General features: G+C 38.4%; 3 protein-coding genes across 5 annotated transcripts; all 3 read left to right on the top strand.

The window, feature by feature from the left end:
• Window positions 1-1,771: 1,771 nt before the first annotated feature.
• ccdc50 (coiled-coil domain containing 50) lies at window positions 1,772-31,873 on the top strand. Of its 3 annotated transcripts, none has more exons than XM_036586096.1 (12): window positions 1,772-2,000; window positions 12,161-12,223; window positions 19,057-19,186; window positions 21,264-21,354; window positions 21,605-21,707; window positions 24,737-25,642; window positions 27,107-27,231; window positions 27,329-27,373; window positions 27,689-27,805; window positions 28,566-28,648; window positions 28,726-28,832; window positions 28,911-31,873. In XM_036586096.1, the coding sequence occupies exons 1-12, from the start codon at window positions 1,952-1,954 to the stop codon at window positions 28,928-28,930; spliced, it is 1,839 nt and encodes a 612-aa protein (XP_036441989.1). In that variant the 5' UTR covers window positions 1,772-1,951; the 3' UTR covers window positions 28,931-31,873. The 3 variants fall into 3 exon arrangements, with proteins under 3 accessions (XP_036441989.1, XP_036441988.1, XP_036441990.1); XM_036586095.1 differs by having other exon boundaries at window positions 24,719-25,642; XM_036586097.1 differs by lacking the exon at window positions 24,737-25,642.
• A 16,994-nt stretch (window positions 31,874-48,867) lies between these two features.
• LOC118818739 (claudin-1) lies at window positions 48,868-52,814 on the top strand. The gene is made up of 4 exons (XM_036586105.1): window positions 48,868-49,217; window positions 50,928-51,092; window positions 52,103-52,178; window positions 52,291-52,814. Exons 1-4 carry the CDS (start codon window positions 48,998-49,000, stop codon window positions 52,448-52,450), a joined length of 621 nt encoding a protein of 206 aa, XP_036441998.1. The 5' UTR covers window positions 48,868-48,997; the 3' UTR covers window positions 52,451-52,814.
• Window positions 52,815-54,619: 1,805 nt separating this feature from the next.
• p3h2 (prolyl 3-hydroxylase 2) lies at window positions 54,620-127,345 on the top strand. The gene is made up of 15 exons (XM_036586092.1): window positions 54,620-55,329; window positions 106,726-106,878; window positions 110,686-110,875; window positions 114,108-114,239; window positions 117,556-117,683; window positions 120,075-120,164; window positions 120,765-120,805; window positions 121,744-121,835; window positions 122,083-122,210; window positions 123,971-124,066; window positions 124,184-124,334; window positions 124,955-125,072; window positions 125,621-125,696; window positions 125,788-125,928; window positions 126,372-127,345. Exons 1-15 carry the CDS (start codon window positions 54,922-54,924, stop codon window positions 126,453-126,455), a joined length of 2,028 nt encoding a protein of 675 aa, XP_036441985.1. The 5' UTR covers window positions 54,620-54,921; the 3' UTR covers window positions 126,456-127,345.
• The last annotated feature ends 679 nt before the right edge of the window (window positions 127,346-128,024 follow it).

Here is a 128,024-nt window from a genome sequence, read left to right as displayed (position 1 = left end):
CATTAAGTGGATTCTTTTTGACATGCCATTTTACAAATTATGTTGTTCATAATACTCATAGGCATAAAAAACAAAATACATTCAGTTCCATACAGTCTAAATCCAGTCATTCTTTTCTCTTCTCCCTTTATTAGGTACGTCTTCCTTGTATCCACAATCATTGTCGACTTTATCAGGTGCACTTACCATAGAGGTGCACTAGTTAGTTCTACTATTGTAGATTGTAGCCCATCTGTTTCTCTGCTCTGTTCTGATTGGCTGCCCTAATTCAAAAAGCACCAAAACACACCTCAGAACTTCAGCGGAGCTAAACTGCTGTAGGCTGAATAAGTGGATAGTTGGTCCTCAAGACTTAACAGAAACAATGAATTCAAAACAGGCTGTTTTTGCAATATAGCTTCCATTTATTGACTGTATAGACTGGCTAGAGAGTGGTACATTTTGAAAATTTGACAGTGTTTACATCCAACTTCAGACTCTTTAATTCCCAAAAAAAAACCAAAAAAAACCAATATATGGGCCTTTTAAACAGCCCAGCGTCACTGCTGGACTGAGAAAAGTCCACCAACCAAAAATAAACAGCCAACAGCGTCCTGTTGTCAGAAGCTGGGTCTAGAGGATAACTAGCACAAACTGTGCAGCAACAGATAAGCCATCATTTCTAACTGACATCTACAAATTGGTTTAAAAAGGTATTTATGTCTAATAGAGTGGACAGTACGTGGACACAGTGTTTAAAAACCCCAGCAGCACTGCTGTGTCTGATCCACTCTTACCAGCGCAACAGTCTCCAACAAAGCATATTGTGTGAGTATCAGTGCAATGCTGAGAATGATCCACCACCCAAATAATACCTGCTCTGGGGTGGTCCTGTAGGTATCATGACCATTGGTAAGAGAAACAGATGGACTGTAGATCCAAGTGCACCTATATGGTATGTAGACCTGATAAAATGGGCGATGAGTGTAGAAAGTCGAGTACACCAAGGACTTCCATACATTAAAATGCTAGCGGTGAAACTCAAGTAATTCTCTATAGCTGTACAGTACACATATAGATGATATACAGAGAACTGTATACATTATGACCAAAAGGACAGGTGTGGACACCTGACCATCACACCTATATGAGCTTGTTGGCCATGTGCTTGATTGAATACGTTAGCAATGTGTGTGTCTGAAACACTTGAACTTGAATGCAACTAAATATGCAGAAATATGCATGCACAGGTGCATTGACAGTGTGTTGAACGCATCTACAGCAATGTCTATAAAGTGGCAAATGAAAAACGAAAGATGTTCATGAATTCGCAAGTGATAAATCGTCCAAAAAGTGAAAAGAATAGCAGTAACAATAGCAACGACAGTAATGTATGAAAGGGTGTACAATGCAGGTGTACGTATAATAAAGTGAGTGTACAAGGAGGTGAGTTTTGACTATTTATAGTGTTCTTTCTGGCACCCGTTCCATTAAAGCACATTTTCTGTTTCCTACACAACACTAATCTGATTGCATGCAAAACATAACAGGGCCATATTTATCATACACATCTCTGTCTGAGCACATACAGCGCATAATTAACATTGCGAAGCGACTCTCAGAACATTCGATCTGCATATAATTTACACGCAGGAGTTTGTGCTGCTGTTCGTTTGGAGATCCGCGAATTGGCGTTAAATGCGCGTTACGTCAGCGAACGGTGCGTCACGCTCAACGCAGCGCGACGTAAAATGGCGCTGAACGTGCCCGTGTTGTGACAGAGGGAGGGGTGAGAGGGAGAGAGGGAAAAAAAAAAAGAAAAGGCTTTCTGGCAGCGTTCGTTGGCTCCAGAAACCAATCAAGGGGATACTACACTCGAGACATCAATTGAACGTCTGACAAAAAAAGCAGTCAATCTATCACCGGCGACCTTCGGAGAATCATTGGATTTGACAACAAATGTTTTGACAACATGGAAGATTTCAGTATCGATCAGAAAAAACTGCCTGGCGTCAAACAGGGTGAGTTTGGGAGTGCGGAGGTGGTACGTGCGCGTGTGTGTGATGGGTTTGCCTTCCCAGTTTTTATGACGTGTTGTAAAGGCTCAGTCAGAAATGTCTGTGAAGGTTTTCAGTCAGAATTAGGCGGTCGGGACTGAGACTCGCTCACTGTCGGCTGTCCGAAGCAGGCTAAACGGGGTGAACGTAGCGCTGTCTCAGTAGCGTTGCCGCCGCTGCGGCTGGTGTTTGAATAGTGAGAAGCTTCCTCCGTTGCGGCACCAGAAAGGAGCCAAACAGCTGCAGTCATTCCTTTTCTGGGGCTTTGAGCAAGTCTTTAACGGCAGTTATCTAGTTTAAATAGCTTATCTAATTGTTGGTTAGTCAGCCTAAGCTTTAGTTTTTAAGTTCCGCAGTAGCGTTGCTTTTTGCGCTGCACTGGTTTGTTGGTTAGCAAAGGTGGCTAACGTTAACTGCCCTCCATCGTAGATATGGTCAGGCAGGTGTGTCGCATTGTCTCCGGTACAAAGCTGCCTGTTCCATAACACAGTATCTGGGTTTGGTGTCCACCTTCAATACAGGGTAATCTTACAGTCTTAGCCCAAATTTTGGACATAAGGTAGCTAGTAGTGCTTCACGCCCAGCTCTAGCTAATGTCTAATGCAGGCAACACTGCCTCATCTGCGCTTTGCGCTTTGTCCTCACAGCTGTGTCACGTTAAAAGGGGAATTCCACCAGTCTTTCAAAATTTCTGCATAATTAAACGGTTAAAACGTAAACAAAGTCATTGAGAGTGGTTTGGTGTAAAATGCTCCGTTCTAGGGTAATCCTACAGAGTCAGAATTTTTGACAGTGGTGGTAATGGGAACCAGACGTCCACCTCTAAAAGCTCCCTCACAGAAAGTTAACTACTAGCTGCATGAAATTACCCTACCTAATGCCTGAAACACTGTTTTACTATAGTTTTGTGATTCACGTTTTGGCCCAAACATCTTGTTAATCCATTTATTTTAATCCATTCATGGTGGAGCGATACATGTAGGGCGTTGTAAGGCAAAGTAGCCCCCACAGAAAACGCACTTTTTCAGATTTTCCACTAATTTACCTTTAACATTACATGAAAAACCGAGAAGATGGCTGTATTTCTGTTGTGGACATTGTGACCCCTGGTTCCTATCACCACCAATGTAAAGAAATCTGTGCCTGTAACCTTCTCTACAATGAGACATTTTACATCAAACCACTCCGAATTACTTTGTCTCCATCCCAGCAACTGAATTATGCAAAATTTGTGAAAAACTGGTGAAATTCTCCTTTATGTCTGAACAAAATCTTAAGTGCAATAGATATCGGCCTGAGTTAGTAGAGTTAGTAGTTTAATCAGGGCAAAAGACGGAGTGCTAGTAAGTAGTACTGGGCAATATATCGCATCGATATACCGATATTGGTGTCATTGAACAACATAGATTTTCAGCGGTACTGATAGATAACGAGCTTTAAGTTTAATGACACCATTATATTCTGTTAAATACTGTTTGCCATAATGGGTGAAATATGGTTGAATTTGCTGTTTGGTGCAGAACAGTCTATGTCAAGTTTTTAAGATATTATTTTAGTATAGAGTACCATTACTCAAGACACATGGGTGCGTTAGCTTTATTAGTGTTAACCAAAATATCATCTGATGCCATGATAACACGATTTACTTGGAAAATACTGTGATTTTAAAGTTTGTTAGTACCAACCAGCACCAGTATTAAGGTTGACTTCCATGCTGATTCCCATCCAGTAAGTTACTGCATAAAGAAACTGTAAGGACGCGTGTTGTAGTAGCTATGGCATGAGAAAAATCTGATAGAAAGTTGGATTTTGGTATCAAAAGGTCACTTTTGGGCAGTGAAAATGTTCACAAGAAGGTTCTTCTAACTACTTAATTTCTTTTTTAAAAATGTATTTTTCACGAAACTTTGGCCAAGAAAAAAAATACCTTGATGTTATCGCCCCCTTTCCTTTTCATGAGCTTCATCGGAGTAAATACTTGTTTCATTCAGGAATCAAGGGCTAAAAGTATGAGAGATTTTGTAACTAACCACTGTGGAGTCGTTTTTTGTATGCTGTAAGCTTTGTTCACTGTTGAAAGTCACTTATATACTGTACTGTGTCTTTGTTAAGAACACAGATATTAGGCCTCAGTGTTGTGAAAAGAACGAAGGACAAATTGCTGTGTGATGACGATAGAGCCTATCAGTGGAACAACATTACACTCTTATCACTGACTCTTATCGTTTGTGGTTGGTGCAGGATTCAGAAAGATCAGTAAGAACACCAACATGATGCTTTTATGGATATAAGAGAATATAATTTTAGCATTTTTGCTTACCCTGAATAATTTCGTCTAAAACCTATAACATTCTCGCATTTAGGCTGACAAGTCCATGATTTTTGTAACGTTCCCTTTTTTCTGCTCAGTTAATATTAACAGTTTGACAAAAGCCAAAACACTTTACTTGTTTAGTCAGTGCTTTTCCCACTTGTCGTTATTCTACCTTAGATTGTGTGCCATTAAAATCTTGACCAACAGGTTCAGTATTCTGCTGTTTTTTTTTTGTTAGCTTTCTTTGTACCATGAGTGAATATGATGTCCAGGTAGTGAATAGGCTTTCGACTGATGTGCACTATATTCACTAAACCACAGGAGAACACCTAAACGTATAAGAGAACGGTGCAGTCCATAAGGGATCCAGCGTGCTGGAGCACTGAGCCAAAACAACAAAACTGCCACTGTGTTTACTTATAGATTGGAGACTGGAGACCAAGGCTTTCAGCTGCTTGACATATTCCTGAATCAGTGAGCGTGACATAAAGGGTGTCAGAACTGCTGTTTTGATGATTTGTAGATCTATGAAGTCGTTGTAAGTTGTGAATTTGTAATATGGTCATTTTAACGTGTGTTAAGGAGATAATTAAGGTTAAAGGTTCCAGGTGGCAGTATTTGAATACTGAAATCACTGTTTGGAGGTTTATTATGCTGCGTCACGGAAGGTCAGTGAGAAAATATACAGGGCAAAATCATGTAAAATGTGCTACATTTAAGAGGAAGTAAGTATTTTTGCTATGAGAACAGAACCTTGTATCTTCCTCTTTTTTTCTTTTTTGGGAAAAAAAACAAAATATGAAAACATCATCTGCCCTTTAGACTGTGTCCAATTTTCCTGACTAACAGAATAACTGTAGAAATAGCTATAGAAACTTTTTTTTATTCTACTGTAAAGTTACCTTTTTGGGGACACAATGTTTTGTTGTGATGGCGATGATGTCAGAACATAACGCAAAATGCTATAGTGTTGTGATGTGGGCTCGTGGCCAAAGGATGTATTTTTAAGGCTGTTGCTCACCGAACTGGAGGCAAATAAATGACACGAAAATATGAAATATTTTGATGCAATTTTTTCACATCAAAACTATACACACCAGACGTGATGCAGGTGCCATGTTTAAAAATGAAGCAGTCAGGATGTCTCCAAGTGACAGAGGTATCCCTTGCTTCTCAAAAAACAGGCAAGCAATGACATTGGGCCTCATACATCAATATCTTCTTGAGAAAGGTCCTAAGAAAAGGTCTATGTCAGATTAATGACATGTTCTTAAACTGCAGAACTGTTCACACCTTTGTGCACCGGAGCGTATGTAGATTCTGTTCTCACCTAAGAACAGATCCCAACTAAGAAAACACTGGTAAATGTCAGAAGCTTCATAACAACAACTTAAGTAGGTTTGAAGAAGAAATTTCTTAAGAATGGCTGGTGAATGATGACATTGTGTAGGCTGATATCTGTTTAGGAAACCACCTCCTTTAGCCGCTAGAACATTATGAGAGCTTTCGCATACAGCTCGGATCTCTGTAACTCAGTTTGAGCTGCTTTTGGAGATGCTAACCACATCTGTGGTGAAGTAGAGGGCAAATAAATCCTTCTGATATTTGTGAAAAAAGTTCTAGTTGCTGGGACAAAGCGGAACTGTCAGACTAGACTACACTAGATAGCTAGGCTGATAGACAGTTAAAATAGGTTTCTTTGGCAAACCATGTTGGCACATTGTCCACTGAAAATGAAAAAGCCCTGTAGAAGTCTCCATCATTATAGCTGTAGTTTTAGCTCATAAGATCATCTTAGACTGTCTTTATGTTACTCATCCAACAAAAAACCTACTAATTTCTCTATTATTTCTGAATAATAAACAATTTTTGAAAAGTATTACTCTGCGTGATGCTAAACTGCTAAACGCTACATTAATTTTAGCCAAGATCCTTCCCCCAACCTTCCTACCCCAGTCAAGATGTCCATTCGTGAGCAGATGTTTAAATATCAAAATTAGTTTCAAATGCACATCCCTGTTTGTGACTATACCGAGAAATCTTATATTTATTTCTGCAGTGGTGGTCTAAGTAGATGTAGTCCCAGCTTCTTAATTTTATAAATGTTTATGCTTCAGTGTCATCATTGGCATTAGCAGATATTAACATGAAAAAATCGGATATCGGCCCGGCGTTCCTTAATCGGTACGTCCTTAATAAATATGAATTTGTTAATGCTGCTCACTCCTCTGTTTGAAATCGTGTATTGAGACAAAACAGTTTAAGGTTTTGACTCTGTGTAGGAAGGAAACAGCTGGCCTCAGTCCTTGGAATGTTGTTGATGCTAGTATAAAAAGCAGAAGGCTGTGAGAGTGTTGACTTAGCGTAGCTCAGGCCTTCAGGGATGCGTTCAGTGTGGGTTAGTGTTTCATGTGTGCATGGCTTCAATGTTTTCTTTGTTCTGCTTAGGTTCCTGAAGTGTTTCTGTTGATTCGTTTAACATTGCGTGTCATTGATGCAGACTGATAAGTGGCTATAAGCCTGTATTTGTCCGTGGTGGTTGTTTTTAAAATGGAAGTTGTGGATCTTTTTCCAAATGTAGGACACAGTCCAAAGTCCTTTTAGTGTACCTGCTGAAATCCAAGATAGCGGGTTGCATGTTAAATATCTTAACGTCTAATGTGTACAGGCCTGCTTTTGCCAGATTACACTTGCCATGCAGACATGTTCAACTTCACTTGGCCGTAGTCCTTCACAGACCTGTGGTGTTCTGCTGTTAAGGAGCTTAAGCATATGGGTCTTGCTGGTGTACCCTGGCTGACACGGAACCCAGGTTGTCTTACATCTGTTCAAACTCCTCCCAGACATCAACCCACATATCAAACGTTCGCTATGCTGGAGGTTTTGTCGTCTTTATTCAGACGACTTATTTCCTTCCCCTTCAGGTCACTACATCTAACATCTAAAGAGTAGTCATGAACAAGCGCCTGACGAGTCAAGCTTATATATTGTCATTGTGAGAACCTGTTATCTATGTTTTTGTCTATTTTTAGAAATTATTTGAAAATGCCAGCTGCCTGGTGGGTTATTGTCAATAAAATAAACTAAAATGAAAGTAACCTTTTTAAACTAGTTGCATTTGATTTGAACAGTTTTTTCAGTTAACGGTTAATCAGTTAATTGCTTATAGCTGTTTACTACTTGTTTGTTAATTGTTCTTGCAACAACATCTTTAACAGTACTGGTTTTGTTCTGCAGTTAACAAATTAGGCCTGGGCGTTATCTATAAACAGTCAGCACGATATTTTCTTGTTTAAAATCACGGTTATCGATTATATCACTCTCGAATTCAGATGCAGAAGTATTATATTTTCATAATTTTTATAACAGAACTCATCTAAATCATTTGGACACTTTTTGGAACATTGTGTAAATCCTCCTCAGGTTACTAGTAAATCATCGATGATGTCCGATTTCATCACCAAGCCCCAGTGCAAATGAACCTCTCACCAGTAATTTAATGCTTTATTGTGTGCTGTGAGAATCCTGACTGATCACAGATGTTTTCGGAGTGTTTACATGTCAGCATGTTATTTGTGGTAGAATCTTTCGTGCTGTCCTGCTGCCATCGTGATGCACGTTTGCGTGGACTGCAGCCATGACAGCTGAGCTCTGATTGGTCAGCTAAGTTTTTAATGCATCCACACAATGCAGAAAATCGAGCATTAATATGCTTTGGGTTTTCCTTCTGTAAAAATCGGACTCTGTGTGAGTCAACCTTTGTGTTATCCAGCAAATGTAAATACTGTTTGGAAATATTGCAGAATAATGTTCAACTACATTATACTGAATTCACTATTGTGCTTTTAGAATATTTCAAGATGCATCACAGACACAGTATGTAGCATGTATAGTCACATAATAGTGTTTTGTCCATGTCATGCCACCTTAGTGAAACCTTTAAAGGAGCCATATCCTACATTTCAGTATTTTATTTTTGCCCCTGAGGGACACACACTATTTGTGTGGTAAACTGTTGGCTAAATGGGGGCATTTATATGTAAATGCATTGGCTTTCGTAATCACAAAACCAGTTAATGCAAAATAGGTTATTGGAGCTTGGTTTCCATAAAAAGACTTCTAAAAAGTGTTTTTGTTGACATGAGCTTTCGAATAGTCTCTTACACAGATGAATTATATTGGTGGAATTTTTGAGGATGGGTTGATTTATTTAAACCTTTTTTTCACAGTGATGTAAAAGGTGTAAACGAAGCTTTCTTTTCTCTTTCTGTTTCCAGTTTGCTTTGTTTTCCTTACGTTTTCAGTACAGATCGATTACATGCCACGTTATTTATCTGCAATAACCTAAACATGTGCAGCGTGAGGCCACTTTTCAGTTTCACTTCCTCACTTTGAAGAATCTCCTCTCAGTTCTGAAGTATTAGGTTCTTGGAACATGGGCCACATTTAGTTAAGGTGACCAAGATGTAGTCAGTGTATTTTACTGTTTAGAAAAGACTATAATCAGTGTAAGAACTTGTCTGTGTGTAAAGGCTTTCAAGCTTTAATTGTACATGCTTTATGTGTGTGACGTGGGATAGTTTAAAGGGTAATACCCACCATGTTTATTTTCTGTGCTTTATATCCAAAGCCTTCTTCTACAAGCGTGAAGCATTGTCTTTCTGTGTTGGAAACTGAGGTTCGTTTAGTTACCGGCATTAAAAAGCAGTTTTTATGCCGTATCGCATTAATATTTCAGCAGGCTTCAGACTACTTTATAGTCTAGCACTTTCCGTCAGACTCACTTAGCGCATGTGTTGGACTTCTGTGTGGTTATATGTTATAGATTAAGGGAGCACCATGTGGGAATTGTGCTGACGTCTGATATTTTATGTAGATATCTGCCAGTGCAGAAACATGAACTCTTATATAGGTACTGGGGCTGAATCTACCTGGATTAGCATTACAGTTAAATATAATTTTTATTTGTCAAGCATTGATGCACAATGATATCAGAATCATATCAGTATCAGCAGATATTTACTTCAAATGTAAATTTAATGTATTGATTGCATTTTATTCTTATAACTGCATTTATAACCCTACAGAAATAAATGCTATGTTTCTTTATAATGGTAATTAAGGTGGATCTAGTCCCAATTTGTGCATTTGTGTATCGACATTGGTGAAAAATATCCAGTATCGACATCGGCCCACATTTCCTATATTGGTGTATCACCATTGTGCAGAGTTATGAGCATAGTAAAAGTAATAGAGTAATAGATCTCTCTTCTGCTGTTATTTTTTTTAAAGCAATTGTCTGCCATTACTGATATGATTCTGATATTATCTTGCACTTCTGCTATAGATTGGCTTACATTTCTCCTATAGACTGCTATAGCATTGGCCCACAGATTCTTTTGGTAATCCTGAAATATAATCTAGGCTTTTTTTTTTTTAAACCAGATGATACTGTGAATGAGTAGCACTTCCTGTATTAGACCTGAGCCCTTCATTTTTCAAGTTAATCCTCTGATTACTTCCTTTTTAGCTTAAATCTTCGCCTAATAGCCAAAACTAACGTAAGTGGATGTAGTATTTTAAGGCGAAACTCATGATACGACTGATCTCACAGAGTAGTCAGTGCAATTAAAAAGCTGTATTGGTGTAACAGCCCATATACTGCTTTTGTTAAGCTGCTCTTTTGATGTTGGCAACGAAAGACCAGTTATTGTTTTCAGGCCTGTTTAATTTCCTTTTGAGTGCTTTTGTCTGCTACGTTCAAATAAGGCTTAGTTAACCCAGAGCTCAGCACCAGATGGGGATATGTTTAATCACTGGTCTGTAATCGTGGCTTACTGTTATCCTCCTCTCGTGCCTTAGCGAGTTCCGACACAAGGACGCAGCCAGTTTACCACAAGATCAAATCTGTACTATCAGGAAATGTATAATTGCCTATGTTGCCTAAAGTCACAGTGCAACCAGCAACAAACGCTTGTTTGTCATTTGAAACAGACACTAATGTAAGTTTCAGAACTCTTTTTACAGTATTAGGAAGTCAGATTTTTTTGGGACCTTTATGCTGTTTCCTGTTTAGGCTCAGATAGTTTGCATGTTTAGATAGGGCACACTGAAATGCAGTCAAACCTAGCTGAAGATGATCGGTATTCTATAGTATAAGTACAGTACTGTGTAAACAGAGACCACCCCTTTATTTATTTCATTTCCAATTAAAACAGCCATTAAATACAAGTTATTCATTTTTTTAGAGTCAGGAAAAAAGCAGAAAATGTATATTTAACAGAAAATTACACCCAAGCCTCAACAACTAAATATAATATCTATGTTGTTTAGTGTTTGGTGTGTCAGCCCTTAGCTTTTATTACAGCTAGCATTCGTCTCAGGAGACTTGCTGTCCGTTTGCATGGATATTTTTCCACACCTCCAAAGTTCAGTCTTAGAAGTTGGTTTTCTGCTTTTTACAATCTGAGTAATCTCTAAACTTTAAACTCATAACACCCACAAAACCTTACTCCACAGCTCAGATGCCCAGTTGTAGTGTTCAGGTGTAAAGGTTCAGGTGTGTCCTTTTCTCAGTGAGGCTTCTTGACAGTTGCACATCTTTGCAGACCCATAGCGTTGAGTTGTCTTCTCACAGTGGAAGAATGAACAGAAATCTCCTCAGAAGTATCTGGCCATTTTAGTTGCACGTGAGAGAAAAACAGAGAAAACGCACACATAAGGCAGTTAAAATGTGTTTGAGTACAAAAATACTGATAGGTTTGATGCTATATTTTGTGTTGTTCTGTAGTGTAATTTTCTGTAAAATATTAGTGCCCCCCCCCCAAATGAAAAATGAATAACCTCAAATTAATTAATTAAATAAATAAAGTGGTGGTCTCTCACTTTTTCACAGTACTGTATACATTCTACTGTACATTCAACTGCCATGTGGAATATGCGTGCATATGATGTGCTAATCTGTCTGAATTATAAACATAGCGCCAGCCTACAGTGTATTTATAGCTTGTGTTTAACCACTGTCAGCATTGTTACCCTCCAGTGCATCTGGTCTCTTTTTTCTTTCCTTTTTCGATGCATCAGAGCTTTGATCTAAGCGAACTGAAAGTGAACAAGCTCACCAACTGAGGAAATAAGAAAAGTCTGCTACACAAATGTGTTACAGTGCTCTTTGTGACTTTGTCATGCTTCTTTGAATGTCTTAGGAAATGCTGTCCACCCCACACTTGGAGTCTTTTTTCGGATAGGCCACTTCTATGCTCCACTTCTCACTTTTGCACCGAAAAGAGGGTTTAAATTCAGGCAGGAAACCTGTGCTCTGCAGAATGTATTGAAATGTGTTTGCTTGGTTAAAATGTGGAGCTCCTGCTGCTGAATGTCTCTGCATAAGTAAATCCTGGAAAAGAAAGCATGTCAAATGTGTAATGTGTGTTCTTTTTTTCCCGCTTTTAGGCATTATTGGCAGGAGGTGGACAGCATTAGCCTCCAGTGACATAATTTTACACAGCTGGACGCTGCTTTCCTGACTCTTTCTTAGAAAGGGCTTTGTTGTGGGTAGCAGAATTGTGTTGTAGAACTGTAAACAGTCATTTTCTCCAAATAAATGTGTGGCTATTGCATCACTGACATTTTAAAGCTAGGGTGGAGAGTGAAATGCTGTTGTTATTTTATTCTGTAGTTAATTTGTCCAGAATGTTCTCATAAGACCATAAATAATGTTGTTATACTGATTTCCTAAGAGTAGTTTGAATTCCTAGAGCTGGGGAATGACACTAATAAGATGACTAAGGTGTTGTGTTTCTTTCCACAGTGTGTCGAGACTTTGCTGTGCTAGAGGACCACTGCCTGGCCCACAACCTTCAAGAGCAAGAAAGTAAGTGCACTGGTCAATCTCAGCATATCTGTTAAAGAGAATAAAGAAATTGTGGCACTCAGTTCAGTAAACTGTATCACAATTATTTGAGATGATATTTAAGCGTACTGCATTTGTTTTCCACTGCATTTGTCATTAGACTTCGGTCATGTTATGCCACAACAAGCAAAATGTGAATTGGGGGTGTTGGATTGAGACAAATAAATATAAATAAAAATCAGTAAATGCATTCATTAAGATGCACTATGGGACTCATAAAAAAATAAAGGTCCAATATTTGTTTATTTGCTAGCTGTGTAGCTGATTCTAACGTTTTTAGCATGTGTGCTTGCAGTGAAGTCAAAACATAGCTTTGACTTTACCTGTGATTCTGTGTAACTGTAGACATTTGTTTGATACACAACTAGGAAGCAATATGTCTAAACACCTGATTCAGCCATGCTAGCCTTGTACTTTAATACCTGCATATAGTGAACAAAAAGAAAATCGAATTGTTGATTGCAGTTGTTAATGTGACAGTCATCAACAAAAATTTCATGATTTTGACGGGTCTGCAATGTTTACCACAGCACTGTGGTAGCATGCTAACTGAGGTGGTCACGTCACTGTCACAACAGAGTGATGGAAGGGACGGGTGGTTGTCGTGTTCATAATTTCAAGCATCGTTTTTTTCAAGTCACTCATGTTCCGCTTTATTGCTGTGCTGCATTATTTTTGTATATAAAGCAAGCTTGCGCTAGACTAATTGTGCTGTTGGTTTTATGCATATTATATGCTCTGTATATATAGTATATAGTTTACGCTGTTAATTGTAATATGTATATTATGTCATTCTGTAGTACAGTAAATACATCACCTGATATCAGTTAGCATATCCGTCAAATCTAAACATCTGTCTGTTTTTAATCAACTGTCGATACCAATATGATTCTGAGATCGTTGTGCACCTTTATGCATTTATATATGTTTGTTGTAATGGTTTGTATTTATGTCTGAGCTGCTATTATACAGTCATATGCAAACGTTTAAACACCCCTGGTCAAATTACTTGTTGATTTTCTAAGTGACAGTAAGTTAACATCCTCTACAGGGAACTCACTTAATTGTTGCATTTATTTCTGCCAATTTAAGTGCACAATCTCTTAAAATCTCTCTCTTTTTTTAAATAGGGCATACAATAAAAAATGTGGCATTATTAAATCAACAAAACGTCATTTTACTATAGGCAGCCAAATTTTTTCATACCACTACACGTGGCTTTTTAAGAATTTATTAAATGTGTTCTAAATATACATATTGTTTTAGACAAAATTGAATGACAAAAAAAATTCGATTGCTATTTAATTAAGAATCGTGCAGCCCTGCTATATCCTCACAATTGTTCATGAGGCTGTGATTCTTGATTATTAAACGAACTGTTCAACAAAAAAAATCAACTGAAATCACAATGTTCCTTATATACCAAATGTTGACTGTCCAAGGCATGTTTTGTGCTAGAGCTGTGAGTAATGGAAGCATAGGCCTGTACCCCACCAGTAGCACTGCACAACCTGCATGCCTAAATAATTACACGCTTACATGACACTGTATTGACTCAACACTGTTTAAAACTAATTTATACTAATTAAATGATGTAGGTATGCAGTGCTAGTTGTTCACCATTACTTAGCAACATTAGCCTCGAAGCTCCAGTAGTAAATGAAAAAAGCAAACTTCAGACATTTCAGACTACATTTTGGGGAAGGGGCTGATTTGATACCCCCCCAGCCTTATCTTTAATCTCAGTTAACAGTACTATACGTTCATCCTGCCCACTTTAGAAATGCTTTTTATGCGTCTGGGATTTGTTGGTCAAGCTTTGTTAGAATATTTATGTGAGCAGTGCTGTATAAATAGAAATGCTTAATTGTGATGCATCAAACGTGCTGTTATCCCAGATACATTAACTGCAGCTGTCCTAAATCAAGTACTGTTGTTTGCAAAAGTTTGGGTGCCCCAGTCAAATTACACTGCTACTTGTCGATTTTCTAAGTGAAAATAATAATAATCCTCTGCAGAGAACACACATCTGGACGTTATAATGCAAGTTTACTGTTTATTTACTGAATTTAACACATTGCGCAAAAACATAGAACATAAAATGTGGCCTCTGCAAATGTTATGAGACATTTTATATTTTATGTTTCATTTTCCAAAATGTTAAACTCAGCAAATAAATAGAAATTGTGAACTAAATTTTTTCAGAAAATGTCATTTTTACAGGTTTTCCCTGTAGAGAATGTGTTAACTTATTTTTACTTCAAATCGACAAAATATAATTTGAGCAGGGGTGCCTAAACTTTTGCATCTGACCGTAACCGTTGGCAGTAGAATTGCCATTACGGTTCAGATTTACTGCTCCACCATGCTGCTCCTCTTTTCCCTGAGGAAATCAAGACATACAACCACTGTGTAAGTGGAAAGAACCTCAAACTCGAGCTCCTTCATTATCTGTTCTGCAGGCCGGCGGTGTGGCGGTTTGTGGCCGCAGTAACAGCAGAGCCACCCCTCTGGTGGTGAATCTACACTTTCTCTGCACATCTGCATTATTTTAAATGCAGCCTGCTGCGTCTGCTCTCCCTCACAGCTGAAAATTGGCTGAAAATTTAGCTCGCTGAGCTCTCAGTGTGCGTGCGTGTGGCTGGTTGGCAGAAGCTCAGTCGCACATGGTTTTTATTGCGCTGCAGAGCATGCGCTCCTCGTTATCTCTGAGGTCATGAGGATATACAGAGTAACTTAGACATAACATTGGCCTCTGCTGTGCATAGCACTGTAAAAGGATGGGTGAAAGTTAAAGCCTCTGTCCTGACATCCTTTAACTGGGTCTGATTGATGTCAGCAATGTTATATCCAGACATCCAGAGTTTTGGTGTGCTGATGTTTTAAGTAGCATATATATGATATGAATGATGACATCATGTAAAATTATGTCTTTTTAATTTTTTTTTGGGGGGGGGGATGAGCTGATTTACATGAGAATGTGTAATGCAGCACTATATTGAGGCGAGAGATGACAATATATACGTATAACTGACTCATCAAATCACTGACGCACGACATCACTCTGCTCTCTCGTTCTGGACGAACTTTATGCAAATGTGCTGAGTGGTGACCAATCAGATTGTAGATTTGTGTCTCTGTAACCGATTATGTCACAGCCACAGTCACACAGCAAGATTTGAACCTGAAAGCAACAGGAAATATAATGGTTGATAAAAGCTTTATTATTACATTCTTAACATTCATTATTACTATTAGGCTGATTTGGGGTGCAGACCTGCCTTTTAACTCTACATACACTTGCTTTTCATCCTCAACCTGCTTGTGTTTAGCGACACAGCCCCAGAGCCACCAACAGCTGTTGGCTCACTGTGAAGAAAGTACAGTGTTAACTTAAATATTGCATGACTACTGCTTGTTTTTAAAATGTATAAATAAAGGATATAAATAAGATATAAAACAACACAAACCCCACTCTGAAACAAGCACATATGGGTCTTTACTACACTCAGGACATTATGAAGTTCAGAATGTTTTATTTTTATTTTTAGCAGTTGCAATCCTGAAAACCTGGTGGTGCGCCCTCAGCCCCCCAAATTCCTAGATATCGATATTTCTTACAACTTGTAACAGGTTTGACATGTTACAGCAGCAATAACAAGAAAAGGGATGACAGGAGTGCTAAAATTTGTATCCCCAGATGATTACAGTGTGGCCTGATGTCAAGAACTACAAGCAAAATGTGACAGTAATGCAACATCAGTACATTACAGCAGTGCTGGAAGCCTCAGTCAAGTAAATCACATGATATGTGCATTTTTATTGTGCTTTCTGTTTAGCTGCAGTCCATAAAGCTGTTGCAGCTGTTTTAGCAGTTGCTGATATTAGTGGGAATAAAGGTCAGTGGTTGAAGTGTTGTTCTGCATCAATTTATCTGCACTGAAAAATATCTGATAATCCCTTTAAATAGACTTGACAGCTTTATGCCAGTTTCACAGATCACATGAATTGCTGTGGTTCGGAAAATGGCTCAGACTTAAATTTAGGCAATGTATTTTTGGTTGAAGTTTTGCTTCCTCTGTTTAGTGGCTCTGTGCCTGATCTGGAACTTAAAATATCGAGTTAGGAGTTTTATGAAATGGGTCCCTTTTCTCTTTTTTGCTTCTGTTTTTGCCTTTTTGGTAATACGGTGTTTTAAGGAACCAGTATAAAGAACACATGCTGGTTAATTCACTTTGCATTAGGCTTCATTCATTATGACATTTGACTCCTGCACGTTCTCTGTAGTGTCAGATGACTGCTGCAGTTTACTGCTTTAGAGCAAATAAGAGTTTAAGTCAATAATGCTTTAATATGTTTTAGATATTGTAAAGTATAGTTGTAGTTACAGGCTAAACTGAGCTAAACAAGTTTTAAGTCAATCAGCTCATTTATTTTGCATCACAGATTCTATAGTAAAGATAATTTCAAGGCATGTTTTCTATTATAAAAAAATCATGGGTATTGAATTTGCCATACAGATTGAATTGAAATCTTGTTTAGTGCTTTTAGCCACCAATTAGTGATGAGTAAAACTCTACTTCAGAATATTGCATGCATCTTGAATATTTGGTGGTTTATTAAATTAATTAGTGCTAATGCAGTGAGTCAGCTGACACCAGCTAGAGCCTATTGGAGTAAAATGTTGACACAAATAAGATTTATTCATGATCAGTAATTTGTATAATAAGGCCAAAACAAAATGATTATTATGCATTTTTTTATTATGCAAATTTTTACAAGCAGACCTTTTAACTACATTCTAATAGATATTATTATGAAGAAAGCTCATTGCATACTGAATAAACCATTTAGAAACGTCTGATATGGGTTATACTGAACAAAGAATAACACCCGATATGTGGCCCTTAAAATAAGATGTTACCAAGAGCAAAAACAAGCAAAAATCAGAACAACAGAATTATTTTTACAAAAATTTTAACATATGAGGCCTTAGAGCAAATATACAACCACTAAACAGAGGAAGCACAACTTTTGCCAAAATAAACTGTATGCAACAAAACCTAATAAACTCCCAGTATGTGTTCCTTAAAAAAAAGTTACCTTGCTTTTTTATACTTCCCAAAGAAGCAAAAATGGCCTGAATGTTTTTCTTGAAAATTGTTCAGAATTCAGAAGTCACATATTTGTTAAGTGTATATATACAATACTTTTTGCAAGTAAAATGTCTTAAATATGTCTAATATTTCTTTTGCTGACATTATTTTTAGATGTATTTTACTTAACTGACGATTTTTTTGCTCGTTTTTGAAGCATTATTTCTTTAAGCTGCCAGTGATCTTCAATATTTAATACTTGTAAAATTATGTAAAAATAACATTACATATTCTTTAGATAATTACTTAAAGCAAGTAAAAAGGTCTAAAAATGTCAGATTATTTTAATGTTATTACAAAAATGTAGTAGTGAAATATTAGATATATTGATCAGATTGAAGATGTTTAAAAAAAAAAACATCTTCAATCTAGTCAGTAAGTCTAATATTTCACATTATGACAGTGTGCATACAAAGCAGCTTTGTATGAGCTACTCCCAGTTACTGAAGTGCGCATGTGTCCGACAGCATTCCTGGGGGCCACAGCAATGCAGTGTTCACTGTTCTCCCTGCTTTAACACACCTAAATCAACTCATCATCCAATTTACAAGCCTTTCATGAGTTTCATCAGGTATGTGAGAGCAAAGAAAACAGTCTGCAGTGTTTCTCTGCAGGAATGCAGTTTGACACCACAGCGCTGCTGTCTCAAATAACAGCCTTGGTTATTCTCAGGTGCCTTTGTAGAATCCAGGATGTGTTCAGTATCGATTGAAAACAGATATTAAGACAGAGGATGTGATGTAATTTGCCTTGTTATTTTAGATGCCCTACACTTGTACTTATAGATGTATTTGTCAGGGTTACATTGGATCAATAGTGAACATCCTTGCTGTTAGTCTAGCAACACATTGTGTAGCTCTACAGCATCATCATACACAACTTAACAAGAGGATTGATGTGGTTGCTGATTGTCTAATTTCTGTGCCTTGTTTTATTTTAAAGTGTAAATTTTGCAGTTACTACCTGCTGGAATTCCTGTACTTGTGTACACACACACACACACACACACACACACACACACACACACAGAGAGAACACCTTTATCTAAAGTGTGGTAACATTTTAATCACTGCAGTTTTGCCACACCAGAGCCAGAGTTACAGAATTAAAGTGCAAATAACGAATTACTACAGACCGACAAATACATTAAAGCTAATTGTTTGACTAGGAATGCAGTTGTATGCAAAAGTTTGTGCACCTGTGCCACATTAAATATATATTTGCATAACTTAAAAAAAAAAAAACAAGATCAGTTGTGGTTGGTGCAAAAGTTTGGACAGTCTATGAAGTCAGTACTTGGTAACACCCCTATTGGCATATATCACAGTTTGCAAACATTTTTGTTTGGAACCAACAAGGAGTCTTTGTATTCCTGTTTTGAGAATTTTCACCCACTCTTTTAGTTCTGCGATAATCTTTAGCCGTCTTGTTGCAAAGCATCTTCCCCCAGAATTTCAATTTTTTGAGGTTCAAGTCAGGGGACTGTGAGGGCCGTTCCAAAGTCATTTCTTAAAGTATGGTAGATTTTGATGCTAGACACAATAACATGAAACATTATGATGCACTGTATTTTTACCTCCCTACTCAGTGAGGTGACTGAAGTGTTTCTTTTTTTTGTTCTTTTGTTCACCTGACCAGTTGAGAGCCACCTTGCCTCCAATGTCCACAAGAGCAAGCTGGTGCAGCAGGACCTTCGGGTGGCCAAGCGTCTGCAGGAAGAGGAGGAGCTGCGTGCCAAGGCCCAGAGCCGGAGGCAGCACAAAGACATGTGAGCAGCCCATACATTAAGTGTAACTGCAGAGAACGAACTGCAGCGCTGACTTTAGCTTTACCAGTGCTGCAAAGACATGACACTGCACCATGGAATTGTACTTAATGTGTGCATTTATACAGATTGAGAGTAGGAAAAGGTTCCTGTTTTCCAGAAATGTTTTGTTTGTTTATTTAGAAGCAAAAACAACACAGGCCTGACCACGTTGCTTTTTGTTGGCAGTACACTCTTACAGCACAAAACTGAATCCTTGGTGGTTAGCCAAATGCTATGGGGGCCGGCAGGAGGCTAAACTAAACTTGCCAGACTCCCGCTGACGGAAAAACACAGAACGCACACAACACAACATGCTGATGTAACCCGTAAGGATACAGACAAGCAAGAAAGACATACCTTTTTAACAGCTAACATTTTCTTTCTATAAAACAAAGACACAAAGTAGCTTAACAGCAGGCAGCCACAGGGGCTCACGGGTATGCAAATGAGTGGCCACTACCTTGCATGCCACAACTGCACAACATATACATGGTCATTCTGATAGTTTGCAGTACTAGAGAAGAGCTATCGTTGTAAGCGATATGGCTTTTTTTTATTTTGTTGCACCATCTATTTTCCCCCTAGATTGAACTGCAACAGCAGACTGAGTTAACAAACAGAATAATAGACTATAAATAGTTGTTAGTTGCAGCCCTAGTTGATATGTCCTTTATTTGGGCATCCCTGATCAAATGAAGATGTTTTGTGTCTTTTTTTTTTATTTTTATTTCTTAAGTGAAAATAAGTTAACACATCCTCTGCAGAGAACACGCGTCTGCACATTTACACAATTACTGTTTATTTGCTGAATAACAGAGCACATATCAAGTAGGGCTGCAATGACTATTTCTATAATTGATTAATCTATAGACCATTGGTGCAGCAAAACAATTAAGACCATAAAACCCCCTTAACACATACTGTACTATACTGCAATCTGTCAGAAGACCATGTGTATATAGTGGCGCCTCTGCACCTGCATGGTAGTGAAAAAATAAATGTTATGTACATACGTCAGAATGTAACATATTGCAAAAAAATAACATCAAATGTGCCATAACTTTTGCACAGGTCTTGTATTATGTTTTTTTTTGTAAGTTCGCTGTTGTAAATTTGTTAATTTATTTTCATTTATGGAATCAAAAAAAACATGTAATTTAACCTGGCGTGTCTGAAGTTTTGCATATGACTGTAACTGTACTACTCTGTACAATTCAGCGGATTAGTGAGCAGCAGAGATGTTTATTTTCAGGTCTTATGCAGAACAACCTTCTCTGCAAGACCACATCATACTGACGTCGCAGTTTTTGTTCATCCATCTGTCAGAACAGAACAGCTCAGATTTTAATCAGTCCTGCATTCTGTTGCTGATCGTGTGATACTCTCTGTTCCTTTTACACTTTGTTTACATTGTGTTTAGAAAAACCCATAAACAAGCTTTTTTACACAGTTTAAACCACCACAAACTACAGTTTTGTTTTGGTCCATTTCAGTAGTTCACTGCTGTAATATGTGAATAAAACCCAGCTGTCTGAGGCTTCATTGGTTGCTTCTGATGTTGATGCTTTGAAGCTGTCCCCCTCCCACATCCGGAGCAGAAGAGAGTGGGCCTCATTTGAATCTGGTCCCATATTAATACTTTTTTAAAGCACTATAAATAATCCCTTAGATCATTTTAGAGAAACAGTTGAGGCAAATGTTGACATTTTCAGAAAATAGGCTTGTGCATGCAGTAGGGGAGGCGAATATAAAGTGTCTTCCTAGCTTCAGGATTTGTTTTAAAAATATATTGGAGAAAGTTAAGTTTTAAATTTGTAGAAAGAAGATTTTCTTCTTTATTCACTACAGCATGAGACTTTAAAATTTAACAGATTGTTACAATAACATCTGAGTATTAGGCTTATGACTACAACATAAATAGGACTGTGATTTTAACTGGATATGACTGGAGGAAGGTGAAGTGTTGTGTAATAGCATTGTGAACCATGTTGTCTCTCTGATGTTTGTTTTCAGTTGATTTTCTTCCTTTTATCTTTAGTGAACGCATTGACAGTGAAATCGCTCAAGAGATTCAGGAACAACTGGTCTGGCAGGCTGAGCAGCAGCGGCAGCAGGAGGAGAAGGATGAGGTTAGAGAGCACCAACTCCTTCAGTCTCAGACTGCCCCACATAGTGTCTGTTACCTACAGAAATGTCACTTAGTCCACACCAACTTCATTCTTACAGTGTCACATTTCTGCTACTCTTCCTTTTCTTTTTTGTCGGGGAAAAACTATTGATGTATATGACCAGCAGTATACATGACAAAGACCTGATGTTATGCTCTAAAGTGACTCAGTACATCTCTCTCTCTCTCTTTCTCTATCTCTATGTTATTAGGCCATTGCTCGTAAGATGCAGGAGAGAGAAATGAAGGAGGAGAGGAAGAGGCAGAAGCACCTGGAGGCGAACTTTGAGGAGCAGTACTATGAAGACAGAGGAGGTGTGTAGAGTGCCCTCTAGCTCTGGAGTGAATGAATCCCAGAGAATTAGCAGCCTATGGGGTAAAGCACCAAGCTTGACATCCATGTTTTGGAGAGTGTTGTGTTCATTTATGCAGGTGCTCTCCTACACAGAGCATTGAGGGACTTGATTTCTGAATGCGGCGTTATACAATCTTACCCATACCCCAAATGTAGTCGGTCTGTCAAGACATGCTTGGAATCTGGAGGTTGCTTCCACATCTGTTCGACAGCCAGGGTCTGATCGATATGAAAATTTTGTGGCCGATTCTGATTTTAATGGGCTAATAATGGCGATAGGGGCGGTCTAGTTTTATATTTATAGCATTGATATCAGTCTTATACTCCCAACAGTTTTAGTTAAACAGAGCTTTACTGACTGGAATCATTGCTAGACTTTAACAGTCACACTTCTTAAACTCAAATAGGTAGCAGAAGTTAATATATATTTGGTTTCATAGTTTCATAAATATTGCAGCACTGGGACATGAGCTAGCCCCAATCATTTGTGGTTTTTGTTTTTGTTAGGAATTATTTAGAGTTATTTTTTATTATTTTTCATTAGTTCTCTTTTTTAGTGTTATAGCATGCCATTCTCATGCTAAAGATTAGGTTTGGGTACATTTTGTATGTTTTTTCTGTTTTTTTATTTTAATTAAGATGACTGTTTATGTTCAGATTTACCCATTCAGCCTGTACTGCTGTCATCTATTTAATCATGAAGTGACTCACATTGGGCTCCTGTTTGCACAACCATTTAAAATTCCACCTTATTCTCAGGAACACATCCTACTGATGGTGCGATCAAAAAAAGTCGGTAATTATAGGCACATTATAAAGCTGTGGGTCATCAACGTCAGCCAACAGTTGCAGTCTACTGATATTCAGTTAAGCTCTGTTAGCAAGTCAGCACAAGCATGTGTGTGATGATTTAGGCATGCGGTTTGCTCAGTGTTAAATCGTGGCTATGAGCTTTCATTTCTTGTTTGTTAGATTAGTTTCGTAGCTTTAGTGCAAAACAAAAGAAGCAAGATTCAGACCCCAAACATATCTTGGCTGATTGACTACATTTGAGGGGAAAGCTGTGTATTTAAAGCCTTTGTGTGTTGTACATCACATTACACTACAGCAAACCACACCGCTCTGTTTCTATTAAGAGCCTCAGGCACTGCAGAGAGTGGTGGGTGTTTGTTGTGAAAGTGCTGGGGACGCCTGCCGAGGTGACCACATGTTAGTTTTAAAGTCTGCGTGTTTACCAAACATCTTACAAGGGCTCTCGTGGACTGACCAGCCACTTTAACCACTGCCGCTGATTGAAACGGCTCAACGTCAGTGTAGTGATACGAAACTGGAAAAGCGAGATTGCGTTTCATTATTCCTTTTGACCCCACCCTCTCGTCTAGGCTGCCCTTGTTCGCCTGTGTTTGCTCTTGAATGTTACGCAACAACCGTTTTCTCCCAGGCTAGCCTGTGGATTTGAAACGCTGATTCGCTGAGTGCTGGTATTCCACCCATATGAACCATGAGCCTCGGTACACAAGCACTCCTTTCAGATCTGCCACTTAATCTCTTGTCTGAATGCAGTTTAAAACGTATTTTCTTTGAGGTTTTTCCGTACCTGACTGTATTGTGAACAGATGGAAAGTGCAGGTGCAGCCTAAACGAAGGCTCCTGTTCTTGTTTACCGCACACTCTTCCTTTTTCTCAGTACCCTGTTCTATAAAGAGGCATAGATAAGCACCTGACATACACACACAGCAGGAAACATTCACCGTCTCAGCCTTATTTGGTGGAATATCTTTAGCAGACGAGAGCTGCTTTTCTTTCTTTATGTCTCCCTCCTCTCGATTTTAATGTGAATACCACTACAGCATGGTTAAGCCCCATTTGCACACTGGTGTGCGTGTTTATCTCGCCAGCAGCGTTTCTGCTGTGCTGTGTAGTTCTCCTCCCTGTCTAAGTGAGGAGGGGGATCCAGCATTAAGGTTTAAATACCCAAATTTTAAGCTCTCACAGCTAGAACGGGAAGCGTGGGAGGAGCATCTCGCCTTGCTTTGCTCTGTCTGGGAGGAAGAAGTGACAGATTTAGATAAGTCATGCAGCACTGGTGTTAGAGAGTGCTTTATCAGTTGGTTAGTATTTAGCGTAGCAATACATTATACTAGGCATTTCATATAAACCCCACCCACCAGTAATGTGAATGAACCCTGTACTAGTTCACAACCACTCCAGCATAACACACTTCATTCAGTGCTCATTGATCTCCAAAAGCTGGCCTAAAGTTGCTTCTAATACTGATTAACCCAATAAACGTGCTAACATTGTACATTAACATTTCTTTTTATGTATCTTTAAAGTTTTCTTGCATTCCATCACTTTGGATATGAAATGATGCAGTGATTATTTAGCAGTTCTGTACAAGGTATCCAAGGATACAGGCTTCACATTAGTGTGTTTACGGTCCATTGGATAAAAAAACAGTTCAGTTTCAGTACTGTTTTAATATTATGTGCTAATCTTTTTGTAGTGCAAAACAATGCAATGATATGACTGTGTCCTGCTGAAAAAGGCTTATATAAAAATATATTCAACATTTTGTAAACAATAATGGTGTGTAAAAGTATAAATTATGAGATATGGCTTACTCAGTTGCTGATTAGCCATATTTACTTACCTTAGCAACAGTTGTCCCACTCTTGCCCCAACACTTACCAAGTGAAACAGCTTTTGCGGTGTGAATGCCCATAACGGCTCTCATTATAAACAACCCATTAAACCCTGGTTAAATATTAGAATGTCTCCCTCAGTGCCTGCATATGAACTGTGTATTCAAAGTCATGGAGGTCCTGATAGACCTAGCCATGTTTGACCTTGCACTTTCTGCAGTGTGCATTGAACTAACCTTTTGTCAACTAACGTAGCTCAGTATATCCTTCAAACTTTTTTCCACATTTTACACTACTTGGTTTTCTCTACACCTGCTCCTAACCAGTTTACCGACACTCTCCAGACCCACGCATGCAGCACCCCGGCTCTGATTCGCCAGTGTCCAGCAGGGAAAGGCACCATGATCGAGGTCGGTCACCAGATCACCGGTCTCCAGCACTGGACCAAAAAAGACGACCGGACAGATACGCTGAATATTACCCTGCAGAAACTGGTCGGTCAAGAGCCCCAGAGAATTATAACTCTGAAGGTACCAGAGGTAGACATGATGGAAAGGGCAGACGGCCTGAACACCACACCTCAGAGGGTAGGACTAAGTACCCTGACGAATACTTGTCTGAAAGAAACAGGCACATTGAAGCAGAATATACTGAACATCGAAGAGACAAGAAAAACCAGACCCAGGACCAGTGGGCCGAACCTTGTTATGACCAGGAACCCATGGTGCCCCTGAAAGAGAGACCTTACAGGGATGACCTAGTTGACAGGGACAAGGCCTGGGATAAAGAGAGAGACAAGGCAAGGAGAAGGGACAGAGATCAAGAAAGGGAAAGGGACCGAAGGAGAAATAGGGATAAGGTGCAATATCAAGATAGAGATAGAAGTCAAGACAGGTCCTTGAATCTTGACAATGTTAGAGACCAATATTGGTGCACAGAAATGGAACAGGACATGGACAGAAATGGCTGTAGAGCTAAGAGCAGAGACAGAGAAAGAGACAGACATGGAGCCAAAGAAAGGGACAGGGACAGGGAAAAACATCGGAGTAGAGACAGAAGCAGAGGGCGAGAACTGGATGATGCAAACTTACCTTCAACTAGTAGGGCCTGGTCAGAACAGAGCCTGGAGGATGCGGACTATGGAAGCAGGCAGAGGGTCAGCTCTGGCTCTAATGATGGGTTTGAGGAGCCCAGTTCCAGAGGTCACTCTGGTGAGCCCAGGTCCCCAGGGCATCCCTCCAGGGAGAGAGGTATGGAGAAGGGCCCATGTGTTTGAGTGTGCTTATGCTTTTTTTTCTGCTTGGGTCTTTGGTGTGAAAACTGGTGATGGGTTTGCTGCAAATCCATGTTTCTGGGACTTGTTTCCAAACTGTCCTCCTGTAATCTCCTGTTTTCCTTTTCCACTTGATGGATGGTCCGGTGTATATGGGGATCATGGTTTCTCTTCTTTTGTGAAAATTCAGGGTAAAGCACACATACATTTCTCAAATGGTCTGATTATAATTCTGGTTTGTTTGATGGTGGCCTCATCTTGGCCTCACACATACACAGAACCTCTGATATCTTTAGGTTAAGCTGGCTGCAACTGTCAGGATTTTGCCAGTAGCATTCTGATTGGCTCTCAGTCCGTATGCACCTCCATGCTACAGGTTTTATCAGTCTAATGGGAAAGATAGAACTACCTGCTGCGACTGAGCCTTTCAGAGCAAGAAAAAGGTTTGTGAAAGAAAGTTCACAGCATAACATCCTTAAGTTATTCAGGATATTTCAGGAGTATTTCGTAGCTTTCAAGTGAAAAATCCTGATGTGTTTGCTGACCCATACCAATTTGTTGCCCACTGGTTTGTTTTGGTTCTAACCCTGTTTTTGAAAATCGCCTGATATTCAAGTATCTTTAAAAGTTTTTGGACAGGTTTACAGTCAGCCACATTTAAGGAAACTGAATTAATGTATGTTGGGAGGCTAAAGATGATAGCACAGGTGTTAATCAAAAAATCAGGAGCACAAAAATGTAGCACAAGCAGAGGAAGACATTTGGAAACAAATCGGACCTTTCCTTTCAAAGTAGGTGGTTCCTGGCCACATAAAGCATCAAAGCACACCAGATTGTCAGACGATACGGATAGGTCTTGCTCGTGATAGTACCCTAGCAATAACTGGTGGAGGGACTGCTGCCGAACCATTTTTCCAACCTCTTTTGTTTTCTTTTTCACCCTTAATGGATGATTACTCTGTTCAACATGTACCAGGTATATGGTTTCTCTGTTTTGTGAAAATCCATGAAATTAAATATATACATGCCTAAGCCAGGTTGGTAATTGTGATCATGAGAAGCTATGTGGTCCAGAATCTGTAGGGCTTTCCTTGTTTCTTGAAATCCAAGTCATTGTCAAATCATAAGAGACCCTGGTTTGGATTTGTGATCCTTCAAACCAAATTTACTTCTTGAGGTTTGCACTTCCAGTTCTTGTGTACATGTCGAGCATTACAAAGTGTCTGGGGTGGAGAGCTGTGGTCCTGGAGGGACAGTTTCATACACAGTTTGGTTATTTTCCTGCTCAAGCACACCTAATTCAGCTCGTCACTTATTTACTAGGTGTAGTTGGTGTGCCAGAGCAGGGAAATAACCAAACTCTGGCCCTCAGTTCTCCACCCCTAATCTAAGTGAGCTCTAACAGTTGTTTGTGTACGTTCCTCTCTGATGCCCCCTGTAGGACGAATTGTGCGAGGAGAATATGGCATGAAGGAAGCAACGCAAGGTTTGGCACAGATGGACCTTCGTGAGCAGGAGCTCAAGGACATGGAGGTGGCACGCAGGCTACAAGAAGAGGAACTGAAAGTATGCAGGATAAATCCTGATAAAGGAAAAATGTTTGTGAGGAACAAAAAGAAATACAGTGTCCATTCACTCTCTTATTTATTTGTCTTTTGTGCAGGCAAGTCGGCTTGACAAACGAGCTGCTCAAGTTGCACAAGACGAGGTTGGTGGTGTTCTAACTTTAAGCAAAATAAATTGATGTTTGTTTTCCTTTCCTTTAAAGGGGTGGTTCATTCAGACAGTGCTAATGCAGCTGCATGTGAATAAATGATGGTGTTATTATTAAGGCAATTATTATGATGCTAGGTATTGTCCTTTTATGGTAACTGGTAGAACTGTTTTAGCCATAAAGGTATTGTAGGTGAACTGCCACTTTAAGACTTGCTCTCATAGGTTAACTTGTATTACAGGTTCTTGTGGGACGTTTTTAATGCCATTATTTGTGCAAAAATAAAAAAGAAGCTGTTATCTGTTAAAGGAAATAGCCCGACGGCTGATGGAGGAAGAGAAAAGGGAGTTGAAGAGGTCTAGAGAGAAAGAGAAACAGGCAATGGAGAGACAGCAGAGGGAGAGGCGACCTGAGGGTGACTACAAGGTAATTCACATGACACTGGCTGATGTTTGTGAGCCTGTAGCGATGTCTAACATGATGTTCAAAATGGTAAATGTCAGAGATAGTTATTTATTTAATTTCCAGTCAGAATAAAAATGTGCAAGTCTTGGAAATATTTCTGAGATTAGATATACGAGAATCCACTTGCATAAGGACGGGGGAAGTCAAAGAAATAAGTGAAAAATCAAAACTGTTTCATAAAAGCTATAGGAAAAAATAGACTCTTCACAACCGTGCAAGACCTGGTAGACCACCAAAAATGCCCTCCTCAGGTACACAGCACTTAAAACTTTCATATCTGAGAGAGAGGAGGAAGTCAAGCTCTGCTCTTGCTTTAGATCTGAAAAAAATCCTTCCACTGTGAGAAGACAGCTCAATGCTGTGGGTCTGAAAGGATGTGTAGCTGTGAGGAAGCCTTTACTGAAAAAAGAAAATAGACAAAAAAAGAAAAAAAGAAACTTTGCAAATTAAACAGAGAAGCTGCTGGTCTTCTTTGAACAATGGCCTGACCACAACAGAACCCGGACCTCAGCATCACTGAACATGTCTAGGATTCCTGAAAAAAAATGTTATTGTTGAGGCTTCTGTTTAACTCTCTGTTCAATATATATTTCTGCACTTTTTCTGATGCTGAAAAATAACATCTATTCAATGATCATTTTGACTGGAAATTAAATAAATGAATCTTACTTCTGCACAGAACTGTAGCTGGATGTAAACAGTTGTGTATTGTGTGCTTCAGCCTGTGCAGGAGGACGTAGTGCGTCCACGAACACGAGAAGAGCACGACTACCAAAGAGCTCGGAATAATCCTAAACCAATCAGGTACCAGAAGCGTTCATACGCATTTTTTTAACATGCATCATTTTGCAACCCCACACTTATTATCTGTCTTTCTGCAGACCTCCTCCTCCTCGCATCCATAACTATGAGAATGTGGACAGTAGTTACGCCTATTCAGAGAATTACTCAGCTCGGCCACCTTCCAGACCTGATGCTGCTTACAAAGGTTGGTAAAGCAGCATTGCTGAACTGTTACGTTTTGTGATGAGAATGCATTTTAACACTTGCCGTCTTTGTCCGATAGGTGCCTACTACAGACAGTGACCCAGGCCTCAGTCGCTGTCCTTTAATGGTTTGTGCTGTTTTTCTCTTCACTTTTTGAAGACAGCCGTAACCTTCTGACAAAGGGGTGGGTGACATTCCGATTTAAAGAGAAATCACTTTGTTCTCAAAGACTGACCTCTGATTTTGGCTAGTTACTTATATACTTTCACTTTTTTGTTTTTTTATCTCCCCATGTTTTTTTTATTTGTCTGCGTTTATTTCATGCTTTAAGAAATATTTCCACATGACATTGGGACTTATCACATGACGCGTCTTTTATCATGGACCCAAGATCTATTGTACTGTTGTGAAACAGGACTGTTTCTGTTTACGTATGTGTCTCGTTTTGTTGGGGGCGAATCACTCCTCTCCTTTCTCTGCATTGCTACTAAGAGGGTCATCAGTTTTGTACACTTCCACTGTCCTTTCTCTCACCCACTCACTCTTCTAAAAGAACAAAACTTGGTGACACTTTATTTTGAGTGGTCCTGTTTAGATGAAACAAACACTCAGTGGACTCTCAGTAACATGTCAAAAACATATGAGGGTTAGGGTTAGGTTTTGGGTTGAGGTTAAGGTTAGGATTAGGGCCAGGGTTAGGGTTAAGTTTTAGATAAGGTTGGTAAGGTTAGGTTTTGCGTAATGGGAGTAACATATTAACAACACATCTACTTAATGTAAGTAAAGTATCAACCGAACATCTACAACATATTTACTTCGATGTATTCAGATGCTTTACTACTGCTACTGTTGTTGTGTTACTGATACTCTCTTAAGAGTTTATTAATCATCTACAAAGGACCACTCCAAATAGTGTTATCCAAAACTTCTTCACTTTTTCTCGCTCCCTTTTAAGACCTTGTCCCCTTTTAGTGAAACACATTTCTGTGAAGTTAAGGAGAAAAACATGAATGGGGTCTTTCTGTATGTTTATTGACTTGACCCGAGGTCTCCTTTTTTACTGTTCTCCAATAACCATGAAGTTATCCCACCTTTAAACTAATGGGAAGCCCAGTATATTGTCTTCACTCTGATTAATGAAGGAAGAAAGGACATTTGGGTCACTTTAAGCTCTGTACTTGAGCTCTTGATGCTTAAAATTAGCCATCATTCTACATCAAGCTCAAACTCAGGAGAAATGTTTAGTCACGCTCTCCAATGCACAAGAGTAAAGAACACAAGCCTGAGGTTTGAAAACAACTTTTATTGCAGCAGTGCACTCATAGTTCTGCTTAAGAGTTTGGAATCAGCGTTTTCAGTTATATAATACTAGTTCTTCTACAGATACACTTGTAAAATGATTTTGATGTTGGGAATACTATGCAGTTTTATAGAGTCTGATTCATTTTTAGACCCAGAATGATGAGGACACAGTAAATGGTTCCAAAATGACTGAGAAAGCTGTACAGCATTGTGGAGTGTTATAATACCGTTAAATCCATGATGCCTCTTATTTAAAATTACTATAAAAAGTACACTCTCTCTCTCTCTCTCTCTCTCTCTATATATATATATATATATATATATATATATATACACAGTTGATTCCAAATTTTTGAGCTATAGTATATAATATCTCTTTGAGTGCATGCTGACTGAAGGTAGAGTGCCCAGTGTTAAATTTCATTTTAATTTCTCTGCTTACAGCCAATGATCACACATCACAGCTTTTCTTTATTGTTTTTCTTTATTTATTTTTAATTTATTGTTAGTATAATTGTAATAAAAAAAAAACAAAGAATGAAGTATAAAATCACATATATTCAAGTCGTAATTTATTTTGGGACATTACATTGGTGTGCACAACCCAGTACAAATGAGTCTAATACTGCAAAAAGACAAACAGAACTCATTTTCATGGCCATTAAAATGTCTCTCTGCTTGCTGTTTTGGATGCAAACTTGCCTTGAATTGGGCGCGCTGAATATGCCTGTAAAGACGAATGCAACAAATGGACAGAAAAGGAGCAAATGTTTATCGCTCCTCAAGCGTTTTTTTTTTTCCCAAGGCATCTTCATGATCACATTGCTACATTCCAGAATTGTCTCAGTCATACACGGTTTAAAGGGATTATGCGCCTCTGCATCTATAAATAGGGATCCACCCACACTCTGCATTGGACAAATGGGACATGATTGTGTGGACTATATGTAGCTTCCTGTACTGAAAGACGAGCATCAGTTAACTCTACTTTGGTATCATTAGTGCCTATACTAGACCAATGTTCAATGGCCAGTACTGTATGCCTCCATTATACATTCATACAGAGACAAACACACTCGTCTGTCTTGGTGAACTGACATCTGAATGGCATGATTTTTAAAAAAATAGAGAAGTGGAAGGGAAGTATTGCCAAGTTGCTGTGCTTAATGTTCTTGAGTATTATTCAACAGATTTTTCTCGTTGAACTGTATCGAATCGGCAATTATGTATATTTCAGTGATGATTCTACATATTAAGATGGTCAAGGTGACTAGCTGAGAAGATTCTTGTCTGCTCTTTTCTTTCTCTGTCAGGATGCTGGTGCAGTAATGTATTGCACTCTGGAATTTGATACAGATATGTGTTTAAATTATGAACGTAATTGGCTGTTCGGGCCCTGTGCCAAATGATCTACTTTCAGGGACAAAAGTGTTGCTGTAAAAAAAACTTCCAAGTACTGTCAGCATCTCATATCGTCTGGTTTACAAACACATTTTCTACACGGCTACAACAAAAAGGGCAAATCAGCCCCGTGTGCGTATGTATGCGTGTGTGTGACAGTACAGTTCATGCTCGAAGTGAGGACGTCGCACCCATATTACCCGTTTGTTCTGCAGTCAGCTGCTGTATATGTCTTGTGACCTACCATGAGTGTTTGTATCTTGTACATTCTTTCATAGCTTCCACTGGCCAATTGAGTATCATTTATGTAAATATCAAATAAATAACTTTTAAATAACATCTTTTTCTTTCTTTTATTTCTTACTTTATTTTTTTAGACCTAGGATGTGTGCTTGGGTTTGCAGCAGCCTGTATAAAGCTTGAACGGTTGAAAAAGCCCTCTAGTGGTAAAATTGAGTCTTATGAAAACATATTGTATCAGCAAGGTTTCCTTCTTTAGCACCTACACCGATCAGGCATAACATTATGACCACCTCCTTGTTTCTATGCTTGTCGTCCATTTTATCAGCTCCACTTACTATATAGGAGCACTTTGTAGTTCTACAATTACAGACTGTAGTCCATCTGTTTCTCTGCATACTTTGTTAACCCTCTTTTACCCTGTTCTTCAGTGGTCAGGACTCCCATGGACCCTCACAGAGCAGGTACTATTTGGGTGGTGGATCATTCTCAGCACCGCAGTAACACTGATGTGGTGGTGGTGTTAGTGCGTGTTGTGCTGGTGCGAGTGGATCAGACACAGCAGTGTACAGTGCACATTTATGCTTGGCACCCCAGATGGCTCAATAAAGAAATGCACCACAAGTCTTCAAATTCAAGATTGTAGTTCATGACCTCACTGTAAAAGTTTAGATTTTGGAAAACAATTTCACTATTCTTTTAAAATACCATGAAATACAGTCCTATACATAAGAAGGGCTGTTGCTATCAACTGCTATCAATCCATGTGTGTAAATATTCAGTTTTGCATGTGTACAGTCCTTTAAATCACGTTTGCTTTGATTGTTTACACACAAAAAAATGCAGTTTATGTAATGTAGTTTTATTCAACAATTTAGGTTCTTGAGGACAGTAGGAAGTTATCAAATGATTAAATAATACAGCAAAGGTTTGACCACCCCTGGTCTAAGTGAAAATAATTGAACCCATCCTTCACAGAGAGCAAACTTAAAATGCTCTTTTCTGCAAATGTTGGTGCACAATTTCTGTTTAGTTGCAGAATTTAATAAAAAATAAAAGATATAAAATGTGCCACAACTTTTGAACAGGCAACATTTTACATTCACACCCAGTATATTTGATTCAGCAAATAAACAGTGACTGTGCATTAAAATGTGCAGAACATGTACTAAATTTCACTTACAAAATCAACATAACGTTATTTGAGGTTTGAGCGCCCAAACTTTTGCATACGCCCGAGTATTTACAGTCATCTGCCTTGAAATTTGATCACCAGTTTGGAAACATGAGACATTCTGAATGTTTATTACATTTTCACTTTTCACTTTCAATGCTGATCCACTTTCTCAGCCGTTGAATCTTCAACAGCCCCATTCATGTAAAACATCTATTTAGATTTTTAGCTTCCTAGTTATTTACAATCTGCACAGGACTGGCATATCAATAGTTTTCTACATTTATCTGTAACCAAACATGTTGCATGATTGAAAACATGAACTGAAAACAGTGGGGTGATGTCAGTGAGAGCTGTTGGAGCTTGTCGGAGGCCTCTAACAGAAAGTCATCTTGGGAGAATGGCAGCGTAAGAAATGTGGATGTACTATGAGCCATGTTGTGATGGCTCGGAGCAAAAACAGAACGCCTTAATGAATGAGGAAGTTAGGGAGCGGAGGAGCACCTTGGTCTAAGGCTGGTTCACCTGCATGCCTGAGATATTCATGGCTTCTTGCCTGTGCCAACTCAACTCCTCCTACAGAATAATAGTGTTAAAAGCTGCACAGCTTTAGTGGAGCTTCCTAACTCCAGTCCTGGAGGGTATTTCTAAGGATTTCTGAGTTAGCTGGTTAACTAAAGCCCAAACTCAATAGGGTCCAAAAGAAGAACTAAAGATCATTGCTGTTGGAGAGATCTTACATTTCCAGTTTACTGACCGTTGCTGCGTGATGTAATATGCTCATTTGAAATACAAATGCTTCTTGAGATGAATCGGGTGTGAAAGTTGTGAAACACTAGCTTGAAAAACATGCTTTGCGTTTCGTTCTGCTGCCACCTAGAGACTGTGAGAAGAACACCACAGTAGCTGCCAGATGACTGGCCTACACCTACACATTCCTCCTCTGTCCTGAGGGTGTGATGTCATTCCATGAGAAAGTGGTGGAGCTGATCATCTGCTGCGCCCACTACCAGAAACAATGACTGAAATTCAAGTGTCCATTTCAGCCACGGTTCCCAGCGGAGTGCGTAGCAGCATCTGTGCGTTTTGGGACGGGAACAGAGCTGGTCACACCACCTGAAATCATGAGGGTTATGAGTTGTTTTAGGTTGCATAGGCTTGTATTCAGCATAAGCTTCAAATCTATCTTATTTATCTAAGAAAGTTCTGCAGGGCTATGTCATGGGTCCGATAAAGTTGTAAGGTTGCATTTGGCTAATAACAAGGTAAAACAGAAGAATAGAGGCAATCATCAGCATTCAATAAGGTCACTTAGACTACAGTAGTAATAGCAGTTGGCTATGTCCACGCTTTTGACAGCACATCTTGATTTTGTTGTAATAAGGCCTGTTATTTATTGCGTATTTCTAAACTGCCTGTTCAAAAATGATGATTTCTTGTTCCATGATCCGTCTACACAAGCAATTTTACAACAAAGTCTTATGGTTTCAGGCATTGATGCAGTTTCTAAAAAATAGTGCAATTAAATGGAATTCATTCTGCATGTTATGACAGCACCTACCTAGCCACAGCGCTTACCTGAGCGAAGGGCACGGCGAGCAGTCAGACGTCAAACAAGGTTCAGGCTGAAATCTTCCACACCCATCCTAGTTGCGGGAAAATAACCAAAGCAACCGTCTCCGTGGCCGGTTTGTGTAGTAAAGGTGTACCTTCTCGATCGTCCAGCCCTCAGTTGTCAGAGCTCACCTGTGCCTGCGCAGCACTCTAACCTTCACTTTAATTCAGCCTTCCTTAGCTGCTCCCCCATAAGCCTTGGGCACATCTTCAGGAAAAACCGGTAGAGGTGGTCATGAGGGTGTGTCAGCCAGGCCTTCACTAGACTACAGAAAGGCTGGGAAATACAGAAAATGCCACCTGAGCTGCAGCTAATACTGAAATGGAAAATAAACTGCATGAAAAGTTAAATTATACATGAATTTCAGACTTTCTTAGTATGTAGTAGGCCTGTATGGGCCTTTGTGTATAATGTCACTGTCCGCTTCAGCTGATAAGTTTGTGCAAAAGCCTCTGATGAGCAGTCAAAGCCACCTGAAAGTTGTCTAAACACGAGCTTCAGTAGAAGAGATAAGAATAAAACAAAATCTGACCTTTGTGTTCATGGTCAGTGTCACAAATTTGCTTAAATTTGAATAGTGACCTAGAAATTGTGCGGAATTTTTTCTTAATTTTACAGGTTTAACTTTTCTTTCTTTTAAATTTTTCAAAACTGTGGACTTTTGAACACATATTTATATATTGTCGCTTAAAAAAAAGATAAGAATCTCCAAAATGATTACAGGAGAGAACAAAACTATTTTATACTTTTAATGAAGTGAATGTGAAAGGTTTTATTTCAAGCATTTCTGTTGCTCCATTCATCAGCTGCTGTGGTCAAGTGATGTAGAAAAGCAACAATTCAAAAAATGCAGATACATTTTTTTTTGGACATAGACAGTATATGTATTTATATACATGGTCGTCTGCAAAAAGTTTAGTTTTGTTGATAAATACACATCCTCTACACAGAACACACTTCTGCACAATAACTGTTTATTTGATAACTTTAACATTTTGGAAAAAATGAATAAAAACATAAAATGTGTCCTGCTACAGTTTATATTTCCTGTTTTATTTTTTCTGTTAAACTTGCAGAAAAAAAGCCATGTTTAAGTGTGTTCCCTGAAGAGGATGTGTTGTTTCCAGTATGTATATATATATATATATATATATATATATATATATATATATATATATATATATATATATATATATATGTGTATGTGTGTGTGTGTGTGTGTGTGTGTGTGTGTATATATATATATATATATATATATATATATATATATATATATATATATATATATATATATATATATATATATATATATATATATATATATATATATATATAAATATATATATAAATATATAAAATCGCTGCTGTCAGAAGAAAACCTTGTGTCTTCATTTTTGTTGTTTTTCAGTTTTTGGCATAATTTGAAAATGCCTGTTGTCCTTTACATTGTGTGTAAATTTCATAAAGAATGGACCATAAGAAATTACCTAAAATGACTTTGAAAAAAGTCTGGTTTCATTGACTTACATTAAAAGTAAAGTAGTTTTTTCTTTGTCCTGTAAAGTTATCATTTTGGAGATACAAGGTTTTGTTCCGACAACAGTCATATATATATATATGACTGTTGTCATATGTGTGTGTAACGTAAAGCACTTTAGATTTTTTTATTATTATTTATTTATTTTTTTTACAAAAAAGCAAAACCATTCTGGGCTGTTTTCTTCTGCAGGTTAAAACTGAGGTTTAGTCCAATCAGTGTAATCAGTAAGTAGTTTTGGTAAAATGTAGGTGTGTGTGTGTGTGTGTGTGTGTGTGTGTGTGTGTGTGTGTGTGTGCGTGAGTGTGTGTGTGTAAAAATAGGCTGGCCGTTGTGCCTCAGGCTTTCTTCCCCATGTAGGAATGGCATCAGACAGGTTTGAGATTGGCAGGCCTCAGGCACAGCAGCAGAGAGTGGGAGTATTCAGCCTCAACCCTGTGACATTAACATGCACAGGTGTGTGACATGAGGTGACAGCCTGTGTGCTGACCTACTTGTCAGGTCTGCTCGACCTTTAGAAGTGGCCCCTTTTTCTGAGTCTGAAAGGCAATTTGCTGAAATACAGAAGTTTGAAATGTGTGAATGAAACTGACATGGTGGTCCTGTGCAGCTTCACACGTTTCAGTATTCATACAGAAATAAAGAAGTTAAAAATGAAGATAAAACACTGGGGACTATTATTACAAAGTTTAATATTAAAAAGACATCCTGTAGAATTACTACTGTTTACTGTTTATATTGTGTTTGTCAGTTGAATATCTTATATTCAGTCTTATTCAGAGGAAAGGAAACTGATTTAATCTCTTTTTGGAACAAATCAGGGAACTCGGCTCTATATAATTTCTTCCCATTGTCGCACAATGTTGCCTCAAGGCAACATACGCCAAAAGCATACTTTATTTATTTATTTATTTATTTATTTATTTATTCATTCATTCATTCATTCATTCATTCATTTTTATATTTTTGCATTTAATAATCAGGTCCAAAAAAATAAATCAAGGATAATTTTATGCAAGAAAAGTGGACTGAATATATTTTTCAATTGCTCTCATAATGCGAGGGTTAAGCTGTAGCTTAGTATGTCACATGAAATTATGTATTCATAGATGTCATAAAAATTAACAGTAACATAAAACAATATAACAGTCACAATTTAGTAAGAATAACTATGGAAAACTAACTGAAGATTAAATTTACAGATTACACTCTTCAACTAATTAGCTTGTGGGAATTTTATGAACACAAATGTAGGTCATTTACAATGAAAGTGTTGCATTTATATCCAGTCAATATTTCATCTTAGTTCAAACAGTTTTATAAATTTGAATGGTTGCATTGATTAAATGGATGTTCCATTATTTTCAAGTTGTTTGCATTTTCTGCTTCTTACAGTTAAACTAATCCCAAACACATTCAGTGATGTTGAGGTCTGGACTGTGAGATGGTCAGTCTGTTGTTCTGAGAACACCAGCAGCTTCTTTCCTTTTCTCTGTGAAGGCTTCTAGACGGCTACACACCCACCAGGTCTTATTAGGAGTCACATTTTTCTAAGTCTTCTCAGAAATATCTCTTAAGGAAAATGAATAATTTGTGGTTTGTGGCTGTTTTGACTGAAAATGAAATAAATAAATGGTGGTCTCAGACTTTTTCTATTCTTGCTGAATGAAATACGAGGTGATAAAAACCAAGACCATCAACATGTTTTCTTAATAATAATTAGTTTTTATTAATAATAATTGGCTTTAGATGTAATATTTGTCTTGAGCCTGATACACCCTAGACCAGGGGTCCCAAATCCTGTGACCCCATGCTCTGCACACTCTTGTGTTTTCCCTATTCCACACCTGACCCAGACAACATGGAGCTTGTTCATTATTTCATGAGTTGAATCAGTTGTGTATAGTATGGAGTCACCAGGACTGGAAGAGTCAGTGGCCCAGATTTATTAAACAATTCCAAGTGAGCAGATCTTACAGTCGGGTTTGATCGGTTTATGTAAGTCTGTTCAGTGTTATATAAAACCTGTAAGCTGACCCCAGATCAGCATAAGGGCCATTGAGCGTGTAGTTATATATGATACAGTGTAGAAGCCCTGCAATAGACTGTATCTGACACTAGATGGCAGACATTGATAGAAAAAGGCAGCTTCATCCACATGAAGTTGTTGACAACTTTATAAAACTGAAGTTCCTAAACAGAAGATTAAGCAAGTAGCTGCCTTTTCCTCAAACATCCAGTGTTCACAGTACAAGCTAACACTTGAGGACCCTTTCTCGTCTGATCATCACTACATTTGTGCATTTTGAGAAACCAAAATGGAAACTTTACAGGAGAAACATGTAATTAACTTTTAGTTTAAGTTAATGTTAAGATACTTTATTCCAAGTCAATTTAGAGTATTTCTATTGGGCCATTCGTCAAGAAATTTTACACAGTGCTGAAATGATGTAAAAAAAAAAAGGAGGCTTTTTTTGTAGTAGTGATGATGTTTAAATAAACATTCATATAAAAGTCAAAAATTGACAGTGAAACATGACAATCAATATCTTTAATATGATGTAAAGAAAAATTCCTATTTATTTTTGTTATAAGAGTTTTGTCTTTGAGGGGAACAAAAAAAATGTGGTGCTCTCTGAGTAAAAGTTAGTTTTGATTGAAAGTTTGGGTACCCCTGGTCAAAGTTCATGCTTTGTTGTTTTTCTGAGTGTAAATAATTGAACAACATCTACAGAAAACACACTTCTGCACATCTTAATTACTGTTTATTTGACAACTTTCACATTGATTTTTTTGTATTGAATAAAGAAGCATAAAATGTGTCCTGTACAAATATTATGGCACATTTTTCATATTTTCTTTTTTCCCAGTTTTTTGAATCTCAACAAAGTGTCATTTGACTGTGAGTGTTTACACTTCTGCATATGACTGTAAAATATTGCTTTTCACAATTATTGCTTTTGCTTCTTTATGATTTTTTTGTATTTATCATATTAGCTTAATTTACTTAGTTATACTTTTTCACTTCTAATTTACTTTTTTCATTTTGGATTGATATTTGTTTATTGTATCATATAATCATATTGTCACTGTCCACCAGGTCCTTTTTGGGTTTGCTTTATTTGTGCATGTCCTGTAAAGCTGAAAGTGGTGGCTAATCTTGGAAATTGTCTAGATGCTTATACTGAATACGAGAGCAGTCTCACTTCATGCCCCTCAGATCATCTGTGAATGTCCTGTACCTCTCTGTCCCTCACTGTCACTGGTATCTAGCCTTGACTGGATTTTAAATTGGGGTAAATGTATGGGGGGCATGTATAATTGGTTGGGAAGGAAACATGGCCTGTATGTACTCCTGCTTAAAGCTGGGACAGATGGTTGTCCTGTTAGAGTCTCTGTAAACAATGTCTGTAGTAAACTCAGCCTTCTCCTCAACCATATCAGGCTACTTTATTCAGTAACGTCCAAAGTTGCAGTATATATTTTCATAATTTTTACAATTATTTCACAAAATAAAAAAAATATATTTTTTCACAATTGGCGAATCAGACAGGAGCAGAACATGGGACCCAAAGTCTTCAATCTAAAGAAAAGAAGTCAAACATATGAGCTCCAAGCCAGTATGTTTGTTTATTTATTTATTTACAGAACTTAAAAACACCAACTGTCCTTTAAGCAATGATTTGCTTAATGGACCAAGAGAAATGCTCCAAAATTACTTGTTCCATTAACTTTTATTCAAAGTTAGGAACAGTTCTTTATTCTCATGTACAGTTACCGATTTAGAGGTTTTATTGCGTCAGTGATGTCATGTTGACCGATAATGCTAGATAGAATACCATTGTAGGCTGATAGGTTTCCAAATAAAAATGGTTGTTATGAGAAATGATATTAGAGGGTATTGTCCGTCAGGATGTTTTTTTCATTAGACGAGCTCCTGACCTACAGGAAGAAACCTGGCTTTTGCTAAGCTTAGCGGCAGCTGGGATTGTTTGATTGCCTTTACCAGCAAGGCCTCAATCAAGCTTCCTGCTTTTGTATCATTTCTTCCAGAGAAAGTGCGGCACAGCATGGGTGGATCTTTAGCTCAGGGTGGAAAAGATCATTAAGGGTAAATGACCACAGACATTACGTGTGTACAGTGCACACAGTACTGTACTGTCCTGGTCACGTCTAACATCAGAGCTGAATCTTGTGTATCTTGGCGGGAGGGTTTGGTTGCCACCTGCCTCTATAATAACATATTAGTAAGTAGTGGGTTTAGGGGGGCATGATGATTGGTTGGCTGAAGACCAACCTAGTAGGCTGAAGAACTAAAAGTTTTATTCTGGATTAATAAATAATAATAATAATTAATTAATTAAATAAATAAATAAATGCAGAGTGATTGTGCAGCTGAAGCTTGTTTCTTGGGGGTAGGTAACGTATTTCAAGGCAGTTGCTATGGCATAAGGGGAGGGAACTGAGTGATTGTTAGGGGATTGCTAAGTGGTTGCCAGGTGTTGAGAGAAATGAATGGTCATGTATGGGAGGAACAAGGGATGCAAAAAAAACGACACAGAGGAGTGCGAGTCAGTATGACTGTGTATTAAAGCTTGGGGACCTACTCTAAGTGAGTACATGCAGTTTGATGGCTGCCATGCAAAGGAAATGATAGGGCTTTGTTGGGGGCAAAAATGGATAGGACTCTATGGGAGGAACGAGGGATGAAAAAACAACACATAGAGGAGTGTGGGTCAGTATAGCTGTGGATTAGAGTTTGAGGATCTGCCCTAAGTGAGCACATGCAGTTTGGTTGCTGTCGGGCAAAGAAATAATTGGGCTTGTGTGGGGCAAAAATGAATGAGGGTCTATGGGAGAAACGAGGGATGAGAAAAAATGACAAACAGATGAGTGTGGGTTAGAACAACATCGAAGTCGTGCTCAGGGGCTTGTCCTGAGATAGTATATGCAAAACTGTGTTTTTTGGTTGAGCAGGAGTACAGTAGATGGTCGTGCTGTTTTTACCCCATTCATTGCTAAGGGAAAAAAACGCAATTTAACGAAGATTTTACGAAAAACGTATGCCAGATCAAAAAGCTGTATACAAGCACACCATTCCCGATCAGACTGAATGTTCCAAATGTTGATTAGTGGACACAAATCTGTTAAAAAAATTAAGAAAAAAAGAAGAAGAAGAAAATTTTTCAGAATTTCTCTAATGATTTTTTTTTTCTATTTTAAGGTCTTGCATGTAATATACACACTATAAGGCCCAAATATTTTTGGGACACTGTCACTTTTTAAAAATAAAGATGCTAAATGGAACCAAAAAGGGTTCTTTGAAGCTGTGCTACAGAAGAACCACTTAAATAACATTCACAAATATAGAGAAGCCCTGCGATGGACTGGCAACCTGTCCAGGGTGTGTCCTGCCTTCCGCCCAGTGACAGCTGGGATAGGCTCCAGCACCCCTCCACAAGGGATCGAAGGATAAGCGGTTTAGATGATGGATGGATGGATGGATGAAATATAGAGAAACTTTTCAAATTTGATTTTGCCTCTTCATTCAGTAAAGATTCTAATGGTTCAAGCTAAAGGATTTTCCAGGAACTTCACACCGAAGTCTAGAACCTTTCACGAACCTTTATGTTAAAAGTGAAAACGGAGCAGAGACTGGTTTAGAGAAGCCACTAAGCTCCAACTCTGAATGATCCAAAGGCGTTTATGGTAAATAATACTAACCTCATTTGATTTGATCAGCAGTTCAGAGTACTGGATTGCATGTTATGAGATTATTTATTGAATACACTGATTGATTCCCCGACGTTTCATATTCCTATATCAGATCTTCCCCCAAAACAGACACTCAGTCACAGATCATACATGCTAATTCAGTTCCAGGAAAAACTGGACTATTCAAGTCTTTGCATAACTGAGGGGGAGTCAGTGCTGGGCTGTTATTGTTTTCTTTAGCATATGAAGTTTGTGCATATTGCATAAGTCTAACTTGCACAACTATTTCTCACTTCGTACATGCAAATGTGGACCTGACCATTCAGAATGATCCTGTGGTTGCTGACTGACTGGATTTATGGAAGGTCATGGGGCACGAGATGACCAAAGCCATGATTCACCTTTTCTAGTAACTTTAGATCTTTATTTGGCTTTAGGATGGTCAGCAATTGCACCTTACAAGTAACTGTGGTATTTAGCCTGCTGTGTTATTTTCTGCCCATTTTCTTTCTTCAACCATGCATGACTCATTGTTTTTTATCTATTAGTTTAATAGGCGTTTTATGGCTTATTATTTTTGAAAATAAAAAAAAACACAAAACTAAAACTACAAAATGCAAAAATAAATAAATAAATAAATGTGAATGTTGGGCGGCACGGTGGTGCAGTGGGTAGCGCTGTCACCTCACAGCAAGAACGGCCTGGGTTCGATTCCCGGCTGGGCGACCAGGGTCGTATGGAGTTTGCATGTTCTCCCCGTGTCTGCGTGGGTTTCCTCCGGGTACTCCGGTTTCCTCCCACAGTCCAAAAACATGCAGTCAGGCTGATTGGACATGCTAAAATTGCCCCTAGGTGTGACTGTGTATGTATGTCTGTCTGCCCTGCGATGGACTGGCGACCTGTCCAGGGTGTATCCTGCCTTCTGCCCAATGACAGCTGGGATAGGCTCCAGCACCCCACTGCGACCCAGAAGGATAAGTGGTTTAGATGATGTATGTATGTATGTATGTGAATGGTATTGCCCAAAAGTAAAAAATGTATTAATTAAATTAAAAAAGACAGGATACATTATGTACTAAAACAGAAAATCAATTTTAAAAGGTAATATAATGAAATAATAAAAAATAATGATAGATAGATAGATAGATAGATAGATAGATAAAGTAAAATTCCAGAATAAATAAATACATATGCTACCAATAAAGTACATTTAATAAATAAATAAATAAAGGTAAAAGGTAAAAATGAATTAATTAGATTAAAAAGGAAGGATACAATATGTGCTAAAAAGTAAAATCAATCAATTTAAAAAGGTAATACAATAAAATAATAAAAAATGATAGATAGATAGATATGCTACCAATAAAGTACATTTACAGAATGAATGAATGAATAAATGAATGCAGTCTTTAATCACTGGTGAGAAATTATGATTTGAGTATTACTGGGTAGAAAAGTTGACTTAATGAGTTTTAGTAAGAGCTGCAAAATAAAAACACAGACCGCGACGGTTTTGCCAAATGCTGCCTTTTGGAAAATTACATGTTTTTTTAAGTGGAAGCTTAGGAGCAAAAACAGAACAAATCAGTTCAAAAATCTTTAATATTCTAATAAATTCTGCCTTCAATAAAATCTCTTCTTTGGTAAACACTTCCAAAAAAGCACTTCTTCTCATCTATTTATAACAGTTTATTCATCTTTCCGTTCCGAGTTGAAATGTTGAAATATTCTCGACACTGTGGGAAAATATTTTTTCTGCCCTCAGCAAGATTGTACACTGTTTGTGTAATATGTTGGTGTTAAAAGAAGAAGCCCCACCCACTCTGAGACACTCCTCCCACATCTCAGCATTACAGCAAACAAGTAAGATAACGAAGACTTCCCATAAAATACTACTGTGAGCACTGTGGAAGAATGAATGGTTGAAGCATGTACAGTAAATCCACCACCCATGTTTACACCACACCTCTGTCCACAGCCGTCCACACGTACTGCACACGTACTGCACACGTACTACCATTTAAGGGGCCTGAATGGATGGATCATTTTAGGAAACACTTTAGAGTAGAACATTTACACCTTTACGTGGAGATTCTTTAAAGGTTCTTCACATTTGCACATCACTGCACATGAACTGAAAGGTTCCAGTGGTTCTCCAGTGGCATCACTCCAAAGATTCCTTTATTGTACTGTATTGTACTGTACAAGACAAATTGTGTTAATTGTTTAATTGAGTCAAGTACCACATTTTAGACATCTTTTTTCTTTCTTTTTTTTATTTCAAAGATTTGAAACACCACTACTGAATGTACACTCACTGGCCACTTTATTGGAAACCCTATCCACCTTGCAGGTGTACAGTTAGAGACTAAGCTGGACATTTTGGGTGACAGACCACTCTCAATCCAACAGTGCAACAGCAGATCAGTTGAAACTGAAAAGGATAGGTGGCAAAATAATGACCTTACGAAGTGGCCAAAGAATGGAAATGTAAAGTAGGTGTTTCTAATAAAGTAGCATTTTAAAATGGTTAAAATGCTTTATTAGCAGACCGCCTCTTCAAGCCAGCTGTGTTTCTACTGTGACTTCATATTAAACAATTTACAACAACCTTACTTTTATATAAACACTGGCACCGCCAGTACTCTTAAAAAAGATGGTTCTTCAATGGTTCTTTAGTAAAGACAACGGTTCTATATGGAACCATGAACACTTAAAGAACCAGTTGCATAAGAAAATGATGAAAAGGTTCATTAGATTGATGCAAAATGTGTTTACATGGTTTTATATAGCACCAGACAGGGTTCTGCTATTGATATATCAAGCTTGTTACAATATGAGAACCCTTTTTAATGCTATACATAACTGTTTTTAAAAAAGGTTCTGTATAGAACCGTATACAACACACTCTCCATCAATCTGAAGAATGCTTTCATAATGCAAGGAACCATTTAATAATGCAAATGGTTCTTTGAGGGTTTATGGTTCTGTATACAAGCACTGTCCTTAGTGAAGACTCCTTGAAGAACCATCTTTTTTAAGAGTGAATAATAATAATAATAATAATAATAATAATAATGGGTGCAGATGTAATTTGTATGCATCACAAAAAAAATGGACACCAATGTTACAGGAAGGAGTAATTTCTGCATCAGTAGGCATGTGCAAAAGTTTTGGCAGCCCTGGTCAACTGACTTGTTTTGTCATAATTTATAATAAGTAGATAATTTGTTAAATTCATCAACTACAACTACAGGGAATAACAGTTTTTTTTTCTGGAAATTGTAGTTCAAAGTACCTGTTTATTTTTAATATATTGGAAAAAAAAACCCACAACACAAAACATCTGCACAGGCCACATTTTATGTTTTTTTCCTCAATATGTTTTATTCAGCAAATAAACTGTAATTTTGCATTAAATGTGCAGAGGCGTGCTCTCTGTAGAGGATGTGTAACTTACTTTTTATTTAGAAGATCAACACCTCAACCAGGGGTGTCAAAACTTTCGCACAGATCTGGGTGTTCTCTTGTGGCTCTTGTTGTTTGAACCACTGAACTTTCGGGATGAGAGCAGTGAGCCGAGGTGTGGAAGTGAGCAAGACTGACTTCGTGTTACAGTACAAAAGCACAGTGACGTTACAGCCATGTGCTGATCTGTCACGCACACTCACCCACGAGGTCTGGGTCAGTCAGAGGCCACAGCAGCACCCTGTATTACAAAATCCAGACCACAGTGCCAAGGCCTTTAGATCACAGGGGTGGGTACAGGGGTCTACACCCGCACTTCAGTATGTCCTGTCACCTCAGTTAAATAAAAACTATGCTGCCAAATCAGAGTACAGATCCAAAAGCTCCTCCACCACCAGGTTCCCTGTAGAACCGCAGTGGAACATCTCAGCATATCTAGCATGTATCAGCACAGGAAGTGAAACCTGCAAAAGCTGAACCTGCAGAACAGAATATAAATAACCCCTAGAAAAGGAATCAGGACCCAAATGAAAAGGAACTGATGAAATTCTTTCCTTACAAACTGCTATACTGGGCAGCCTAAAAGTACCATTTGAAGTTCAAATCCATCAGATACATTTAAAATAATAAGGAAAAATGCCACAGAACCTGTTTTGATTGGTCTAATCCAGTGGTCACCGACCCTGCTCCTGGTGATCTCACTTCCTGTGGACGTCAGCTCCAACTCTAACTGCTTCCATGCAGGATGTGGCTCTTTTACTGCCCTATTGTGGCTCCACAGCAGAATTCAATTTTTAGGGAAAATAATCCTACTTTACAGTAAAATAAAGCTCTGCTGATCATTCTAATACAGTTTTAACAATAAATGGTCTTAAACACTGGAGTTAACACACAACTGCTTATTCCCCGACTATTAACCCTGAAGGTTGGCGCGCAGACTGCTGGTCTCTACAGCAACGCAGACAACAATCTTGCCTAGCTAGTAGCTACTGAAAAAGTTAAAAGAGAGATTTAAGATCAACACCGATAATTTAGAGATGAATGGACCTATATGCATTTATAATCACTCCAGCTGGTTTTCTGATACGTTTAATCTGCAACGAGAAACTGTCAAACACTAAAAAGTCGCAAAGCTGGAGTCAGCTTCTCTTTTGTTAGCCTCTCATTCGAATTTTCCCGTTCCACCTTAAATGGTGCAGCAGTTACGTTCGCTATTTAAGGTGGAACGGGAACATTCGAACAAGAAACTGGAGAATGAGAAGCTGACTTCAGCCTTGTAAAAAAATCAAACGTTGAGAGACATTTTACAAGAAACTATTCTATTTTTGAGGAAAAGAAAAGCAGCTATAGCTGAGCTACAGTTGAAAACAGAGCAAAGTATTTTCATTTATATTGTATTTTTAACCTGTACTAGTAAACCAGCAGATACTGAGACATATTTACAACCAAGATGGTCAAACCTTACTTCAATAAAATGGACATAAAATGTGGCTCCCAAGGTGGTTTGATTTTTGTTGAAAGGACAAAATGGCTCATCTTAACATTTGGGTTGCGGACCTCTAGTCTAACTGTTGCCTTTATATGTCTTTAATGGGCTGAATGAGGTGTGGTAGATTTGGGTTGGAGGCCAAGCCTGCAGGAAGGTAGATCTTTAGGAGGAGGGCTGATCTAATGAAGCATTGATTAATCAAACCAGGTGCTGGATGACAACTACAAGGCTCAGTGGGCTTCTTTGAGGAGAGGTTTGGTAATTGACACGCTGACATATATAAAATCACTACTTAGTGTTTTAGTATTATTTGTGTTAATTATTTTTTGTGCAGGTAACTGATTATTGGCCAGTTAAATAAATTCTTCTCAGGTGTGTTTTGCACAGTACTTTGTAATTCATGTTCAAACTTTTATTCGTGTTCAGATTTGGATTTTCTTTTGTTAAAAACAATGAATTTAAAAACACTGAATTTAATGTGATGTGATAAAAAAAAATCTCACTGTTTTCACTTTTTTGGTTCATATGGGCTGATAGATTTGAAACCATTCTACAGATTTGTGCTCAGGCAACGTGAACCAGAGCAGAGTCGCATGCAGAAGTTTATACACCCCTGGTCAAATGACATGCTTTGTTGAGTTTCTAAGTGAAAATAAGTTAACATGTTCTCTACATTGAACAACATAATTAATATTAATATAACATATATAATTGATATAATATTTTCTGCATATTGAAATGCACAAATTCTATTTAAAAAGTGAGACATATAGTATAACATGTGCCATCACTTTTACACCAGCCACATTTTATGTTTTACTTTTTTCTCATAATGTTCAATTCAGCAAATAAACTGTCATTGTGAATTAAATTGTGTTCCCTGTAGAGAATTTCACTTAGAATGATTAGCATTGCCCAAACTTTTGCACGTGACTGTAAAAATTGATATTAAAGGGGAATTCTGCCAACTTTTCAACATTTTTGCATAATTCTGTCATCAGGATGTACAAAGTCATTCAGAGTGGTTTGATGTGAAATCGTTTGTTGTAGAGAAACTTACAGACTCAGATTTCTTTACAGTCGTGGTGATAGGAACCAGGGTTCACCATGAGTACAACACAAATACAGCCATTTTATTTACTATCCAAAAGCACCAGTGGACCTACATGCATCCTAAGTTTCTATATGTAATGTTGATGATGGTAATACAGTGGAAAATCTGAAAAAATACATTTTTGGGTATTTTGCCTCACAATGCCCTACATGTATCCTTCTGCCATGACTGGATTAAAATAAATGGAATAACAAGACATTTTAGGCCAAAACTTTAACACAGAACTATCAAAATATGTTTTCTCTAGGGACTATTTTGTCTTATTACACCCTACATGTACCTCTCCACCTCTTATGCATGAAAGCATATTAACAATATGTTTTGTAGAGAAATTTACCACCTCTGATTTCTTATAATAGTGGTGATAAGTCTAGGGGCTGCGAGGCCTACAATTTTATTTACTATCGAAAATGACCAGTGAACCTACACGTCTTCAAACTGTTCATATGACGTTGGTAATGGTGAATCAGGGAAAAAATGTTAGACCTATATTTGGGTACTAAATTTATAAATATTTAGGCCACAATTTTACTGTAAAACTGTCTCTCAGACATCAGGCTGCGTATTCATAACCACTTTATGTAATACTTTTCTGTGAGGAAGCGTTCAGAGACATTAAACTCTTCAGACGTCTGGTTTCCATCACCAACAATTCTGACTCACTAAGTTTCTCAAAAACGAAGCATTTCACACCAAAACCGCTCTGAATGACTTTATTTACATCTTAACCATTTAATTGTGTAAAAATGTTGAAAACTTGGTGGAGTTCCCCTTTTTAACGGGTTAAGTAAGTGGAAATGAGTAAATGGAACTGGTTACTCCCTCTTCTGAGTACAGTGGACGGGGTACAGTGTTGCTCATGCTCGGCTTCTCGGCAATAAGCTCATCCTCTTGCCTGTCGCGCGCATTGCATAACGCCACCGTGCGCGACCCCGCGAGAGCGCATAAAAAGCGCACGCAGAGCTTCACCGCTCAGTGGTACCGTTAATACTCTGCCAGCTCTACTTCGACCCGAGATCAGAGACTCGATCCAACTTTCCTCACGGAATAAACAGCCGCTGCTCCATCGAGACCACTTTTTCCGCGCTTTTCTCTCAGAGGGGCTTCAAAGATGGCAAACACGGCCGTGCAGCTGCTCGCTTATGTCCTCTGCTATGCTGGACTGTGTGGTCTGATCGCGTCCACCTGCATGACCGAGTGGAAGATCATTGCGCGCGCTAACGGGGACACGGCGCCGCAGGTGGAGCGCGTGGGTTTATGGATGAGATGCAGCACAGGCGCCGGGGCCTCGATCACCTGCACGCCCTTCACCTCCATCCTCCATCAGTCGCGTGAGTCCAGCAACCTGTTACTGACCTACTGTGACCAGGGACCTAACGATACTTTCAGAGTCGATACGATTTTCGGTTCTGATGTCGAGATTCGATTCGATTTTCAATATTGAATGTCTTACAAAACGTTTTGATTCTACACACTTAAAAAAAGATGGTAAAGATGATGTTTCTGCTTAGAACCATGAGTTCTATATAGAACTGGTCCATGCTTAAATGGTTCTTTGCATGGTGAAATGTTCTTCAGATCAATGGAGATGTTGGCATAAATATCTAGAGAAAACAACATTCCTTGGGTTGTGATAATGAAATAACTTGGGATTTTGAGAAAACAAGTGAAAATAACTAGTTTTCACAGAAATTAAAAAAACATGGGAATCAATAGTCCTTTAGGTTTTCCACTCGGAATTAATAAACAGGAATATCTCATTTTTTTAAGTCTGCTTTTGACGTTTGCAGCCACACTGGTCTTAATAGAAACTGTTCATTAAAATAAAATAACATTATAACTATAATAGCTGTAATTCGTCATTTGATATTTAAGTATATATATTAAGTTTATATATACTATACTATATATTCTAGTATACACACACACACACACACACACACACATATATATATATATATATGTATATATATATATATACATTTAAAGTACATACAAAAAGTCTGACACTAAACATTAAAAGTTCCTGTTTCAGTTTTTAAAGGTTTCACTTATAAATTACTGAATTTGTTCATAATTGGCAGCATTTCCACAAAAGATGCCAGATGAGAGACCCTCAGAAGAAACCAAAGAGTGAAACATAAAATGAAAGTGTGCCATAACGTAAAATACATTTTTACATTTTTTGGACAACATTTTTCATGTTTTACTTTTTCCCTATATTTTCAATTCAGCATATAAACAGTAATTGTGCATTCAAAGAAGTGTGTTCTCTGTAGAGGATGTGTTAACTTATATTCAATTAACATGTCATCTGGCCAGGGGCACCCAAACTACATAAGACTACTTAAAAACATGTATTCATATATATTAAATAATCAATATTTTGCCCAAACATCAGTAAAAAAGCATAAAAAATGTAAAGTATATATATTTTTTCCCTGCAAAACAAGATTCTGCACACAACAATAACTTCTCATCAAATTAAAATCATAAGGAAATATTTTCTCTTCTACTTACAAACACAAAAGTGATCAATTAAATGTTTAGAATACAGAATTCCTATTTTTGCATAAGCAATGAGTAGAAACATGCTAAAATATGGTGTGCGTACGGTGCTGTGAGTCACCCTGTAAAGAGGTGTCGTGTCAGAGTTTTTCCAACCACATTATACGTCTTTATATTTTAACATTGCACAACTCAAACAGCATTTATGGTCAGACCTCAAATGCAAAATGAACTTCATCATCATACTGATGAAAATATGATAACAATAGTAGATAATTCACTCACATCCTCGGAAGACACGCCGCTCACCATGTTTTCTTTAAATGCTCTTTCAAATCACTCGCAATCATCAGATTCATCCACTTGAGGAAGGGGTCCTAAGCTCAACTGACATTATAAAATGCAATTACACATTTCCACCAGAGAGGTCTCTAAATCCCCAAAACTTACATAATGTAACTTTAACAGCTGTGTTCTTAAATGCACTCATGCTCTTTTAGTTTGTAATAACGCTTCTCCTTTCTCCATTGCAGGGGAGATCAATGTGAGCAGAGGGCTGATGTTAAGCAGCATCATCTTCTGTGGTCTTGCTTTGCTGTTGACCATTCCTGGGCTCAAATGCACCACGTGTTTAGATGGAAGCGAGCAGATGAAGAGCAAACCGGCCATTGTTGGTGGTGGCTTGTCCATTATTGGTGGTGAGTTGTTATCATTGATGTGCCCTCTCAGCAGAACGAAAAACATTTGGTCATATGGACAGTGTGTTAAGTAATACAGAACATGTCATATGACAAAGCTATTCTTTTATTATATTTTCGGGAACACTTAAACTACATTTTCTCATTGACATTAACATAATTAACCGTAATCATGATCATGGCAGATGTCATATGCTGTCATGACTTACTGGTAATTGTAATAACAGATGTCGTAATGTTTGATGTCACGACAGCTTATGGCACACGTAAATTGTAATCTGTCATGACATCTAACATTATGGCATCTGTCATGACAACGGTAGTAGTAACATGACGCTGCTTATTTTACTGAACAGAATCTCTCGTGAAAAGTCATGACAGCATACGTGACGTGTTTATGGCTTGATTATGTCATGTAAAGGACATTTTTACAGTGTCTCTTTTGCTAATTAGAAAACAGGAATAAACAAGAGTTACCTGATGGCTTGGAATACCTTAAACCGGCTCGGAATACCTTAATCCGTTCTGTTTGAGGGACTTGCATATCATTCCTGTCCAAAAAAAAAAACAAATATCTCCAAAATGGAGCGTTTCTATTGGTCCATTCATTATGAAATTGTCACTCATTGTAAAGGACAGCTGCTGAGCTCAAATGACATGAATGAATCAAATGAATTCATTTTTCTGGCAAACCGGCTTTGATATGAGGGTATCTAGGGGTGGCTGGTACAGTGAAAACATATCATGATTCTTTGAGACATTTTTACGATACATGATACATATCACAATATTTTGACAATGCCCTCACTAGTAGTGCCACATTTGAAAACTGTCATAAAAAACACAATAACACAATAATTTCATTCAATGTTTCACATGCTGTGCTGCACTAATTCCAACAGAAAAATAATTCCAAGCAGGCCTATTTTTGCTGTCTTTGTAATGAACTCTGTAATGAGACTCTGGAATTGTTGGTCTGCCCTAACATGCTCTTGTCGCTGTTCCTCCAGGTCTTTGCGCCTTTGGATTAATCTGTTGGTACGCTTATGAAGTTGCCCAAGAGTTTCAGAGCACCAGTCTGATCAAGTACGTCTTCTGTTTCTGTACTTTTAGGTTCTTATACTGTATTTAAGAGTGGTGGAGATTGTGCACTGTGGGGTTCTACCTGAGGTGTCTAATGTTTTTTGGCTCTCTGTAGGTATGAGTTTGGACAGGCTCTGTTTGTCGGAGGAGCTGCGGCTTTGCTCTCCATCATCGGAGGTGCTCTCCTGTGCGCTAGCAGTAAACCACCGAAGCACCTCAGGTCATATCCAGAGAAGCCATCCGTCTCCCAGACTCAGTCCACAGAGTACGTCTGAAGATATCTGCAGCCGCTGCGTCTGAGATCTACCAGAGATGTGAATATACTCGTCAGTGAGGCCATGAGTTTACTTAGTTTACAATGCTGAAGGTCAGAGTTGTGTTTGTCTTCCTTTTTTTGCTGTTTAAGACTGTACAAGTCACTGATTACAGCCACGAAGTAATGAATGCCTTCTTTATTTAATAAATCCTTACTATATGTGAATCTATATATATATATGTAAATCTATATGTAGAGTTTTATATATAAACAGCTGCAGAAGTAATGAATGACGTTTTTTTTCACTAATTTTATGTATGTGTTTATTATATAAACTGGTCTGTTTCGTAATACTGCTGTTTTTCATATATTTAATGTGAATGTAAAATACACTGATAAACTATTTTCTTAATAACTACACATTAAAGCAATTAAAATATATATTGTCTTGCTTTTTTCAAAATATTTACTTTTCTGTATTTCAAATTCTAGTTACAACTTTCATTGTCCATATAGACACAAACTTTCTGAAAAAGCTGTGAACTTCATTCAACCTTAAAGGCAAATTCCACCCATTTTTCAAAATTTCAGCATAATCATTGAAATGTCATTCAGACCGATTTGGTGTTAAATGGTTCATCATAGAGAAACTTAGTTTCTTTACAGTGGTGGTGATAGGAATCAGGGGTTGTGATGTCTACAACACAAATATAACCATTTTATTTACTATCCAAAACCACCTACTACCTTTTATATGTAATGTCGATAATGGTAAATAGGAGAAAAATGTCTTTTTCATGGACTGTTTTGCTTTATAATGCCCTGTTTGAAGCACTCTTCCATAAAATATATTTAAAAATATGTTCTAGGCCAAAACCTTATTGTGAAACTATTGTAAAAATGCCTATTCATAACCATTTTATGTAAAAACTTTCTGTGGGGTAGCTTTTAGACGCATCGGGCTCTTCAGATGTTTCCACAATATGTAAGATTTCTTGCGAAATGTTTTGATAATGAACCAACAGACAAACAAACAACTTAAATAAATATGAACAAATACGAACTCGTAACTCTGTAATATGACCACACTGGTACATAACCAGTCTGTACAGGTGTTGTGCACTTTGGCTCAAGTCCTACTGTTGCTTCTGAATTCATCCACTAGGGGGAGACAGAATTCCATCAATTAAAGGACAGCAATTCAGCATGCACGGGGTATAACTTTGTCTTGTGCTGGCTATATGGTTAAGTAAATAGAGAAGGAAATTAGAGTCTGTGGGTATGTTAGTATATAAATATGGCATAAATTATAATAAAGACACAAAATCATAAACTGCATGCTTAGGCTACTCAATGTAAACACCCTTACCACACTTAAAGGGGACAGAGTTTTAAAAAATAAAATGCATAAATGCATAAAAATGGTTGAAATGTAAAGTAAGTCATTTAAAGTATGAAACTGTGCACTGTAGAGAAACTTACCCTCTCAGATCTCTTTACAATGGCGGTGATAGGAACCAGTTTTATTTAACATGCAAAATGACTTTGAATGTCTACAAACTTACATGTAACGCTGGTAAAGGTAAATCGGGAAAACGTGTTATATTTGGGTACTAAATGTATAAACATGTAAGCCAAAACGGTACCACAGAACAATGTCACGGCCGTTAGATAGTCACGTAATAGCCTCATCTAATGTGTAATGTAATAACCAAGTGGTGACAGAGGAACCAGGGGTCACCATGTCTACAACACAAATAGGCCTATAGCAATTTTATTTATTATCCAATACCACTGCTGAACCTTCATACGGCTTCTTTGAGGACTATTTTGCCTTACAACGCCCCGCATGTATCCCTCCGCCATAACTGGATTAAAATAAACTGGTTAACAAGATATTTTAGGCCAAAACTTTATCACAAAATTACTGTAAAACAAAGTCTCAGGCAACAGGCATAACCATTTCATAACCATCTTCTGTGAGGGGGGTGTTAGAGGCATTAAACTCTTCAGACGTCTGGTTCCTATGACCACCAGTGTGAACAACAACGATACGGATTCAGTTAAGTGTCTCTAACGGACATTTCACACCAAACCACCCTGATTTCATTGTTTAGAAATTTTGGGAAACGTGTGGAATTCCCCTTTAAACGCGTTGACTGTATGAGTAATAGTGTATATCTGTGTTCTTGGTTAATAAGTATCAGTGTGGAGGACAGAGCAGGTAACAGGGGAGTCGTTCCTCTCCCTGTTAGCTACTTATTTCCTACTTGTGGGAAAGGAGGAGGAGTCCATTTGTAGGAGGAGGAGGGGGGTCACAGAAATGTCCCCGACTAATCACTCCTTCACAATGACTAACACAGACTGTGGAATGGTAGGTTAGCCCGGTCGTGTGAGTCGCTCCCGGCTTCTAACATCACCACACTGGGCGGTGCCGGTCTATCTGACCGAGAGACAGACTCCGAAGAGGCTGAGTTGAGTTTACCGAAGATGGACGTGAACGTTCTTCCTCCGCGCGGCGTGGTCCTGGCCCTCATCCTTCAGATAACGTGGGCGCTCGAGCCGTACGACCTGCTGTACGATAACGGAGTGGAGGCTTTTTCCAGAGGCGACTATGCCGGTGTGGTGCGGTACATGGAGAAAGCGCTGGCGAGTTTCTCCCGAGTTCGTCAGACCAAAATCCGCTGCAGGCTGAAGTGTGAGGACCAGCATCGCATCGACAGCAACATCAACACCGACCTGTTCTTCTTCGACTCGGTCCTCCGGAGAGCCGCCTGTCTGAACGCCTGTATCGAGGGACAAATCGGCACCCAGTCCATGCACACAGTGAGCGAGGATGTTATCCAGGACTTCCACAGAAGAATCCCTTACAACTACCTTCAGCTGGCCTACAGAAAGGTAAAGAGGAGTGAGCTAAAAAAGTATATAAAATTCCCAGGTGGTCACCTGTTTTTTCCCCACGCTGAATGAGAAGGAGTGCTCAAATGATAGGTAATGTTTATGGTGATGCTGAGAACAAGAGCAGGCTTTGATAGAACTTTCTAGAATGTTCTGACAGGTTCTAGAGAGTTCCAAAACTCTGAGGAATTAGTTTTCTCTTATTTCACCTCCTTGTTTCTACACGCACTTTCATCAGCTCCATTTCATATAGTTGCACTTTGTAGTTATACAGTTACAGACTGTAGTCCATCTGTTGCATACTCCATTAGCCCCCCTTCACCCTGTTCTTCAGTGGTCAGCACCCCACACGACCACCACAGAGCAGGTACTATTTGGGTGATCATTCTCTGCACTGCAGTGACACTGACATGGTGTGTTAGTGTGTGTTGTGCTGGTGCGAGTGGATCAGACACAGCGGTGCTGCTGAAGTTTTTAAATGCTGCAGTATCACTGATGGACTGAGAATAGTCCACCAACCAAAATGATCCAGCGTCCTGTGACCACTGATGAAGGACTAGAGGATGACTAATGCAAACAATGCAGCAGCAGATGAGCTATGGTCTCTGACTTTACATCTACAAAGTGGACTGACAACGTAAGAGTGTCTAATAGAGTGGACAGTGAGTGGACACAGTGTTTAAAAACTCCAGCAGCACTGCTGTGTCTGATCAACTCGTACCAGTGCAACGCACCATCACCACATTAGTGTCACTGCAATGCTGAGAATGATCCACTGCCCTTATAATACCTGCTCTGTGGTGGTCAAGTGGGAGTCCTGACTATTGAAGAACAGGGGGCAAACAAAGCCTGCAGACAAAGAGTTGGACTACAGTCTGTAACTGTAACTACAAAGTGCACCTATATGGAAAGTGGAGTGGAGAAAATATACAGTGAGTGTAGAAACAAGGAGGTGGTTTTAATATACTGGTTGATTAGTGGATATACATTGATAAATTTAATAAATTTAATTTAAGCCTCCTGTTCACTTATCAGTCCTCTGAAGTCAAGTGTCATTCCATAGTTGACATTGTGCCCATATTAGGAACTGCATATCTATGCTGATTTTCTCTATGATAAAAAAGAATAGATATGAACAAGAATTGCTGCTCTTGTGTTTTGTGGTTAACTAAAATGCCCCAAAGCCAATATGTTTTGTCTGTGTACATGTTTTCTCCCAGTGTCACCAGATCCTCTGTATTATAAGGTCATTTTGCAGTCAAATTTAAATAATACTTCATGTTCCTGCACACTGAAATGATGCCACATGAAAGTACATCTACTATTAAACTTCAGCACTATTACTACTCAAACTGCAAACTCCCAAAGCCTCTAAGCTGCCACATTTGACAGACTGGTTTGCATGAGATATTTTGGTGAAGTTGCCAACCTTAGGATGTCAGTTCAATGTGCAGCAGTGTTGGCTTTGCATGTAGTATTAGTCACAGTTCAGCTCCTTAATGACCTCATAATTCAGAGGATCCAGTGACATTTGGAGGAAAAATTTCCGCATCAGCTTTGGAACATTTTAGTTCACCACAGGAGGCGACAGTGGCCATTTTCCAAAAACGCCATTTATTTCTGTCACAGAGAAAATCCAGGAGCTCCTAATATGGGCATGACACAAAGAATGACAGCGTGACTTCAGAGGTCAATACACCCTACATCAGTTAAGCCCCACCCACTTTTGTTGAAGTTATAAGGAATGTTTCAGGTCATTTACATAGGTCAGTCTTACAGCCACATTTACAAAAACAGCCTGTTTAAATCTAAGGGATAACAAGAGGATGGAAAGAGGTCATGTAAAGTGTAATACAACTGTTATTGGCGCATAAAAGCATACAAACATCGTAAATGGACTGTAAGGGGAAACAAATAAGACATGTAATTGTAGAAGGACTCTACTCTATTAACCTAAATGGGGCATGGCTCTGTTAAGTAGGCTAATCTCTACTTAAGGCTTTAGTAGTAATGTGTATTAGAAATTGTTCTGTGTGAAATTCAACAAGAAAATGTCAGGTTCAGGTTACTTCAGAGCTGAGTAATCCAAAGTGTCTAATGTGCAAGAAGGCTGTTGGCATATATGGCGATTGTACTCTTAAAGCACATGTGACTATTTCATATTTCGCATTATTAAAAGGAGTCTGTTCAGTTTAATATGTCAGACCAAACAAGCCCTGGTGGTTTGAGGTTTGTTATAATGTACTGTAAAACTTGTGAAACAGTTTAGTTCTCACTTTGCTCACTAATAAGTATAGAGAGTGAAGATACCTTTTCCTGATAAATCGCTGTCTGAGAAGAAGCTGAGTTTATTCCCCTCACTGAATTGGACTAAGGAACTGAAAAATCCTGCCGAGGCCTCCCCTAATGTGTTTTTTGTTACTAAGCCCAGGGGTACACAGCACAGTACAACTGCATGTACACGTAACCAAATAGCTGAAAGGCTACAGAACATTTGGGACTAAAGTTTCTTTTGGCGAGATGTTATGAGATCTAGAGTGGCACTCCAGTCCAGCCATACTGAGTTGACATGTGAAAGGGAAAACCATTAGTATAAATCAGAGATGTCAATTTCAGTCCTGGGGGGGGGGCTGGAGTCCAGCACAGCATGGTGATTTCCCTGCTCTAATGCTTCTACTAAACCTGGTAGCTGAGTCACCAAACAGTTGCCTTCCAAGACCAGAGCTGGACACCTCTGCTATAAATGGGACATTTCATACCGACACCGAGAATAGTTTAGTGATTACAGAGTCATGGCCATACATATATTACAAAAATAAACACAACCACACACGCACAACCCTCAGCTTTTAGCTTTCATAACTGGACTTGATGGCAGTTGATCAAGGCAGCCTAGTTTTTCACTGCCCCTTGTAACGTGGCTGAGATCAGACGCATTCCTGCTTGCGTTCCTAGTCAAAGTTTGTCAGAAAGAGCCACCAGTTATGTATATTTTAGGAGTAATGTTTGTGAGAATAAATAGCACTCCTCACATTCTAACATTCCAGCCCTCATAAGTCCTTCACCCCACCTTGCCTCTGGTATAATGAAGCTTTCTGGCCAGGCTGAAGGTCGCCACAGTCGCCAACTGTTCCTCCTTTAACAAGTTTGTCCAGTTCACTCCGTGTTTATTCAGCCAAATATTTTGTTTTCCCCCCTCGCAGCCTGTTTGCTTTGCTAAGCGGAAAGACGCCTCCTTGTTCTGGCATATGAATGGGTGATATTTATGCCAGGGACTGTTGGGGTTATTGGTTGGTTCCTTTTTGGGTCTGGGTGCCAAGCCGCAGAAGGATCAAAGATCCTTAAAAGCTTCTGTTTTCACCTGCCCTGGGCAATATGCTGGAGTCATGTATCCTCTAGAGGCCTTTTGCAAATCATCTTGTAGAAACTTTGGAAAAAATATTAGCAGTTAGTTTGGGGTTACAAAATAGTGAACATAAACAAGAAATCTTCTCTCATGGCTCCAGAGTAAAGTGAGTAAACCCGCAGTCATGCAACGAGGACTGCACAGTCTATCATTTGTTAATTGGTGTCACAGTGTTGGCCTGTGTGATGCTGATAACCCAGAGAGCTGTAAATCGCAAACAGCTCCCCTCACTAATCATAAAACTGGGACAGATCATAGTCTTGCAAGAACTCTGGGCATGCACATCGTTGTAGGCCTCACAATAACATCCCAGCTATCATTGGGCGGAAGGCAGGATACACCCTGGACGGGCCGCCAGTCCATCGCAGGGCAGACAGACAGACATACACAGTCACACCTAGGGGCAATTTTAGCATGTTTTTTTTTTGGACTGTGGGAGGAAACCGGAGTACCCGGAGAAAACCCACGCAGACACGGGGAGAACAGGCAAACTCCACACAGAAATGACCCTGGCTGCCCCGCCGGGAATCGAACCCAGGCCCTTCTTGCTGTGAGGCGACAGCGCTACCCACTGCGCCACCGTGGGTGAAAGCAAGCTTAAACAATACTTGTCCATACTACTCGTTCTAATGTTCATGTCTGCATTGGACTGTCCTTAGTGTGTGAGCCCCCTCAGGCCTTGTAGTCTGAGGCTCCCTGAAGCCTCCTGTGTCAGAGGCCCCCACACTGACCCCACTAGCCTGGTCAGTAAACCTTCTCTGATGCTCTGAGCATCATAACCAATTACAGATGTTTCTGATAAGTTTCTGTGCACGTTTTCAAGGCACTCACATGATTGCAGCAAAAAAATGCATAAGAATGAATCTAATTCAATCCTGTAACAAATCTGTCCTGAGACAGTACTCACTCACATTGTGTTAGCTTGGTATTTCTTGCTGTGTGATAGAGTTTTAGAGCATGATATCATAAGTGTATCTTACCTTAGGTGAAAAGCATCAATTAAAAGTTTATGTAGTTTTTAAAAAAAGATATATATATATATATATATATATATATATATATATATATATATATATATATATATATATATATATATATATATCAGTATCAACCAATACAGAAGATTTAAGTATCGTAATCTGTATTGGAAAAGGAAAAGTAGTATTGTATCATATGTCACCTTTGTTTTTAAGAATGCGGCAATAGAAAAAGAAAATGTTGTCCATATTGTGTTGCTTTGCATGTCACACCTGGAAATTGAGAAGTCTTTGGGATCAAACTGAAAAACTGTCTATGTATGACCTTTTTAAAAGCACTTCTGAAGAAGAGTCCTAATGTGATTACATTATATGGAAAGGCCTCCTTCAAACTGCCAGAAGGAATCTCAGCAACATCAAAATGTCCACTGTAAATGATCTGATCCGTCCTGTTCAAAAAGCCTTCACCTTATCTCACCTTGATTTCTTTGATGGTGGACAATGACATGTTTATTTTTCAGTCTATAGCACTAATTATAAATAGTGCTTTTTATCATGTACCGCACAACCCTTTGTGTAACCGCTTTACATGAAAAGGTTAACTTAATGTGCTGCCCATTCATAAAATGAGAGCTCTGTTCGAGTGACTTCACTTGAATAGTGAGTTAATGGACTTAGAGGTGCACCTGCACTGCTTGTGGAGAGTGTGTGCGTGTGTGTGTGTGTTCCGAGTTTCCTCAGCAAACGCGTTCCTTGCCATAAAAACGTTCTGCTACACAGCATGGCACTTCCTCTGCAAGCCTCCTTCTGCATGACTGGCACTAAGCGGATAAAGAGTGCAGCAGGAAAGTAGGACCACATATTCATGCACTTCACTTTAAATAGCCTCACCTGGGATTTATGAGAAGAAAACACTACAAAGCTCCACTTACAGGTGGGCTAGTACTTCACAGTAGAGTGCCGTGTGTCTTCCATTGGGTAAATCCACCCCAGAGCACCAGCTTTCTGAAGAAGTTCCCCACTGACCATCTCAGAATTGCTTAATACTTTTAGGAAATAATGTCCCACAAGAATAACTGTGTCCAGTGCAAAAAAAAATGTTGTGTTTTGAGTAGATATAGAAACTTTTAAAAAGTGGTCTAGATTTATTTTTTGCCTTGAAAGGAGAGCTACAGAAAAAGCTGTGTTTACATGTTAGCAGTAGATGATTGATGGCGAACCGGATATTCCATTATTTTCAGTGGAGCCGCGAGTGCAGTTTTGCTAACTTTTGCAGTCGACCACAGCGGTGGAATAAACTGGGTGTAGATGTTTTCTGAAACATGGGCGCCTTTGGTCGTAGTTGAGGCCCAGGCGAACCCGTTCACGTACAACAAAATCCAAGTTCCAACAAAAACATACTATTAGGAACGAAAGCATCTATTCAAAAAACGATTAAACAGGGTACAGGATGGGGATGGTATAATGATAATTATAGTAATAAAAATAACAGTAACACCTTTTCTTCCAATAAATGGGGTGTATCAGGACTATTATTATTATTATTATTATTATTATTACATATAATATATAACATATAACTAGTGCAGTTCAGTAAAAGTTTTGCTTTGAGTATATTATCATCTTTAATTTAGGCACAAAATTGTCATTGATCAAGAAAGAAAGAAAAGAATTGCGAATGTCACACAAACTTTATTGTCCAAAGCTTTTTTGTCTGAGCCTGTTTCACCTGCGCCTGTTTCACCTGAACCTGTTTCACCTGAGCCCATTTTACCTGAATCTGTTTCACCTAAGCCTGTTTCACATAAGCCTGTTTCAGCTTAGCCTGTATTACCTGAACCCATTTCACCTGAGCATGTTTCATCTGAGCCTGTTTCACTTAAGCCTATTTCACCTGAGCCCGTTTTACCTGAGCCTGTTTCACCTGAGCCTGTTTCACCTAAGCGCCTTTCACCTGAGCCTGTTTCATCTGAACCCGTTTCACCTGAGCCTGTTTTACCTAAGCCTGTTTCATCTGAACCCGTTTCACCTGAGCCTGTTTTACCTAAGCCTGTTTCATCTGAACCCGTTTTATCTGAGCCTGTTTCACCTGGGCTTGCTTCATCTGAGCCTGTTTCACCTGAGCTTGCTTCACCTGAGCCCGTTTCACCTAAGCCCGTTTCACCAGAGCCCGTTTCACCTGAGCTTATTTCATTTGAGCCCGTTTCACCTGAGCCTGTTTCACCTGAGCTTGTTTCACCTGAGCTTGTTTCACCTGAGCCTATTTCACCTGATCCTGTTTCACCTGAGCCCGTTGCGCCTGAGCTTGTTTCATCTGAGCCTGTTTCACCTGAGCCTGTTTCACCTGAGCCTGTTTCATCTGAGCCTGTTTTACCTGAGCCTGTTTCATCTGAGCCTGTTTTACCTGAGCCTGTTTCACCTAAGCCCTTTTTACCTAAGCCTGTTTTACCTGAGCCTGTTATACCTGAGCCCCTTTTACCTGAACCCGTTGCACCTAAAATCCAGTGTTTTTCTGAAACATAAACAACTTTTGGCACAGGGTTCAGGCCTACACAATGGTATTATTTCTTGAAAGCATTAAGCAAGTCTGAGATTGACAGTTGGGTGATTTCACATAGATTGTGTTATTGTGCAAAATAAAGGCAAATAAGAAGTAGAGCATCATTCTAATCAAAGATAAGCAGCAACATTTCATTTTAGTAGAAGTAAAAGAGAACTGATGTATGTATTGTTTTCCCAGTAGTCAAGTTTAAAAAAAGTAGAAAGCAGCTTCAGGAAAATGCATTTTCAGTTGTTTTTATAGCCTCTGGGACAGGAATGGCAAACAGTACAATAATCAGGAAGCTGCAGTTTGATAACAGTTCCAGATGACATGATAGATATAAAAGAATTAGTTACCTCTCTGTTTCACAGATGAAGTTTTGGGCCTCATCTAATTGGACAAAAACTAGCATTTCATCGCTTAACCTTTTCATTTTTTTTAAACCACTTGAAAACGCCAGCTGCCCTTTAGGTTGTGTGGAGATTTTGTGTTGAGTGGACCAGCAGAAATGGTCCAGAATAACAGAGGAAAAGCCTAAAACTTTGGAACATTTTCTCCTTTTCTTGTAAAGGAAAGTCCTACCATTTAGGTTTTGTTCCAACAATGATGATATGGATCTTTCATGAAGCCAATCACAATCTTATTAGCAGCTCTTGCAGTGTTACAGAGCAGCTTCACATGCTTGGAGAACTGTGTAACAAAAGTGTTCCGTTTGTCTATGTGACTTAACATAAACTTTCATTTATCTAGCATCTCCAAACCGCCGCTGACATTAAATTTAATTTAATGCTCGACATGATGTGTGTCTGGAAAACCAGCCTTCTGGCATTCTTGCTATATCCTGATTTATGCTTATTCACTAGTAGTTGACAAGTTCTCGTGCCACATTAATGCATGTGAATGGCCTGGAGCCGGTAGATCCCTTGCAAAAGCTCATTAGTTGTATAAATGGTTAAAGAAATACAGAGGAAGAGCTTGGAGCTGGTGTGTGAAGCTCATGAAGGGACCGATTCTTGGGGAATTCTGGCAGGGATTAGGAAGGATCCTGTTTTAGTGGAAAAAGGAGATGCAGCAGCCAGGCAGACATCTGTTTGGGCTGACAAATGGCTGATTGGAGTTTAGTACACTGTTTCTGTATCACTCTTGGCTGGCTCTCCTCTTATTTTGAAGGAGATTGGTTCTTCCTTTCTTTACACAGGCAGTGTCTGAAGAACAGTGTTTTCTTTAGCTGAAGTTCTAATGTATGTAAGGATTATACTTCCCCCTTTTTATCCTGTATCCAGTGTGGCACACTTTCTGCGGCTGCACTACATGGACAAAATGTAGTGTTGTGTGTGATTTTTATTAAATATTGCAGTAGCGATATATTAAAATGCACTGCTGAATCAGTAAGATGACATGAACACAAAGTAGCTTGCATTATTGTAACCAAAATAATGTACTTTTATTGGATTGTACACAGTCATGAAAGTGAAAATAAGTTACCACAGTCTCTACAGGGAACAAACTTGGTGAAATGTGGCATTTTAATGAATTTATCATATTGGGAAAAGAAATACGTATTTATATATCGCTGCTGTCGGAACAAAACCTCGTTTTTGACATAATTTGACAATGCCTGTTGCCCTTTACATTCTGTATACATTTCATGATGAATGGACCAAAAGAAATGGCGTAAAATGGCTTGAAAAAAATTCTGGTTCCATTGACTTACATTAAAAGTAAAGTATGTTTTTTCCTTCTCCTGAAAAGTTATTAATTTGGAGATACAAGATTCTGTTCCAACAACAGCGATAACGTGACATAACTTTTGCTCAAGCAACATTTTTTTTCCGCAGCATTTTAAATTTAGCAAATAAACAGTAATTGTGCATTAAAATGTGAAGAAGTGTGTTGAGGGTAGAGGATGTATTCACTTTTTTTCACTTAGAAAATCAACAAAAGGTGATTTGATCGGGGTGCCTAAACTTTTGCACACGACTGTAAACACCTTCATTCATCAAAACACTCACGGAACAGCTTTTTGCACTGTGATTGGGCAACACAGACACAGCTCACAGGACAACAAAAATTTTGTTTAGTCTGAGGCTTCATTTGGATATTGCATTGAGCAAGCATGCCGGACCTCCGTTGAAAGAGAACACTACATTGAACATAATAATCCCCACTGTGACTAGATGAGATTAGATTGGACTTTCCAATGTAGAAAGCACCTCAGCACTTACGTAATTTCTGGTTTACATCCATTTACTTACTCCCCCCAACCGCTACACTCTTATGATACAAATCAGCAAGCTTGACTTGGATGCTTTCACAATGCATCCTGGAGCTTTTCGTGTGGTCAGGTGAAATCCATGTGTGATAAGTCAGCGAAAACACAAGCTGGTGCAAGATGTAAACAGCCTCATATTGTGCTTTGATTCACATGCGAACGTGTCGGGATGCAGAGTGGTATCAGAATCATGTCGCTGTTGTCGGAAACGAAACCTTGTATCTCCAAAATGGTAACTTTACAGGAGAAGGAAAAAACATACTTCACTTTTAATGTAAGTCAATGGAACCAGACTTTTTTCCAAGTAATTTTGGGCCGATTCTTTTGGTCCATTCATCATGAAATTTAAACACAATGTAAAGGGCAACAGGCATTTTCAAATTATGTCAGAAACTGAAAAACGACAAAAATGGAGATACGAGGTTTTGTTTAAAACAGCAGCGATATTTGCTTTGGTACATAAAAGCTTTTTGTTAAAAATGATTGGCATTGCACAGATGTTTAGATTTGACCAATATTTCAAACCTCGGAATGTTTAGGAATGTCTACTGTGCTAAAATATCTGTATTTTATTTTATTCTGTTTTATAATATTTTATATTTTATTTCATTTTACTGCATTTATAACCTCAGAAATAAATGTCATATTTTTCTGTAATGCTAATTCAGGTAGATCTAGTCCCATGTTTTACATTTTATAAAAGTATCAGCAGATATGTACACAAACATTTACGGCATTTGGCAGACGCTCTTATCCAGAGCGCTTTACAATTTGATCATTTTTACACAGGTAGGCGAAGGTAGTTTTAGGGGTCTTGCCCAAGGACTCTTATTGGTATAGTGTAGGGTGCTTACCCAGGCAGGGATTGAACCCCAGTCTAAAGTGTAGGAGGCAGAGGTGTTACCCACTACACTATACCAACTGAAAAGTATACATCAGGCATTGGGCCACAGTTCTCATATCAGTACAGCCTTAACATCAACACAATTATTGCCAAAAAGCTCAACTTAAAGACAACAACTGTGCTCATGTAATGTACTTTATTCATTTTCAACCAGTGTATACATTTGAACAAATTCAGTCCACCTTTTTAGTAAACAGTGCTTGTTTTGTGTATTTACACAGTCACAATTAAAAGTTTTTGAGCATCTGGCTGAAATGAGAAATGCTGAGCTGGAGAGGGTTTACCGGTGGACAATTTGGGTGCACATTTATCTTCATCATCATGAAACAGTAAGCAGTGTCACCTGTTTTTTCACAGTTGAGTGTGAGTTGTGGAGGTGGGGAGAATCTGGACAGACAAATTGTGAAGTGTCAGAGTTGGATAATGGGTGGGATGTAAGAACTTCAGGTCAGTTTTACTGCCTCAGCTTTAGTTTGGTCCTAGGCTGAAAGCTATTTTCTATAGGAGATTACATTCATTGTGTAATGCATCGATGCTATAATTCTTTTCTTTTTTGGTATCAGTAGAACACTATGAAGTTACGTAGATCGCTGTAATCTCTTCTGAGAAAGTTGATAAAATACCTTTCAAAAGTACTCAGCCTAACCACATTTTTCATGTTAACCTTTAGAAGTTGCAGTTACTGCTGATAATAAAAGTGTGGTGTAATTCACTTTGAATTATTTCTCACTTGTAGCTCATTAAAATATTAAAAAAGAACCAAACAATGCTATAGGAATTGTGGATAAACAGTAGTACAGCTGATATTTTTTGTTTTGAATTTAATGAAAGATTTACTGTCTTGTTTTCCAGAAAGACCTATTTTGTCATTTCTTTACAGCAAAAAGAAAATGGAAGAAATTCAGTAGAGCCGACTCTGACAATTAGTACAAAATGTAAATCAAATACAAGTGTAATTTATTATGTAACTATGTAATTAACTGTGTAATTACACAATTTGAAGTAGAATATCAGAATGATGGTAACAACTCTCAATGTCAAATAAGTTAGAGATGAATTCCACCAATTCTTCAACATTAGTTAAATAATTCAATCATTGAGATGTAAACAAACTCGTTTAGAGTGGTTTGATGTGAAGTGATGTTAATTGTAGAGAAACTTGTTTTTGCCCAAATACTTGAATCTGCACCCAGGGCCGACTCTGGGCTCCTTTGTGGGAGGAGCACATTATTGCTGGTTTGCTTTCACACACAAGAATTCCATCCGAACATCCAAATTTTCCTTGGATACAAACACTAAAGCGGCAAAGAACCGCACTTTTTGTCCACAGCAATCCTTCCTCTGCCATCACCAGTCTGATGAAATGAGTTAAGAACCATGTTTAATACTTCAACATATGTGTTCAGTTGTTGTGCACACCAAGCTGCAGCGGACGCATTTGTAGAGGACTTTATTAGAACCCATTGTGTGCACTGCCTTTTTAATAGGGCAGGGTTTGTATACATATTGCTGCTGATTGGGTAACATGTCTGACACAACCATCAAGAGAGAGAAACGTACCACAAAGGCAGTTGTACACTGGTTTGCGCCGTTGCAATGAAACATGCCATTCAACCCGAAAACCGTGGCAAAACAATGTGCAACGTTTTGAGATTGAACAGCTTTCTCACTTGACCAAACATACCAAACTCGCAGAGCAAGCAGTCCTGGGTCCAGTAAAAAACGCTAGTGTGAAAATGACCTTACAGGCACAGAGTTGTTCACAGTGGTGGTGATAGTAACCAGGGATCACATTGTATACAACACAGATATAGCCATTTTATTTACTATCCAAAACCACCAGTGAACCTACATGTGTTTTCTGAATTTTTTGTGCGATGTGTATACTAGTGAAATAGTGGTAAATCTGAAACAAATAAGATTTGGGGGACTATTTTGCCTTAAAATGGCCTCTTTAGCTCTCCACCATGAATGTTTTAAAAAAAAAAACTTTGTAAGCTCAAAATTATGTCAAGACGCTTGTAAAAGAATGTCTCATGCATTAGAGAGTGTATTCATAACCATTTCAGACAATAACATCTGTGAGGGAGCTTTTAGAGGTATTAAACACTTCACTTCAGGCGTCTGGTTTCTATCACCACTGTGAAGAATTCTGACTCAACAAGTTTTTCTAGAACAGAGAACATCAAACCACTCTGAGTGACTTACACAAATTTACACACACACGCATATACCTATATATACATCTATATATCTATATCTATTTATACACACACACACATATATATATATATATATATATATATATATATATATATATATATATACACACACACACACACACACACACACACATATTGCTGCTGTTTGCATAAAACTTTGTATCTTGGTCTGTTCATCATGTTCAGCGTGAAATGTACACACATTGTAAAGGACAACAGACATTTTCAAAATATGTTGAAAACTGAAAAATGTGTGTGTGTGTGGAGGGCGGAGAGGGTATGTCACAGTTATAGTATTAGTTAGGGATGGGAATCTCTAGGCACCTCACGATTCGATTACAATTCAGAGGGCTGCGATGCGATTATAAAACGATTATCGATGCAGACTGCAGATCACATAGCAACGATGCGTTATTTGCATTTATAAGCAGCGCAGTTGGTTTCTGGTTTCCTGGTACGTTAAATCTGCAGCGACAGATGGTCAAACACTAAAAAGTTGCCAAGATGAAGTCGCTTCTCTTTCGAATTTTCCTGTTCCACCTTAAATGGTGCCGCATTAAATGGTGGTTACATTCGGCGCCTCAGTCAGAATTTAAGGTGGACCGGGAAAATTCGAACAAGAAGCTGGAGGATGAGAAGCGACTTCAGCTTCGTAAAACAGACAACGATGAGAGACATTTTAGAAGAAACTATTGAACTTTTGAGGAAAAGTTTCCTGGCGGAGATGGGAGGAAAGCGTCTGTAGGCGAAGCTTAAAGCAGAGCAAAGTAGTTCTGCACTCTCATTTATATTGTTTAGCCTATACTAGTACATTATCACACACTGAGACATACTGGACATTAAATGTTGTGGCTCCCAAGGTGGTTTGATTTTTGTTGAAAGGACAAAATGGCTCTTCTTATCATTTGGGTTGTGACTCCTGACCTAACCTGGCTTTTAATGCAGAGGGAGCCGGTTGGATTTCTCGCTCATCCATGTGTGTTTTTGTTATAAGCCGCCACAGACTGTCCAGGCGCTGCACTTACCCACTTCAAAGTTCCGCCTTTTACATTCCGTCAACATTACGTTATAAATTAAATATTTAGAAAATCGATTTTTGACATTTGTGAATCGATCTAGAATTGTTCACGTCCGCATTGCAATGCATCTAAGAATCGATTTTTTCCTGCACCCCTAGTATTAGTGCAAAAGACGTTGGTTACAGTATTTAATTGTACACCTGTGGTGGACACCTTCACGGTTACAGTACAATTCTGTGGTGTTGAGTTTACTGTAGTAGCAGGAGCACCTCTGTGTCTCTGAGATAAAGAGCATGTGTCCTTGATTACAAGCTGTGATTCTACACAGCCACAGTGGAGAGAGGCTGTTTATTATGAGAGTGTCAACACCAGCAGGGGCTTTACATACCAAGCTCTGAACACCCTGTTCTGTTCCTCAAGTGAGATTTCTGCGAAAACTTAATTTGTGCTGGAAAATTGAATCCTTTTCCAACTTTTGCCCATTCTTGACAACATTCTTTTAGAGCTTGGCAAATGACAACCAGTTGAAACCTAGTTATGCTGCATTATAACAGGGATGTTATTTAGAATTTTGCTTATCATAACATCCAGTACAAGCAGTAACATCCAGCACAAGATGTTGCAAGTTTGTTCCAGCTAGAAGAAGAAAACAAGTGAGTAGAGTGGGAGGATATGGCCTTTTGATTCTGTGTCAGAGTCTGTCATATTGCTCCCCCTTTGAAGGTAGTGTTAGGCAATATTCCAGTATTGATGTCATCTAATAATGCTGATTTAGCAGTATTTATAGGATCCAGCTGATACACTGTTTCACTGATAGTATTGGCTGATGATGAGGTCCTGCAAATGTATAGGTATTGGTGAAATTCTTGCACTGCTGTGTCTCAGACCAGGGCAACACACACTAATACACCACCACCACATCAGTGTTACTGCAGTGCTGAGAATGATCCACCACAAAATAGTACCTGCTCTGTGAGGGTCCATGGGGGTCCTGACCACTGAAGAACAGGGTAAAAGGGGGTTAACAAAGTCTGCAGAGAAACAGATGGACCACAGTCTGTAACTGTAGAACTACAAAGTGCACCTATGTAGTAAGTGGAGCTGATAAAATAGACAGTGAGCGTAGAAACAAGGAGGTGGTCATAATATTATGCCTGATCATTGTATATATACATACTATATAAGGTTCTTTTCGGTTGTATTAAGAGAAGACCGTTAGCAAACCATTAGCAACGGCAGTTTGAATACAGATACTTTAAGCGCATAAAAGGCGTACAAGTAACATTTTTCACTTTGTATGTCTCAGTTTTAAGTAACTCCTTCTTTAAAGTCTTGAACTTCAAGTATGTCTTTTATTACTGGAGCATTAACATGTTAGCTGATTAGCTTTCTGTTGACCTGCTTGATCTACTCTACTGAGGCCAGAATATATCCAGTTATAAAGAGAAAAAAATGTACACCAATTAAAAAGAGTCTGTTAGCAGCAATCAGGGATGTTTAACTGGCAGTTTGTCATCTGGTTTCGTTTATGGTCACAGACACTAACATGCTAACAACTGGATTGAATTTTCAAGGAGTCATAATGAAGCCACATTCTTGTGTCTGTTGAAGCTTAGCACTTTTTATGCTCATTTAGTGGGGCAGAATGATTACTTTCAAAGTTAGCACACATTCCGCTAAATACCGTAACAAACAACACTTCCATTCCCTAACCAGATGTTCCAGCCATAATCTCAAAACACTGGTCATGTGAAAAATAAGGAGGATAATATAGAAATAATATACAAAATGATGATGGCCAGTATCTTCAGTTATCAGAATTTTTAGCCCCTTAAAACTGGTATTGTTTGGACCCAGTGTTGATAGCTAATAAGCATTATATCCAGGAGAGCATTGAGTAGAAATATACTATATATAAGGTTTGTTGGACCAGTACAAGTAATCAGGAGACATGAGTTCATTCATTTTATTAATGCAAACTTAAAATATCATCTCATTCCATAAAATATTTGGGAAATATTGTGAGAGTGAATTTTATCGGATCCGCCTAACACTAAGGGAGGGCATAGGAGCTCTTTCCATGACCTTGCACTGACCCAGCCAAGACTTTATGGCTTACCCACATCTGATTCTAACTAGCACACCTCTTTACTGCATTATTGCTCATGTTGATGTCATTTTTAAGTAGCTCTGCTCCCTGACGTCTACACATTAGTGTGCTGTGGAACTGAGGGGGGTTTTGAGGAGGTAGGTGCAGGAATGTGCCTCAAGGAATAACAATCTATCCTGTTGTTTTCTGGACTATGATGCAATCCTATCTCCCCACTGTAGCCCAGTCTCTGACATTAATGTAGTTTTCACTGAAAATGGTGTTGTGTTGGGCTAATGCACTGACTAATGCACATGCATACATCGGTTCTGCATTAATGAAATACATTACATCAACACAATTCTTGCCAGAAGGAAGTAAAATGTAATTGTGTTGATGTAATATATTTTATTCATCTGGAACCAATGTACACATTAGAATCAAGTAAACTCAAAGGAACGTTTTTGTTCAGTGTGCAGAGCCTCATTAACCTCACGTGCACTGAAAAATGGGTTCGTGCTTTTATTGTGTTAAGTAGTTACACACAAAATGTTACATCTGCACATTTGCTGTCTTCAGGTTTACTTGTTTTGGCAGTTATTCTGTTCTTGTGATACATTTTATATTCATGTGCAACCACTTAATATGTTTTAATCATGTCAATTCAAAGGACCAATTTTCAGTGTGTACATGCTTCCTAATTGATTTTAATAATGTACTCTTGATGTAGAACATATCTCTTTCTTATTTGGTTCTAAATGTTGTAATAGTTCTGTAATAATTCAGTTTTTAACCCTCTTTTTCCAAATACAGTCAATCAGCCAAGACGTGTTTGCTGCTCTGAGGCTTGCGTAGCTAAAAACAGTAGTAGCTGCATTTTGCAACATATTGTTGTTCATGACTTTGTCCATCAAGGACCTAACACAGTGTCTGAAGCCACGTAAGCAAGTCTGAATTAAGTATATCTGAAATCCAGTGAAAACACCTAAGTAAGTCTGTCTGAAATATAGTGAAATAAACAATGTAAACCAATGAGCCAACACAAAAATATGAATAAATACAAAACTACTACACTGTATTAAAAAAACAGAAAAAGTCCATGAACAGGGGTGCCAGGGAAAAAAATGTCAGTTGGCAGTAAAAGTATGTTTTTTGTTCAATGATGGTAAAAATCTGTAAATTTACAGTTATTTGATTTCTTAGAAATGCTGCCTTTTTCTGTAACCAGTTCATTCTGACACATAATATTTCACCATAATAAAAACAACAACTGTTCAAACATATACAATTAAAATAAAATGATTTTGTTTTTATGAATTTACATTCTATTTCTGTAAATGAATAGCAGTGTTAAAATACAGTATATGTATTGTTTATTACATGTATTTAACCTTTTTTGCCTGTTGACCAATACATTTTATAGTATTTTGACTATGAAAAGACACAGTGTCTTGTCAGTCTTTTTGAGAGGAAGTGGTATAACCGTCCTCATTTTGACTTATTAGAGCAATGATATCTACATAGACAGCCTAACATTATGGAGGGTGTATCAGGATCACATAGGGGTGGCCAATATACAATATTTTATCATTATGAATATCGTCTCTACTTCAAGAACACTAAACAACTGTATGATTCATTACAAAGAGAGCATAAATAATCCAGTATAACTGGATTTACTGTACCACAGTATGTAAAACAATGAAGACAAATCACTGTCCTTGTTGTTTTTGATAGTATTTTAAAAAACAAATATTGTGATGCATATCATATATATCATTTTTTGCCATATCACCCACCCCTAGGATCAGGTGTGATAGATGATGGCAGACATCATTGTAACAGGAGCCTAGGTTTGTATAATTTGTTTGCATTAGCTGCTACCTGGAACGACTGGTTCTGCTATTAATACTAACATACTTATAAAAGCCTAAACGATTAAGCAGTTCAGCTGTGTCTGTGGTTGTGAAGGTGAGAAAGGACAGAAAATCCATGTCTAAGCTTAGCAAAACTCTTTCTGTCAGATTTTTGCCTGTGATAATACAGATAAGTCAGCAATGCTAACTGTAGCCACATGTGGATATGATACATGTGAGATGTTGTGTCGTGCTCTTAAAGTGCCTGCTGATAACTGCAGGATGTGACTCATGTAGAATAATAAATATGTCTGTTAGAGGCTAATTTCAGGATTAGTTGTCTGAGAGAGGCGGAAACACTGTCTGGTTTATCTGCGTTACAGTTCTCAGTGATGTAAACTGTTAAAATCAATCAATTCATGAACTGAACTCTTTTTACCCAGATGATCATTTTTTTTTACAGTTGAAATCATTGAAATCTGTTTCCGTATGTTAAGCAAAGTGTCATTAGTGTCTTGGTTTGGACAGTTACTAATGTTTTCCACAAGCCCATTATGTCACTAAGTAGGCAATTTACTTTAATTTGGTATGTGAGCTTATTGAGATGCTGTAGAGGTTTATATACCTTCCCTGCCACTCTTATAAAGGAATGCTAGAAGTGCTAATATGTCTTCGCATTAAAATGTTCTGCATTATATCTGCATATATTATCTTTCCTGTGGGCAGAGTGTCTCCCTTAGTATGTAGGGTATGAGCAGTATCTTATGAAATAAAGCTAAAAGTTTTATGCTAATAAGCCTTCTGTGTAGACTATGAAACCATGAAGCTGGCAAAGACTTGGATGCAAAGAGAGTATTAAAGTTTGTACAACAGCGTATCTTTGGTAAAGTCTAATCTGTTCTGTCTCAACTGTAGTATTAGGTCTCAAAGAAAAACCCCAGGCATTTCCTCAGGACATTAACTCAACAATCATTAATCTATTCTCTTGTGTGCCCCTGCCTGGGAGGCTCATGTTATAACATAAAACATTTCGAACATCGCCCACGTTCGCCCTCATTGAAATGTCTGAAACAGGACATGAAATGATATCTGATATTAAAGAAAATCTGTGAAGCAGGTACTTAAGGCTGTTGCGTTAAACGGCTCCCCAGGCCGTGGTTAAATCTGTTCCCCGCCCTATTTCCATCTTGGAAAATGCTGCAAGCGCTGGAAAGTTTGCAGGTGACGTCTTTGCTGCTTTGTTCAGCAGCGGCTTCTGGCACTAGTTAATGACATAGAAAAGTACCCTGGAAGCGATATTTTCTAGAATGTTTAAGGTACTAGTTTATTATAACTAGTTATTTCTTTTTTTTTAACTCTATTAATAGTTTCTATAAAATGTATAGTAGTGAAGCAATCAGTCTAGAAAATTGCTTTGTATTTGTGTTAAGAAGCTTGTAATCCAGCCAGCCCATAAGATCAGCATTTTACTTTTTCCATTAGTTTTACTCTGCACTTATTGTGTCGCTGTTGTCAGAAGAAAACCTTGTATCTCCAAAATGGTAACTTTGCAGGAGAAGGAAAAAACATATTTTACTGTTAATGTAAGTCAATGGAACCAGACTTTTTTCCAAGTCATTTTGGGCCGTTACTTTTAGTCCATTCATCATGAAATTTACACACAATGTAAAGGGCATCAGGCATCTTCAGATTATGTCAAAAACTGAAAAATGACAAAAATGGAGATACGAGGTTTTGTTCTGACAGCAGCATTATACAACTTCTTTGTGAAGGATTTATTTGCACCATTGTTTAAGAACAAGACAGGAGAATTTAGTGGTGTGCGTTTTTCAAACATTTTGCTTGCTGTTGTTTTTACGAATAACATATTTACGTTAGCAATAATCCATTCAACAGAACTTTGCTTGAATGTACGTCCAAACATTGCTTTATGGTAGACCTTTTACTTTCTTCCAGGAAATAGTGCGGTTAAAGCTGAAGATTAATGTGTTAACTCTGCCAATAACAATTTCAGCTCCCTATTTGGAACGTGATATGGTTGGCTCAGATGCCTGGGTGTGTAACACACTGTTTGATGTATTCACTGACATGTAGCAAAGCCCTCACAGGCCTTGGAAGAGTGACTGAGCTTAATTTCTGCATACTCAGACTTCGAACAACTTAAATAGTATGTTCAGGAAAGCCCTACAGTAGTCAGCTCACTGCATCCTTCCCAGATTGCTCTTGGGAAAGAGTAGGCCGCATGAGATTGGCTATAAAGCTGTGGAAAAGCTGGGAACTTCCCAAGGTTCCTCTGGGAGGTCTTTAGATATTTTGGATATTTTAATAATAATCAACAGTTTCCAGCTCTGTGGGGAGGCACAAGCGACCTGAAACTCTGTACAGTCTAGTCATAACAGGAAGCTTGTTTGAATTTCATTAGTTGGCCTTGACAGGTCTCTATCCTGACTTAACTCTCAGCGGTATGTTATTTTGTCATCTGTCCTAATTAGTTCACATATCAAATGTGACCCTGGACTTCAGACTGGACTGGCTGTTGAGTCGTGGACTTTCCGTGATGTGTAGAGTAGAGCCTGACTGATATATTGGTTGGCTGATGAAATTGGCCAATATTAAGGTTAAAATTGTATGGATTTATTAGTACAGGTAAAAATCCCACTGATATAGTGCTGATATTTTTTTGAATCTTGTCTTGTATTGTAATGAACAAATACCTCTAATATGAGAAACATCAACAGCATTGCAGGCTGAACTGGAGTGAGTAATTTTTTACTAATTTTAGCAACTTCTACCTCCTAAGAATCAGTATATCAGTTAGCCTCGAATTTGGAGGTGCTTCTACTGAAACATCTTTGTTGTATTGCACAAACAATATGTTGTATTGCAGAGTCAAACAGAGCTGGAGCACAGCCAGAAAGAGGTGCTGAGACGTATGCAGTGTCAAATGTCAAGCTAAAGAGTGAGGTGTTTGCATTATTCTGCGAGTTCTCAGTTATTACGCCTTTCCATTTGAGACAGCACACCAAAATCATGAACGCCCCTATCGTCAGTTCATCTAGCCGTCAGGGCCTTTGGATATACAAGGATTTAAAGACTTTTGACAAGATGTACAAACTACTGCTCCCCTTCTCAGCTGATTCGTCTTTATCTTAAAACAAGTGAAAAATAATGGATCACTATACATATATATATATATATATATATATATATATATATAGGGAGATTCACTCGAAAGAGGCCCCAAATATTCTGTAATAGCTCTCACTGGGACGAAGCAATCTGAACGACACAACTTGCAATGTGCTCCTCAGTATATGTAGTTTCGAACAAGCTAGGATGCCCCTGCATTGGAGCGTTGAGGTAGGCACCGGACAGCACGTTTAACCTCTGTCTGCAACGTCTGGGTGCATACCCCCGTACCCCTATATATGTATATATATATATATATATATATATATATATATATATATATATATATATATTTATATATTTATAAAACCAATAAAGTTCTATCTCTGTTTTGTCTCTCAAGTCTATATCTTATTGCTCCCTCTCAGTTCTATGTCTGTTGATGAAGAGAGCTTCTGGCCATCGAGCTTAAAGAAGAAGTCACCCTGAAATCCAGCTCCAGTTGTTAAGAGTTTTCGCCTACAGTCATACAATCTCTTCTCATACTACACCCATACGTTGGTGGCACAGATCAAACTCACAAAATTAGTATGGGTCTAATATTGGAATTACATCCTATAGTTGCAACAGATAACTTGGGGCCTCATTTTTGCTTGTGCAAGCTGTGACAAACATACAGTCATGCTCTTTAATGTGTCCAGTTACAGAGATACTGCAACATGTTCCTGTGTTTTAATGTATTGTTAATCGAATTAGTCATTCGAAGAGTTGTCTTCTCCGAGAACTGTATAGCCTACAGCAGCATAAACTAACATGAGAGCCTTATGCTTACCACACTTCATGCATGGTTTATAGTGTAAACTTGCTTTAAAAATGCAAAAATATATATAAAAAAATCGTAGTTGTGGGTAAAGGTATCCCCATCAGTGCATCCCCAGAGAAAAGGGTGTGAGACACTGAGCGATGTTTCCTTTTAACCTTATCTCTTGTACCATCACATCTGACGTTAGATATTCACTTCCAAAAAAAACTGTGAGTGCCCTGGAGGCCATGCACAGAAGCCATTTATTATGTTAGCCTGTAACTACAGCTCACTTTCACTGAGGACACAAATTAGGTAAAGTCTTGCAGAGGAGAAACAAACTGGTAGGTATCAGCTGCTCTGTAATTAAGTATATTCTGTGGGATTTTCCTCTCTGCACACATTAGCAGTGCTTCCTGCGGTTTTCAGGCTTGTAGACTTTGGAGAATAACATTCCTGAACTTCTCCCTTAACAAATATTTGGACCACATGATGGGTTTCAAACTTGTGACCTTTATTATAAAGGTTGAGTGTAAAAATAAGCTTTTGTGCTAAAAGGTTTATCCAATCTCAGTGCCTTTTTCTGCATATACAGGTATATTAGAGGTGCTGTTTTAAGGTGGTTATGACATAGTAGAGCTTCTTTGTTGGTTAAGTGTTCTAATCAGTTTCTTTGACCAGGATTTAGGGCTGCACAGTATTTAGTTTGTGAAACGTCTTTGCAATATCAACCTGTGCATCACTGATTGCATTACAGAATGAAGTAAAATAGTCTACATAGGTAACATAGGTAGGGCTCGACTGATATGAGAATTTGTGGCCAATACCGATTTAAAGAGTTAATATTTATGATAACAGTGAATATTGGCCTCAATAATTTTATAATTTTTTTTTTCATTTTGTATTCCAGTAATTTTAGTTAAGTAATACTGTATTAACTGATATTATTTTCAGTTCTCAATTGTCATGTTTCTTAAACTCTTAATTATCAGACACGTTTGTGCTCACATCTTAGGCTATGTTCACATTATAAGCATCATTGCTCAAATCCAATGTTTTGCTCAAATCTGATCTCTCTGACATGATGGTTCACACTAGTTTAGGTAAGTGATTTAAGTCTGTCATTAATGTGAACGAGCCGGCATCCTGAAATGACCCGCATGGGCACATCCTACTTAGTAACGTCACGTGAATGAATCGTGTGTCACATGCATCATCAGCAAACAGACTAACGTGCAGAACAAGCCTTCACTGTGTAGATGATTAACTCTGATCAGCTCTCAGCTGTTCATTATTAGAGCGAGACGAAGGCGAAAAGGTGAGATGTGTTGCTTTTCCACTGTTTATAGGCCTTAACTTCTGTTCGGCACTGCTGCCATGGTAACATTGAATGATGGCGCACGCGCGGTGAAAAAAAAAAACATGAATTCCGATCTGAGCGTCACATTAAGGTCACATGGGCACAAATCCATTCTAGGACTACGTATGAAAGTGGCTCAGGTCAGATTTGAAAAGATCAGATTTGGGTGTCCACACAGCCCTGAAAACATCAAATCTGAGTCACATTAGGGCAAAAAATCGGATCACCTTCCGTTTTTTTTTTTTTCAACTTTTGATTATCTTCATGTATTTAGTGTGTTTTATAAGAGTCTGTATTGCCATAATATAGCTAAACAGGGGTGCTCAAGCTACCCAGTGGAAAACGTTTGCGTTTGAATCCTAGTGTTGCTGAGACCAAAGAAATGGGCAATTTTCAGCAGTACTTGGGCTAAAATATTAACAAGTTGTCTAAACAATTATTAGCCAACCGATAAATTGCTCAAGCTCTAATCAGGCATTTGCTAATGTGGTTTTAGAATATTGCAAGTTATATTGCAATAACTTATATAATAAGATGTATCAATTCTAATCAAAGTTGGATGATTCATCTATATCACGCAGCCCTACCAAGAAAGATCGGTAATTATTTGCTTCAAGTTCACTGGCATGTCTGATGGCATCATTATTCTGTCAGGACTGTCGTTGTTTCAACACATTCTGTTTAGCCATCTATTCAGCAAACGCTTCCCACAAACTGTGCATCCCCAGTCTAATTGCCAGATGCTAAAGGAGATTAGAATGTATTCTGTGACGGCGCTGGACAGTGAGCTCAATGTTGTCTGGTCATGTCCAATTATTTTTAAGGAATATGACTCATCAGGGAACATTTCATGCCGGTCCTTAGAGATTGCACTCTGTGGAATATGCTATCATCTCAGCAGGGAATGAATCTGACTTCTCCATCTGTTGACTTTCTCCAAATATTGACTAGCTTGCTGTCTGAGCCTCTGGCCTATCTGTGCATCTTTTTGCCCTCCCAAGTGAAGAATTTCCAAGGAAAGACAGTTTGGTCTTGCAGAGACAGAACTTGGAGGTAAAACATTTTTTACAGTCAATTGATTAAAGTTGCAGTCTCAGTTTATTTCTTAAAGCAGGTTTATTCAAAACTGAGCACCCCTGTTTCTTTTATCTGGTGTTCCCAGTGACCACAGACATTGTGTCACATGACCTCAAGCATAAATATAATCGGTGGGTGAATTTCATAATTGATAATCAAACACAGAAACAACCCTAATTAAATCTTAATTGAGAAACAATTGAAGCGTGTAAGCGAAAAATGGGTCCTCTGACATTGTGTGGAATTTGGGTATAAAGATAATCAGTCAGTATTGCAATAAAAACAGCATCACAAAGCAGATTGTCATATTGAAGAATCTCAAGTAAAGTTTCAGGTGTAAGCTTAAAGAGACACTCTGGCCAAAATGAAAAATGTAACCATCCCTACATCTTTTGTAAAAACGCTTACTGGACTCGAGCCGTGGTGCTGCAGTTCTCTCTAGAGTGAGATTTTATGGTTTAAAAACTTGGAAGACCCCCTTCTGATAATGCATCATAAAAACGGGAAGAACTTTCGAAAAAACTACAAGCACTTTGTGGTGGATACTTGAGGGTGGGATGTTTGAAATATGCATGTGTGTGTTTATATGTATGTGTGTGTGTGTATATATACATATATATATATATATATATATATATATATATATATATATATATATATATATATATATATATATATATATATACACACACACACACACACACACTAATCAGCCGTAACATTATGACCACCTAAAAGTTTTTACGCTCATTGTCCACTTTATCAGCTCCACTTACTATATAGGTGCACTCTGTAGTTCTACAATTACAGACTGTAGTCCATCTGTTTCTCTGCATACTTTGTTAGCCCCTTTTACCCTGTTCTTCAGTGGTCAGGACCCCCATGGACCCTCACAGAGCAGGTACTATTTGGGTGGTGGATCATTCTCTGCACTGCAGTAACACTGACGTGGTGGTGGTGTGTTAGTGTGTGTTGTGCTGGTACAAGTGGATCAGACACAGCAGTGCTGCTGGAGTTTTTAAACACTGTATCCACTCACTGTCCACTCTATTAGACACTCCTACCTTGTCAGTCCATCTTGTAGATGTAAAGTCAGAGACGATAGCTCATCTGCTGCTGCACAGTTTGCGTTGGTCATCCTCTAGTCCTTCATCAGTGGTCACAGGACGCTGCCCACAGGATGCTGTTGGCTGGATATTTTTGGTTGGTGGACTATTGTCAGTCCAGCAGTGACACTGAGGTGTTTAAACTCCAGCAGCACTGCTGTGTCTGATCCACTCAGACCAGTGCAACACACACTAACACACCACCACCACCACATCAGTGTTACTGCAGTGCTGAGAATGATCCACCACCCAAACAGTATCTGCTCTGTGAGGGTCCATGGGGGTCCTGACCACTGAAGAACAGGGTAAAAGGGGGCTAACAAAGTATACAGAGAAACAGATGGACTACAGTCTGTAATTGTAGAACTACAAAGTACACCTTTAAAGTAAGTGGAGCTGATAAAATGGACAATGAGCATAGAAACAAGGACATAATGTTATGCCTGATTGGTGTATGTATATTTATATATTCTTTCTATTAGATGGCTAAAGCAGAAAGAATTCTAGATAACGATACTGCTAAGAAGCCGAATATCACATCTTTATTTATTAGCATCTACATCAGTGGCTAAACTAGCAGTCAGGATTTTTTATTGCCGTGGAGGGGAATTTATGCATATACAGAATATACAGAGTATTTGACCACCACAAAAACACAGCATGATAACATGTTCGGTGCCAGCTTTAGGCCGAAATGCCCCTCTTAAAAAAAGTTGTGATTCTGATTTAATCAAGAACCATGCAGCCCTAGCTGAAGCCATAACCAGGGTTTGTACAGACAGCTTTTGTTTAGGCTACATCAGGGTTGATGCTGTCTATAGAACTGATCCAAGGACACCTCAGCCTTGAAGAGCTGACATTCTAAGCCTGTTTATTGGAGCACAGTGTCAAATGCAAAATACAGGAGCAGTTTAACTTCCTAAAGATCTCAAAGAACCTCAGAGATTCCTAAATATACATATATTTATAGAACCACATAGATGTATCGAACTTCCATTTGGGACTCTTCCTGTTGAGAATTTGTATTTATTACCAAAGCAATCACCTTCTGATTGTTTGAAATACTGAATGACCCAGGAGCTTGTTGGATAAGAGGTGCTTTATGGGTGGCCATTTTGGGTGGTTTTTACCTGATTGTGAGCCAAAATAAAGCCACATTGTTTACAAACAAAGAAGTATGAACAAACCATTTAAAGCTTTAAAATGTAAATTGTTATCACAAACCAGGTCTTGTGTTTACAGCTGTCTTCCACTCAGCCACTTCCTTCAGTGATTTAGCAACTGGGCTGCAACCAAGCATCTGAAATTCTCCACTGTAGCCTCAAGGGAAATACTTCACACTGGGTATTCTGCCTGGGCCTTTGTGATCTTGTTTATGTTTAGCAGGCAACATGAAATGGTTGCAAATATTTCTGAGCGAGCACAACTTGTACATAAACAGCTCATTAAACAATGGAGAGATTTATGTTAACTGTGTTGGAAGACCCCGTCTGAAGTCAATATTATGCAGCTTTAATGCTGAATAATAGAAAAGAAAGAAAGTTCTCAGACAGTACAAGTGTTTGTGAGCTGAAAATGAAGGAATGGTGTTTTGAAGATGGCACAAATCCAGACATCAGCACAGCAGAAAAAAATTAATTTGACTGAATAATTCTTGGAATGTGTCTTAAAACAGGCAGTTCTAACGAATTCTTGTTGGTCATTACATTATATTGTAGTGTATAAAACACTATACTGTAGTTTTAAACCTAACATTATATATTACAGAATAGTAAACCACATGATTTTTCTGTGCTCAAACCCCAGTCTGCTGTCTAGGGGTCAGCGGTATTACTAGCCACTTGTAAACATGCCTACAGGCCCACTACAATGGTGCCACAATAGTCTCTAAACTGTTTTGTAAAGAGTCATGTGCTGGTAAATTCCTCAAGATACAGACGATGTAAATATACCTTCAAAAATACAACATTACGCCAAAATTTATGACCTTATAAATTACAGACGAGCATACCACATGTTTCTGCATTCTGCGGTACTCAAACACCAGTCTGCTGTCTAGGGGGCGGCAGTATTGCCAGCTGGTGGTAACCATGCCTAGAGGCCCTCTACAGTGGTGCCACAATAGGCTCTTAACTGTTGGTAAAAAGAGTACTGTGCTGGTCAATTCCTCAAGATAAAATCAATGTAAGTGTACCTTAAAAAGTCCAAATTTGTGCTTTGAATGAGTTTTAAAGATATTACATTCACTTAGTTAAGTGAATAAAATAAAAAAGCTGGATTTAAGACAAGATGGATGGAGTTAGTACAGCTTAAAAAGATAATCGCAGTGACTAGATGTTAAATCTATATAAAAAGGATAAAGCATTGAACACTATTGTACCAGCAACACCTACTGAAATGTGAATAATTAAGGATGACAGTTTTTTTGGGAATGTAGAGTGATGGTTTCCAGTTTAAAGCCTAGGATGATGCATCTTAAAGGTGGGAGGAATATTTGAAAAACTCCAACAACAACTTTGAGGATGAGCTGTACGAAGTCTTTTTTCATGTTAGCTAGCTAATGCAGGAGGAAGCCAGATAGCCAGCATTGCTCATAGTACCCAACATGTCATCGTTCATAAGTGGATTTCTTTTTTGCAGTCAAGGGAATCCCCAATGGTTGTATGATGTATTTTGCACAATGCATGCCGGATATTGTAGTAAGAAAGCGTTGAATGAAAACACAAAAATGATTGAAAATCGTAAATTCTTTCAACGTAATTAGGCTGAGGAATGCAGTACTGTGCTACAGAATATTGCATAGTAATTGCTAGTTTAAGGTCAGAATGTGTGCTAAGCTTTTTTATGTTATTCACAAAGTCAAAACCAAAAGTCATGGTTTGCTTGTGATGCACATCATGTCATGCCAGTAGTCTTATATTGTTATTTTCTTTTGATTTTTATTATTATTATGGCTTTATTTGGTGAGTAAAAGTGTGCCTAATTATCTTCAGTATGCTTAACACTTTCTTTTTGATTCATTAATGGCATTGGCCGTGCTACTGAAAGTTTCTTTCCAGCTGCTGAACAGTTACACAGTTCAAGCTTTGCACTCAAAGACCTCATGGTTATTAATGTGCATGACTTTAGTGTTGTCATCATTTCCCCCTTTTTGAAAGGGCACTGTGGTCTGTTTGCATGTGTTCTTGTGTCCTCTAGTCAGTCATTAACAGAATAATTTTGGAAACATATGGCCGCATGTTTATGGGCATGGTTAAATCATGTGCTACTCCAATTACATGTACCAGTGAAGAGACTATTAAGTGAAGTTCTAAAGGCCCCACAAGAGTTCAGAAAAGTTGATAGTGATACTTTTACATGTAGCTCATTAATTGCAGAGGGTGATCCCTGGAGAGAGTATCAGCGGGAGCTGAGGGATAATTCCTCTCTATTATGGTAGTCTATGGTAGTTCTGAAGCCAGCATATGGCTGGAAAGCCTTCTGCCTGACCAGAGAGGAAGAACGCTTGTTGCAGTCGTGATTAGACTATGGATAATGTAAACATATGTTCGTCTGTTCCTCTAGCCACAGTTGTGCTCTATCATTCTATAGCTGTCTGGCCAAGCAAGGCTCATATGTTTCATGCTGTATTGCTCAATCAGGGGGTGCAAAGAGTAAGAACTGCTTCATTGTCTGGAAAGAGTTGAGGGGGTACATGTGGAACCTCCCTGTAAATGTGCTCTGGATGTGTCATGACCATATGGAGTTGCTACAGTACCAATGTTCTGGAAGGGAGTTGGTGTAGTCTAGAGCCGGTATCATCAAATAGTGGCCAGATCTGGCCCACGAGCATGTTTTCTCCACACCCATCCTCCAGACCTTTTTCGGTTCTAATAAAATCTAGATGTTAAATCTATATAAAACGGATAAAGCATTGAACATTATTATAGCAGCAGCACCTACTGAAATGTGAATAATCTAGCACTATTTGAATATAAGAAGACAGCAGGTGCAGAGCACATTGAAAAGGCCGGATGAGCCGTGCTTGATAGCTGTGTTATTTTAACATAGCAACTGTTTCATTGCAGATCGGAGAGGTTGAGTAAGTGTCTTGGGACTATGGCATATTATTGAAATATATTTTTTATCAGTGCTTTATTGATTCTTGGTAGGCCTGTCACAGTCATGAAATTTTAGCTGATAAGTAATTGCTGTAAAATTATTACACAACAGTTTACAATTTTTACTTTTTTTGGTTAATTGTATTTAACTACACTGTAAAAGTGTCTCGTCAGATCTACTTAAAACAATTACTTCATGTGGTAACAAGTAATTGAACTAGTTTTATTAAACTTAAACTACATTGAAAGAATCGTTTATTCAAAGTATTTATTTAGGTTAAATAAAACTAGTTATTAAATACTTGTTACCACATGAAGTAATTTTTTTAGGTATATCTGACGAGCCACTTTTTACAGTGTATTAAAGTTCAGGCCTAAAGTTGCCAAATTGGCTGATTAGCTAACTTTCTAGTTATCAATACTTGGGAACTTGGGAACTTCCAGTTCACAGCAAACACAGCTCAAGCTTAAATAAATAAACATTACTCACCGCTTCCCTCTACTAATGAAAAGTTAGTAAGACCCATGATATGTTTTCTGCTTTCTTTTATTTACATGAATGTATCTTAAGCCAATGGCTAAAACATACCCAATTCACATTGTTTCTTGTGACATAAACGTACAGCGAACAGTTCCCGAAAAATATTTTTGATTAGGTCAAATAATTGCAATATCATTTAAATCATTTTGACCACTACAAAAAAACTATTATTTTAGCGTATCTATGAGATTCGCATTGTTATGTTACTGTGTAAGGGGCATGCAGATAACATATTCTTTGATTTTATTGATACATTTTTACTGTTAGTCCTTGAATAAATCTGTAAGCCTATGCTGGTGTGGGTTTGTGATAGTTTATTCTCCTTTCCAGTGATGCACACAAAACTAATGTCTCCCCCTTGTGGAGAATCTTCAGACTGCTAAATGTGAGAAAGTGAGTTAGTCAGTGAGATATAGGCAAGGCACAGCTTTCACTACAGCTTTGTGAGACAATGTTCTTTATGTTCTTCTTCCAACATTAAGGTAGGACTAAATAGTATCTAGGAATGTGTTGGTAACAGAGTCCTTCTATTTGAATAACTCAATATTCAAAAATAGTCAGTTCCTGGGTGGGGGTGGAGGGGGCGTTGGAGGTGAAGTGGGACTAGTGCTCCGACTGTGTCTTGTTTTCACAAAATAAATCAAATGAACATTTTTTTTTTATACTGTCGGTAAATCAGTTTTTATTGTCATTGGGGGCTGTTATCACAGCAACTTGATTAACCATCACTGGGCACAGGCCTAATAATATTGATAAAGTACCATATTGTGATTATATTGTTACACATTGTGTGTAAAATACATTGGTGAACCTTTCATGTGACATGATTGAAGATTCATATGAAACACATTTGAAATCCAGTTTATGTGTAGTTCCTTTCAATAAAACTGAAGAACCTTCAAGTAAGATCTTAGTTCAGCAGTTTCCGGGGTTAAATATTCCACCATCAGGTCCTTGACAAAGTAAAAATAGCTCATGGTTGCTCAATAGAAATGTGACTACCGGAACAGAGAAAGAATCCGGCTTCTAGGAAACGGAGCTTTAACGATAGATTGCTCTCAATGGAGCATTTACTTTACTGAGGACTGATCCTGATCCTGAAAGCAGTCCTTTCACTGGTGTTTACGCCTGCTGAGCTGGCACGGACAGACTCACTTAAATGACCTTATAAATAGTTTCTGGCAGAACTTATTAAAACCTTCAGTAGTCAAGATATATATGTTTGGACTTTTATAGGAACTTTGGATGTTTATTTTAAAGTTTCGGTCAGGTGGAAAAGGTGTGTTACTTATTGAGGACCTGGCCTTCACACTAGAGATGCCAGAGTTGACACTCAAGAGCCATTTGCAGTTGCATTTGGTGCCTGGGAATAGATCCATTTTGGCTTTAGAACAGTTAGGGGTGTTGTAGTCTAGTGCCGTGTCCAGGAGAGAGACTTTTAAGGTGAGAACGTTCAAATATTTATGAAGCGCAAGTGTTCTGTGCGAGGGTCAGTGCTTGCGTCATTTATTCTGCTTGCCCAATTAACCGAAGGAGTCTGTAACCTTTCAAGCAGGCTTTTCCGAACGAGTGTGTGTGGTGTGTGTGTGTGTGTGTGTGTGTGTGTGTGTGTGTGTGTGTGTGTGTGTGTGTGGTTCAGCTGTTTAAGTAGTCTCTCTGGAGATGAATGTGGTATTGTGCCAGGACCAGTAGCAGCTGACTGTTTTCATTGGCCTCTTGCTGTTTCATCAGACTTTTAAGCAGCTACATTTTAAGTGTATATATTTCTTGAGGGCTGGGACAATTTTGAAAGTTCAGTATTGGTACACAACATTCACTCATGCCGTGGTTCACAGGGCAACCATATGTGTAAATAAAGTAAAACCAGGACTGGATTTTCGGAGAACGGATTGTAGCACAAAGCACACATGCATTTAAAATAAATAAAAAAAGATAAATTCTAAAATTAATCAAAGTTTCATGCCCATTTTCAACAAAGTGGCCTCAGCTTTAATATTCATGTATTTATGTCAACAGCATTTTATTATAAGTCTGTATGTAAGTAGAAGTTGGTGGGCTGCAAATGTAGTTATGTTATAACTGAAGTTTGGGGGGAGGAGCATTGCTGAAACCCCTCCTTCTTTCACTCTAATGCCCTATAAATTCACATTCTCACCTTCCGTTCCTGTGATGAAGTGCTCGCAATCCCCACCGCCACCCCATCTCCTCCACGTTCCTCAGTCCTGCATCAGTCCAACTACAGCTGAGAGGGGGGATCTGGCCTTCTAGCTGCAGGCAGAAGCTGCCCAGAACTCCAGCCCAAGTTCTCAGTTCTCCCCCCTTCCTCAGTCTTCCCTCGTACTACCACTACATGTTGAAGGCATGGTCTGAACTCACAAAATGGGTATTATCAGATGTACAAGATGTATATGCATTTTGTGCAAATGATTCTCTGGTTATATTGAAACTTTACATAGGATATTATAGTTTCACATTTTCTTCCTTACTCCAAATGTAGTCAGTCAGCAGGTCTGGTGTCCGAAGTTCACTTTAGTTTTGCACTTAAGGTATGAGGTCAATGTAGCTAACAGATTCTAGAAGATGTGTACATTTTGTTTGTACTTGTTGAGACTTATAAATATATGAACAAAGACTTTAACTCATTACTATCACTTATGAACAATTTAAAACCGTTTCTGTGCATTAATAAGGGGATCTAAACTTTTTTGTTGTTTATTTAAATTCTTTTTTCATTTTCCAGCCTCTCGTGTTTTTGTTACTGTGTTTTTAAGACTGATATATGTAAGTATCCTTTGTTTTGATCGGCTGCTCTGTATTGTGCCTTATTCAAAAGTTCATTGTACGTGGATGTACGTAAATATGTAGGTTTTTGCGGCATTGCAAAAACAGTAAATTCAAAACAGGCTGTTTTTGCAGCTTCGTTCCCATAAATGGACTGGGGAGTGAATAGTATGTTTTGAAGTTTTAACAATGTTTACAGCACTACTTTATTTAAAAAAAAAAACTCTTATTCTAAAGAATTCAAGAAAATTCTGGGGATGCACACTGATATTAGATTCACATGGTATTGTGAATATTTGCTTTAAACAAAATATCAGACAGAAGTTTTAAACCAGTACATGATGATGTATGGTAGACAATGTTAGGCTATTCTAAATATCGAAATATCTGTATTTTAATTATTTTACTGCAGTTGCAAACCTACAGAAACAAGAGTTATATTACATAATGCTAATTTCAGTAAATCTTGTGCTAGTTTCTACAATTTATAAATATTTATGTATGGGCCTTGGCATAAGCGGATATGTACATGAAAAACATTAGCATCGATACATGATTTCCATATCCGTGCATCCCTAGAAAATGAGATTTTCCATGATATGGACCCTTCAAATAGTGAGCATGCAAATGCTTGCCTGCGAATAGTGAGTTTTTTCTTAAATGTCTTCGAACAAGCCTGTGTTGAAGAGCTGTCAATCTCACTATGAGGATTTCCCTTACAAAGTGCATATAGGAAACCATTGCCAGATGGAGGAATTCTGTCCAGCTCTACTGAGAACATAATCTGCTCAGATGGATACCTCCCACACAAGGCTTTCTGCCCACTCGGAGAGGACAGTGCCAGCTCAGTTACGCTACAAGATCTGTACAGCATATGATTGTCAAATTGTCAATCACTCCTAAAATACTGCGAAAGGACAAAGAAGCATATAGCCCTTGTCCACTGCCACAGATACACACACCGTCTAGAGCTGTTACACAGAACACAATCTAGAAAATTCCATCTGTTGACATCAAAACAGTGCAAGTGTGTAGTAGCAGTACATAAACACAATGCAGTTACTTCTGAGAAGATCAGATGAAAAGATATAGAAGAGGCTTGCAGATACCAGTCAAAGTGGGCCTCATGCAAGGCTGATGATTTTTTGTTTGTTTTAGCCACACTTTTTGGTCCGCTTGCTGCTTTGGCTCTAGACAAGCTGCGCTCCAGTGTGGCTTTTTGCCCAAGTAAAGCTAGCGGTCTCGGACATCTGTTAGAAATCTGCAATTTGTGCGGCTGGTGCTCTAGCTAGAGGCCTTCCTCTCGGTCACTGTTTGGCTTTGCACTCATGGAAAACGCTGCTTTTGAGGAACGTTTTTGTCTCTGTCAGTGAGCGTTTCTCAAAGCATTTTCAATTTGTTGAAAAGCTGGAGCATGTTTACATGCATCATTTTGGAGCACGGGACTGGCACGTGTCTGTACAAGCTTTAAAGATAACACCAGACTGATTGAAACATGTTTTTGCTTTATCTTCATAACTTTGTGGCGGATGTCGCTATTTGGAAAAACGGTTCTGGAGGCCTTAAGTGCTCAATTTCCCCCTGAAATGAGCTTAATTATAGCAGAAAAGTCTTTGCTAAAGCTACAATGAAAACCAAATGCACAGTCCAGACCATGGTCAATTGGCTTCTATTAGGAAATCTCACTGTTGCCCTCGGTCATACTCTACCTCCGACAGTGGGTTCTCCTTGAGTCTTTATCCTTCTGAAAGTTTACTAGAGTAGGCTTATTGAGTTGGAGTGAAAGATCATATGGCAAATTAGACAAATTAGGAACAGCTCTTCGCAACGAGGAGCTTAAGCCAGAATAGTTTTTCTTCCGCTGTTTGGCAGCTTGCAGTGACAGGCAAACTCATTCAGTGCAAAGTTTAGACATGACAACAGCTAATTCTGAACATGGAGAGCAAACCTGTAGGAGAAATATATGAGATGAAGAGTTCAAAAATGTAATTGAAGCAACCAGTGACCCCAGTTCACGAAAAAAACCTTTATTCCTTTCACCACCTCTGTTTGAATGTAGAACACCAAACAGAACGATTAAGTTTCTGTTTTTCATTTTAAATTACACAATGTCTGGCTGGGTGCGCTTGCAGACGTACAAATTTCTAAATTCTTCTACTGACTGAATGCCTTCAGGACACAAATGAGTCGGCATGTGCTTAAGACATTAACTGATGACTTGATCCGTTGTCTTGTGGTTGGGGCTGGCTGCAGAATCTGATACTTGTGCTTGTGTTAAAAGATAAAAACACTGCAGAATTAGGAATGAAGAGAGATTCATTTAAATGAATGCTACATAATAATAATTAGTATGTACTATTACATAAAATCATGGAATAAAGTCTTGCTGTCTGTTATCCAACTGGAATGCCTTTCTTCTACTATAGCTATCAAGTTAAACAAGCACTGTTGTTCATACACTACGTACAAGAAGCATTGGTACAAGCAAAAATATATCCAATAACACAACAATAATAAGCAACTATATAGTTTTTTGGGAACAACATCGAGCTCGGGATCTTCTAATGATAGGGAAAAGCCTTTTTTGGTTAAAAGATACACTAAACATGTGGAAATTAACTTTGATACAGTACATCTGCTGATGCTTCCAGCAACATCACTGATGGGAAGTTGGTCTAAAAGTAATTTTTAGATTCTTCCTAACTCTTAAGTGGACATGGGAGCAAGGACAGTAATAGTGTGTGAGTTGAAGCTTTTATATTTGTCAAATAAAAGAACATAATACATTTGCAGATCAGTAAAAACTGTGGTTGTAGTATACTGTCATCTTTGATTTGTCTAAAAACTATAATTAACCTAATAAGAATGAACGGAACTGCAAATGTCACACGCAGACCAATGTCTTTGTAGTCACTTAGCTTCGCCTGCTTTGAGGATGTGCTAAAATGTGTGGCCAAACATACATGGCTTTTTGTAGGGTTGATACCTTTTCGCGGCATCCAGTGTGTTCAACCAGCTCAGCTCAACAGCTGCAACAGTCGCATCAATGCGCTATGAATGTATATCACGTCGCCCAGCATGTTTAAAAGTACAATCTGATTCATGTGTGAGAGGTTTTTGTCTAAGATTATCTGTTATTCTAGCCTTTTATTGGTACTGGTATTGGCCATTAATGTGATCAGCCTCTAATGTAAACCTGATTTTCATTCTTTATAAAAGAGATTTTATAAATACACAACATTTCCTTTCACTATTGATCTCTGTGTTGTTAAGCCCCGGTGCACTCTGGGTGGCCTAGGAAACCTCAGCTCTCAACTTGTTTTTGTAAGAGATGTGCAACAAATCCCAACAGACATAATCTTTGACCTCACTGCTGTTTCTGATCACTACCACGAGGCTTGCAGAGAGGGCCTGCCCACCGATGAGGTCATCTTCAGGCAAGTCATGACCCCTAACCCCTCCCCTGCTCAGTGTAACCTGAGACAACCACATTAACTTCCCAAATAATTCCAAATACCGCTCCTGTGCTCATAACTGTTTTTTTAATCACTAAACTGAACTGGACATAATTATTTAAGGCACGTGCACTTTGCTCTGACTCATTTCCTGCAGTGCAGGAGTAATTAGAGGATTTTTTTTTATTATTTTGTTATTGCATGAGACATCTGCACCTCCTACTTCTCTTGGATTGCACTTCCATAATCTGCTTTGTAATTTCGCAGGTGGGTTTGCCAGGCCTGCTTGATGGATTAGTCTCCTATTCTCACAGTTGACTCAGTGCAGAGGTGAACTGAGAGGGAGGTTAAATCATGAGCCAGCAGGCCACATGCTGGCTGCTCTTGAAGCCGCATGCCGAGCAGTCAGGCCTGCTTGCCCAGTGTAACGTGACAAAGCGGGGGAGGTTAGATGCAGGGGGAGGTTAGATGCTTTTTAAAGGGGAGTTGTAAGTTACATATTCAGCATGTTTTTGATCTTCTATAAGGTGCACAGTAAGGGTGTGCTGATTTCAATACACTAACCGTAATGTATAAAACATATTAAACATTAAATCGTAATTTAAAAACTGTTTTGCCCATTACTAGACATCTGGTTGTGTACTATCAGAGTAAAGTGGGAGGGCTTATGCTATGCATTTATATCTTTATTTTATTTTGTCTTTTATTTATGAAAATATTCTAAGATATAATTTAGAACTTTGTACGGTCAAGATATATTAATAATTAATATAATATAGAAAATAATATGCATAATTAATTAAGTACTAATTAAAGAAAGTCAGTTTGGATCTTGGCCACAGAAAATCTGAAATCTGAGTCAATTTGATGGCTTTATGCCCCAATATGATCAATATGACATTGTTAAATCATGAGCTGTCTCAATTACTTGATTAAACATGATTTCTCAAAAGTAAACTTGTTTTATTTGATTATATTAATTAAAAATATTTGAGTCAACTTCTACTCCGCTGACAAAATGGCCAACAGGTCGCCTCTAGAAAGAGATTAAAAAGCTTGTTGGATGTTTCTGTCTGTCTTTAATGTCTGAAAGTCTATATGTGGTTGGTAATTGTTCAGTAAAATCAATTTTCATGATTTTTTTAAACATCTGGTTACTCAGTCATCAAAATAATTGATTGATTTCGCAATTACTATGATAGTACCAGCGCTAATTATGAGAGAATGTATGTGCAGAAGTGTAATGTATTTGTAATGGTTATAAAACATCCTTAGGTTTTCACACTTTCCTTCAAAGTGTTGCTGAATAGACCATTTGCAGGCCATAAATCAGAGGATTCGGCAAGCCGGTACAAAAATGTTACACATACTGACCCTCTGACATTGTGACTCCAGGCATTTATCATGAGCAGGCCCATGGAGGACTGAGAGGCACTTAGGAGACACAGTTCTTTGTGCAACTGCAAGTAGGCTGAGCTGGTGTCTTTCCAGGACAGTCCACACCACACTGTATGTGCTGCAGCCGTGCTGGCTGTGGATGTTTCTCGACTGGTTTTGTGTGATTAACATCAGCTGGCTGATGACAGCTCCGCTCATGCATTTGTTTCAGTGTTTGAGCTGGCTTACGTACAGTACAGTTCATTTTAGACAGTGCAGAACTGCACCTAAACTGAAACATTCACGTTTCAGTGTTCTTTCTTCTCAAAATCTGAGAAAAAGCTTTGCTGTTTGGTTTGAGGGCCGTACAACTAGGTATGCAAGTTAATGAGGTCAGTGTGAATATTTTTTTTTGCTTCATTCCAGCATTTCAGCTGTGTCATTATAAAAGGGCCCATGTCATATGTTTTTCTTGTATTTAGTTTTTTTTCTTTGAGGTCCACTTACATGGTTGTGTTTCCAAAAACAGTCGTAATTCATTGTTGCGGGCCACTTTCCAATAGCTCTTTATCCCTCAAGTTGTACTGTGCCTTCAAGACTGATATATGTAAATGACCTCTTTTCCGATTTGCTGCCCTGCTGCCTTCTTATAACTTAAAGGTGATAAAACATTTTTCCTTGCTTTTTTGAAGTAAGAGTTTGTGTAAAAGTTTTGAAACATACCATTTGACTCCCCAGTCCATACAGTCGGTATATGAAATTAAAAGCAGCCTGTTATGATTTGTTTTCCCCTATTCAGCATACAGTAGTTTGGCCACGCCCATTAATGCTGAGGTTATATGGAATATTTCAGCATGGAATGCTTTATAAATGAGGCACAATACAGGTTAGCCAAGCAGAACAGAGGTTGTTCATGGATATGGGCCCTTTAAGAATAAATGAACTGATTGAACTGCTGTGGGCTGAGTTGCTGTATAGATGTAAATGCACTGATTTGTGTGACATCATAAAGTCAATGAATTCAAAATGGGCTTTTTTGCAGCTTAGTTTCCATAGATGTGGACTGTATGGATTGTGCAGTAAAAAAAAACTTTTTAAAACTTATGTAACAGTGTTTATAAGTTATATCATAAAAATGACCCTTTTAACCCCTAAAATTCACTTCTCATTCTCCTAACTACTGTAAAAGAGTAGTCATTGAATAATAAGCCTTTAAATTAACTGAACAAGCTTACTTTTCAGCCAACTTCAAGGGGTTAACTCCACTCTTAGTAATTGTTCACTGTTCTCTGGTCTCTGCTGAGCTTCTAGAGAGCAAACAAGCCTTTTCACTTCTGCATACCCCCCAGCCCCCTCCCCAGAAAGAAAACAATATCAAATTAAACAAAAACAAACAGAACAAAACAAAATAACAGCCCTAATAAATCATTATGCACAGTCAGATGGGTTCCACCTCCCTCTGAGTACTTCAGGGGCTTCATTTCTCATTAAAGCCATGTTATCAAGATCCACACTGAGAGAGATGCCTGAAGAGCCACCCTCCAGACTCCATCATGAGATCCACTTCAGCTCTCCCCCAGAGAAGCTGCCTGGCAGGCTGCTGTCAGTACACGGTGGTTCCAGTCATCCAAAGCTAACAGCCCCCAACACTGAGTCACATTAGGTAACTGCCTTTCCCTGTGTCCTGAAATGAGAGGCGCATATCAGCATGTGATCAGTGCAGAACTGTGAATTCATTGTGAGTTGGCTGACCTTGTAACTGCCCTCTAAAAGAGCAATAATTTAAAAATTGGATTTTATTTTTCCCATAAATACCACTTAAAATGCTTGCATGTTTTAATATACCAAAAAGACTTTGCTTCCATGTAAGGATCACGTTTTTACATTTACACCAGGCACATCAGTTTTCCATGATATGACCTCTGTCATAAATACCACAGCATTACTTAAAACCTCTGTCTATGTAGTCTCTGCCATACTGTATCGAAACCTCACTATCCTGGGACGGCACATACTCACCAGAGGCACAGTTATGTGTAAAGTTCACTGCTCGGTTTATATCTTTTAAAGTGCTGGCCCATGTAGCATTATTGCGCAGTTCAGTGTGCTTGGAGGACGATGTTCACTTCATCAGACTGTCTGATCAAGCAGATATCCCCACTGAGGTGTTATGTTGTTTACACAGTACTGTGCAAAGTCAAGGACCACCCTTTCATCTATTTAATTCCCAGCCAAAAGGGCCAGCAAGGAAGCATAAGTTATTCATTTTTCAAAAGCGGGAAACATTTAACAGAAGACAACACAAAAGCCTCAACAACTGAATGTAATATTGCGTGTTTCAGTATTTAGTGTGTTTGTCTTTAGTACAGCTTTCATTCTTTTTAGGAGACTTGCTTTCAGCTTTTAGAAGAAATCCAGGATATTTTTTCCACAACTACAAAGTTCAGTCATAGAAGTTGGTTTGCATTTTCTGCTTCTTCCGATCAAAATAATCTCAATTATGAATTTTGATTAATCAGTCCATAAACACTTACTCCACATCTCCGTTGTTTTGGTGTTCTAATGCAGTTTTCTCCTTTTTTGTCTATTTCTTTTTCTCAGTAACAGTTTTTTTTAGCTGCTTGTCCATTCAGACCCATAGGGTTGTCTTCTCACAGTAGTAGGATGGACAGAAACACTTGTGGTGTTGGAGTTTAATTTCCTCCTCTGTCTCAAAGATGAAAGCTTTAAGTAGTGCTTATCTGATGGTGACAGTTTTGGTGGTCTTCCAGGTCTTGCGTGGTTGATTAGAGTCCCACCTTCTCTACATCTTTTAATCAATTTTTTGAACTCTCGTGTTCCTTCACTTTCCTTTAACTTTCCCCTTCCTCATGCAAGTGGGTTATCTTGTATCTAAATTGTGCTTAATATATAACTTTCACTTTAAGGCCATTTTGCCTGGAAATTAATAAATGACTTTTTGTTTTCACACAATGAGATCATCACCATTTCATCCCCAACCAAAGCTCTCAGTGATAGACAATCATTCTTTCCTCCAGTGTTCCTCAATATGATATCACTTTGTGTCTCACAGACGGATCTGTCGAGTTTTCCATTCAAGTTAGTTCCTTGCGTATCCATTTCCACTGATTCAGCTGAATGATACAAAGGAACACATGTTGATTTAATCAGCTTTACGCACCTAACCTTGACATCCTTCTTCCTCTTCAGGTTTCCAACAAAAAGATCCTGAATGTGAACCAGATCACACTGACCCTAGAGTTTTGACAGCAACTGAATTTGGGCCTGAACTCAACAGCACAAAAATATGAATCACTGGAAGCCCTTTGCCTTTTCTCCTGAACCTGTCTTTGAAGAAAAATGGAAAAAGAACTCTTTGGTTGTTTATGTTGTCAGAGAAGAAAAAATGGTTTGGACATCTGATGTGACGTTAGTATTTTAAGAGAACGTGCGGAGAAGCTGTGGGCCTCATCAGAGCTAATAAAGGCACGGTGTGTTTTTGCACGTATTTAACTTTCTTTGCCCAAAAGAAAATAGAGCGTCTTTTCGAGTGGAGAAATGTTAAGAATGCCAAGTAAAACTCTTGTTTTATCTGTTAGCGTTATTTATGATGCTTTTCCAGTCCAGTGCATCCCTGGTCAGGGTCAGAGGGGGGCGACTGTGGCAGCTGCTATAGATCTTTCAAAGCTCACAGAAAAAGACCCTCAAAGGAAGATGGATTGTTCCTGACTATGCAAGATTAGTCTGACAATGAGTGTCTCTGGTTCGAAACCAAAATCCTGTTTGAGGCAGTGGGTAATGTTGCGTAATCACAAAATGTCTTGGAGTGTCCCGTGCTTTTGTTCCAGCTAACCTTACAGAGTTTTCCAGTCCTACAGATGGATTTCAGCACGAACAAATGCGTTTCACAGATCTTGTGGGAGGAGAGTTGAAGGAAACACGCTTTGGCTGGTTTTGTGAGAGGATGAATGGTAGCATTGTCTGGGCACAGAGATACCATTGACCCCTTTGTGTCTGCCATAAGGGTCTGCTGTGTGTGAACAAAGTGCTTTAGATTTGACACTCCCAACACCACTGTGAAGCCAGCCGCTCCCTCTTTTTCCACCCTTACATCGTATGGATACAGTGGTGGAACAGATCCCGCCTGCCTGGACAAGGGCTGCTTAGAGACGCGTATGAGGCTGCCTACTCATGTAAGCCTTCTTAAAGTGCTTTGTGACCACGGTCCAGTAGGAGAAATCTTTCCAAGCATAACCCAAATTTAACTTAAGTAAACCACCCTTGATTTCATCAGACATTTGGCCTTTGAATACAGCTCCCTAGAGGAAAGCAAAAATGTTGCAGGTTTGGTTGGTTTGTTCCCAGCTGCCCTGTGGGGTGCTGGTCATTAAGGGGTATTAGGGTAAACTAGTCCAAGGGATATTGACCTCTGAGGCCCAGGGCTCTGGAAGAATGCGAGATGAGACTCGAAGGCGGCAGAACATTTGCTATGTATAGCCTTGAGTACTCTGAGATCTAGACCAAGAAACCCCGCAGCGTGGAAGGAGAAGAGCAAAACGAGCAGAAAGACAGAACCACCGGACACATTTACACTGTCAATACCTAATTGGAAACTTTTCAGTCTCTTAGAAAAGGCCCTTTGTGCCGCTCCTGTATAAACCAAGGAAGATCCATGTTTAGAAATAACTCCGAAGCACACACACAGCATGTTTTCAGAAGCTCCCAGGAGATCGAGAATAAGTGTTTTTTAGGTGAGTGAACTTAACCAACCTCAGGAAGATATTTTAGGAGTGTTTTCCCGACAGATTTTCACAAACACAACTTTGTCTTTGGGTTGATGACATGATGCCCTAGGCCATATTTCTGCCTTCTTTATGTGAATACATTTTCAGTGCATCCAAATAAAATTCATTTAATGCCTCTTAAATTCTAAAAATATCAGTTGGTGTGATCCTCCAACCGTATATGGGTCATTCTCCATTTGGAGTGGAAAACTATGTCACAAAGGTTTCAGGGCTTAAAATATTAGGCGCAATAATAATATTTTTCCCTGATGATTTCTCTGATTTTTCTTTTTTTGTCCTGTTTCATAGTTGTTCTGCATCTGTAAAACAGCTTGTCACAAAACCAGTTTTCAACATTTGAGAAACCATTTTTATTATAAGACAATATTTCTAAGAGGTCTAATTTAGGAATTTTGTATAAAAAACAGATATGTGTGTACTTTTTATATCATTGATGTTATACTGTATTTTTAAAATATATATTTTATTTAAAAAATACATTTGTCACAGAGATTTTAGTCACTGGTGTTATTTCATTAATTTATTAGTAATTTTGTTTATCAGTCTACACATAACTTCTGTGTGTCACTGGTGTTATGTGCTTTAATGGCTGGATAATTAATGCCATACATGATTTTTATTACTGATTTCAAATAGTTGCACAAGGTCACCTGACTATCAATGAGTCAGCCAATTTACAAAATCCTCAGTTTTAACCAGAATCACTGGAGTCACAGTCACTGGTGTTAAACCATTTTCATATAACACCAGGGTCTGTAAAATATGTTTGGAATTAAGCTCTCCTTTTTGCAAGTATGATAATAGGAGATGTTAATGGACATATTAAGATTATTTAGTTGTCGGATGAAAGAATTTTATTTAATTAAAAATTTAAAAATAAATTACAAATGGAGAATGACCCATATGCAGATTACATAAACTATTAAAAAAGGTTAGTGATATGAAGTTCTAAATAACAGAGTTTAGAATGATTTTAGATTTAAAACCTTCAGAATCACAGCATATTGAAAATTGGGCAACCATTTAAATAATGAACTGATTTAAAAACCTTTGGCGGTAAATTCAGATTCCTTCAGATTTCATGCGGCACAACAGACTACAAAGAAATTTAATTCTGAGATGCTTTTAAGAAAGAGTGAGCAGCGTATTGCATCATAAAGAGCACAACAAGTGATCTTCATAGTGAAATGCCAAGGTCACTAATCCTTTCTTGAATATTGCAAATTGTGTCATTTTTGAATGATGGTTAAAAAGCTTCACAATATTTTTGCCACCTGACATTTTCTGGGTTAGTTGTTAAAAATGAATTTGTACTATTGTAAAATCTATGAAAATTATTATATATAATATAAAATTATAAATTAAAAAATATATATTAAATATATATAATAAATATAAATTATATATTTTTGCAGATACAAAAGAACATCCTTTTAAATAAGATTTGTTGTAATTACTATTTGACAGCCTTGTATATCATTGCCTCTTTGCTTACTGCATTGCCTAGCGAGATATTTATTCGAGTGATTTAGGCTCCGAATCCAAGTAGGACTTTTTGCCCAATTGCTTTCATATGTCTAACAGTGGAGGTGCATAGTTTGAGTCGTAGATCATTTATGGGCAGCGCTGATGCCAATTTATCTCCATTTTGTCTAAGCCCTGTGGCCGTGTACACTGAAGTTAACTAAAGTCAACATGCTTAATTCAAACAAGAACCAACCATAAGAGCCCCATCAAGAAGCAGACCACACATAGGCTACAGAGCCTTCCATTCAGGAATGGCTTTAAGTCCAGCGGTGTACAGTAGGAGGATTATTCCATGCCTCTTTTAGCTCTGAGCTTTTTCCAGCCGTCTCATGTCTCCACGTGCTGACCCTAATGAAAGAGGCTGTGTGTGCCATTAGCCTTAAAGGCATTCTTCAGACATTACCTTACTGGATCAGTGTGTCTAGAGCGGTAAACGGTGGGGAAAGGCAGAAAGGAGCTAGTGTGTCTGAGTGCCGATGAGGAGGGAGGTGCAAGGAAGCCACAAGCAGACGCATGACATCATAAGTAAGCTTCCCACAAGCTGCCGGTGTCTTCTGAAGAGTACGTGGGCCGTGTCACACGTGCTTTACAGTACTTTGCCTTCCTTGTTTGAACAAGCTGTGGATTAGTGGTGGTGAAAATTAACAAGTAGTCGGGTGCTTCTTTTCTCACGTAGCAGAGCGACTTCAGAAACATGAAAGTTTGTTTTATAGATTGCCAAGGACAAATATTTAGAACGGAGTGAATCAGTACACTGTACATTTGCCAAATTTCTTGTTTATTATTGAAGAGTGAGATACTGACCTTAAATAAATAAATCAACAAACAGATAAATAAATGTGTTGAAAGAAAGAATGAATAAATGTTGAAAATAGGCCTTTAGAACGTAACAGTGTGGGTCGACTAGCAGCGGTTAAAATGCTCATGGCAAATTTTGTAACGCCTCTATTTTGTGGAAAAGCAGTTAGAATTCTTCCTAAGGTATTAGTTTTTACTGGTATGCCAAACAAGCCAGTTAACAACGCATAAAGAGTATAAAACACATTGACAGTAACCCTGTACCTCTCTGAGGTTGGGGAGTGGGTGAACATGACCCTGAAAGAAACAATGGATGATGAGAATGATTTGTAAACAAGCTGGGGTGAAATATGTGACATGTTAGCATTATAAGGTTTTTTTATGGCTGGTTAAAAAATATTTAGGCTATAGTCTCAAAGCCCAGGTCAGGTAACATCTGTAGGGAACAAGCTTAAACATGGCATTTTCTGCAAATTTGTGTGCACAATTTCTGTTTATCTGCTGAGCTAAACAGCTGAATTTATAGAAAAAAATACAACATAAAATATAAAATGTACCATAACTTTTGCACAGGCCACATTTTATGCTTTGTTTTTTCCCCAATATGTTCCATTCAGCAAATAAAGAGTAATTGTGCATTAAAATGTGCAGAGTTGTGTTCTCTGTAGAGGATGTGTGCTTAAGTAATTTGGCCAGGGCCCCTAAACTTTATAACTGTTATGAATAGTGTGGCTGGTCCAATTCTGAATTACACAGAACACTTTGTATTTGCAGGACAGTGACACAGTCAGCCTATCTGCTAACCTTCATTAGCTTGAATGCATCTCCAGCCTTACTGCCATTCTATTTATGCTCTTCACTGGGCGTCAGCTGGGAAAAACTTGGAAAGCCGTCTTTAACTTGGCCGCGGTTAAACCCCACATCAAGGTGGACTTTTTCCTTTTTACAGCCTGGAGGTTAATAGTTTGTGTATTCTGGCAGTGGGCAGCTGTGGCTGGACAGACTGAGTAATCAGCAGGTCTACAGGTGCTCTTACTGTTCAGTGGAGCCTAATTTTTACTTGAAAGAGCGTTTCTGACTTCTGTAGTGTGGTGATGGTTATCAGAAGTAGTAAATGTAGTAAATGAAGTGGACAAAAATATGTTGCATAGCAAAAACAGTAGCTGTTTGTACTTTTGACCCATGCTATAGATTGCAGTATGCATGCACATGATAGACCCAACACTGTAATAAGTGGAAAAGGGCAAATGTTGATTTGAAGTGTTTTTGGGGTTTGAATTAATGTAAACCATTACTTTTGTTTTTTAAGTTGGCTTGAAAAAGCCAACCTGTTGTTCTTTGTTATCATTTTCTTCTTATAATTATTCTAAGCTTCTTTTTTTTTTACCATTTTCATGGATTGCGTTCACAAAAATAGTGGAACGTTAAGAAAGTTCATGTCTACCTGCCCCAAATGATGTCAAAAAGGACGCACATACTGTACATACTAGCACATAGAAACACTTGTGTTAGCAGTCACCCGGAATAGCATAGAAACAGCCTAGCGACACCTTAGCAACCACCTGGGATACCAGAACAACAATCCAGCAAAACACCCTAGCAACCACCTGGAGTACCATACCCATTTTCATCTCTAAATGCAACCATCAGGTTTTTGTTAGCAGTCTCCTATTCTTGCGCTACATTTCGCAGGAGGTCTACAATGTTTGCCCGGGTGTAACTTTTGTGTACTGCTCTAGTCTAGAGAATGTGAGACAGCAGTCGCCAGTCCTCAATGGGATAAGGTGCTGTTATAGTCACATAGGCATCCACTGCCTGTGACGTCTGTGCATCTCAATGTAATTCTTTCTGCTGTACTCAAAGATTCCTCACCTTTAAGCTTCTCTTCCCTGTAGAGCAGTGGTAAAGTTCTGTCACTGAAAAAATGTAGTCACATACCTGGGTTCCAGTGTCTTGAGCATGTAGCAAAAGTTTTAGCTTTTTACAACATTGTATGGACTCTTTACGCATGAAGTAGGTAAGAATTGTGTTACCTTCTTGGCTCGCTCAGAATTGGAAGGTAGCTTAGTCAAGCCAAGTGTGTCCAGTGCTGTTGGTTTTTCAGTGAAGCTGATTCAACATTGGCTCTGCCGTCAACAAACCAGAAGTCAGCTTCTTATTCGCAAGCTTGTTGTTCAGATTTTCCCATTCCACCTTAAATAATGCAGAGATTATTTTCTTTTTTCAGAATGAAACAGCTGTACCATGTGAGGTGGAACGGGAATATCCAAACAAGAAACCGGCAAATAAGATAAGACTTCGAACAAGAAGCTCTTACCCCAGTGAAACAAGAACTTATTGGTTACCACTTAATAGTTTGTAGAACTGTTATTTTCTGGTGCCTTTCAGAATGTAAGTGCTGCACCATTTAATGTGAAACGGGAAAATCCGAACAAGAAGTTGGTGAATAGGAAGCTTACTTCGGCCTGATTTGCTATCATCGGTTAATGCTATATCTGGATGGTGGCTTGTGAGATTAGCCCTTATGTTTGTAGTGTTCCCAGAGTTAGTACCTTATTTTCATACGACACTCTTTGCAAATCACATATGTCATATCCATGTCCTTTGTCCCTCTGGTAACTGTCACTTCTGCTGACCTCACCAGAAAAAAACTTAGCACCATTTAGTGCACTGGAAAAGCAATTGAGTCTATTGTTCTATTACCTTAAAGATTAATTTGTATTTGTGCGGTTTATATAATAAAATATGCATACATGGCACCCGTGTATCGATACAGCATTTCCATGCAAAACATCGCAATAATATGCTGAATTGATTTTTTCCTCCACCCCTAGGAGCTATGGCTGAAATAGAGTTTTTATATCTATGGCAATTTGGATGAAAGGATGCAACTTTAATAACATTGTTGTCTGACAAGTTTTGTCTTGACTGATTACATTGGAAATTGTTTATATTCAGCATGACTGGCAAAACTATGTAGTACACAGACCAGCATTTGAATACATGATATAAACACCTAATCAGCCCATCCTGCTATTTTGAGCCCAGTGGTGGTGGTGTGTGCGCGTGTGACAGACAGAAGGGCATACAGGAATGCAGTCAATGCCAGCTCGATCTTTAGCCTTTCAGAGGAAGCCAAGCATGCCCCCAGAGCCTTTCATTCTCCGCTCTTTCCCCTGCAGATGAAAGAGCCAAACCTTGGCTGTGTCGCAAAAGGGGAGTGGGGGAAAAAAGGAAAGAGCAGAATGATTTGGGGTCAGCCCACCCTCCATGGGGGAGGAGTGGTGTTGGCTCTCTGTCATGGTCAGGAGGATTGGTATGACTTTGTGCTGACATCTTGTAACAAATGATCAAATATGGTCATGGAAAACTAGATGTGTTTTTTTTAGCAAAAATGTCTTACTTTTGTGGCAAAAATGTCATATAAGACATTTAACGATACACACACACACACACACACACACACACACCTCCTTGGTCACAGGGGGTGCTGGATCTGGATCCTATCCCAGCAGTCATCGGGCAGAAGGCAGGAAACACCCTGGACACCCATCACAGGGCAGACACACCATAGACATGTACATTCACACACACATTCACACCTAGGGGCAATATAGCATCTCCAGTTGGCCTGACTGCATGTCTGGGAGGTAACCAGAGTACCCAGAGGAAACCCATGCAGACACAGGGAGAAGCTACAAACTCCACACAGGAAGGACCCTGGACGCCCGGCCGGGGAATCGAACCCAGGCCCTTCTTGCTGTGAGGTGACAGCGCTACAAGAAAAATGTAGAATAGAGCCCTTGTAGGTTAACCTGGAACCCAGTAACAAAGGTTTTGAATTTTCAATCCTAGAATTGACTGGGATGTTTTTGCCTCAGCACCCTGTGGCTGTTTGCTTGATGCCAATCTATGGAATACAGATGGTTAAGTCATGCCCTTGAAACTTGAAAGGGATTTAATCTGATAAGATTCTTGACTATTGTCATTAAGTGGATGTGGGCTTGTTTCTATCCAACACACTTGCTCACCGTAAACAGCCTGCAGTTTCATAAACAGAAAATTTGTCATTCATCTTTAACAGTTTAATCACTCTCAGACACTGTAAAGCTAGAAATACATCGTCTCATAACATATCATATGATTTTCTACCGGCTGTATGGTATAATGCAGTGTGGTTATATATCAAATATTTTATTGTCATTTCAACTGCCAAGTGAACCGAACTATACCTGAGTACAGCTGATGAATTGGGGACCCTTCTTGTTGGGGTACTAAGCGTGCCAAGCCAAAACGTGTGGGTTGAGCTAATAATAGTGCAAAATACTGATCAAATTCAATTGTTAGTTTTCTGTAGTTGCTGTTACTTAAATGTTAGTAACTGAGTGAAACTGAGTCAGTTGTGTTGTTTCATTGAAATACATTACTGTCAGGCTTACCTGAGAAGTGTTGGTTTGGTCAATGCAACCTTGTGTAGTAAAACTCAACATCTTTTCTGTAGGATCCTGGCTTTTTTTGGTCTTTTCTCCCAGCATACCTTCCCTCATGTGTGTATCATCCTACACCCTTGCGATCAATAGCAATTTTGTATAATAATTAATAATAGTTTTGCCTCCTCAAAGGTCAAAAGGAAGTGGCCGTGCTGCGCATGTTTAAGAGGAAGTGTGCTAGCCTTAACCCTCACAACTTGGTAGCATCATGTCATAAAGGGGGACTTAGCTAGCATCTAGAATTGACAGTGACTAAATTAGAGAGAAAATTGGGTTTTAAAAAATCCCCACAAAAAGTAATCTTTAATACTTGTGTAGTATACTTAGGTACTTAAGTTGATATCAATGTAACAATTCCAGTAGTATTACTGTAGATGGGGTTCTTAACCTGGGGTTTGCAACATGGTCCCATGGGGGGGGGGGCATGAACTGCGGTTCAAGAATGGTGCTCCTTATCAAACAGAGAAAATAATTTTGTAATAATGCGTAATATGTAATACAAATTCTGCTGAATGGCTCCAACTATAGGCCACAGAGGAGAAGCTTATGTCAATTATAAATTCCTATTGCATGAGGTCATTACAGAGGGAGGGTCTTGACTGACCACTAAACTTGAAGCATTTTTTCAATGCTAGGCAACAGATATGTGATTTGTGGCGAGTTCTAACTAAGGAACGCAGGCCCAGTAAGTGTGTAGACGTACTGTTTGATTATGCGTATATTCTTTAATGTGTACACTGGTGTGTGTTGGTCAGGGGCCTTTCGTGGGGCGGGTTGACAAACATGGTGTGGCAAAATATTTTTATTACCATAAGAGTCGCTCTGTGTAAAAGGTTAAGAACCGCTGGTGCAAATCCTTTTCACAAGGATATATCTGTATCCCCTTGATATGGTATCTCAGTTCCTTTCTAAAAGAGCTCAGAGTTCGGTTTAGATTGGTGATGTTTTCTTGTTGGTATTTTTTCCACAGTAATTCATTTGGCAGCTATTTTAATAAATGCAGCTCATTTGGATCAGTCGAATCAAAAGGGAGTTAAATTAGTATGTTATTATAAGAAGAAAGTTTACGGAAAGCGTGGAGGATGCCAAGCTCCGGAGCAGATCTGAGGTCTGCGCTTCATCAAGACTGGAAAATATCAGCTAACGGCCCCTCGGTTTACACCATGAACTTGTTTTGACATTTTCCTCCAGTGCTACCCAGTTCATATGAATTCTCCTTAGAATGGGGGAACTTCCCTTAATTGAGGCCATACAGTGGAGGCTGTGGGTGAACTGATGTGCTCATTTAATCCATCGAATATGGGAAAAGTGTACTGCAGAAACCTCTGCTTTTCTTTTGTTCTTATAAAGCCAGGACCATCAGTGTACTTACAGCAAGAGCCCTTTTACTTATAACCAGAACTTTCAAAGCAGCATACAATGTCATGCAGTTCAGTTGATTATGGTTTTGTTATCTGTTAAAAGCAATAGCACTAGTATTGTTTTGTTATGCCAGCACAGACATACTTGTATAGACAATATATTGGCGACCATTTCTTTTTACCTTTTTAAGCCCATAAATTCTAAGGACCCATTTAGACTGTCTTTTCTCACTCTCATAACTACATACCCAACCAGTTTCATAGTAGTTATTGAATAATTCTAACAGTTACTGAACAGTGAGCCTTAAGAACTGATTAATGAGCGTAGGGCTGTGCAGCGTATCGTATGTATCGGTGTACATTGACTTACAACATATTGTATTTATCAGTATTTATTGATGCACTGTGATATATATATATATATATATATATATATATATATATATATATATATAAATATATATATGACATTGATATGACATATAATGGCCATAAAATAGCCATAAAATGTTCCATGTTCCTGTTGCCAAGCTTTTAATTGCATTTTCAAAATCAGCTTTTTCAAGTTGACTTTTAAAATCAAGTTTTCAAAATCAGCTTTTTCAAGTTGACTCATCTGAGTTTAGAGAAAATTTTTTCCTAACTCAATTTTTAGCTGTGACTAACACAGTTTAGGTGTTTTACTCAATATCCTCCATCTTTTATGAATGATATGATATGCTTATTGTTTCATGTAAGAAGTCCAATAAAAAAGCTAAATCCAATAAGCTGCCAGTTCAGGGTGCAGACCACTAAACACATATCAAAACTGAAAAAAACATATATTAATCTAAAATGTCATATCACGCTCACACTAAAATGAATTGATTGCTGTAGTAACAGTCTTATTTGTGCAGTCTCAAAGCATATGTGGATGTTTTTCAATCAATAGGTTTGAATAAAGTACATATTTAATACATGCCTTATTACTGTGAGTGTTACGTTGTGAAAATGGTATTATTAAGTATTAGTAAGAGTGCAGTATGTGTAGTTCCAGCTGCACGTCAGGGGTCAATGTCTGCTGGGTTTTCTTCCTGCCAGCAGCCTTGTCCTGCCGGAGGAGGAGTTACTAATCTGACAGCTTCATCAAGCCCTTTCTCTCTCTCTCTGTTTAGAGCTGGATCTCCTGAGAGCTTAGCTTGTGTTTCGTTGTATAGATCAAGCGGATGGTCATGAACTCTGTTTTCTTTACACACATGCTGACATTGTTTTCCGGATTCAGCTGCGTTTGGGAAAAGTTTCTTGGTTTGTGAAAGGCAGACCGTTATCAACAAAGCATGGATCTATTGCAGTCCAGTACCAGCGGTCAGCCTTACTAACCCCCCTCTCTCTGTCTCTCTTGGTCTCTCTCTCTCATGCAGCTGAATCAGCTGGACAAAGCAGCTGCTGCTGCTCACACATATTTCCAGGCAAACCCTGAGCATGTGGAGATGGGCCAGAACTTGGAGCAGTATAAGACCCTGGAGGGTGTGGAGGAGAAACACTTCATTGACCGAGAGGCCCGTCCACACCAGGTATCGGAATACTGACAGTGCTGCCCATGAAATGCAGCTATGATTAAAAGATTAATACTACACAGTGTTCTATATTGTTGTTGTTGTTGTTGTTGTTGTTGTTGTTTTCCTACACTGTTTAAATGTAATTACATCATTATTGACATAGTTCTTTATGTAATTGCATTAACATATATATTCTGTTTTCTATGTTACAACACATAGCAAGATTATGCAACAATAACATTTCATCAGATTGAAATCATAATACAATATCTCACCTTCTGCTTAGCATCTGTGTTCTTAAGCTATGATAAAAATGAATACAATGTAAAAACATGCTTTTGTGATTTTGCACAGGGTCTCTAGAGATTCTAAAAGACTTAAAATAAACTTAGAAAATTTGAGGTCATAAAATATCTAAAAATGTCTTGGTTTGTGCTATTAGTAAATAACAATGTGGTTTAAAAGTCTGCAGTTTTTTTTAAAGGAAGCTTAAAACATGTGCTGCCACTCCGGTGTTTATGCTGTGTTTAAACAAGCCATGTTTCGTCTAAACATGGGCACATAAAACGTGAACGAATGGCTAGAGACTGTTTCCTGCCACTTCCCACAAACAATGTGCCTCTAAAACCATAAACTAAATACACTCCTGCAATGTTTTTCACCTGCAACTGGTTAAAAATTAAAATACAGCTGAAACCTTTTAAGCTCTTCTTTAAAGCTGTTAGCAAAGATGTTGCGATCAAAGCTGAGAGAAATGAGCAGTTACTGCACACTTTAGAGCAATATGAAATCACAGCATATTCACGACCTCATAAAGTGGTTATTTCACAATAAAACAAGAACTATCAGTTCGTAGTGGATACTACTGCATACATATCAAAACTGAAGCAATTTCATTGCATTTTAAAGTAACTCTAGCTATATTATCCAGTCATCAGATAAGTCAATTAAATATTATGATTAAACAATGTGCAATGAGCACTGGGATAGGCTTCAGCAACCCCCGCGACCCAGGAGGATAAGCGGTTTAGATGATAAGTGAGTGATAAGACAAGGTTAAACACACTAAAAAAAGGTCATTTAGAAAAAAAATAGGATAAATCCAGAAAGTCACATTATATGCTCAAATTAAAATAAAGAGATTTTAATAGGCACTGTAGCATAATCATACCTAAATTGTGCGGCAATATTATCTATGACGACCTAAATAGAGAGTCTGACTTGGTATCACCTGATGCTCAGTATTAAAGTCACAGGAGGGCAAAAAAACAAATTGGTGTAATGTGCTTGCACCATGGGGTCTGAAGAATGTTCCAAGTTTTGCAAATTATATTGAGGAATGACAATAAAGACCACCTGACTTGAACTGACCACTGATGAAGGACCAGAGGACAGGAGAACTGATAAAGCAGAACACACCGAAAAGACTTTGTAAGGATTGTGAAATCTCACAGTATAATATAATTTTTTTTTTAACCAATAGCTTTGAATAAAATAGATATTCAAGTGGTTATTAAAAAGCACCGAATTTGATTTCAGAAATTGTGCTGCAGCCCTTTCCGGCTTCAAAGCATTAAAGTAGTGTTTACACCTCTCAGAACAAGTATTTTTGGAGGTGAGATAGAATGTGGCAATGACAAGCCTTTCCTGGGAAGTGAGGGTGGGACATCCTGGCATCAGACGTGACAGTTGCAGCATTTTGTCTGAGGGCTACTGAAGACAGGCACTCCCAAAACATGCACGATCATGCCAGCTGCGTACCATTTGCCCTGTCCTATTTAGTCTGCACTGCCGTGCCAAGTGTTTTGTTACTGCGTAGAAGAATCAGGTCACATTGTTGGTTTCTTACTGCACTTCTGTATCGATTAGCCGGCGTTTGAAAATCAAATGAATGCTACCACTGTTTTTCAAGCAAATGCAAAATTCTGAAGCACCAGTTTGTCAATTTTACAAACCTGTAATGTTTAATAGTTCTTCATTTTAGCTAGACACATTTTATTATTACATTGTAACTAGCTGTAGTGCTATTATCAAGCCAGCTGCAAGCTGTCCGTACAGATCCTAAAGGAGGGTTCACGCTGTACATGTGTTTTGTTTTTTGCAGACCATGGAGCCTTTTTTCTGTGGTTTCCGAGATGTGTATTGTGTACTGTGTTTACCTGCAGTGCACCATGCATTTTCTGCACACTGCTTGACTGTCTTTTGTGCAGAGCATTAAAGATGCACTGAGTTGAAAAAGGTTCTAAGCAGTCAGGACAGTCAAACTGACCAAAAGAAAAGCAGATGTTAAGCGATAAATCACGTTGCAATATGCTTTTGTAAATACTTAAATAACATTACCAATTGCATGTTTTGTTAGTTTAACTAGATTTAGTGCAGTGCTATGTGTAATACAGTAAAGAAAAATTGTGTTTATTGTTTTTAAAAGTATTTTATAGAATGTGACATTACTGGTGCGTTTTTATGTTATACCTCAGAAAAACTAAATTTTGAAGCATATCATCAGTCCCACTTTATATCAAGTGTCTAATAACTGTGTAGTAACACATTAATAGTACATGCAAGAACAATGTAACTACTTACTTATTCACTGTTACAGAAGCTAACACAGCTTATGTAAATACACATGTGGATCAACTTCAGTTTTTACTTCTGTAATTGCACAAGTGCATCTTAATGGTTGAAATAACATTTTTTCTTATGTAACTTCACATGTGTAATAGGTCAGACTGCTGTTTTTCCAACAAGACTTTTCTGATTGTGTAATTATCCACATTATCTGCACAGGAAATACCGACTTTCCTAAGCTGTAGTAGTACATTTATGTCATGATATGGTAACTTTAGCAAAGTGCTGACCTTAAACAGTGCTGAAATGTGATGGTATTTACACAGCAACAGCAAATCTCATATCTTTATAATTTAAAAAGCTTTAAAAGCTTTAATATCTTGTATTAGTATATAACCCCAAAAGCAATATCTGGATTACCAGTCTGTCACTACATAATGACTACACAGAAATGATCCACTTATTTTAAAGTGTAACTTTTATATAGTTACTATTGAATATTGTGTTGTGTGACACGGTAACTGGATCAAATTACATGGATTAATACCAATTTGTATTTTAACAGTACCTACATAAAGACATTAGCAATAAAGGGACATCTGAGGTTGCTGTATGATTACCATCACATTGTTTAACTTTGCTAAGGTCACCATGTCAAGGGTAATACTACAGCTAGCTAAATGTTAGGAAGTTTGGTATTTCCTGTGCAGGTGCAGTGGAAGTACTCTTACAGTGCAGGTTATTACACACCACCTGTTACAATTAGAAAAGTCTTGTTTGAAAAACAGTAAATCCACCTTATTACATGTGTAATTACACAGCAGTAAATACAAAAGTCTTTTGTACTACTGTAATCCATTTTTAACAGTAGTTACATTTTTTGTTGCATGTATTGTTAATATGTAACTACATAGTTGTTAGATACGCCAAAATTCATCAATCATAATGTTAGGTTTTTGCCAAACCGCACCACATCAAAGAAAAAGCAACAGCAGCATTAAGAAATCACATTAGATTAAAAGGCCAAAAGGCCTGATATGTTACATTTAGAAATAGAGAAAATCCAGATATTCAGATTCCATAGAAATGCTAACAGCTGGAAGACTCAAAGTATAGTTTCAGTAGAGATTTACACGCTCTATATGCATTATTGCCAAATCCTGTGCTTTGTTTCTAAGAAATGCTGTTGCCAGTATTTGGCTGCTAAGTTGCTAAGCTGTTCCACTGCACTGACAGTAATTATTCCCTGTGCAGAGAGCGTTCTCAGCTGGAGCGAAGCTGTATGATAAAGAGGACTACGAGGAGGCTGTATCCCTGTTCGAGGAGGCTCTGACTGAATACTACAAAGCAGATGTGGAGTGTCGAGCCCTGTGTGAGGGACCCCAGCAGTTCCAGGAGCAAAACCATGTGCTGTACCGCTACAGCCTCTACGAGCTCATTTCAGGTATCAGTACTTAAGTTCTAATACATACCAAATGGAGCCACTTATAAGCACAGTGAACATGTTATTTTATGTGCAGTAAAAACAAGTACAGATTTAAAACTAGACACTAAAATATATTTTTGGATGTATTTCACATTTCAAGTTTTTTTAGACAATGATTTTAAGCAGCACCAGCATCATATTTGAATACCTTTTCAATATGTGCGCAATATTAAGTGTTTAAGTAAGAGTTTTAAATAGAAAACTAAGACAAAGGCCTGACATGATCAAGAACTGATATACAGGGTCCTTATACCTTTACCTAAACAATATATAATAATGTCATTGTTACGTCGTACAGTGCTGTGCAAAAGTCAGAAACCATCCTTAATTTTTTTTTTCATTTCCAGTCAAAACAGCCATTAAGTACAAGTTCTTGATTTCTCAGCATCAGGGGAAAGGCAGAAATGGTGAATTTAACAGAATATTACAAAAAACTCTTGCATTCACGGCTTTCATTCTTTTTAGCAGACTTACTTTCTGTTTTTTAAAGAAATCTGCAGGGATATTTTTCCACATCTCCAAAGTTCAGTCTTAGAAGTTGGTTGCATTTTCTGTTTTTCTTAATCCAAGTAAATCCAAACACCTTCAGTGCTATTGAAATCTGGACTCTGGGGTGGTCAGTCCATTGGTCTGAGAACACCAGCAGCTTCTTTTTCGATTAGCAAGTTTTCTTTTTGTGTGCAGTTGTAAGCAAAAATTTTGGCACCCTTGTCAGATTGCATGTTTTGTTGATTTCTTAAGTGAAAATAAGTTACATGTCCTCTAGTGTTTATTTACTGTTTATTTTCTGAATGCCACAAATTGAGAAAACAAAATAAAAAAAATGCCTCTGCAAAAGTAATGGCACCCTCCCCAAACATGATTAGAAATTGTGCACTAAAATGTGCAGAACTGCCATGTTTAAATGTGTTTCTTGTAGGATGTGTTAACTAAATATATAGTAACAGAATATATCATTTGACCAGGGGTGTTCAAACCTTTGCAGGCAACTTTATACCCTTTTCTCAGTGAGGGCTTCTTGACTGCTAGACGTCCTTTCAGATCCATAGCGTTGTCTTCTCACAGTGGAACATTTTCCCAGATCTGAAGCAAAAGTGGAGCTTGATTTTCTCCTCTGTCTCAAAGATGAATGCTTTAAATGCTGTTTATCTGATGGGGACAGTTTTGGTGGTTTACCAGGTGGTCTACCAGGTCTTGCATGGTTGGATTTTATGTCTATTCTCCTCAAAAATCTCCTGAAGAATGCATAACTTGTACTTGATGGCTGAACTTTAAGTGAATAAAGGTCTCTGACTTGCACAGTCTTGTATGTGGAACTGGGCTGGTTTCTGTACTGTTGAAAAGGGTGATTTCTAAACTTTTGAAAGGTAGTGTATGTCCTACTACCCACCACATGGAGCCACTTATGAACACAGCATGGAAGTAGAGAAATGCTTTGTTTTTTTTGTTTTTTTTTTCTTTCAGAGTGGTGGTCTGTGTATTGGCAAGGACTTTTGGCCAAACACCAAAAGAGGTCTGCTTACAATGAACAGAGCAAAGTTCTCTGTATTTTCTTGCGTTGTCATGACCCTGTATGAAAAAATAAACCCTAAAAGGGATCACGGGTCAATAAAAACTATCAAGTTATCCTAGAAAAAGAGAACAATGCAAGCCCATGCTCTTTCCAAACAGTGGACATCCTGTTTCCTAACTGGGTCCGTTCTAGGGGTCATCCTTTTTTCTCATGGCCATTGTTCATTTAGTTTTACTTCCGCGTGTGCAGTATGAATCTCTCAACGTATCTTTTTTTATCATCAAAGGCCGCCATATGGTATATATGCTGGCAGCTCTTTAACTCTTTAATTAAACCAGGGCAGAGCCTTGTGAGGTGACGTCTAGCCACATTAAACGGGGCTGCCAGATCAGCTGGTCATTAGCATCTGTGCTTAACTCCTGTAGGATATCTTATAGAGCTTTGCTTGAGCTGCAGTACCTCCCACTTCAGCGGTCTGCAGTAGTGCTGCAGCTGCGAAGTTAAGAACACGTCAGTAATTACATTACAGTATAAATAGACCTAATGAGCCATCAGGTTCCAGATAAACACAGAATGAGCTGAGCTGATGGAGACTGATACACTGCGTTTTAGAGGCCTGATTACAACAAAAGACAAGCTCACCCAAACACTTTCATTTCCAGTAGTCTACACTCTTAAAGATGGTTCTTCAAGTGTTCTTTAGTAAAAACAGTGTTTCTGTATAGAACTATAAACACTCAAAGAACCCTTTGCATGTGAAAGATTCATTGAGAATGTGGTGTAGATGGTTCTATATAGAACCTTTTTGAAAAGGGTTCTATTGTTATAAGCTTGACATTGTAACTACAGACAGTTAAAAAGATGGTTCTTCAAAGGTTCTTTAGAGGAAATGGTTCTATATAGAACCATGAACACTCAAAGAGCCCTTTGCATGGTGAAATGGTTCTTCAGATTGATTGAGAATGTGCTGCAGATGGTTCTATATAGAACCTTTTTGAAAAGGGTTCTATTGTTATAAGCTTGACATTGTAACTATAGACACTTAAAAAAGATGGTTCCTCAAAGGTTCTTTAGTGAAGAAAATAGTTCTAAATAGAACCATGAATGCTCATAAAACCCCATTGCTTGATTAAAGGGATCTTTACATTGTGAAAGTGTTCTTCAGATTGACAGAGCAAATGGTTCTATATAGAACCTTTTTGAAAAGGTTCTGTACAGTACCAAAAAGAGTTCTTCGATTCAGAAACCTTTTTGGTGCTATACACCATCTACAGCACATTCTCCATCAATCTGAAGAACCCTTTCATGATGCAAAGAACCGTTTAATCATGCAAAGGGTTCTTTGAGTGTTCATGGTTCTATATCAAACCATTTTCTTTACTAAAGAACCCTTGAAGAGCCATCTTTTTTAAGAGTGAAGCATGATAACTGCATCTCATTAAATAACAAAGAATGTTGAAAACATTCTGATTGGCCAGGTTTTAGCCTGATGGCACTTTGCTTTAATTTGTTTGCTTTGCTCCAACTTGACTGGTGTTATTAGGAGCTGTAGAACATTGTGCACTGTCAGTCATGTCCTTTCTTCCATGCCAGGAACACATGTGGAAAGCCCTTAAACCCTGAGAGTACTCTGTGCAGTTGACTCGGTCCTAATAGCTGTTGATTTGCATCTTCCAGATCACTACACTCAGGTACTGCACTGCAAGCACGAGTGTGTGAGGGATTTGGCCACACGCCCTGGCCGACTCTCGCCAATGGAGAACTACCTACCCCTGCACTACGATTACCTGCAGTTCGCCTATTTCCAAGGTAAACTCCAGGCTTAGACCTCAGACTTATTATTCCTCCTTTAGCCCCTTAAACTGTAGACTTATTATTTAAAGGCTTTTCCACTGATTATTTGACATTTCCACACAATTAGACCATTAAGATGTAAACAAAGCCATTCAGAGTGGTTTGATGTGAAGTGCATCATTCTATAGAAACTTATGGAGCAGTGGTGGTGTTAGGAACCAGACGTCTGAAGAGTTTAATGTCTCTTAAAGCTCCCTCACAGAAAGGTATTACATGAAGTGGTTACAGATATTTTGCCTGATGCCTGATGAACTGTTTCTCGATAGTTTTAAGAAGGTTTTGTCCTAAAAATAGGACCCAAAGAAAGCTTAGTAGCAGTTATGCTTTGAACAAATCAATAATAACCAACTTTAACAGCAATGAACTTTTCTTAAGCTGAACTGTTGAATCTGAATGAATCTTAAAACAAAACCTGCTCTGTTCATTTTATATAAACCATGTATAACACTGTGCCTTACAGCAGCTTTTATGGCATGGAAAAAGTGTGCAGAGGAAAGGAAGCTTGGCAAGACAAACCTTTGCTTGCTGACCACAGAGTGTCCCTCTGAACAGGATATGTCCCCAAAATGAACGCTGAGCCTTTGTGTGAAACTGCCGCAATTTATTTAAAGCTTATTTATAATTTGAATGACTTTCAAAATGTAAAAGTTAGCAGGGTTAAGAAAGACATGAGAACATTTTAGGCTGGGCCCACACTGTACAGTTTTTTGGCTGTTTTTAACCCCAGTTTGTCCCTTGCGACAAATTTGTCCAATCTCAAGCGATTTTCCAGGTTGGAATCTTGATTGGAAGTGACTGACCGCGCGGCTGATGTGGTAGTGCGAGTGGAGCAATGAGTGAATCCTTAGCTGAAGCGATCGGAGACCCTCCAATATTATCAAAGATGTTGGATATTTATGACTCGAAATGTTCACGAGTCCTGTAGTGTGAGAAGGCCAGAGATTTACTCACCCAGTGATTCAAACAACAACCAGTCATAGAGCTAGAAGAGTGGAGAGAAAGGTGAAGAGATGTGCATGCACACCGCCTGAACAGCGGAGTGAGAAGACAGAGGAGCTGCGTGTAAAACCCAGGCAAATAAGAGCCGTTAGCATGTTTATAATGTTTGGCTCCAAACGTCAGATCACTCTCCTTACAATTTCAAGTCGGCTTACAGGTTGTAGTGAAACATTTCTCCAGTATCAGCGCTTCTCAGCCCCATATTAATCCCCAGTTTACACTTTCACTATGCATAAAAGCACAAACAGGCCCATCCAGTAAGTTTAGCTTTATTTGTGTCATGTGATCTCTGGGGAGATCTGGAAGTTTGAGTTCTTATTCGTAGCCCAAACTCAACAAGACATTCTGTGACAAACTGACGTTAAGTGTGTTGATAAGTCTTAGCCTTAGTCTTTCAGTGTCTTCAAGAAGGATCATCCTGCTTTTATCTGGTGTGTAACATGGATGTACAGATGTGATTTTCCAAATGAACATAAGGTCACAGATTCTGTACAGAGAGTACATGTACATTTAATTTGAGATTTCTCTGCATTTTTATTGTACATCATCTTTTTTTTCAGCGAGAAAATCGAAACACAAAACTTAAAATGTGCCATGACTTTTGCACTGGCCACATTTTATATTTTTTCCCAATATTTTTTTTCCAATATTTTCAGTTCAGATCATCAAATAAACAGTAAAATGTGTAGAAGTGTGTTCTCTGTAGAGGATGTGTAAACTTTTTTTTCAGCTTCATATCGACGAAACAATTTGACCAGTGGAGTAAAAATTTTGCAAACAATAATATTTTTTTGTTTTTGGCAGCAGTTTCTTTAATTAAAAGAGTTATTTTAAAAGGCTTAAAACTAATTTACTGTCCTGTCCAGAATGTGTCATGACTCCCCAGAAAGGTACCATACATCATTTGCCCTGAGTGATTGTAAGCCATAAAGCTGTAAATGTGGAAGCGAGTTTTACTCTGGTTGTGGAGTAATGGGCTCTGAAATGAGCTGCTTCACTCATAAGTCATTCGGATAGCCGAGCCAAACTGTGTGTGTGTGTGTTGGACGTGTCTGTCGAGCATCTTGGACCTGCTTGTTATTTCCACTATCTCAGTGCAGTGTCTGCTCCGCTGTGGTCACTGAGCTGGAATGTGAGTGTTTTAGTGTAGCGTGTGTGAGATATGTTTTCAGAGCCCCCCCACACCCCTGCAGGAGGGATATCTCACTGCCCTGAGGGAGAAAAGATCCCGCACACACTGACAGGATACGCACATAGTCTGTTAAAGTGAACAAACACAAGCACACGTTACATCAACTCTCAGTAACAGGATCAACTGCTGAGCTCACTCCCTGTCTTGTTCTCTCTTCCTCTCTCTCGCTCTTTCTCTTGATCTGTCAATCTCTTTCTTATTCTATATATATTCGTCCCTCTCTCCTGCTCTCTCTTTCTCTTTTTTCTTATTCTCTTAGTATTCCTCTCTTTATATCTTCTTGTTGCTTCAACACTATTCCTTTCTCTCTGTCTTATTCTCTCTCTTCCTCTGTCTCTCTTTCTTTCTCTTTCTGTCTGTCTCTCTCCGTCTCTCATTCTATCTCTTTTCTCTCTCTTTTTTCTGTTGAAATCACTCTTTCTTGTTGTTTATGTATTCATCCATCCCTCTCTCTCTTTTTCTTTTCTTTTTCTCTGTGTATTCACTTCTCTCTTTTTCTCTGTGTATTCCTGTCTGTCTGCTTATTGCTTTAACACTCCATTCCTTTCTCTCTGTCTTACGCTCTCTCTTTCTCTGTCTCATTCTTTCTTTCTTCCTCTCTTCTTCTGTCTCTCTTTCTCTCTCCCTCCCCTTCTCTCTCTCTTTTTCTCTCAAATAGTTTCTCTTGATTCTCTTTTATCATCTTTCACTCTGTCACACTCACGTTCTCTCTGTCTGTCTGTCCATCTCTTTCTCTCTCTCTCTCTCTCTTTCTGTCTTATTCTCTATTTTATTTTCTCTCTTCTTCTCTCTTTCTGTCTTTCTCTCTCTCGCTGTCTCTCTTTCCATCTCTTTCCTCTCTTTTTCTTATTGTCTGTCTTTTTTATTCTCTCTCTTTTATCATCTCTCACTGTCTTGCTGTCTTTCTGTATCTCTCCCTGTTTCTCTTTCTCTCTGTTTCACTCTCTGTTTCTCTCTCTCTCTCTGCAGTGAGGGTTCTGTTATTGTGTTGATTGTTCATGTTGGCTGATTACTTTTGTTTGGTGAGTTTGATGGTACATTAAAGGTGTTTGAAAGTCTCTCTCTCTCTCTCTCTCTCAGTGAATAAACTGGAGGAGGCTCTGTCCTGTGCTCTGACATACCTGCTGTTCCACGAAGGAGCGGAATTCATGATTGAAAACGTGGAACATTTTTCAGAGACGTTGGGTCATGACGGTCAGCCTCGCCAGGTGAGAGACTTTACTCTGTCTTACAGAATGCAGTTGTGAGAAAGGAATCTGTGATTAAATATGATTAAATGAAGAGAAGACATCAATGATGTGAAAAAAAAAAAATCAAGTAGATTCAGATGAACAGAACGTATTAAACAAGACTTAGAAAAGCGAGCTGTGTAAGAAGTAACAGTAGAGGTTATAAGCACTGGATCTGATCCAGTGAATCAAAAGTTTCCATTCTTTTGGGACAGAGTTCAGCTAATCGTGTAGTTGATTATCCCTGGCCGTGTTTGTGTTGAACACTGTCTAATCTACTGACCAGGATAAAGAAATCATATTCCGATTCTAGGAGTGTAACAGATTCAATACAGCATTAAAAAATCAGGAAAAACTAAAACATAAAATGTGGCCTGTGCAAACGTTTTGGCTTATTTTATCCAACATGTTAAACATGTTTAGCAAATAAATAGAAATGCCCTAAGCAAATAAATAGAAGTGCCCTGAAATGAGCAGAAAATGCCATATTTATTTACATTGCATATCGCTAATCTGCACTCAGAACTTAAGTCTTAATCTGTTGACCTGGGTGAAAAATTCATATTCAGAGCCTTAGAAAGTAGAGCACACATTTAGATCAAATCCCTGGAAACAGAAAGCCTATTATGCATTGTAAAGGAATGCCACTTTCCTCATGTTCATTACAGAGCAAGTGGCTTGGCTGGGCCTCCAGCACCAAGTCCAGCAGCACTTAGCTCACTCTAAAGTGGCCGACTTGCATTTTTCATTCATGCTCAGCAATTCTTTCCATTTCTTCAGCTCTCACAGGGCAACTGCCTGCTTTACAGCAGCTCTTTTTCGACCGTGCGTGGGAGAGAGGCCTGCCAACGTGCTCTGCATTTCAGGAACAGAAAGAAGGAGGGGTAGCGCATGTTGAAACCGTTTCAGAGCTGTTTACATTACTGTCGCGAGAGGGGATAATTTTGCCAAAGCCACAAACGCTACCGTCTGCTTTGCTTTCGTAACTTTCACAATAGCAGCCTTTACACCCTTCACCGCCAAAGGGGGGTTCAAAAAGACCCCTAATTTAGTCCGGCCCCACTTAAAGAAGCTCTTTTTGGAAAGTTCCAGAAATGGATAGAAAAAAGGCACGTGAAAAAGGCACCACTTAGTGTTAGTGATAGAGATGGATTAATCCCATTTTCTCTTAAATTCTTGAACACAGGGTATCTGACGCCAGCAAGTACAGCTCTGTTCATCACATCTAAAGCACAATGTAGCTTCCGACAATTAGTTGAGTAACATACTGAATTCATTTTATACGTTTATTTGAAACCAAATTGATTTTGTATTATTTATATTGGTTTTATTATTTTTTTTGATTTGGATTCATTAAATTATTGTATAGAACAGAGGTGTCATACTGAACGAATCATAGGGCCATATTACAAAATCTTAACAAATCCGAGGACCAGAAAAAAAAAAAAAATTATTTCATTTTTAATTAATGTTGTGCTATAACCCGAACTGGCCATTGTTTATTTAAAATACGCAAAAACTTCAGTAGTAAAATATAGGCATGTGTAGTAGACTTTGAAATATTACATTAATACTTGAACTATTCAAAATTTAAATGCCCTCAGGAGATTCATTAAAACTTAGGCTCAGTTTCTGAGCTGCTGAGCTGACGTGAGATGTTTATGTTGGTTGAACTGCAGCTGAAGTGCAACTAGTGTGCTTGGTGACATGACTGGTGTGGAATTGTGTAGCATTGTGTAAAAGTGAGGTGTAACCGCTATCCTATAGATTGTTGTTGGGGTAGGAGAGTCGGATTGAACATAACGTTGCAGTGCATGCTGGGGACTGTAGTGCAGCGTGTTGTGAAACAGGCTAATATTAACAGAAAATTAAAATACTTCTGTGGGCCAGATGGGATTGTGTTGTGGGCCTGATCTGGCCCGCAGGCCTTGTGTTTCACACATGGGTTGTAGCAGAACCATTTTTGTGAAGAACATTTGGTTATAAGAGTTAAAGAATCTTCACAAAATGTAAAGAATCTTTACTAATTTAAGTGTTCTTCCATCAAAAGGTTCTTCATGCTCATAGATCTGTTTTTCAAACATGGCTCTCTAAAGAAACATCCATTGGAAGGTTCTTGAAGGAACCAATCTATGGCCTTTAGAAAACCGCAAGTGTAGTGTCGTATTTCACGCTCTCTCAATATTGTCAACAGGTTTTGGTATTTTTCTAAAAGCCTGAACCTCCATTCATGTCATTCTCAGTCTCTTTTTGCAAATGCCAGAGGCTCTTGGTAAAGGAGTTTGTGTTCTCTGTAATCAGTGTAGGGGGTATCTGGTGCAAAGTAAAGCAGTGGAGTAAAACACCTTCTCTTTTCCTTCATGTCTGTAGGAGGCTGTGCAGTATTTGCAGAGGCACAAGCAAGAGCTGGAGCTGCTCCAAATTGGCACAGAAAATCTGGGAATACCCTACACAGAAGGGGTGAGTGCATTTCACAACCTCAGATGGAGAAAAACTAGAGGCACTTGTCTGTTTTTCAATGTTCAAACCGATTATGAGTTGAAGGCACAACTAAAGCCACAGATTAAGCTGTAAATGCAAGAAAAGGTCTGTAAAATAAGGTACCTTGTTTTTAAAATCTGAATGTTTGGACATTGTGGTTAAAGCCTCTGCTATTTTGTCATATACTGTGGTAGAATAATTAGACTGGAACTGAAGCTCCTGACATGTGTAGTGAACCTAAATAGCTTCATGAGTACTTGATTGTCACCAGGTGTCTTTTCCTGCTTTTTTGTGACTGGCTTATGATACAGCTGTGACAGGCTGACCCTGTCAGTGAACCGGGGCATGTTTTGTTTTTAATTAGTGTGAGCTGAGAGAAGAAGCAGGTGCTTCAGGGAGTCCAGCAAGCATAAACCTTCCTTATAGCTCCCCCTTGTGTGGAGAATTTTTGGCCCTTCAGCTGCTGTAAGAACACAAAATGCCAATGGCCTGTGATAAAGATGTGCTGCCTTATATGATGTGTCTGTGTGCATAAACAGAATATATGTTCTCTTTTTTATTTGCTTCTTCCTGTATTAGAACTACTGGAACAGCCTTGGAGGAAGAGAAGATGCAAACCGGTATATCCATTGTATAGATCACCCTTCATTTATATTATTTTCAATCAAAACAGGCATTAAGTACAAGTTACTCATTTTTAGGAGATGAGTAAAAAAAATAATTTCCAAAACTGGAGATACAGAGATAATGGGACTTCTAACAAGGCCTGTCAGACCACCAAGACTGTCACCATCAGATAAACAGTATTTAAAGCTTTTGTCTTTGAGAAAGAGGAGAAAATCCAACTCCACTCTTGATTCAGATCTGAACAAATCCACAGCTGTTTATGTCCATCCTTCCACTGTAAGAAGACAGCTTAGCACTGTGAGTCTGAAAGGACATGTTGCCATCAAGAAGCCCTTACTAAGAAAAGGAAATTGACAAAAAAGAAATTTTCAGATCAAACAAACAAGCTGCTGTTGTTCTCAGAACAATGGACTGTCCACCCTAAAATCCAGTATTCAGCATCGCTGAATGTGTTTGGGATTACATGGATTGTGAGAAGCAGAAAATACAACCAACTTCTAAGACTGAACTTTGAAGGTGTGGAAAAACATCCCTGCAGATTTCTTTGAAAAACTGAAAGCAAGTCTCCCAGAAAGCATTGAAGCTGTAATAAAGACAAAGGGTGAACACACTAAACACTGAAAAAATTGATATTACATTCAGTTGTTGATCCTTCTGTGTAATTATCTGTTAAGTATGTACTAAAAAAAGAATAACTTGTACTTCATTGCATGTTTAAAATGAGTGAAACGTGGTCTCTGACTTGCACAGTACTGTATGTATTATTCCTGATGAGATTTTAGGCAGAATATCAGAATAATCTATTGTTATTTCTCTTGTTAAGGAGGTTAGATTGTAATAGAGAAATAATTCAAAGTGTACACTGTTTATAGCAGTATTTGAATAGCAGTAGTACTCATGTACTCACCAGTGTTTTTCCTGTTGCCCTTAGGATCCCCTCTGGAACAGATGGCTGGATGGAGTATGTTCCCATCTCTGAGAAGAAGGACACCTCATTGACTGTGGTGCAGGAGCTGAGGGAAGGTGGGTTTGTTAGTTACAGTGTTAAAATGTGATGGAGATGTGCTTAGCAACATGTGAGAGTCACCCACTGGAGAACTGACTTATAGTCAGTTATATACTGTATATATAGTACACTGCCTCAGCCTAGAACACCTGACTCTCACTGAGGAGTGTTTCATGTATTGTGGTGATCTTGACTGACACTTCAGTAGATTTCATTGGGATATTGTGTGTGTGTGTGTGTGTGTGTGTGTTTGTTTGTGTACAGGAGGTCCATTGTTGTATGACAATGTTCATGTGACACTGAATTCAGTGGATCTCAATGGTACACAGAGGGTGGTCTTTGATGATGTCATTTCTGAAGATGAGTGCTCTGAGCTGAAACATCTGGCACATGTGAGTATTTTATGGCTATGATTGTTATGGTTATGGTGTCAAAGTCTGAGCATTAATTTTCCAGTATTTTCCATAAACCAGATTTTGTACTTTTTTGAGCTGTGATCTTCTCACAACTCACCCTGCAGTACACCACAGTAACCTTCACATTACTCACTCAGAGAACTGGGTTATCATTAATGTGGGAGATTTCATAAAAAAAAAGTAAATTCTAAAATAAAATCAGTACTGTGCAAATGTTTTGGCACCTGAAATAAAAGGGTTATTTTTTGTTTTAAGAAGCCGTTTACCTGGGCAGTAAGTGTTTATTCACTCAGAAAAACACTAATATCTGAATAAATATTTATGTATATGTTTTATGGATGTCTAACCATTTCCAAACTTCTTTTCATGGTGGCCCAGTTTTAATAGTCATCATCATCAAACACCTGCTTTTGGCTAATCAGTACTTCGTTATGTTAAAGGAAGTGTGCTGGTGATGAAATTTAACATATTTAACAACCTATATGATAGCTGGAGTCATCAGCAAAAAACATTCAGAGCCAAACTTTGTCCTAATACTGCTCACAAGATAACTACTTTTTTAACTTCTAAGAAATTTTTGACATTTTTGCCAGTTTAGGTTTGTTTTATTGTAATCATATATGATGTTCTTACTAGCAAACATGTATTTACTGCTGAGATAGATGGTTTTAAATAATATGCCTAGGTACCTTTAGCACAGTAAAGTATGTTGTCAAACATACAGGCCAATGTAATATTTTTCAGCAATCATCCCATAACCCCCGCAGAAGTAAGCTAGAAAACGCTCGCCACAGTAATGAGGCAAGCTGCAGGAAGGAAACAAGCTAGTTACTGAGAATGTGGACTGCTAACCAAAGATTGGTCCAGCTGAAAAACAGCAGAATCTCATACCCAGCAGAAACCACAGCTCACAGACCACAAAAAACAAGTGCATTTAGCCCACCTACTTTTTCTCCCTGATACTATGAGCAGTATGACTCAAAACTGTATGAGTCAGAATGCAGAGAAACATAACCGAGTAGGAAAAGAGCACCTGCTGTGTATTTCTTTTATAATCATGTGCTTAGGTTTTTGAAAATATAGCCATGATGATGTAATGATAATCATTTTTGTCACAACTTTGAGGTTTTATTTGATAGTATTAATCAGTAAAAACACAGTTTCTTTAAAAAACAAAGGTAATTTTAGTGTAAAACAAGTGAAAAAACAGATCTACACTTTAGAATTGAACTGTATAATTCTAGGCCCATGATATATGGACTCACTATTTGGCAAGCAGCAGGTCGCTGTTGCCCTTTTTTATTTATGTGTTATAACTGCTTATTAATGATTTTTTATCATATCTAATTAATAGACATTATTAAAATAACTTGAAACTATTCATAAACTCCTAACAAAAGTAGTCTTGCTGTAAAGTGCCACCCATGTGCCATAACAGCGATCATTGCTGTAGGTGTGATTTGCGCTGGGGACTCATGGAACATGTCCTCACCACTTTCTGAAATACTCAGTTTAGTCCTCACCACTTTGGTCATTACTCAGCAAAACATTAACATGTGACGCACTGACCATCAATAAGAAAACTTCTGCTGCTGTGTGTCCTGAGATAATAGAAATATTAACTAATCACTGTCGTCTTTTAGCACTATGGACCTCATCCTTGTCCCCTGCGCTTTTTAATGATCATCTTCTGTTTATTAGGACTGTTGTAATGATTACTGTCCTGTTTATTCTAGACTACGACCATAGCTGGAGATGGCTATCGAGGGAAGATGTCCCCTCACACACCAAATGAAAAATTTGAAGGAACAACTGTGCTTAAAACCTTGCAGGTGAGATGAAAATCTTTGTTATTTACCTTCCTTATGGCTATGATATTTTGTTGATATCTGTTTTTCCCTCATCACCTCTACCAGCCTATATGTTAATCTCTTGTTTGTGATTTACAGTATGGTTATGAGGGGCGTGTTCCTTTGAAAAGTGCCCGCCTCTTCTACGACATCAGTGAGAAGGCCAGGCAGATAGTCGAGTCTTACTTCATGCTGAACTCCACCCTTCACTTCTCATACACTCATCTAGTGTGCAGGACAGCGATCACAGGTATCATATATACTGTACTAAACCACTATCACAGGCTGGGAAAAAGTCTTTCTTATACCATTATTGTAAACAAACAGTATTTAATACAGTACTGACAATTACTGACATTACTGCAGTATTAGACTGTATGTGAAATGAAGCTAGGCCTGTCACATAGATTACATAATCATCTGATTGCAGTTATTTAAGCTGACTGCAGTTATTTAGCTTTCACCATCATATATTTGCGTCACAGTAAACAGAATGTGAATTAAGTACATTTTCAGTTGGTTTAAGGCAGTTAAAAACACAAAAAACACGTTCATTGAGACCCCTCATGGGTCTTATGAAAACAAAAGTTATAACTTAACGACGCTAGAAAACCTTTAGAGGGCAGCAGTGAGTAATGTTTATTTGAGCTCCAGCTTTGTCTGTCTCTTAATTGGGAGCTAGCTAAGAAGCAAGATAGATAATAAGCCAATTTGGCCCCTTTAGGCTTGTAATTAAATAATTGAAAACAATGAGCAAAAGAAATCAATTAATTGTTTATCAGAGACATCTATATGGCAATTAATCATCAGATAACATATATGGATTGTGACAGGCATAGATTAAGCCGCCTCTTTTTTTCCTCACATAAGGTCAGCAGGACCACAGGATTGACCTCAGTCACCCAATCCATGCTGATAACTGTCTGCTAGACCCAGAAGCCAACGAGTGCTGGAAAGAGCCTCCAGCATACACCTACAGAGACTACAGGTAGAAACAACTGTTATTAGGATGGCATTGTTTTGTCGTATTTTAGAATGATAGTTTAGGGTAAGGGTGGGCGACAAGGCAAAAATTTAACATCACATCGCTGTCGTCGGAAGAAAACCTCATATCTCCATTTTTGTTGTTTTTCGGTTTTTGACATAATTAAATACTCGTTACCCTTTACATTGTATGTAAATTTCATGATGTATAGACTAAAAGAAAAGACCCAAAATTGCTTGGAACTTTGTCATCTTTGTCATTTTTCAGTTTTTGACACAATTTGAAAATGCCTGTTGCCCTTTACATTGTAAACATTGTGTGTAAATTTCATGCTGAATGGACCAAAAAAAATGACCAAAAATGACATGGGGGAAGGAAGTCTGGTTCCTTTGACTTACATTTAAAGCAAAGAAGGTTTTTTCCTTCTACTGTAAAGTTACCATTTTAGAGATACAAGGTTTGTATATATCTATATATATTACACATCCTGAATTCTGTAGTCTTTTCCATTTTATGCTTCATATCGAGAGCTTCTCATCTGTCACTTTCAGTGCCCTGCTGTATCTCAATGGAGATTTTGAAGGTGGAGAGTTCATATTCACTGAAATGGATGCCAAAACCATTACGGTATGAAAGTTAATGTCGTTGTACTAAAGAACAGTCTTTGTCTTGGTGTGTCTGAGTGAATTCTCGTGTAACAGTCCTTTTCCTGTTCCAGGCGTCAGTGAAGCCACGGTGTGGGAGGATGGTAGGTTTCTCCTCTGGTGGTGAGAACCCACATGGTGTACGTGCCGTCACCAGAGGGCAGAGATGTGCTGTAGCACTCTGGTTCACTCTAGATCCTCTCTACAGAGAACTGGTGAGTCTTCTACTAGTCTAGCTACTTTTCACAAGAATACTTCAGTTTTCTGGAACCCTGTATGTCAGTTACTGGATGCTTTAGATTCTTTTAAAAGAACAGTTTAAATATATAAAAAGTAAATAAAAAAAAATTAAAACTGTTTAGTGTCTGGTTAACATTTAGCATGTAAAGTTCCTTTTGTTATAATTGGAAATGGGAATTTCACTGAATTTAAAAAAAAAATGCGGTTTATTTGGTGTCTTCCAACATCAACATCATCTCTTCAGGGTCCACTACAAACAAGAAGCCACTTTTGTCCTTTGCTTGTGCTGAGTAATATAGAACCAGATTGTGGTAGTGTGTAAAAACATAATGTAAAACAGTTTAGCTGTGTTTTTGGAAAACCTAAAAAATGAATAACTTTGCTGAGATTAATGTAACTGTGCTGGACTGAATTGCAGGAGAGGCTTCAAGCTGATGAAGTAGTTCAAGCCCTCGAAAACCAGCATCTCTGGACTCAGATCAACCCCAAAGACGAGTTATAGCCTGAGAGCCAATTAGAGAGGAGGCTTTTTCAAAACAGTTTCTATTTATTTCATCTTATGTGATCAGGACAGTTTTATTTTCGTATTGTTTGATGTTAAAGTGCATTATGTGTTTCAGTTTTCTAAGAATATGAAATATTGTGTGCTGACACTTTATTTTTCATTTGGACATGATTTTATATAACGTGTGGAGACATTTGTACCAATTGTACCTTTTGTGTGTGAACATGTTTGAGCCTCTAAAGCAGCATAGAGATTAACAGTTGACTGTACAGTTTAATCTACAATGCAGATTATGATATTTGATGCTTATCAAATTTGTCCACTTTGCTGACTTTGGGGACTTACATAAGGTTTTGTGCTTACTGTACATGCTTTGAAATAGTTTTTTCAACCTCTTACCCTCATCATATAAAGCACTGTAATTGTGGGTTTTTTTGTTTTTCTTTTTTTCAGGATGTTATCAGTTTATTTGTTCTATGGGAGTAGATAACTGTTTACAGAACTGACTCAACACTATGGTCTGCTCTGATCACAAACATCCGCCATAGCCTGTGTCAGCATTTAATGTTAGAAACTTTTTTAATAAAAGAAGCTATTTATTCCTGTTTCAAGGAATTTTAACTTAAATGTGGCATATATCAGTCCTTACTTTTCAAATTAAAAACCTCTTTAATTACATTCTCAACCTCTGTGGGCAATCTGTGTGGGTGCTGTCAGCACTGTTCCTTTAATACGGTATTTCCAGTGGTTTACAGTTGACCTAATGTTTTTGATAAGGAGGATGGCCACTTTTTCTCGTTGATATTTAACGTTACAAGTATTAATGCTTTACTTAACGCAAAAGATATTTGTAACAACGTTTTTTTAAATTAAAGATACAAATATGAGTCTCTGTGTCCAGTTTATTTTTGCTTTCATTTGCAAAACCTCACAATGGATTTCTAGAAAATACAATAGCCTATTTTATTGTAAAGTATTGTAACATTTTTTCCAATGAGATTCTGGCAATTACTTTTGGTATTTATGACCTGCTTGTGAATCTAATTATGCCAATGTCTTGATCATTTATTCCTGAATCATGCTCTCTGGACTTTGATTGTTGAATGCTGTGCTCTGATTGGCTTCTTGAGTTGACTGTGGTCTGATTGTCTACTTAAATCTCACAATCTGGGTCACTAATGGAATCCTGTACTCTGATTGGCTGCTTACATTTTGATCGTCAACTTTAATCCTGCTCTCTCATTGTGAGCATTTTCTTCAGGTGCTCAAATATCCACCCACTGAAAAATGAGTGAGATGTCAATTAGATACCATCAGTTGTCCCTGGAACTTGTCGACTTAACATGTAGCGTACCTGCTTGTCCTAACCTACAGCTATCAATAAATTGATAGTATTTAGACTACTAAGCTAAATTTTGCCTGGATAGCCAACATGTCCTTGTAGGCCCCACATAGGTCAACAGTGGCCTGGCAATTAGACCAACCCAGTTGGAGCCCACAAAGATTTTGTCTAGTGAATCAATAAGGGCCCATGTTGGCAATCATTCATGGGCCCCTTATTGTGTC

Source organism: Colossoma macropomum, unplaced genomic scaffold (genome assembly GCF_904425465.1).
Source record: "Colossoma macropomum unplaced genomic scaffold, Colossoma_macropomum, whole genome shotgun sequence".
NCBI classification, from domain to species: domain Eukaryota; kingdom Metazoa; phylum Chordata; class Actinopteri; order Characiformes; family Serrasalmidae; genus Colossoma; species Colossoma macropomum.
Note: the sequence above shows the minus strand (reverse complement) of the source record. Positions and strands in the feature narration are given on the sequence as shown.

Bases quoted from the DNA above. Each gene is read 5' to 3' on its own strand.
- p3h2 (XM_036586092.1), top strand. From the start codon at position 54,922: ATGGACGTGAACGTTCTTCCTCCGCGCGGCGTGGTCCTGGCCCTCATC. The intron at 114,240-117,555 runs GTAAACTCCAGG...TCTCTCTCTCAG, and splicing joins GCAGTTCGCCTATTTCCAAG to TGAATAAACTGGAGGAGGCT. The intron at 120,806-121,743 runs GTATATCCATTG...TGTTGCCCTTAG, and splicing joins GGAAGAGAAGATGCAAACCG to GATCCCCTCTGGAACAGATG.
- LOC118818739 (XM_036586105.1), top strand. From the start codon at position 48,998: ATGGCAAACACGGCCGTGCAGCTGCTCGCTTATGTCCTCTGCTATGCT. The intron at 49,218-50,927 runs GTGAGTCCAGCA...TCTCCATTGCAG, and splicing joins CTCCATCCTCCATCAGTCGC to GGGAGATCAATGTGAGCAGA. The intron at 51,093-52,102 runs GTGAGTTGTTAT...CTGTTCCTCCAG, and splicing joins TGGCTTGTCCATTATTGGTG to GTCTTTGCGCCTTTGGATTA.
- ccdc50 (XM_036586095.1), top strand. From the start codon at position 1,952: ATGGAAGATTTCAGTATCGATCAGAAAAAACTGCCTGGCGTCAAACAG. The intron at 27,374-27,688 runs GTTGGTGGTGTT...TATCTGTTAAAG, and splicing joins CTCAAGTTGCACAAGACGAG to GAAATAGCCCGACGGCTGAT. The intron at 28,649-28,725 runs GTACCAGAAGCG...GTCTTTCTGCAG, and splicing joins AATAATCCTAAACCAATCAG to ACCTCCTCCTCCTCGCATCC.